The following is a 144,179-nucleotide window of genomic DNA, read 5'->3' on the forward strand; positions in this document are numbered from 1 at the left end:
TATTTGAAGAAGAAGTTACAAGGATGTGATAATTGTGTGGATATTATTCCGGAGGTTGATTTCTGTCGACATGAGCCCTGGGATTTACCAGGTTGTTGCTTGCTTTCCCTGTCGCTAAATTTATTTTGATTTTAAAGAACTACTTTAACTAATGTTATCTAATAGGAGTAACATACATAATAATTCATTGGTATGTGTATTTTGACTGTTTAACCTGTTTAATTAAACATGTTTGAAGGCGTAAAGGTTAACCTTTTACAACCTAAAATACAAAAAGAAAGGTTATATATTATGTGGAAGATTCAAATTAAAACCATTGGTTATCGTGAAAACTCGAAAATTAACTAAAAAATTCTAAAAAACATACTACCTCCGTCCCACTAAAAGTGTCCTATTTTGAATTTTCAAAGTCTTTATTTATAAACTTTGACTTTAATTATATATTTTTGTGTTATATAAAACTTGATGAAAATTAACCTGATAAAAACACTTGTAAATCATAGTCAAATCATATAACTTTCATCAAATATTATCTAACACAATTAAAATTATTTAAGGTCAAAGTTTATAAATAAAGACTTTGAAAATTCAAAATATGACACTTTTAGTGGGACGGAGGGAGTAACAAATTTATTTTTTCATACCAATTTTCGCTATTTAAATTATATAAAAAAACTTTTCTTCGAATTTTTTAGTGCACATGTGTATGTGTACTATACATGAGAATTATTACACATGTGTACTATAAAATTTATTATGTTTTTTTTTGAAAAAAAAAGGTTTTTTATATAAAAAAACTAGTGACTTTAATAAAAAATTGAAAATTTTTTTGTGTGTTTTTTAAGTTTTTTTAGTTAGTTTCTAGTTTTTACGATAAGAGTGGTTTTCATTTGAACATCCCTTATATATTATAACCTTGAACATGCCAACCTGTTTACAACTTGTTTAGCCTTTTTCATAACAACCCTTTTTAAGATATCCATATAAAAGTAAAACACTAAAACTTATCCCATCAGTGGTGGATCTAGGATCCTGACCAAGCGGGAACGTTTTATAAATAGGCGGTAACGAAATCGAAAAAACGTCAAATTTTTCCAAAATTTACACTAAAAACGTCAAAAATTTTCCGACCAAGCGGTAGCGGGCGCTCCCCTTGTATGTGTATACATCCGCCCCTGTATCCCATCCCATACCAATTTCGCCTTTTTATAACAATATTATTTAAGTTGTTTAGCCATTTTACTACGTGGTGTAGGGTTCAGATAAGTAGAAATTTTTTGTAAGAATAAAAAATAAGAAATTTGAACCAATAAGAATCTCTAATTTTACTTCACATTCTTAGCATCTTACCTAATTAGTTAAATCTCTCTCTTTTATCATATAAAAATGTCTCTCACTTATTATTAAATTATACTAATAAATATTTAAAGAAAATAAAATTAAATATTTTATTTTACGTAAGATTTCAATTATGTTGTATTTATAAAATTATTAAATCTTCATTATTTGTCATTGAAAACTTTTAAATCTTTATTAATTTTTATCTACACATGTCTACAACATAAATACAAACTCTTTTCTGAAAAACAATGTTTTTAATATATTGGCACTATTGATCAACTATATATAACATAAATATACAAATTCTTTATTGAATAACAATGATTTTAATATATTGCAACTATTCAACCCATGTATTTACTAGGTTTCTAATTAATACTAGTACTTGTTTAGTTTTTACAACCCGTTTACAGTTTGATTATAATTCGCCGACCGATTTACAATCCGTTTAACCTGTTTATTGCAACTTGTTTGAATATTACCACCAACCCGTTTAACATGTTTATTACAACCTTTTTATATTTAATTTGATTATAACTGGCAAACTATTTTGTAACTCATGTAACCCTGTTTATCACAAACGTACCGTTAGCTCAACAACAGTTTAAACCCACTCTACTCGTTAATGAACGCTAATAATAAATAGGTATACTCTGTAAAGGGTAAAGTTCTTGTACAAATAATCTTAAATACTAAACATACAAATTGAAGGAAAACTCAAAAAGACAAGGTGTTATTTTTGTAATTGTCAATAACTATCAAAGTTACTCTACAAATATACCTAAAGAACCTAAAAAAAACTTAACCCCCCCCCCCCCAAAAAAAAAAAAAAAAAAAAAAAACCTAACCCCCCTCCCCCACCCAAGCTAAAATGCTAAAAACTAACCCCTAAAAAAATCTCTAAAAACACACACACACAAATTATTTTATTTTTTTAACATTTTTTTATTAAAAAATCGCTACTTTTAGTAGCAGCAAAAAAAAATATTTTTTTTGCTAACAAAATGTAGCGATTTTTTAATAAAAAATACTAAAAAAATTGTTTTTTTTAAGGTATATTTGCTTGAGTTCACATTTGTATAGTAACTTTGATAGTTGGTGGTAATTACAAAAATGCCAATTTATCTTGTTGAGTTTTCCTTCAATTTGTATGTTTAGTATGTTAAGATTATTTGTATTTGATCTTTTGCCACTCTTTAAAATCTAAACATGAAGGAAGGCATATTATTTGAAGCTAATAAAATATCAACTCTTGGAGAATATTTCAATTCGGTTGGGCAATTAGACATCTGTATTCTGTAGAAAAACCGGTTTTGGGGTTTTAGCATATATATTTAAGAACGCTACATTTTGCCTTGTGTATGACAGTATAAATATTCTGAAAACGTTTCTTGCAAGTCAAGATTGATCAAGGTTCAATTTATATGTGATTTTAACTTTTGCTTAATCATTAGGTCTTTCCATTATTCGATCGGATAATGAGTGGTTCTTCTTTTCGGCCCGAGGAAAGAAGTATCCAAACGGTTCACAAAGCAAACGGGCTACACAATCCGGGTACTGGAAAGCCACTGGTAAAGAACGAAACGTAAAATCAGGTGCTGTTACAATTGGCACCAAGAGGACACTAGTTTTCCACACGGGCCGGGCCCCGAAAGGAGAAAGGACCGAATGGATCATGCATGAATATTGTATGAGTGACACTTGCCAGGTTGACTATTCTCATTAATACAAAAATAAGCAGTGTTTTCACTACCGAACCAGAACCGGGCCTCTGAACCGTTTCTAATTGAACCGGTCGGACTGGTGAACCAACGTGGGATTAGATTTTAATTTTTCTCTAAATTATCATTTTCTGATTCATTTAGTATTTTACACACCTTTATTTATTCAATTCTTCATTTAATAAATTGCAAACAACTCGAAAGATATATTTTTTTAAAATCATATATATAGATATAGAAATTGTATCATACAATATGCCTTAACGTACGAAGCGTACGCGATGTCAAATTCGCACTTTATAACAAAAAACTCGCATGAAGATCGCATGTTCAAAAAAAAAAAAACATTTTATAAAGGAAACATATTTCGCATGATGTTAAAGAATACCAAAATCGCATGTTATAAACCAATTTTCGCATGTTGAAATTGAATCTCGTACGCTTCGTACGTTAAGGCATTTTGTACAATAGCCGGTCTCTATATATACACACACACATAGAGGGGCGTAATATTATCCGGTTTTAAATTCGATCTGGCTAGTGGACCAGCAAGGCGACCAAATTGATGTGGGGTTCACATAACTTTGGAAGTAAGGTTTTTATGAATTCAATTGAGAGGTTAAATGAACATTCTTTTTACCCTGTGTTTATGAAGGAAGCCCTGGTTGTTTGCCGGCTTAGACGAAATGGCGATTTCCGGGTGAATGAATCGCCAAGGGGTTCTTCTGATCATAGGATATCACCAGCGGCAGATAATGATCATGATCATTCTGCTACAAATGAGTGTGCCAATAATACCCAAATCGATGGAGACGGGTTTGACGATGAGAATGCTATCAAGAGCTGTTCTATGGAATCTAAAAGCAGCTACAGGTCTCATTCAATTGAACAAAATGATTCAGAATCCGTGTCTGATCAACAACTCATTGATGACTTCCCAGATGGTTTTTCGACTCCATATAAGGTCTCATTTCTACCTGCTCTCACTTTTTTGTGTTTTTTTAGAGGTGTAAACGAGCTAAACCACTCGTGAGCTACTCGAGATCAGCTCAAAACGCTTGAACCAATCCGAGCTTAAACGAGCTCAACTTTGAAAATAAGCTTATTTAATAAATGAGCCCGAGCTCGAGCTAGCCCGTGACCCTAATTTAGCCTATTAATTAACTTTTCTAATTTAATATATTAATTTATTTTTGTATGCTAATTAATCTATAAACTAATGATAGATAATAATGTCTATTATCTCATCTATAGAAGTTATAATTAAAGTTATAATGACTTTTTGTAGATTAGATAAGAGATAATAAACAACCCAAACTCGAACTCTGAGATTGGAAAACGACTCACAGGTCAAGCTTTAGCTTTAGAAATAGAGCTCGAAAGAGCCTATTTTATACAATTTTATATAAATATATTTGATATATTTATATAATAATTGGTAGTTATATAAAATTATTGTGAAACTAAGTAACAAAGTAATATATATCAATTATTTAAAAACTATATCAAATATAATTATACATGTGTAAAAATTAAGTACCAAATAATAATTTACGAGCCGACCATGAGCTTTTAAAATAGAGCTCGAAACAAATTTAAACGAACTCGGCTCTGCTCGTTTACACCCTTTTATTTTCAACCGGATCAAACCGGTGTGTGGGATCTGTGCCGTATGTCTTTATGTTCAAACCAATCACCCTTGACTTTATTTTTTTCTTTTCATTTCCAAAAGTTGGTATTATCATGTAATATTACACAGGAAGGGGACAATGAGGATGATTGTTTCGCTGATATAATGAAGGACGACATAATAAAACTCGACGAATCAGGCTCGCACTCTTTTATGATCCACGGCGTCTTGACGGGGACAAAGTGCACCGAAATACTACCAACAGAAACCATGTCGGCCCAGGGAACAGCAGTCCGAAGAATTAGACTCGGACAACAAAACACAGATCTAACCAAACATGAACCACCATCATCTTGTGGTGACCATAACAATAACCCGACGTCCGATAAGAAAGTACCAGGATGTGTGCTTAGTCTCCTAGCTGGCAACGCCAATTGTCTGTCCAAGTTCCATCCTATGTACCTGGTTTTCTTGTTGTTGCTCATAATGTTGGTTGCATGGAAAGGTAATTATATGGATGCTAGACAACATATGGGTAACGGTATGGAAGCTTCTAGATGGCAGTTAAGTTATTGGCTACGTAAGGCTGATGATAATATATAAACCGGTTGTCTGTATGTTATGTGTTGTGTGTCTAATGTATAAGATGAGTACTGATCTACACGTGGTTGTGAAATAGTTGTTAGTATCTTGGTCTACTGGTTTGGAATGTTTAGATACACTTCATGTATGCAAAATCATATGATGTATGAAATATAAAAGATATTGTCTAACTGGCTTGTCATATGTTGTCAAGTGACGCTAATTTATATAACAAAAGTCTCACCAAGTCATGTGCGTCAAGATGGTGATGGGAATTATGGTATCAAAGTATTGGCGGAAGCGGTTTATATAATTTACCAAAAGCCGATTATATGATTTATTAATCCGATTAATAAATATTCTCAATCATGGTCAAGGTTATACGCGTATAACAAATAAACGGAATAAACAACCATAGAGAGTTTTAGTAATCAACCTTTGACGACTACACCGGAATTGTAACACGCGGGTTACAACGAATCCTCGCTAGTAGGAAGTTCACAACCGAGCACAAGATACCCGAGAGTAGAACCGGCCAAGAAGGAGGCGGCGGCGATGCTTGGTCGACGGCAAGAGGATGGCGGCCAAGCTTCGGAAGGTGGCTAGGGTTTTGTGTTTTTTTTATAAAAGTGTGTCTAGGGTTTTCACCTTAAACACCCTTTTATAAAACCCAATCTTACATTAAGGCCCTTTAAGATTATACAATTATAATCCTCTTAATAATAATCTAATTAATATTAAGTCCCTCAGGTTTAAACTATTATTATTTCATAAATAATAATCTACCTTCTCGTGAACATATACGATTCGTGTACCAACATGTAACTCTTCGGATCGTATCGAGTTAGTTACGTTGACTTTAATTAAGGTCGGACATACATAACATATATCCAACAATCTCCCACTTGGACGATTTTAATTAAATGAGTCAACGTGTGCAGAGTTGGACGCCTAGCTGCATCGCACTGCTCTTAACACGACATGACACTTGAAGAAACACTAGATAAATGGTCGGAACCAAGATATCTAGGGGGTTTGAATCCCCATAAAAGGTTGGTTTCCACTCGATTGATTCAGATCCGATTGATCTTCTTCTCCGATAACTTCTGCAAAAAAGAGCACCGTTAGCCTCGCCAAGGGGAGAAAGGGGGTTCTCTCCTTGACCCGACTTCGGTGTGAGAATCAGTATTGGTAATGAAGAAGAAGATGTATTTTGCGAGTGTGTGTAACTTGGATTCATACCTGGGTTCCATCTCATATTTATAGCCGGGAGTCATTTTAGGCGGGAAAACCCGTTAGTGAAAAGTTGACGGAAGATGCTAACCCCGTAAGCGGTTACATTTCCTTCCGTCAAGCTTCTTGATCCGATGTGAGAGCACACGGATCGTGACTTAGATCGAAGGCTGGGAATTTGCCACGTGTAAAGTGATCAAGTGGAGATTACTCTCCAATTGCATGCTTCCGTTGTGAATTCAGGGATGCATGAGATGGTGACACGTGTCCAGACGGTTGTAACCGTCTTGGTGGTGCACGATTGTATTTCTTCTAGAAGATTACTGTTGTAATCTGGTGTAGCACCTTATCGTGTGGAGACAGGTGAATAAATGAATCCCAAGTCTATGTAAATAATATACAAGTCTGGATATAAAGGCGGGAATATTCATCTCAGGATTTTCATCCTTTGTTTATGAAAGAAAGCGCAAAGGTTTATGATTTCCTTTGGGCGCGCAAGTGTTGACAGTTTGACCGTTCTTTAAATCTCTGTTTGTGAGACCAGTGCGCGGACGCGCAAGGTGCAAGGTTGATCAGTAAGGTTTTGGTATGGTCCTCAGCGCTTTTTATGGGGTTTTTGGGACCTTACCCCTTCAAGTCCCCCCAGTCTAGTGTTGTACTTATGCAAGTAAGTGGAGCACTGGACTTTTGAGAGGGAAATGCTTTTGTTATGAAAAAATTAGGGGATAACTTCCGGAGGAAGATTCAAATGGATTTTTCGTAAAGGTTTTTGTAAAATTTTTGGCTTTGGATGAGACTGGTACAGTAAACCTGAATGACAGTCTGTCATTGTCAGTTGTTTTTACTGCACGTGTCCTATACGCGCGTGTGTAGGCACGTTTGTGTCAGTTACTGTTCTCTCTGCTGCCTGGAGAACTGTGTTTTTCGAAAAAGTTGTTGTGGCGGTTACCTATGCCATTTATTGCGATGAGTATATATAACGATTGAGTAACTCTTCCTTTTGTGTAATCATTATTTTGTTGAAAACTTCTCCTGTTCCGTTCTTTTGAGAAAAGGTTTATCAGTGCCTCCTCTTATGTCGACCGGAGAACACCAAGAGGATCTTGCTGAAGAAATGTCAATTGCTCTTCCACCGTTAAAGTGGTCCAGAGCGGCCTTTGATGGTTTGATTCAAAATCTTAAATTTACGGAAAACTGGGGTGCTCTGTATCCTGAAGAGGGGCAGACTGCAGCGGATGCTCCGGCTGGGTATATTACCCTTTTTGGGATTTCTTTTGTGAAGGTAACTTTCGCTTGCCTGTCACTAAGTTTTTTCTTGAAATCCTTGGGTTTTACAACCTGCACATCTCCCAACTTCATCCTATCGGTATGGATAGGGTTCGACATTTCGAATTTGTGTGTTGGACGATGTATGTTGAGCCAACCGTTTCCCGATTTAGGGTTTTTCATCAGATGCATTGTACTCAAGGGTTCTATTCGTTTGTTCAGAGGGATTCTGCAAAGAAGATTCTACAGCTACCCCAGAAATCTTTTCACGACTGGAAACAAAAATTCTTTTTTATCAAGGCCGGAATAATTCCGGTGAGGATGGTTCTAAGGGGGAAAGAAGATGTTCCGATCGAGACTCTTCAGACCCCTGTTGATGAAAACTGGTATCAAGATTTGAAGGATGTGCCCAATATTGCTTTACCGGAGAAAGCTCTTGTTGGGGCCGGCATGAGTTTGAATTGGAAGATGGAGCGTGATGACAAACCGGTATACACCGAGGATGGTCGTGGTAAGATTGGGGTTTTCCCCGTTTTCTTCTCTCTCTTTTTTTTTTTGACTTGGTATTCTTTGCTTGCAATTGTTTCTTTATATGTTGTTGCCTTTAAGAGGGAAGGCGGAAGGATGGGTACCATCAAGAAGAAACCTGACGAGGAACTTTGGTACCATCGCATTGTAGGAAACTTTGTTTGTCCGCGGGATGTGGATCTGTCTGCCCAACCAACTACTGGTGCTGGTAAGCTATATCTGTTTTTGTTTTCCTTTTTGCACTTTGTGGGTAAATTTTTGTGTGCGCCTTTGTAGGTGAGTTGTTGAATTTGGGCATAGGCCCTGAAAGGAAGAAACGCGCGGTATCTTCTATTTCTGCGTCGAAAAAAGGTGGCGCTGATAAAGCTCATATTTTGAAGACAAAAAATGTTGGAGAGAAGAAAGGTATGCGCCGTTCCTCTGACTCCATGTGTGATTATGTGGTGGTTTCTGATTCTTTGGAGGGTCTTACCCCTGCAGTAACTGTACGAGAGCCGAAACCTGAACCGAGGGATTCTGCTGATATTCCCCCATCCAACCAAGTGATCCTATCGATTTGGATTCTAGTCCCGAACACTTGGTGCACAGGAAAGCTTGTAAAAGGAAACAAGCTGATACTGATACGGAGGGTCAACCTCCTAAGAAAGTTCAAAGGAAGAAAATTACCAGAAAAGGGAATCTTGACTCTTTTATTTCAGAATCTGTTGGTAAGTGTTGCCCTTTCATGTTTCCTTTATGTGCGTTAAATCTTTTAAAGCTTTTTGTTGCTTTTTCAGAGGTTTCTGTTTCCCCTGTTCCCACAGAACTGCAATCTGTGGTAAATGAAGAGCTTCCATCCACCCCTCCGCGTGCTCCCGGGGTTGCTGACGGTGGTGCGGAGAATATTGTTGAGGCTAGGGAGCCTGTTGATACTGCTAAAGAGGCTGAAAAAGTTGTTGATCCAGGTGTGGCGGATGATGCTGGTAAGCCACATACCCCTGAAACTGTTGCTGAAGATCCGGGGAAAGAAACGTCTGCTGAAAAAACTTCGACTTCTTCCCCTAATCCTTTTGATGCTATGCCTGAGTGTGTTGAGAAGGTGACGGTTGAGGGGGAAAGCTCATATGCTAGTGTTGGTAAACAGTCTCCAATCCGCCCGGAAGAAACTCTGGGAGATTATTACTACCGGACTTATGTGGAGAAAGATGCCTCTGATCCTTACACCCCTTTTTGGAATTTAAAGAAAGGTGACACCTTCTCGAATTGGCGCATGTGCCAAGACTGGATGCAGGGGATACTTCCGCCTGGAGAAGTCAAGTTTCAAGAAGGTGGTTCAGTTTGTCCTTCTCTAAGATGGACTTGAGAGAGAATTGGGAGGAATTGTTTTTAGTTGACATCTACAAAATTCAAAATTAATTAATTAGTATTTTATGTTTTTAATATCTTAATTTAATTTTATGACCCAAAAACAAAATTTTAATTAAGATGAGATCCCGATTAATCATATTACAGTGAATTGGCTTAAGCACTATCCACTGATATGATTATGTAGGTAAACAATGACTGTTAATTGTGTCCACTACACAACTCTTCATTTGGGGTTATCGCATAAAACGATGTATGTTTAACCCCAACTATGCCCACTTGATGAAGAAGCGATGTTTTGTCCTTTACTGTTAACTGTAACACCGGACTATGTTACACAGGAAACGCGACGATTACCTTCTTTCATGATGGACGCCCAGATGCAGGGTATAGCACTAACATTTGGGTTCGATTTAGAATGAAGTGTTAACTCGTTAAGGGTGGCATAAAACATCAATTTAAAATTTGGGATTTATTTTAATATTTACAAAAAATATTTTGAATAACTCGTAGCATGATGCGAGTTACACAATTATTAATAAAATCTGATTTTATATAATTCGTGATAATAGAAACTCCTTTCCACGCTCGCATGATATGGTTTTAAATACCCTATTAAACTATGTCGGTCGCTTTATCGCGAATAATCTTGTTTTAAATATTAATAAAAAACTTTTATTAATTATACTTTTCAGTTTTATAAAACTTGTTTTAATAAAACCGTTGTCTTGATTGTGAAAATTTTATTTATTTTGGGTTATCTAGATTATTTATAATAAATAAAACACAACCACAAACACAATAAAAAAACGAATTGAGCCCATAATAGGTTGGCCGTTTCGTTTTAGCCAGAAACGAAACGAGCTAGTCAAAAAGGGTTTCAAAAGCTAATTTTTGAAAGCTCCCACTTGACCCGCGATCTCTATCTTCATGGTACCTGTTCGCCATTTATCTTGATCTTGATCTTGTACTCGAAGGTTTACAATAATAAATTTGAAAATACAATAAAACCAAATCTATTCTAATCCTATCTATTACATCGAATCCAATATCCGCAACAAAATACAAATAAAAAATACTATTACATCGGATCCAATATCCGAAAAAAAATACAAATCAAAACAAAACCATAACCAACACAACCATGACAAAGGTCATAACCTAGGGCTCGATTCACATCACAATCCATAGACAACCAAAAGCTTTTGATCTTTTGTCAAAATGAATAATTTTTGACAAATAAAACATAGATCAAAATTGTAACTTTACCATCTATACGCGTGTAACCGTGGCTCTGATACCACTTATGGGAATCATGGTATCAAAATATTAGCGGAAGCGGTTTATATAATTTACCAAAAGCCGATTATATGATTTATTAATCCGATTAATAAATATTCCCAATCAGGATCAAGGTTATACGCGTATAAACAAATAAACAGAATAAACAACCATAGAGGGTTTTAGTAATCAACCTTTGACGACTGCACCGGAATTGTAACACGCAGGTTACAACGAGTCCTCGCTAGTAGGAAGTTCACAATCGAGCACAAGATACCCGAGAGTAGAACCGGCCAAGAAGGAGGCGGCGGCGATGCTTGGTCGACGGCAAGAGGATGGTGGCCAAGCTTCGGAGGGTGCCTAGGGTTTTGTGTTTTTTTATAAAAGTGTGTCTAGAGTTTCCACCTTAAACATCATTTTATAAAACCCAATCTTACATTAAGGCCCTTTAAGATTATATAATTATAATCTTCTTAATAATAATCAAATTAATATTAAGTCACTCAGGTTTAAACTATTATTATTTCATAAATAATAATCTACCTACTCGTGAACATATACGATTCGTGTACCAACGTGTAACTCTTCGGATCGTACCGAGTTAGTTACGTTGACTTTAATTAAGGTCGGACATACATATATCCAACAGATGGGTTCATATTTTTATCATTGATTGATTATATTATGTTGTTGGTTTTGTCTTCCAACGGTCAATATCAGTGGCGGATCCAGAAACTTCTTTCAGTGGGTTCATTGTGGTAGATTCTCACTATTTTTTCCAAATCATACAAAGTTGTTACTAATTTTTTCCAAACTGAGTGGTTCATGTAAACCCATAAAATAGGGCTGGATCCATCCAGTGGCGAAGGATAATGGGTGCCCGGGGGTGCACCCCGCCCACCCTAATGTTTTGGTTAGAAGTGTATATGGTCCGATTTTTCGTCCGAAAATTTTAAAAATTATATAGGATCGCCCCACGATTATTTTTCCTAAATAATGGATAGTTTGGTAAATATATTTTAACTCTTATTTTATTTGTTTAACCCTTGATTACCGACCACACAATAAAATTAATATCTCACAAATAGCTTCATGATTTACATAGAAAAATAAATTGCTGATAAGTTTGATTCGGGAGACATATCTCACAAATAGCTTCTTAAAGGTCGTCGGGTTGAGTTGTAATTTTTCGTCCAGGTTCCATTTATCTCGTATCATTATATATATATAGGTCTTTTGTTTGTTATACAATATTTAGTTTTTCTATGTGCAAGAACATGTCCTTTGAATGAATGATTTTTTTTAGTTTTATTTGAAACTATTATTATTTGACCTGACCTGAATCGAATAGCCGACCCGACCCATAACATAACGATAGGAAAAATTTTTTAGGTCCCATCAGTTTACGCCCCCTCGGAACTTTTGATCAAGCTCCGCCACTGGATACATCAATGGTCAACACTACTCAATCTTTGTGAATTAGACTCATCAAAATTCTAGACTAATTGTAGCCCCTAATGACCTGTTATAACTTCCTAACGACTCACTATGAATTAGGGTTACACATACTCAAGCTTGATAGTATATTTATTGTTGATGAAGCATACTACTAATGTAAATTATATTGTTGATGTAGTATATTTAATTTAGTTTTATTATTTTATTCACTTTTTTATTACCACTATATAATTTTACTCAAGATATATAGAGTTATAACACAATTTGACATTTTTAATGAGTTTCCATATGTAATAGAAATAGATTATTGGGCTCTAGGCTGCGTTTTAAGGCTATAGGGTGTGGGGATCATGGTTGGGACATGATTTCCCATCTACGAACATGAATGGAAGGCTAAACCACCTCTTGATTGATCCACCATAGTTTGCATGGATTAAACCATGGCAACCATGGTCCTCCTTTCTATTTTTTCAACAAATCATTTCCTTTCTGTTTAGACAAAGATAATAAATAAGAGGCTAATGGTTTGGGTTATGACCATACTCTTAGGGTAGTGGTTTTAGATGGTGGATTAAAGATTAGTTATATGACACTAACATGTAGGGTTATGGTGGTCATGAGGGTCATAACCACACCCTATAGCCTAAGGCGGTGGATGTGAAACGGTTCATTGTGATAAATAATAGTCACATTTGTATTCTAGTAAACTAATGGAATCATTTCATGATAATTTAAAAAAAAGTATTTTGGATTGTTGCAATGGAAAGTAACATCACCAAACATTTTGGGAAGATCGTTAAATTAGACACTTTGACCAAATTTCACCCATCCGTTTTTTTTCGCCCGCAGCTTAGTCCTTGCTTCTGCCGCCAACTAAAGCTTAGTTCAAACTTTTTGACGATTTTAGCCCTCACTTTTTCCACCGGCTACGCCATAACATGCTCTATTGACGGCTTTGCCTCTGCTTTTGTCGCTGGGTACAACTTAATCCGCTCTTTAAAAGCATGCTAAAAATCAACGTCTATTTAATGATTTAGTTGGTAAAGTTTTTTTTTTTTTGAACGGCCGACAAAAGATTTTTATTAAAATGTAGCAAGACGCTACCGCCAAATGTACATACCAAGATCATCACCAAACATTAACAAATACAACTAGACTTTAGCTTCCGAGTGTAAATCTACTCCAATCATTCCATGTTAGTGCCGTCTCTTTTGACCTATGCTTCACCCAAAGGAACGCCATTGATTTGATTTCATCCAACACCTTCGTAGCATTTGGGGGAGTTTGTCTAAAAACGACATCGTTCCTTGTTTTCCATAAGGACCAAATTGTTACCAGTACTACAGCATGTAGCGCTTTCTTTCTTTTCCTCGATCCCGAGCATGTTCCATGTAGTGTCAGTAGGTCGTTTATTCCGAAAGCAATTATTGGCGGAAGCTTGCACCACATCGCGATATTCAGCCACACTATTTGTGCAAATTGGCATGATACAAGTAAATGGTCACTAGTCTCTACATAGTCGCCGCACATTACGCACATCGTATCATTAACCGGTATATTCCGAATTGCAAGGGCTTGTTTCGTTGGCATTAGCCACACTATTTAGTTGGTAAAGTGTCTGATGATTTTTATAACATTTTGGCGTAAACGCTCAAAAGATTTGATAAGTTTTTTTTTTTTGAACAATCAACTCAACAGGAGCGGAGTCTTTTCTAAATCAGGTATAACCCGTTACCATTCCACCAAACCAGGTTCAATCCCAACTCCCAAGGGTCACCATAGAAACTTTCCAATAATTCTTGTCTCTTAGGGTGTAAGGGGCACTCTCCTAAATGGGAAGTCCCCTCTCTTACACTTAACTAATCCTCGTGTGCCACGTCAACTCCCTTCTTAAACTCCTCTAACACCTTAAATTGATGGCGACACTCCCTTCTTAGGTGACTTGATTTTTTATTAAAAATAAAAAAAAGGAAATTTTTCATTGGTCCATGAGTTCTCTCTCTCCTTTCTTTCTTCGGTGAATCCCCACCGATTTGGCCCCCGCATTTCACCTCCCTAGGGATGGCAATGGGTCGGGTTTGGGACGGGTTTAGGTAATCCCAAACCCAAACCCGATTAGATAAGCTTGTCCCAAACCCGTCCCAAAACCCGTCGGGTTCTAGCGGGTAAATACCCATCGGGTATCGGGTATACCCGCGGGTTTCGGGTAAACCCGTTAATTTAAAAAGATTACTTGTTGTGTATACTCATCTCAAAACTCATTGGGTATCTATCGGGTAACTACTAGTCGGTTACATTTTGTATTGTTATTATAAAAATATATATCAAATAACTACAATGTATACGGAATAGAATACCTATATGTGTAAAAAATGGATGTATCATATATATACATATTAATAATATAAAAGAAATTATATCGGGTATACAATCGGGTAAATGGGTACACTTTATCGGGTAATTGGGTCGGGTAAACGGGTATATCACTAAATCCCAAACCCGTCCCAAACCCGCGAAAAAAATGAAAACTATTCCCAAACCCGTCCCAAACCCGATTAACCAACCCCAAACCCGTCCCAAATGTGTCGGGTTTCGGGTTTACCCATCAGGTTCGGGTTTGATTGCCATCCCTACACCTCCCCTCTTGATTGGCATCACCTTACCGCGCAGCAAGTTTGGTCGGGAGTCACCGCGGGTGCCCCGGACTCCCTTACAAAAGATTTAATAAAGTAAATGAGAAAATGACTTTTAGCACAAAGTCCGACTAGCTAAGGTCCATCTACATTATTTTGACACAAAATTCTTCCCACGTGTAAGATCTAACATATGTTTCTATTGCCAGCAATGCAATGACGTCAGCTCACCTGATTTTATAAACATAAAGTGTTAGACACACATGATACTACACTCACTTCAAAGTTCAAACTCCAAAACTTTCTTTCAAACCAAAAAAGAAATTAAACAAGATGGCAACAACAACCGTAGAGCTTATATTCATCCCATTACCCGTAATCGGTCACATGAAATCAACAATCGAGATCGCAAAACTACTCAAAAACCGAGATCAACGCCTCTCAATAACCGTTCTTATCATGCAACCACCTTCCGGCTTGAGAACAGGTTCGGCTATAGCCACCTACATCGAATCACTAGCCGATAAATCCACACAACGCATGCGTTACATCACTCTCCCACAACCCGAAACCCTACCAACACGTGACCCAAAAGCCCCCATGACTTTTGTCAACGATTACATAAACACTCATTGCAAACACGTTACAAATGTTGTAACCGAAATAATTAGTCAATCGGGTTCGGATAAACTTTCCGGGTTTGTTGTTGACATGCTTTGCCCCGGTATGATTGATGTGGCCAATGGTTTTAATGTCCCTACGTATGTTTTTGTTACTTCTAGTGCGGCTTATCTTGGTTTTGAGTTGTATATACAAACCCTATGTGATGATCAAAATCAAGATGTTGTTGAGTTGACTAACTCGGATGGTGTGGTTAAGGTTCCGGGTTTTGTGAACCCGGTTCCGACTAAGGTGTTTCCTTCTGGGTATGATACTAAAGAAGGGGTTGACTATGTTTTGTTGATTTCAAGGAAGTTAAGAGAAGCGAAAGCAATCATGGTTAATACTTTCTTGGAATTTGAAACACACGCGATTGAGTCGTTGACTTCTGACAAAAGTGTACCGGGTGTGTACCCCGTGGGGCCTGTATTGAATCCGGTGGGTGGTGATAACGAGAATTCAGATAGTGATGTCATAAAGTGGTTGGATAGTCAACCACGTTCTTCGGTGGTTTTCTTTTGCTTTGGGAGTTTGGGATGTTTTAATGAGGTTCAAGTGAAGGAGATTGCTTATGCTTTGGAGCGAAGTGGTCACCGTTTTTTGTGGTCCCTACGTCAACCTCCTTCGCCGGAGCAGGCATCGAGACACTCTGGAGATTACGAGGATCCAGGGGTAGTGTTGCCCGAGGGATTCCTAGACAGGATTGGTGAATCTGGGAAGGGGAAAGTGATAGGGTGGGCGCCACAGATGGCGGTGTTGGCTCATAGTGCGGTTGGAGGATTTGTTTCACACTGTGGGTGGAACTCGGTGTTAGAGAGCATGTGGTTTGGTGTGCCAATGGCAGCGTGGCCGATCTACGCTGAGCAACAGATGAATGCGTTTGAAATGGTGGTGGAGTTAGGATTGGGTGTTGAGATTAAGTTGGATTATAAGAAGGATATGTATAATCCGAAAAATGATATTGTTACGACTGAGGAGATAGAGAGCGGAATAAGGAGGTTGATGGATGATGACGAAATGCGAGAGAAGATGAAAGATATGGGGAATATGAGCCGACTGACTGTGAGAAAGGGAGGTTCTTCCTACGCTTCTGTTGGTCTTTTGATTCAGGATTTTATAGGGAATGCCTAGTGATTGAGTTTGTGGCTACTGTCTGTTTGTGCGCGCGCTTAGAATTGAAATATGTAATTTTATTGAACTCCCTTTTATTTATATAAGAGAAGACCCTTCGTTCGTTCTTCATATATCTATCAACAGATTTAAAAATTTTCAGATCTGGTCTCCCGAAATCGATGTATAAAATTTAGAAATTTGGTTAATTGAACGCGAACAAAATTTGAAGTCCAGAATCGATAAATAAGAACATATGTGAAATTAGATCACTCCCAAACATTTATTTACCAAGAAAATATAACTCGAAATCTTGATTACAGTGTCAACCCGTAACTCTTGTTAATAGAGTGACCCGAACTTGGTAGCTAAAACATTAGCATTAGCATAAGTAATTATAATGTAACTAGGAATCTAAACAAGCTTTGGTCAAATTGTCAATTTTAGTCCCCCAACTTCACTGACTTGTGAAATGGGTCCAAAATTACAAAAACCACCCCTTAACTTCGGACTCGAATTAAGTGGGTCTTCAACATCTTCTCCTCTAAGTTGGTTCCTAATCCTCTTGACTCGGATCTCCAATTCTAGTAGACCCGTACTTCTCTAGTTGTGTTGTTTCGACTCCATGTAGCTCTAGCTCGATTACCTCTGCGACAACAACCCAAACCATTCCCCTGGTCGTGTGAACCCAAATAACCGCTCATATGGTTGCGATTCTTGTTAACTAATCAAGCAAACACCAATACTTCTTGATCTTCTCTTGCTACCTATCACATTGTGTTCTCCTGATGGCCTTAAGTACATGGCATTAGCGTGATGATCGATTAATAGATTTCAGAACGCAACGGAAGTAGGGAGTTTACGTATAAGTAAAATATGAATATGAAAACGCCTAATGCATTTAAAATATCATGTATTAATATCTGGTACATAATAACCCAAAGGCGGATGGATAAAGTAAAAAACGACTTGGTGACATCATAGGTCATCGTCAGTGGATTCGCAATTTCCAAAGTGATAGACGGAAGTAGGGAGTTTACGTATAAGTAAAATACGAATATGAAAACGCCAAATGCATTTAAAATATCATGTATTAATATCTGGTACATAATAACCCTACCCGCCCTACTTATAGAATTGGCACCCGTGATTCAATATTTAAAATACATCAATTTTCGCTGTTAAATCAATACACCCATTTATAAATCGTGTTAAAACATTTATCAGATAGTATCATGATTTACAGACTCACAGCCTAGCACACATGTGAAATCTAGTCATGCTACATATATACCAATCGTACACATCAACCACGTCGTTGGGTGTTATGCCTACACCCTGCATCTTTGTGACTCAATTCATGAATACAGACCAGGGTACCCCGTAAGTGAATAAATTGGGCCTAAGGGTTATTGTTTGTAAGCATGCAACCATATGTTAAGTTAACATGTGGCGACCAAAGACCACCTTATGTGATACAATAACCAAGAGTTGTCATACCAATCTCACATTTTTGTGAACTTGTTAACATGTGTCTACCTATAATAGCACTTGGAACACAACTTATTCACGCTTGTATTGCAACTGGATTAAAGTCTAACGGCTCACAATTCGAATTCTTGGTTGTTTCTATAGTCACAGAGTGAATAGAAATAATATCCATAATAATTGTTTACTGATCGTTATAAGTCGTTAAGACTTGATCAGTTAACGCGGATTTAAAAATGGTTTTTGTTAGATTAACCGGTGAACCGGATAGGATGTTGGTTATAATCGTATAGGTAGGGAAATCTTGTACATTGTGGTTTTATAAACTATTTTTTTATTTCGAAAGATGCCCGTAATGATTTAAACCAACTTAATGATTCGTATCCGTTTAAACGGGTTCAGACGGAAAAACAGGTTCGTAACAAGTCAGAACATGGTCAATGTATTTTTAGTGAAGTTTACAAGCTGATTTTGTTTTGAAAAGATCATAATTAATCATTTAATTTAAATAGGAAACATTTGTTCAAAACATGTTATTTTATTTTTATTTTGAATTCCATAAATGAGGTTTGGCTTGTCAAATTGAACCCTTTAGACCCGATAATCAAGAGATGTAAATGAGGTCCCTTGTTTGATTATGAGGATCATCTAGATCATTTTAATTTGAAAACGACCGGCTCGGCTGATTGGGAAAGAAGGACCAATAGGACTGCTTGAATGGGAAAGAAGGTCCAACAGGACTGCTTGAAAACGACCGGCTCGGCTGATTGGGAAAGAAATTGAGGTACTTAGGCTGCCACGCATCTGCTCATTCGCAAGGCTTCAATAGGACTGCTTGAAGCTCAAGTTGTTCCAAGCGGTCCACTTGGAACATAGTTTAATAAAAGGTTTCAATTTTGACAATTTGGTCCCTCAACTTCCGACTTTGATCCATTGGCAACTTTAACCCCTCAATTTCAACTTAGTTATCACCGGGAATGTTCCGAAACACTTTTCACCATTAGGATTTATTGAGAAAAAGCGGGTGTTACACTACTCGATCACAGTCACCTTGACTATTCTAATCGAGTGGTCACACGAGCAAACTACTCGTATCGTTGAAACACGTCACTCCGATTGTTACTTGTTCTTATAGCTGTGTCACCGCCGAGCCAATCACTCCGGCCCTTTTCTTGTTACCACCCAAACAAATCCTTTGACTCGTAAACTTTGACCAGGCTTTCGAAAACCATAGCGTATCATGCCCCTTGTTCTCCGATAGTGGGATTAAATTTAATTTTCCTTTTCCTTTACTCACTTTCTAACCCAAGTGACCAATTAATCACTCACCAATATGGATGATCTAAGAGATGAAACTGGACTAATCATTGCCATTGTGAATCGAAGAAAGAAAGGGATGATCTTGAAGTTCCTTCTCCATATTCAGATTTAGATATAAACTTAACAAGAGCGTCTATCATCTTACAAACATCTACACATAATCACATATCACATGTTACCTACCATATAAAAATGTATTCATTCCCGAAAACATCTTAAGTAATTAATTCATCATCATTTATAAAGGCTCTCTCTTTTTTTTTGAACGGTTATAAAGGCTCTCATCTTTACATTTTCTATATCATCACCATATTTTAAATTTATTTTCATAACAAGTTATTAACTATTATAAGTTATTTATTATCTAATATAATATCATTAAATTTGCTAAATCACTTTTTACTAATATTTAGTTAAAAAGTTTGCAACTTTATGATAAACTGTTTATTAGTTTTTTAAGTTGTTTTACAAATGTTAAAAATAATTAATCTTTCTTTAGAAATAATATAAATTAAAAAAAATTACATATGAAATAATATAAATTAATCACAAATTCCATACCTTATTTTACAAGTTATTTTCAAAAGGAAAATAAAAAATAAAAAAAAATAAGAAATGAAATTGAAACTCAGATTGGCCCCACATGTCACGTGACGTCTGTCATGACCCATGTATCCTAAACGACCACAGACAACACGGTCTAATAAGGGTGGTCGTGGCCTCCTGTGAAACCCACCATCATGGTCGCGAAGACCGTGAAACATCGCTGTAAGTGAGTGTTTCATGGTGTGGGTGTTTGACAGTGGTGAAGTTTTGCACCGTGATATATATCATGGTCTTGGAGATTGGTTTATTGTGAGATTTGCCCATTTGACAGTTTATTTCATATAAAAAAAATCATGCTTAGTGAAAAGATTTGCAGGTTGAATTGAAGAAGAAGATAAATTATAGGTAGAAGATAAATTGTTTTTAAACTACACAATTAGTCCCATAAATTTAAAATGACTAATGTCTTCAAATTTTAAAATTAATATAACCAAACCTTTCTTTTCAAAAAGTTAATAAAATGATAAAATTTCTACAAGTCACCTACTACGGCATGATCTAATGGAATATGTTGATGGTTTAGATATCCAATTTTCCGATTCCGACAAGAATAGTTTTTAGTTTAGTTTTAAAATTTGTGTATTTTTTCTTGTAGGTTCTATTTTTATTTAATTTTATGTATTTTAAAATGTTGGTTTTTAGTCTATTTTATTTAAAAAAATGTAGTGATAGACTATGTTTTTTTAACAATAAATTTCTTACTCTTGTTTCGTCTGTGTGACTTGAATCCAAGATCTCCCCTCTCAAGATGTTTAAAGGTATTGTCTTTGCTAATGGACCACTACACCATTGATAATGATAGATTATGTGTGATAGTAAAAATATGATAGAATAAGATGTTAAATAGTAATTAGGTGTGATAGTATGATAAATATGATAGAGTGAAAGGTGCTCTTCCACCTATAGGGCGTCGGTGACTATGCTTCACTAAGGTGGTGTTTGTTTTCTTGGCAAAAGCTCTTCTGAGCACTTATGTCTGCGTCGCGCAGACGCGCGCAGACCTTGGGTCTTGCAGCTTGTTTGTTTTCTCGAAGATCTTCTCACTTAAAACATCTTCCCCACCTCTTCCCCACACAGACATCAACCCAAGTCTTCAAACCTCTTCTCCCTCTTCTCATCTTCTCCCTCCAGCCGACACCACCTCCTCTGCCACCACCTACACCTCCGGCACCACCTCCTCCGCCGCCCACCTCCACCCCGCCACCACCTCCACCTCCGACACCCATCTCCAAAACGAAAAACCCCAAATTTGGAAATTAGGGTTCTTCACACAATGTGCTGATTTCTTGCAAACAGAAGCGAATCGGACCAAACGGATACTAGAATCTTGTTCCTCGTGAAAAATCATTCAAGATGGACTCTTAAACAGCTTGATTTGGTGAAGTATCGGGGTAGATGAAGGTTAGAGATGGTTAGGGTGGATGAAGGATTGAAGAGAAGGAGATGATGTTTATACGTGGTTTATGATGAGATTCTGACCTAAAGTGATGTTGGTTTATGTTATGTGGGTCGGGTCCGAGGAGAGTGGTGGTTAGAAATTAATTTTTTTTTGATAAATAAATTTTTTTTTGATAAAAAAAACAAACAGTCTTCTCCTTGCAGACTGCAGACCTTTGGTCCATCTCTTCTCCTGCAGATGTTTGCAGATGTGGTCCGCAGACTACAGACCTTTCACCTCTTCAAAAACAAACAGCACCTAAACCACTAAACCAATTATTGGGTCTCCAGCTATTACCCGTGTTGCATATGCTCTAATAAACCGTACTATGTAACCCTATTACTTTTTGACACATGTATGTATGTACACAGGTCATTAACAATGACATCTACCCACTCGTACCTTTTGGATTTCTATAGTTCAATGCGCTTCCTGTTATCCAATGTCTCATCTAATATTCAAGTAACACGTTTCTTACTTTTGGGTCTCATCTAACTTTCAAACAGCCAGGAAAGTTTCTTATTAGTTAGTTCTTCTATCGTTGATCAGACAACAAATTAAAAACTCATGGTTTTCGGTTCTCTGGTTTTTTGTTTTCATGGCTGGTTCTTTTCTGCACGAGTGCGAATTACGTCTTGTTTAATTTTTATATAGGAAAATCACAAAAATAAACATGTTGAGTGGAAAAATTGGATTAGGATCAAATACAAAGGATCCTAATTGTAAGAATTGTAAGAAAGATTTATAGAGTGACAACTGTCCAATAACCTAAAAAAACCCATTACACAAAAAAACCCCACTACAAAAAAAAAAGAAAAAAAAAAAAACCTTAAACATCCACCACCACCAAAAACCTAAACCCCCCCCCCCACATCACCCACCCTAAAAAAAAAAATTTCTTTTCTTTTTTTGCCGAGGGGGTGGGGTTTTAGGTTTTTGGGTGGGGGTGGGGGGTGGGTGTTCAGTTTTTTTTTTTAGGTTTTTTTTTTAGGGGGGGTTTAGGTTTTTTGGGGGGTTTTTTGGTGAGGTATATTTTTTTTTTGTTTTTTTGTTTTTTGCCGGGGGTGGGGGGGGGGTGGGGTTAGGTTTTGGGGTGGGGTGGGGGTGGGTGTTTAGGTTTTTGGTGGTGATGTAGTGGGTTTAGTTTTAGGTCATTGGACACTTGTCACTCTATAAATCCTTCTTACATTTCTTACAATTAAAAACCTTTGTAGAATAACTTGACTCTGAAAAAATTATACCAAAATTAATTAACATCGATTGTTTGCCTTTGCAAAAATAAACGTATTACTAAGAGCTAATCATGAGAGGACAAATAAGCACCGCCAATAGCTAAATTTTAGTTGGTACAAAAAGCCTTGATTAGTATGACAGGGTTCATGAAAATACCAATCACAATAACACGTCTAAAATATGAGCTAAATTTAGCAAGCCGCTAAGCCTACCCTTTAACCACCATCTAAAAAGCGCATGCTATGAATACAGGAGTGTCCCAAATTGTTAGGCCTTTGTCGGTGGTTTTTCTTAAAACCAATAGAAAAGAATACATGTAATTTGCAAGCTATATTTTAGTCGCCTTAGTTAACCGATGCTTTTGTATATTTTGGTAAGAACTCTAAGTTAATGTTCATTTTAGTAATTTTGCGCCCCGGTCTAACATGTTCATTTTGGTGATTTTTCCTTTTATTTAAAGTGTGTTGTTCAAGTTAGAAAAAAAACGAAGGTTTATTATAACCAAGTTGGAAACACAACAGTTATATAACAAGAACACTAGCTATTTGAAGTCAAAGGCATTACAAATCAAAGACACATACACATCCATATATGTCATCTTCGAACAAAACAGTGTTCTTTATTTTTATTAATTATGATTTATTATATGCTTATTTAAACTGCCAAAGCATCCCATATGTCCTCACTGCACCCTGCAAACAAAATCACCATATGTTAGATATTAAACAACCACACATGTACTCAATATATGATCCAAATCAAAAGAAAGTTTAAATAGAAGGACATAATATTTAGTTTAAAGTTCGAACATACTTGGAGCAATCGGTGCTTGGGCTGATCTTGTAAGGGATGCTGACACCACACTTGCCTGGGAGGCTGGCGGCATTGCCAGCGTTGATGCCGGAGATGGAATTGTAAGCGCTCTTTAAGCAACCACATGCAGCCTGGCGATCAGGGGTTGTTTTTGCAGCGCTATTGAGTGATTTTACCCCACTGCAGCATGCCGGTGGCACAGCACCACCTTTGGTTAGGTAGGAGATGCACGGTGCTAAGCTGCTGGATACTTGACCGCAGCTAAGAGCCTCGGCATAGGGTGCAGCCACCACCATGCAAGTCACTACTGCACATAAAACCATCATTGCCATCTTTGCCATTTTAAAGTACTCTAGTTGAAGATGTAGTAAACAGTTGCTTAGTTGTGTATGGTAGTAAGGTTGTTGGTGCTAGAACATGTTGTCCAAGGTTACAATTTATAGGGGTGTTTGTCCATATGAATGTAGTAAAGGAGGGTGGTACTTGTTAGTTGGTAGTTGGCTCTAACATTAATTAAGGCTACACCTAGCCAACCTCTTTCATCTTTGATCTTCACCAAGTGTAAGGTTAAGGTTTATTCCCTTTGTTTCATCTTAATAATGAAGTTCGGTTTTAATTAGATATCAAACAAACTAACTCAATTAGTGCCGACCCTGTTGACACTTTGAGCTTCTGTACTAAAATATGCAATGAGCCGTGAAATTAAAGCACCCACACTAGAGGATGAAATATGTCTTGTCCTTCAAATATTATATAGACCATTTCTTTTTCTCAATTTGATTCTACTATAATTCAAATAACATTATATTAAATTTTGTAAATATTCTTAATTAGGTAACTTGCAGTATGGGTTTGACTAGGTTGATATATTTTTTTTTCTAAATGAAATTTGGATTTTAATAATCTCATCAAGAGGTGATTAGTTAATAATAATCCTATTTTTAAAAATTGCTATCGGTAGTCTCACGTTTTAAAATTGTTGTTTACAATGGCCTTTCGTCACAATTTCAGACCGATGAGAACAATGTTTTTAAAAGGTGGGACTACCAGTAGCAATTTTTAAAAGTGAGATTATTATTGACCAATCACCTCTGGATGAAATTATTAAAATTCAATTTCCCTTTTTAAAAAGTTAATATCATCCACAAGCCCCTAACAAAACAAAAGAAAATAAAAATAAGAGTAAACTGCAATTTTACCCCCTGGAGTTTAGGGTGATTGGCACCCTTACTCCCCCTAACAAAATAATTGCAATTTTACCCCCCAACATTTGCTGTTATGTCGCCACCTTACCCCCCGGCTTCAAATTTGTTGACTTTTCTGTTGATTATAATTTGAAATTACTAAAATGCCCTTCAATTATTATTAAAAACCTTTTGGTCAAAAAAAAAAAATAAAAAAAAATTAGAATCCTTTCTTCTCCACTTCCAAAATAGCAGATCTGTTATGTTCCATTCACCCCTTTCTTCTCCAATTATTATTAATAACCTTTTGGATTTGATTGTGTGTGTAATTAACAGATCTGTTATGTCCCAGTCTCCGTTCACCCCTTTCTTCTCCAAACCCAAAATCTGAAACCCTAACCCTAACTCTAACTCTACTGAATCGCCAAATTATCATCCGATTTCGGTTCCAAAATCTCGGTGCGGTGACAGTGCGGTGGTGGTGGGTAAGTGGAGAAGAACGATTGATGATGGAGGTGACAGTGCGGTGGTGCGGTGGAAGGAGAACGAAGGTGAAGGTGAATAGTAGATGCGTTGATGTTGATATGAAGGTGGTGATGATGTTACGCAGCAGCAGAGGAGGTTGACGGTGACCGGAGGTTAGTGATGGTGTAGTGATAAGTGATGAAGGACGGTGGGTGATGGTTCTGTCGGAATGTGTTGATGTAGATGGAAATGGTGTTCGATGTCGGAGGTGATGCACGGCGGTTGTTCAGAGGTGGTTTGAGAAGAAAGTGGTTGCCGGAGGTGTTAATACAGTGATCAGAGATGGAGTTGCCGGAGCAATGATCTTTGTAGGAAATGGAAATGGATGAAAGAACTCAAAGCTTCAGAACTGAACTCGTCCCTCTAGGTTTAGTCACTGTAAGAATTTCCTAGTTTGTCCTCTTATAAATTCTGTAAACCAAACACGTATGGTACCAGTTCCAACTTCTGTTTTGCAGGTTGTATTATTGATAATGATCTGTGCATTTAACATCATGTATATTGCAAGCCGACTCTTTCTTATAGTGAACCTATGGCAGTGTGTTTGTGCACCTCTTTATAAGGTCACCTTCCCTAATGGCAAATTATTTTAAGATTGTTGTGAAATTAGGGAGATCATTGAATGGCAAATTATTTTATGGGTGGCTGGAGGTGGTTGAGGGTGGGGGTTGGAGGTGGCAGTGGTGGTTGTGATGGTGAATGGCGGTGGCAGTGGTGGCAGGGGGTAATATCACAGAGTGACAAAACACAGGGGGTAATATGAAAGGGCATTATAGTCTTTTCAAGTTATAGTCAACAGATTTGAGGCCGGGGGGTAAGGTTGCAACATAACAACAAACAATGGGGGGTAAAATTGCAATTATTTCCTTAGGGTGGGTAAGGGTGCCAATGACCCCTAACCTCAGGGGGTAAAATTGCAGTTTACTCTAATAATAATAATAATAATAATAGGAGCAGTACCTCAAAGAGGCATAAAACTACATATCAAGCATATACAACGGATACAAAGCCTAGTCTTTTCAAACAACCGATTTATGTTTCGACCTCTATTTCAACCATAAGAAGCATGTTGAATGTATAATGTCTTCCACCTTGTAGCCTTTATTATTGAATGCTGAGTTATTTCTTGCCTTCCACATACACCAACAAGCGATGATAATAATGTTGTTAACCACCTTTTTCTTCTTCTTCCCAATCCCAAGCGTATTATGCAATTCCCACATGTTTGTGACAGATAAAGAGAACAACGATAGGAGTTTACACCAGCCCGAAACATGTTGCCATATCACCGTTGAAACCCCACAGCCCGTAAATTGTGGTCGACCACCTCCGGTACCTTGTTACAGAAAAGATAGTTTATCTCCTACAACCCGATACCTCTTTTGCACAACTCAATCTTTTTCGGGAGCCTATTGAGCGTTGCACGCCAAGCGAAAATGTTGCACTTATAGTGCAAGCATTTACACCATTCCATGACATAATTTTGGCTATAATCGGCACTCCTCAACATCAATTTCTTAACCGAATTAATAGAGAACCTACCTGAGTCATCGCCTAACTAATCCCACGAGAGTCCTCTTGATACGAAACAGCAACTGAACCCAACAGATTTGTACTCGCATTCAGCTCCTCCATTTCCAGGTCAGACACCGCAACCCTATTCCACCACCAGCTCCAAACCAACCCACTATTACCCCTTTCAAAACACTCACTAACCTGGATGCTTTTGTCTTCTTCGAGGGCAAAAAACTAGGCCACAATCCAAGGATCAATCCAAAGGCGGATGTTCCTCCCAATCCCAACCTTACCTCTAATGAAGATGTGAAATTTAGCACCTACAATACGAAGATTAGTTTCTATTCTAGCAATAGCATTCCAGCACCATGAGATGGTACTAATAGACGGGGGGTAGACCACCCTCTTTTCTCTACCGTGTTCTTCTGAAGACTCTTATCTTCAACTTTGAACCTACAGACCCATTTGACAAGGAGCGCATTATTAACATCCTTGAGTTTATTAATCCCCAAACCCCATCATTTTTAGGGATACAAACATAATCTCAAGCAACCCAATGAATCTTCATGCCCACCATCGAACCCGCACAAAGGAACCGTTTCATAATTGCCTCAACTTCTTCTATCACATTAACTAGCGCTTTAAAAATGGACAAATAGCAAATGGGGAGGCTTTCTAACTGACACCGACTTGATGAGAGTAAGTCGATTCCCCACCGAGAGGGTGTGAGCCTTCCACGAAGCCAACCGATTTTGCTCCACCTCCAACATTGGTCTCCAACTCACTACAAAGAATTTTCGCAATAGCGGTAATAGTCCCAATTGTCGCCGCTAAAAGTATTAGCGGCGAAAAGTCGCCGCTAATGTGTCGCCGCTACCGAACCGTCGCTAATGCTTGTCTTGTCGCCGCTAATAGCATATGTCGCCGCTAATTCTTTTAACTTTTTAGCAACCACATTTATTTTTATTGACGACCTCTGTGGTTGCTAAAGTCATCCATGACACGTCAGCATATCATTAGCGACGACAAATGTTGCCGCTAAAAGTCAAAAACCAATAAATTCTTTTTTTTTCCTTGCTTAATCCCAGTTTTTGCAAATTACGGTAACCTGCTGTTTCTTTTACTTTTCCATACGCAAACAATAATTCAAACAATTCTTCAAATAAAACCAAGTTTTAAACATAAAACTACAACAAAAGTATTTTGTTTGATTAAGTTAAAGTTTTGAAACGCCTAAATTCAATACAAAATACATCATTCTCCCTCCTCGTCCGTGTCATTTTCGTTGCCTTTTCTTGATTACTTCTTATCCATAGCATGGTAGAGTCGTTCCATAAATCTCGGGTCTTCAAACAATTCGTCAAAATAATCCTACAAAAGAAGATATACATTATTAATTGAACAATTTAAACACTTGTCGTGAGTTGGGGTTCTTGTACAAACCGAGTTTTGTATACAAACCGCAAGAATAAATCATGACCATACAAAATTAAGATTGATGGTTAACATTTACCTTGCTAATTAATGTAGAAAGCGATTAAATTATTAATTATAAGCAAGGACAATTTAGTCTATTTGCTACGTTTATTAAAAGAAACTCTTTTGAATTCCATAAAAGTCAAACCTACTACCACCAAACTGTTTGCGAAATCAAGGATACTATACCAACACCGTTGTCGTAATTTGAAATCGGCACTTTGAAGTTCAATTAGCACATGTATTATACTATACCAACACTATGAAAACTAACCAGCACATAAATAACAACACTTTAAAATTAACCCAGAGTCTTTTATTGGCTTATTATCTCCTAGTTTAAAACTATATGCAGGAATGAATTATAGGTGTTGTTTTTAGTTGATTAGTTATTGATAGTGTTTGGAATGCAGGAATGAGAGGGGGAATGGAATGAGTGATTACGAGGGAATGAAGAAAAGAGTGTTTGGTTGGCCAATGGAATGGAATCACCCATTTCAAAAAGCATTCAATTCCCTCAAAATCATTCCTTCCACCCCCCATGTTTTTTTTTCCATTCCATCCCCTCTTGCACCATTCATCAACAACACCACAACCCACGACCTTCGCCACAACCCACCACCACCACCACCACCCACCACCCACCACCGACGCCATCGCCGCCACCTGCCACCACCTCACCTCGACAACCGCCGCCGCCGCCGCCGCCCACTCGCCGCCGTTATCACTCACATCTACGACCAACCGCCAACGCCACTCGCCGCTGTCGCCCACCACAATCGTCGACGCCACCACCACCGCCACCACTAACCGTCGCCGCCGCCACCAAGCGCCACCTTTGCTGCCACCCACCACCAACGGCCACCTTGTCGCCACCACCACTCGTCGTCACCGCCGCACCAACCGTCACTCGCCGTCACCACCACCCATCGCCGCCGCCGACACCCACCACCGCCACCTATAACCACCCATAATCACTACCACCGACCACCACTCACCGTTAATTTTATGTTTTTCATGCCTACCGAACAATACACAATAATAATTCTTTCCATTCACATGGTAACAAAACACGACATGGAATGGTAATGATCATGTACGACTTCTTATTTTTAAAAGACTTTGTATTTGATCCTAACCAATAACTATAAATAATAAATTAATGATTAAACTTGATTACAATGTAAAAAAATAACTCTATAACACGTGAAAAGGATTTAATTTAACTTATATTATATGCCTAACAAAAGTTATGAGTGTCTGACCTATTTTTGCAATTGCCTTAAAAGCCTTTCATTTTATATATTTACCCGTGAGTTCTTATTGTGGCTTATTGCTACTCTTCAACATTATATTATTGAGGATTAGACCAATATCATTATAATAACATATGGACTTGGTACTGTACATGTGCAGTTAATTTGCTGGAGTTGAGATATATAAAAAAGGATTATGCAAAAAGGAAAGGTTTATAGAAGAACACCATTTGAAGCCAAAGGCATTACAAAGCAAAGAAACATACACAACCATATATGTTATCTTCAAACAAAACAGTGCTCTTAATTATTTTATTATAACATATAAGTCTTTTTAAACTTCCAAAGCATCCCATATATCCTCACTGCACCCTGCAAACAAAATCACCATATGTTAGATATAAACAAGTAGGCGTGTACTCAACATATGATCCAGACCAAAACAAGTTTAAATAGAAGCACATGATGTTGGAAATATTATAGATAATATTAAAGAGGAACATACAAGTTGGTATGTTTCCTCCATCCCACATTGGTGGAGTGAGTGAAGTTTGGGTGGTTTATAAGGGATTACCCCTTATGGGCCTCCATAGTGATAAATGGGTTGAGAAGTGGGTCAAGCCCACACGCGCGCCGAGCCGAGCCGAGCCGCGAGCTCGCGAATGGTCGCGTTTGAGACGCGAATGGGCGCGTTTGAGGCGCACTTTGCACGTCGCGAGGAGCTGAGGAGCTGAGGAGCTGAGGAGCTTTTATTTTTAGCTAAGGTCTGGTCAGGTGGGTCAGATCTGTAAACCGAATGAGATGAGATAAGAAGGAGATAGAGATGGATTCGAAAACAGTGGGGGTTATCCCATAAGAAATCGAATTCGTATTAATGATAATTATCCAGTTTCGAATTCGTATAGGATATGTATACAGAATTCGAATGGGATTGACATATCTCTTCCCCGTTTTTCTCATTCTCTGGTATAACCCACAACTATAAATAAAGGCTTCCTGTTACCCATTCATACACTCTCAATTTCGCAGCTCTCTCTCTCTACTGTGTGTTCGTGTTTTCGTTCCAGCTTCTGCGTTTTCTGGTTTCCATTGCTGTTGGAATACCAGATCAGTTCTGCATTAAATCCTGGGAGTTTACGCTGCAGCTCACAGCAATACGAGCGCGTAAAATCCTTTAAGGACAGGAGTTTTTCCGTGCAGTTCAAGGCTTTCGTTCAAGGATCTTCGTTCTCACTCGCCAGGTTGGTTTTAATTTACTTGTTCTTTAAATTCGTCCGACAACGGGACAGTCTCCTTCTACCTTTCTTTAATCAGTTTACTCAAGTTGGAACAAACTGGTTTGGCTGATAACTCGGTAATTAATAAATTAATTGTTTGATTAAACTATTTTTTCAACAATCTTAAAGGATTTTATTTTGTGTTTTAATCAACAGAATTAATGGACTCTGAACTACCAACAGCCAATCTGAGATTCATGAATCAAGAGTTTGTCAAGTTGGACAGATTCGATGGTCAGAACTATACCCGCTGGGCGGACAAGGTTAAGTTCATGCTAGTTGTGCTGAAACTTTATTATATCCTTGATCCTGACTTGCCTGCAATCCCTGATGACCCTCCTGGTGAAGCAGGAGAGCTCCCAAATGAAGATTTGGCAAGGCAAAGACTTATCCGTAAGGAAGCTGAAGATCTTTGCCTGGGTCACATCAAAAATTCCCTTTCGGATCGTCTCTATGACTTGTACGCGCCAATAAAAAGTGCTAGAGAATTGTGGAAAGCTTTGGAAGATAAGTACAAGGCTCATGAAGAAGGTACTAACAAATACCTTATTGCCAAGTACCTAGACTTCCAAATGGTCGATGACAAGTCAATCTTGGAGCAGGTGCATGAACTCCAAGTTCTTGTTAACAAATTGACTGCACTTTCTATTCCGCTGCCAGAAATATTTCAAGTAGGGGTTATTATTGCAAAATTGCCTCCTGGTTGGAAGGATTTCTCAAAGAGAATGATGCACAAGTCTGAGGACTACTCTTTGGATGAACTGTTGAAGCACCTTCGAATTGAGGAGGAAACGCGCAACAGGGACAAAAGAGGTAAAGTCGGATCGAGTGTGAATCATGTTGCTGGTGGATCTGGTCAAAAGGGAAAAGGGGCATCATCAAGGAATAAGAAGTTTACAGCACCAAAGAAGAAAGAATTCAAGAAGTCACAACACACTAACAACCATCAACCAAAGAGGTCTGGTAAATGTCATGTTTGTGGAGAAACAGGGCATTATGCACGAGAGTGCTCTCAGAGGAAATCTGGATCCACGGTTGGTTCTACGAGTGCTATTGATGTTGAGAAAGTCACCAATCTAGTGGCCAATGTGGGTCTTGGTGAAGTCAACATGCTTTCTCAATATACACGCATTGTGGCATGTAGAGGATGGTTTTTGGATTCTGGAGCCACTGTTCATGTTTGTGGGAATCGTGGCTCGTTTCTTACTTATGCTCCTGTTCCTCAAGGAACAGTGGTGGTATGTGCTGATGGACATCGTGTAGAGGTTCGAGGTAAAGGCACGGTGCGTCTAAACTTCAGAGATGGTCAAGTGGTTACTCTTCAGGACGTGTTGCATGTTCCTGGTATCACCAAGGGTCTTGTTTCTGCTGATAAGTTTGATCGGAATGGTTACAAGCTGGTTATCAAGAATCTCCGTGTGAAGTTTTCTCTAAATGACATCTATGTGGGTCAAGCAAAGAACACGGGTGGAATGTATCGTCTTGACTTAGCTGAAGATGGGATTGGTGAAGAAGAAGATTCGGATCAAGGGGGCGTTTCAGTGATTGACGGGTTTGGGAATGAAAGTGATAGTGATAGTGGTGGTAGTGTTAGTTCTAGTATTGGTGAATGTAATGCAATTGGTTTTGATTTGAATGAAATTATGTCTTCTGATTATATCGCTTGTTCAATTTCTTTATGGCACAAACGTTTAGCTCATACAAATATTAAAAACATTGAAAAAATGCAAACTAAAGGTTTATTAAAATTAAATGATAAAGACTTTGAAAAATGCGAAACTTGTGTTAAATCAAAATTCACAAAGAAACCTTTTCCAAGTGTTCCTAAACGCAATACATCACTACTAGAACTAATTCATTCAGATATTTGTGAACTGAATGGAGTTCTTACTCGTGGGGGTAAGAGATACTTTATCACTTTCTGTGACGACTCGAGCCGATACTTATATGTTTATTTGTTGCATTCAAAAGACGAAGCTTTTGAGGCATTCAAAATATATAAGGCTGAGGTTGAAAAACAAAAGGAGAAGCGCATTAAGATTCTTCGCTCGGACAGAGGCGGAGAATACTTTAACCGAAGGTTTGATGCATTCTGCGAAGAAGAAGGCATCATACATGAGAGAACTGCACCATATACTCCCCAACAAAATGGTTTGGCTGAGAGAAAGAACCGAACCTTGGTAGAGATGGCTAACTGTATGTTAAACCAATCGGGTCTACCTCGTAATATGTGGGGGGAAGCTGTGTTAACCGCATGTTATGTTCATAATAGGATCACTAGTCGTGTGATACCTACGAGTCCATATGAGTTATGGAAAGGAAGAAAACCAAACCTAGAGCATTTGAGGGTTTGGGGTTGTCTTGCTTACTATCGCGTACCTGATCCAAAGACACTCAAACTGGGAGAACGAGCTTTCAAGAGTGTATTCATTGGATATGCTTCGCATAGTAAATCTTACCGATTGTTGGATGACGAATCAGGTATAGTTGTAGAATCCAGAGATGTGGAATTCTTTGAGAACAAGTTTTCTAGAGATGATGAAAACTCAAATGGCACCACAACTTCTAGTACTTCTGAGAAAAGGGTTCAACCCTCACCAATAGTTGAAGAACCAAGGAAAAGTACTAGAGTTAGAAAAGAGAAAAGTTATGGAGATGATTTCTTTTCTTACCTGGTTGAAGGAACTCAAAAGAAAGTGATGAGAGAGGTCATTTTTGCTGTAAATTTGGATGATGATCCTAAAACTTTCAACGAGGCAATGTCATCAAGAGATGCTCCTTTGTGGAAGGAGGCAGTCAATGATGAAATGGATTCCATTATGGGAAATGGAACTTGGGAGTTAGCTGATCTACCCAAGGGAAAGAAACCTATTGGATCCAAATGGATTTTCAAAAGGAAGTATCATCCAGATGGATCCATTTCTGCCTACAAAGCGAGATTAGTCGCTAAAGGGTATAGGCAGAGAGAAGGGGTCGACTATTTTGATACCTATGCACCTGTGGCTAGAATAGGTTCTATTAGAACTCTAATAGCGGTGTCTGCTTTGAAAGGGCTGTACATTCATCAAATGGATGTAAAGACAGCATTTCTAAATGGGTATCTAAATGAGGAGATTTACTTGGAGCAACCAGAAGGGTTTGTGATGCCTGGACAAGAGAACAAAGTGTGTAGACTTATTAAATCTCTGTATGGTTTGAAGCAAGCTCCTAAACAGTGGCATGAGAGATTTGACACCACTGTGACTGCTTTCGGGTTTCGACACAACAGTGCTGACAGATGTATTTATACTAAATGCGAACCCGGTTATACAGTCGTGATTTGTCTCTATGTTGATGATATGTTGATCATCAGCACTCACCTTGAAGGTATTTCTGAAACTAAGAAATATTTGTCCTTGAACTTTAAGATGAAAGATCTAGGAGAAGTTGATACCATTCTTGGGATCAAGGTGAAGAGAGCTGGAAGTCAGATTTCTCTTAGTCAATCTCATTACATAGAGAAAATTCTGACTAAGTTTCAACACTTAAATATTAAAGAGTTTAATACTCCATTTGATCCAAGTGTGAAACTTAATGTGAACTCTGGAAGAGCAGTGGCTCAACTGGAGTATGCGAGTGCTATTGGAAGTATGATGTATGCAACGCATTGCACTCGTCCTGATATTGCTTTTGCTGTAAGCAAACTGAGTCAGTATACTGTTAATCCAGGGACAGAACACTGGAAGGCAGTGGGTAGAGTACTTGGATACCTGAAAAGGACCAGTAACTTAGAATTGACATACACGTCTTCTTCCAGAATACTTGAAGGTTATTCTGATGCAAGCTGGATTGATCGCACAAATGATTCAAAATCTACAAGTGGGTGGATTTTCACTCTAGCAGGAGGAGCAGTTTCTTGGGCGAGCAAGAAACAGACGTGTATTGCCCACTCGACTATGGAAGCTGAGCTCATAGCGCTAGCTGCGGCTGGTAAGGAAGCAGAGTGGATTAGAGATCTACTTACTGACATCCGTCTGTGGGATGTTCCAATGCCGTGTATTCCCATGTATTGTGATAGTGAGGCCACACTATCTAAAGTGTACAACGCAGTGTATAATGGGGGATCAAGACACATAGGTCTTCGGCACAATTATGTGAGACAACTGCTTGAAAGTGGTACCATCAAGGTTGTCTATGTCAAGACAAGTAAGAACTTGGCAGATCCATTTACTAAACCTCTGACGAGAGATTTGGTTGTGAATACCGCGAGAGACATGGGTCTAAAACCACAATAGAATCGTTAGTGATGGAAACCCAACTTGAACTTAGTGCTCCTATTTCTCAAGTTTAAAGGGTAACAACGAAGTCACTTAACGATAGAAGGTACTGTCAAATTTGATAGATCCATGTGAGGTATGATAGTACGTCGTTGCCGAGAACAAGGATGAGCTTATGCTCTTAACAAAGTTTTGGAGGCATCCAAGCAACGTGGATGATGTAAAACTTTGCCTATATGATCTAGGGGTGGTGCCGCCTCGAGTGAAGATTAGTGGTTTATCTTCTAAAGGGTCATGAAAAGGATTTATAGCGCACGGCCATATTCGCGCTCAGTGAGAACGCAAAGTCAACTGGTGATGTGTGGGGGTAAACCGAAGGGGGCTATCAGGTTAATGGTTTAATTCCATAGGACACCATCTAATCTGTCTCTTCTTGTTTATCAACATAAACTGGGTTTAATCTTCGTGACACCTAGTGACATCATTAGTCTAAGTGAACGGAAACATTCCAACTTGGTGGGGGATTGTTGGAAATATTATAGATAATATTAAAGAGGAACATACAAGTTGGTATGTTTCCTCCATCCCACATTGGTGGAGTGAGTGAAGTTTGGGTGGTTTATAAGGGATTACCCCTTATGGGCCTCCATAGTGATAAATGGGTTGAGAAGTGGGTCAAGCCCACACGCGCGCCGAGCCGAGCCGAGCCGCGAGCTCGCGAATGGTCGCGTTTGAGACGCGAATGGGCGCGTTTGAGGCGCACTTTGCACTTCGCACGTACGCATCGTCGCGAGGAGCTGAGGAGCTTTTATTTTTAGCTAAGGTCTGGTCAGGTGGGTCAGATCTGTAAACCGAATGAGATGAGATAAGAAGGAGATAGAGATGGATTCGAAAACAGTGGGGGTTATCCCATAAGAAATCGAATTCGTATTAATGATAATTATCCAGTTTCGAATTCGTATAGGATATGTATACAGAATTCGAATGGGATTGACATATCTCTTCCCCGTTTTTCTCATTCTCTGGTATAACCCACAACTATAAATAAAGGCTTCCTGTTACCCATTCATACACTCTCAATTTCGCAGCTCTCTCTCTCTACTGTGTGTTCGTGTTTTCGTTCCAGCTTCTGCGTTTTCTGGTTTCCATTGCTGTTGGAATACCAGATCAGTTCTGCATTAAATCCTGGGAGTTTACGCTGCAGCTCACAGCAATACGAGCGCGTAAAATCCTTTAAGGACAGGAGTTTTTCCGTGCAGTTCAAGGCTTTCGTTCAAGGATCTTCGTTCTCACTCGCCAGGTTGGTTTTAATTTACTTGTTCTTTAAATTCGTCCGACAACGGGACAGTCTCCTTCTACCTTTCTTTAATCAGTTTGCTCAAGTTGGAACAAACTGGTTTGGCTGATAACTCGGTAATTAATAAATTAATTGTTTGATTAAACTATTTTTTCAACACATGATATATATGTAAAGTTGAACATACTTGGAGCAATCGGTTCCTGGGCTGATCTTGTAAGGAATGCTAACACCACACTTTCCTGGGAGGCTGGCGGCATTGCCTGCATTGATGCCGGAGATAGAATTGTAAGCGCTCTTTAAGCAGCCACATGCAGCCTGACGATCAGGGGTTGTTTTCGCAGCGTTGTTCAGCCCTTTTACCCCATTGCAACATGCCGGTGGCACAGCACCACCTTTGGTTAAGTAGCCAATGCATGGTGCTAAGCTGCTGGATACCTGACCACAGCTAAGAGCCTCTGCATAGGGTGCAACCACCACCATGCAAGTCACTACTGCACATAAAACCATCATTGCCATCTTGGCCATTTTTAAAGTACTCTAGTTAAAGATGTTGGAAACAGTAGCTTTGTTATGTATGTTTGTAAGGTTGTTGGTGCTAGAAAACGTTGTCCAACGTTGCACTTTATAGGGGTGTTTGTGTATGAACGAATTAAAGGCGGGTGGTCGGTTTGAAACTTGGTAGTTGGAAGTTGGTTTTAACATTATTGATCTTCACCAGGTGTAAGCTTAAGGTTATTCCATTTGATCTTATCATAATAATGGAGTGTTGTTTTAATTCGATTGCCAACAAACTCACTCTGCCAATGTCGACTATGATTGAAACTTAGATCAACAATTTAAAATCGGCTCAATTTTTTATTAAAATAAGGCAATAGCCGTGCATGGAAATTAAAGCGTCCACACTAGAGGATGAAATGTATATATCCTGTACAAGAAAAATTCTTAGTGTCTAATGCTCACGGACATATTTACTTTTTTTTTTAACCAATTCGTTGATTTGATTTCTTTCACGAATAAAATCGTAATATTATGTTTTTCACGTGCTCGTCCCATTAACCCACTTCGTTTTCTCAATTTGACTATTGCAATTCAAATAGGACACCTTAATTAATAAAATTTCGATAAATGAGGTAGCTTTCACTATGGGTTTTAGTTTTATACGAGCATCCACAATAAGGATGTTTTTTTGTGTATGTTTTTATTTGCCACATGTCACTTTCCCCACCAATAATATTGTTTCTCTCTCTTGCCCTACACACAATACATAAAAATATTAATTTCTTTTTCATCAATTCTCTCTCCTAATCATATTCAGATGTATGTTTTTTCTTGTTTTTGTGGAAGAACAAAATACCTACCTCCTCTCTCCTCCATCTCAACACTATCTCTCATCCATGTCACCAAAAAAATCTAAAAACCTCCTTATTGTGGATGCTCTACGTAATTATTTTAAAACCTGAAAACTATCATATTGGTCACATCTAGCGACATTTAATTTTGGCCTAGTTAATACAAGAGTACAATGATTAACACGTGTAAGATATCATACTATTATATTACATTTAGTGTATGCGGGCCTGTTTTGTAACCTTGTAGACAATTAAATACGTGTTAAAAGATTGGGACTAATAGAACCAACTACGAGGAAATAATAACACTTAAAAACTCATCCTTTCACACAACATGCTAGGACCATGCGTTATACTAGCAAAATGCTGCGGGGGTGCCTAAGTTGCATGAAGGGGTTGAGTGGTAACACTACACCACACCATGCTGTAGGTCTCGATACTGATCCTCAGATGACGATGATTTTTTGTTTCGGATGCCGTAGCGAGTGCGTAATCCAAGCTACGACACAAACCGAGCGAGAGAATATATATAACACAATAAAGATTCAACGATTAGCGGTTCCTAGCATTGATTTCGACAGAGTTTCGATACAATATTCGACAAATACAAAGCACTCACCGGACTCCCTCTCACTACACTCTTTCTCTAGCTCATTCAAGCTCTCTACGTTTTACAGAGATATCTGCTGGTATTTATACTAAACCAGCAGATGATTACATCGAAACAGAACAAATACAAACGAAACACATCGAAATACATGGCATGTATCAAAATAGAATATGAAGTTATCTATCGAAATAGAATAGTTGTTTATGTGTCGAAATAGACAAGTCTTTTTCGATATTTTATATCTTTCTAATTTGATATATAAGCTTCAATATGTGTACAGCCTATTTCGATCAGTCATGGGACCTGGGATGAATTAGAGACAAACACACACGGTTCTTTTTCACAATTCAAACCCTAATTTTTAAATCACTCTCACAAAAACCATCATTCCTAATTCGGTTCACAGCTTCCCCAATTCGGTCATGTTCATGTCTTAAACGTGTCGTGTTCATGTCATAACAGGTTTTGTTATGTCTTAAACAGGTCGTGTTCGTGTCTTAACGGGTTGTATTCGTGTTTTAATAGGTCGTATGATACTTTGGTAATTTTTTTGTGTCTGTCTTAACAGGTCGTTTCGTGTAACCTGTTTATTTACAGGATCATGTTCGTGTTTCGAAAATCTAACACGATAAGATTTCGTGTCGTGTTCGTGTTTACGTGTTCCGGGTTCGTGTCTTAACAGATCGGTTGACCCGTTATGCCAGCCCTGCCGGCGGGTATGATTTGCAGGTCTTGTATACCGATGAGGTTTGTTGATTTTTTGGGGTTTATGGGGAAAGTCAAAATGTAAATTACAAAGGTTGTCCTTTATGTTGATATCACATTGTAAAGTGTGAAATTTGTCTTTAAAAGTAACGAGATTCATACTTTATGTTTGTAAGACGTGAAATGTTATGTCGTTTACCTCAAACTCAGTTAAATTTTAATGGTAAATCAGGGTATATATTATTAAGTTTTTGTGGAAAATCAAATACAAGACTTTGCGGTTTTGGGGAAGCAGGTTTGTTGGTGTTGGAGCTAGGTTTTATGTATTTTAACAATTTTCTATTTTTTTTGTTTTATTTATTTTTTTTATTTATGTTTTTTATTTTTCGAATAGCCTTTATTTAATATTTTCATGAAAAAGCTAAAAAGAAGAGGGTCGCCTTGTAACTACGGATGTGTGTGGTTTCTTAATTACTATATATTACTAAACGAATTGAATTGAATAGTGATTTTAAATTTTAATATTATAATAATATATAGTTTTTTAATAGTTTATTATTTTAATATTATAATAATAGTTCTTTTCTTTACTTTTTAACTTTAATCATTTTTTAATATCTGGGGTTGGGATAAGCTTGGTGTCAACCGGTATCGAACCAGTAATGGTATAAAAAATACCGGTACGGTCCTATTCGGTACCAGTACATGAAGTAAAAATCGACACTAATACAGAAAACGCTAAAAGTTGGTGCCGAATCGATATTGAAAATCTTTTGGTTCGGGAAATTCAGTGCTGCTACCCGGTACTATTTACTCATCACTGATCATGGTTATCGTACGAACAACGGTATCGTACAACCTTTTTTTGTTGATTTTCTTCAACTTTTATTTTTTTTCTTTTTATAGTTTCAGGGGTAGGGATGAGCTCGGTGCCAACCGATACAGAATCGGTATTGATATCGAAAATACCGGTTACGGTACCGGTATATGAAGGTAAAAAACGGTAGTGAACCGATACCAGGAACGCCAAAAGTCGGTACCTAATTGGTACTTAAGATCTTTCAGTTCGGCAAATTTGGTACCAGTACCCAGAACAATTTGCTCATCTCTGACCACGGGTTTTATACGAACAACATCGTTAGCATACAACTTTTTTGGTTGATTTTTCTCGATCAACTTTTAATATTTTTTTTTCTACATTTTCTTTTTATTTTTGTTACCAGTTCCGTTCGCAACACGCTTGTAGTTATTTCAAAACACATGTAAACACAGACTAAATAACAAAATAAATTCGCCACAACACGGCGAACTTATTTAAACCCAGTTAAATGAATAAATACATAATTTCCATTAAAACAATGCATGTAATAATACTAATAAAAGAATAAAAAAAAAATGACACATTGCATTCTCTACATTAAATTAGTAAAACATTGTTAACATAATTAATTAATATCTAATATCTAAAATATAATATATTATATTAATTAATATAATAAAATATAAATGTTTATTAGAAACCGTATCATATTTCAAATGTCTATATCTAATATATTTCGTTCTTTTTGTTTTCTATATAATAAATTCTATTTTTTATCTGTTAATATTTTTTATAATTCATATTCTATATAAACATTTTATAATAAAAATCATCTTCAATTCATATTCTATATAAACATTATATGATAAGATCATCTTCAATATCAGTGGCATTAACATCTTTTTAAATATTATTCAAGAATAATGATTATGTATTTTTTTTCTCGAGGGCTACAGCTATACAACCATAAAAGAAAATTCCGTTTTTGAAATTACTAAATACAAAAAATAACTTACAGGGTATGTGAATAACGGAGACGCAAAACCAAAGTTAATAGCGATCGATACATAGTTGTACATGTATCCTAACACGACATTTACTCATTACCACACATGTTTTGTTTTAGAACAAAAGAAAAATACGATAGGAAAGAGCTTGAGCTCTGATACCGTAATTGTAACACCGCAACGTAGCTAAGGCTCATATTATTTGTTGGCATATTTCACTTCACCATATTTTCCAGTGCAAAATTTATTCGTAACCCTAAATAAAGAAATATTCTATAAAGGAAGAAATAACAACTTAATCATATTTTAACATTTTTTTATTTCCTTTTACCAATTTATGATATAGTAAATTAATCATTAAGTATGAAATTATTTTATTCGGCATATAAATCATTAACTTAGACTATATTTTTTTTATAATAATTAATCATTAATTAAATTTGTATAAAAATTAATAATATCTATAAAAAATTATTTTCAATTACTTAAGTTAAGAATTATATTTAAAAGGAACACAATAATAAAAAAATACGTAATTTCACTCACACGAAGAGTGTATATATATATATATATATATATATATATATATATATATATATATATATATATATATATATAGAGAGAGAGAGAGAGAGAGAGAGGAAGGTTAACATACTTCACGGCTTATCATACTTCACGTAGGAGATAATGGTAACCGTTGGATCAAGGGTATAATCACGCACGTTATTTTGGTCAAAAAAATAATTACGCATGTTATATATTTCGTGAAGTACGTTAATGTACGTTAAGGCGTGAAGTACATTATACTTTCTCTCTCTCTCTCTCTCTCTATATATATATATATATATATATATATATATATATATATATATATTTATCTATTATATATTTTTCAGGATTTTATGTCATTCAGGTCTTGGGGGTATACTTTAGCCTTTTTTAACTTCACCTAATTAGTGTCACATCACCTGTTTTTCCTCATTTCACGCTACCTTGCTTCAAGGAAATGATTTAATCTTGTTAACTTCATCTAACCTGATTTTTAGTTTAAAAAAGAAAAAAAAATAATTGATTAAATCACTTAACATTCGGTTAACATGTTAACACCTAACCTTTTTAACTCCCCTTAACACAATGAGGGAATGGTATACAATACCAATTAACATGTCATGTCATTGTTAACACCCAATATATTATAGTACACCCCATGGTCTTATATCAAATATTTTTTACGAATTATATAATTATATCGTTTTTATTGAAGAACACGGTGTAATACACGGGTCTATAACCTAGTAGTGTAATATAAGTTTAAACCATGTTTTCTTTCTAGAGATGCATTTTGAAGACGTGGACAATAATTACGTGCAAATGGTTTTTTAGCGTGCCTATTACAACACTTTTTATGCAATTTTATTGTGAAGAATCTGGTGATCAAGAGCTGTGTTTTCTTATTGATTAAAACTGAATCGAAAAAAATAGATATAGCCGAAAGGCTTAAAAGATAAAGCAAGAAAAATAGAAACAAACTAACAACTTGATCCTTAAAATAAGAGATAAAATAGAAGATAATCACCAGCTCTTTAAATCGATATCCAGCACTCCCCCTCAAGCTGAAGCGTGTTCATGCCCAGCTTGACAAGTAGCTCTTGAAGTTTCTTGGTCCCAAGTGGTTTAGTAAGAAGATCAACTATCTGAAGTTTTGTTTCAATGTACCTTGGCTCTACCTCTTTTGATTCAACCTGTTCCCGAACAAAATAACAATCCATTTCCACGTGTTTTGTTCTTTCGTGAAAAATTGGATTGTTTGCTATATGTCGAGCAGCTTCATTATCACAAAACAAAACTGTTCCACCATGTTGTGTTTCATTGAGTTCGGTTAACAACCATCGAACCCACAAAATTTCGCTTACCGTAGTAGCCACTTCTCTATACTCCGCTTCTACCGAAGAACGAGAAACAACCGATTCCTTCTTTGACTTCCATGAGATGGGAGCTCCGCCTAGCAATAGAAGGTAACCGGTTCGTGAACGTCTCGATAGAGGACAACCTAGCCAATCTGCATCACAGTAAGAAATAAGTCGTGTTCCACCTTCTTTTGGCAAAAGAATCCCTTGACCGGGAGTCGCCTTGAGATACCTTAACACTCTAGTTGCTGCCTCCATGTGTGTTTGATGAGGATCTGATACAAATTCGCTCAATATATTAACCGGATAAGTAATATCCGGCCGAGTAGCTTGCAAATAAAGAAGTCTCCCAACTAAACGCCTGTATTGATTTGCATCAACTTTCTGTTCTTCCTCCCCCTTACCAAGCTTCAAAGTGGATTCCAAAGGAAAAAGGCTCGGCTTGCATCCGAGCAACCCACTATCTTGCAAAATGTCTATGGTATACTTCCTTTAACTTAACACTAACCCTTCCTTCGTCCGAGCAACTTCGATACCTAAAAAGTACTTTAGTGATCCAAGATCCTTGATACTGAAGAGGTCATGGAGACGTGACTTGGTTTGTTGAATAGTTTCCATGTGATTTCCTACGATAAGCACATCATCGACATAAATTAAAGCCGCAACAAATATTGTTCCGTGCTTATATAGGAACAAAGAATGATCGGCGTTTGACTGGATAAAACCCAAGTCTAAAAGAACAGTAGTAAATTTGTGATACCAATTGCGAAGCTTGTTTAAGTCCATAAATAGACTTTCTTAGCTGACATACCATCGTTTCATTTTCTTTTGAAAATCCTTGAGGAATCTTCATATAAACTTCCTCTTCCAAGTCCCCGTGCAAACACACATTATTCACATCCAATTGATGGATGATCCAATCTCGTTTCGTAGCTAAAGCAAGAAGAGTTCTCATTGTGACCAATTTTGCAACCGGTGCAAAGGTTTCATGATAATCCACCCCCTCCATTTGAGTGAAGCCTTTGGCGACCAATCTGTCCTTGTATCTTTCAACACTTCCATCGGGCTTATACTTGATTTTATAAACCCACTTTGAATCGATAGCTTTCTTCCCTGGAGGCAACGATTCAAGAGACCATGTTTCATTTTGTTCAAGGGCCTTGATCTCCTTTTTCATCGCCTCCCTCTATCGCTCATCCTGTGAAGCTTGGTAAAAGGTTTTCGGCTCATCATGGTTGGTGATGGCCGCAAGAAATATTTTGTGAGCATCAGAAAAATTATCATAAGCGACATAATGGGTAAGGGGATGTACCGTGGACGATGCTTGATCAGAAGACGAATGTGCGTGGTCGATTGAAGGAGGAAGCCTGACATGATAATCTCGCAACCGCGAGAGCTGTGTGCGAGTTCGTTGCTGTCTTTGGTACCCTTCAGCAGTATTGTTTTCATCATGGGTATCAGCGTTGCATGGATCAGTGGTATTCGTTTCATGTTGGTGAATGGGTGTGTGCATATTGTCTTCTGTTTCACGTGTGCATGCTGGGGGGGGGGTGTCATGTAACAACTGTCACTAAAACCAATAATTAGGATGATAATTAGTCAATAAGAAAACCCTAATTAAGACACCCAAGTGATTCTGCATTAACCCTGAAATTTCCAGAACAATCGGAATCAGGATCAGGGCCCCTAAAACTCAAGGGGGGTTAACCTTGTTGAACGATTATCCATTTAAACCGTTGTTTAAAAGTAATTGGACCAATTTGTTGATTCATGCAAGCTAGTCCCGAGCCTAGGCAGCCTATAAGTAGACTGCTTAGCTTACGGACCGTAAAGGGTAAGCCTTACAGACCGTAAGCATACCGGTCAGCCTTACGGACCGTAAGGGTTAGTGCATACGGTCCGTAAGCGAGACTAAATTTTGGCTATAAATAGCCGACCTTGGCACTTGAACTGTGAACTAAAAGCGACACACAAATTCTGTCTGTACGTCGAGATAGAGCTATTATACAAGAACTAAACACACACGATTCAACGTCCGATCGCTATTACGATTCAACGTCCGATCGATTATAACTATCCAACGATTGTCCGAGTGCTGCTCAAATTGAGCTTCTACTTTGATTATTCGTCGTGATTTCGACTTGAATATCTGAGTGCTGTTCGAAATCGGACTATGCTCTGTTATTCGTTGTGAATCCGATTGAATTATTAAGTATTGCACTTGTTAATCATTGTAAGGGTTTGATCTCGTGAATTGACGTAACTGCTGTATTAAGTTACTAACCTATTGTGTGTGCATTATTATCGAATTAGGTTTAATCAAGGCTAATCAGTAGGCTTATACCTTACCCGTTAAATCTGCAAGGTGAGTCATTCTCTTTTTATCAACTATTTTTACAATACTCCAAGTTATTTTCAAAATGTTATAATTACAGGGATTAAGTCGTGGTTATCTTGACCGCTGGTTAGTGGGGTATTGTGCACATTACTAATTTCTCACGGTTAGGCAATAATCCCTAACAAGGGTTAGGCTACAAAACCTAGCAGTGACAAAACGTCACTAATTGGGTGACTGGACCCAATAGTGGTATGACCATCGTCACATGGGTGGCAAGGCCAGATATAAAATAAGATACTGCCATTGTAATCGCTCTTATGCTGTAATTGATAACTATGTCTCGTCTTATCAAAATGAATGATTCACTCAGTATTTCCCCGCTGACAAAACCCTTTTACAACATGTTTCAGGTGACATACTGTGAATTCAGTACACGTGCTACGGAGCACCATCAAGCTTGAAGTAGTGGCTCAAATAAATAAATAAACATGTTTGTAAAATAATGAAATGATGAAATTTACGGGGTTTATCCTGAAATGTAAATAAATAATACTCGGGCATTTTCAAATTTAAAACGATCCTGTTAAGACTTCCGCTGTAAACATGAATACCGCATGTTTCCTGTCCCGCGGCTCCTGGACAGGGTCAAACCGGGCGCGGGGGCCGTGACAGGAAAAATGTGGTATCAGAGCCACTGATCAAGCCACTGATTTAAGCCTATTAAGTATTTAGAAAATACTTAATTTTATTAATTGCTATTTTGTGATTATGTGTTTCATTATTTGACTAATTGTATACAATATGGACAGATCTTTATATGCTAGCCAACGTAGCAATTAATACAAATTTTTAAATAAATTTGGACCAAAGTTTTAGTACCTTTATCTACATTTTAGAAGCTTTATTCAGTAAATAAATAAATTTATAAATAAAACCTAGGGTGCTTTAAATTCTAGTTGTTCTGGTAGATAAAATCAAAATTTGTTATAAACAGCATGAGTGATTTGTCTGATGCCCTTCAGAACTTAAATCTCTATCCAGTAAGAATAGAGGTTTCCAGAGATTTCCATAGATATATACCAGACATAGAGGAACCTATGGAATTTAACGCTTTACCTCCCAAGCAACCCAAGTCTAAGAAAGTAGAAATTGGGGAAAGCTCTAGGCAAATTAAGGGGTTACCATCCCAGGAAGAGTTAGATTTTATATTGGAAGATTACAATACTATTAAGCCTTGTGATGAAATACAACTATCAATGAACTTAGAACCAGCTATTTCAAATCCTCCAATCCACTCGCGACCTTTCGAAATAAACGAATGTTTGACTAAAGAAATACAGTTACAGAACAATCCCTATAAACTTTTTCCTCAGTTCAATCTAGAACCTTTACCAAATCCACCAAAGAGTAACAAGAATACAGTTAAACTCCGCCAGTTTGACCAAGAACTAGTAAATGTTGGGAATAGGATCCAAGAAATAGGAAAACAGATCTCCTGGAAATACGATCAGAGGAAACACCGTTATTAGAATATCATTTGACAAAAGGATACGGGATTTAGGAACTTGTGATTGTGTAATAGTAGTAAAAATCAGTATGTGTAAAATAAATAATAAAACGGTTGTATATAGAAGCATGATATAATAAAAAATCTTAGAAAATTTACAAATTTGGGTTCGTTTACGTGATTATGTGCAATTAAGTGTAACATTGGATTATTTCTTGTATACTAATTATTTATCTATAAAATTAGTTATCCAATGGAAAACACTAATAATGAACAAGTTAACGAGGGTAATCAATCCGAGCAACAATCAGGGAGTCAATATATGACTAGGCATGATGTAGAAAATATCGTTGCTCAAGGGATAGCCAACACTATTCCAACAATAATTGCTCAAGGGATAGCCAACGCTATTCCAGCAATTGTCACTGCTGTAAAAAATCCAGTAGAACCACAGCAAATCATTCCTAGCAAACGTATTTCTGAAGATAATTTCAGTAATAGCGTAAACGGAGGAAATGATCATGTTAATCATGATGATGAACCGCGACAAGCTCCCCTCCCTAAGAAAAGGAAAGCTGCAACACCTGGTTGCACTTATAAGGGGTTCCTTGCCTGTAAACCTGTAGAGTTCGCAGGCAATGAAGGGGCAACTGCGGCACTGCGTTGGTTAGAGAAAACCGAGGCAGTGATCAGAATAAGTAAATGTGTTGAGGAAGATAAGGTTATGTACGCTTCGCACCTTTTCAAGGAAGAAGCATTAGAATGGTGGAATACAGTGTTACATGCCAAAGGAAGTGACGTAGCCTATGCCATGGGTTGGGAAGAATTTAAGCGATTAATAGAAAGGAAATTATGTCCCGAATACGAGAAAGAGCAAATGGCAAATAAGTTTTTAAGTCACCGAATGGTGGACGTAGATTGTCGAGAGTATACTTCAAAATTCTTTGAGTATGCCAGAATTGTACCTACTCTAGCATCGCCAGAACCGGTACTTATATCTCGCTATATCTGGGGTTTGATTAGCGAAATTCGTGACATTGTCAAAGCTGCGAGACCTCGCACGATTGACGATGCGATAGAATTAGCCAACACTCTAACTGACGGATTGGTACGCACTCGGGAAGAAAATAGGAGGAAAGATTTAGCCCAGAAAATTTCCCAAGAATTTCATATGGGTAATAATAGCCATCTCAGGAAAAGAGGAACTGGGCGATTTCCTACTATCCCATTTTGCGATACCTGCAAGGGAAAGCATTTTGGAAAATGCAAAGGATGCTGCAACTTTTGCAAAATTCCAGGACATCGAGAAGAGGATTGCAGGAAAAAGAAGGCAATAACCTGCTACAATTGTGGAGAAACCGGACATTACAGAACAAACTGCCCGAAATTAGGCAACCCAGCAAACGAGAAGGCGAAACCTGCAGAATGGACTACCAAGAAAAACGCAAGAGCTTTTCAATTGACTACTCAGGAAGCTGAACTAATTCCTGACATCATAGTTGGTACGTTTTAGTTCCCGACGTTTATGCAAAAAGTATTATTTGACTCTGGTGCATACCAAAGTTTTATAAATACTTCATTTTACCAAGCCCTTAATTTACCTTTAACCAACTTTAGGCCGACTTTTACAGTTGAAACGACAGATGAAAAATTCCGTTAGGACAAATAATATTTTACAAAAAGCAAAGATAGAATTAATAGGACGTAAAAATTTTCTGTAAACTTGTTATCAATAAATTTAGCCGGACTCGATGTTATATTAGGAATAGATTGGCTAAATAACCAACCATGTTCGAATTCCCTATGATAAAAAGTTCCAAGATTGTTTGTAAATAGGAGGGACGGACCAATGAGAAGGTGTATCGATTATAGGGAATTAAACAAAGTTACAATTAAGAATAGATACCCATTTGATCAACTTTAGGAAGCTAGGTATTTGCCTACGATAGATTTGCATTCTAGATGTCATCAATGGAAGGTACAAGAAGCAAACCTACCTAAAACTATTCTCAGGATTAGGTATGAGCAATACGAGTTCACAATCATGCCCTTCGGATTAACAAATGCCCCAGTAGCATTTAGAGACAGGATAAACAGAATATGTAAACCGTATTTGGATAAACTTGTAAGTATTATCGACAATATATTTCAATAGTCAGAAGGACTATTGTAAGTATTTGCATGCACTTTTAACCTTGTTAAGAAAAGAAAAGCTACATGCCAAATTCTCAAAAGGTGAATTCTGGCTTCAAGAAGTGCAATTCTTAGGACACATGGTGAATCTTGAAGGTATTCACTTAGATCCTGCTAAGATAGCAACAAATTACTAAATGGAAGATTCCGCAATCCCTAAAAAGAAATTAGGAATTCTGTAAATTTAGACAGATACTATAGACAGTTTATTAGGAATATTTCTCCAGATAGATATATCCCTAACTAAGCTAAAACAGTTAAGGTTGAATAAGAACCTAAACCAGAAGAAGCCTTTAGGATCTTACAACATAAATTAACAAGGGTTCCAATTCTAAGCCTTACCAGAAGGAACAGAGGGTTTTAAAGTATACGGTGATGCTTCAAAGCTAGAATTTGGATGTATGGTAATGCAACGCAAAAAGGTAATTGTGTATGCATCAAGGCAATTAGAAAAGCATGAAGAAAGCTATACCACTGAAGATTTAGTATTTGGAGCCATAAAGTTTATCCATAAGTAATTACGACTGTGATATTTAGTATCACTACGAAAAGGCTAAAAACGGCTAAAGATCGCCGGAAGAGTAATACAGATACTAGACGAAAGTCGTTGGAGTTCGAGTGGGAAACAAAATACTATTAAAAGTATCTCCTTGGAAAGGAGTTATTAGATTTGGTAAAGAAAGGAAAGCTAAGTCTAAGGTACGTAAAACCATTCAAGTAATCCAACAAATAGGACCAGTGGCCTATCATTTATAACTACCAGAAGAATTAGCAGAAGTACATGATGTGTTTCATGTATCCAACCCTAAGAAATATCTATCAGATAAATACTAGGTAGTACCTCTCCAAGGTAAAGAGATAAATAGCAAATTTTAAATGATAGGGAATCTATTACAAATAAGATAAGAAGATCAAGTTTTTCAAAGCACAAAACAACTAGTGCTGTTCACAGCCAAAAGAGGACCAGAATACACGTAGAAACTAGAATCAGAAATAAGGTGAAAATACCCTCATTTATTCTCGAGGACGAGATTTTTCTTAAGGTGGCAAGGGTGTAACAACTGTCACTAAAACCAATAATTAGGATGATAATTAGTCAATAAGAAAACCCTAATTAAGACACCCAAGTGATTCTGCATTAACCCTGAAATTTCCAGAACAATCGGAATCAGGATCAGGGCCCCTAAAACTCAAGAGGGGTTAACCCTAGTTGAACGATTATCCATTTAAACCGTTGTTTAAAAGTAATTGGACCAATTTGTTGATTCATGCAAGCTAGTCCCGAGCCTAGGCAGCCTATAAGTAGACTGCTTAGCTTACGGACCGTAAAGGGTAAGCCTTACGGACCGTAAGCATACCGGTCAGCCTTACGGACCGTAAGGGTTAGTGCATACGGTCCGTAAGCGAGACTAAATTTTGGCTATAAATAGCCGCCCTTGGCACTTGAACTGTGAACTAAAAGCGACGCACAAATTCTGTCTGTACGTCGAGATAGAGCTATTATACCGCAATTAAACACACACGATCACGAGGTGCTGCCGCAATCAGGGTAATAACTCGATCGCTATTACGATTCAACGTCCGATCGATTATAACTATCCAAAGATTGTCCGAGTGCTGCTCAAATTGAGCTTCTACTTTGATTATTCGTCGTGATTTTGACTTGAATATCTGAGTGCTGTTCGAATTCGGACTATGCTCTGTTATTCGTTGTGAATCCGATTGAATTATTAAGTTTTGCACTTGTTAATCATTGTGAGGGTTTGATCTCGTGAATTGACGTAACTGCTGTATTAAGTTACTAACCTATTGTGTGTGCATTATTATCGAATTAGGTTTAATCAAGGCTAATCAGTAGGCTTATACCTTGCCTGTTAAATCTGCAAGGTGAGTCATTCTCTTTTTATCAACTATTTTTACAATACTCCAAGTTATTTTCAAAATGTTATAATTACAGGGATTAAGTCGTGGTTATCTTGACCGCTGGTTAGTGGGGTATTGTGCACATTACTAATTTCTCACGGTTAGGCAATAATCCCTAACAAGGGTTAGGCTACAAAACCTAGCAGTGACAAAACGTCACTAATTGGGTGACTTGACCCAATAGTGGTATGACCATCGTCACATGGGTGGCAAGGCCAGATATAAAATATGATACTGCCATCGTAATCGCTCTTATGCTGTAATTGATAACTATGTGTCGTTTTATCAAAATGAATGATTCACTCAGTATTTCCCCGCTGACAAAACCTTTTTACAACATGTTTCAGGTGACATACTGTGAATTCAGTACACGTGCTACGGAGCACCATCAAGCTTGAAGTAGTGGCTCAAATAAATAAATAAACATGTTTGTAAAATAAAGAAATGATGAAATTTACGGGGTTTATCCTGAAATGTAAATAAATAATACTCGGGCATTTTCAAATTTAAAACGATCCTGTTAAGACTTACGCTGTAAACATGAATACCGCAGGTTTCCTGTCCCGCGGCTCCTGGACCGGGTCAAACCGGGCGCGGGGGCCGTGACATGTCATCCTTAAAATTAACATTTAATAAATGGTCACCTGTGATAGGTCCTTGGACTTCACTAACCTTTTCTTTATTACTTGATGGTCCTTGAGGTATCTCATCAGTAGCTTCAAAATAAGCATTGTATTCATCAAGTATTTCTTTATCACCTTGAGTGGTGGTGGGTCTATCAATGGCAAAAGGAAAAACACCTTCAAAGAAAAGAACATCTCTAGAAAACACCTGCCTTTGTTCTTGGTTCAAGTTTATCACCTTTGGTGTTAGTATTTCGAAAATACGCTAAACACCCAAAAATCCGCATGTGATTGTACATAGGCTTCTTTCCACACATTACTTCATAAGGCGTTTTTTGCTTTATAACCTTTAATGGAAGCCTATTAATAATGTATGTAGCCGTTAACACACATTCCGCCCAAAATTGACCGGTAAATTTGCTTCAAACCTCAAAGCTCTAGAAATCTCTAGGAGATGCCTATGCTTTCGCTCCACCACCCCATTTTGTTGTGGAGTGTGAGGACACATGGTTTCTAGAATGATGCCATGGTCATTATAAAACGGCTTCATTTTATTTGAAGTGAACCCCCCCCCCCATTGTCACAACGGACACACTTAATTTTCTTTTCAAATTGGGTTTCTACCATGTTGTAAAAATTAATTAAACAATCACTCGCTTCATCCTTATGCTTAAGAATATATACCCAAACGGCCCTACTAAAATCACCCACCAATGTAAGAAAATACCTTCCACTAGAAAGTGAAAGGGTTCTATAACTTCCCCAAATATTGTTGGACCCAGTATGGCCTTAACAACTTCTTTTTACGTAATATGGCAAGTGATTTCAGTATATGTGAAAAAAAATGTGCGGAAATGGAAATCAGACTTTCAAGAAACAAGACCTACAAAATTATCAAGTTTATATCACTTGGAAACAAATTAGTTTAACAAGGTGATTGTAAGATTATTATCTAATACAAATGAATCTTGATTTATGTGGGTGAGAAGAGCAGTTGGAGTTTGAGTGTTTGTATGTGAATGCTAAGCTTCAAACTCAATTATCTTCTGCCTCTCGAGCCTTCTATTTATAGACAGCTGTGGGCATGAATAAACAATTGTTTATTCATGCAATAAGTCCTTCATAAAGTAGCAATTTGACATATTCATTGAATCCATCGTTCAAGTTGCATTTGTAATCATGAAAACCAATAATGTCATGCTTCGGTCATGGGTGGCAGGATAGAGTTGTGATTTTAGACAAGTGGGTCTGTTATCAGAATTTCTGATAAGCCACTTCATCAGAAATTCTGGTGAACAAATCATCAGAAAGTTTGATGATCAGATTTTGTCAGAAACTGATGATATTTCATCAGAAATATCATCAGATTTACCAGAAACGACCTTCTCTGATAATCCAAATCAACTCTTTATCAACTTGAGATTCTTTGTAGTAGATACTTTGCTTTTCAGTTGTCCCAACTATTTTTCTTCATCTTGCTGTGTTCTTCAGGACTGTTATCTTCTTCAGAGATCCAGTTGATTGAGATTTTCTTCAATACTTACAAATAAAGTTTCATAACAGTTTCCCCCTAAGTATTGTAAGAAAATGAACTATCTCTATGTCCAAATGTAAACAACTTTTAACTAATTTTTGAAAAAGAAAGATCAAGTGACTATGTTCCACAGACATATAGCATAAAATATAAAAGTTAAAGCATAGACCATCCAACCATTGTAAAAGAAACAAAAAAACAGCTTCTAATTTTGTTCAAAAAAAAATTTCTATCTCATCAATTCATTCAATTGATCTTCACTCCACTTTTGTGTTTGTCTCCTGGTTTCAGCTTCTTCTTGTGATCAATTATCTTTTGAGTTGCCTTGTACATTGATTTATACCATTCTCTTGCTTCCATCCAATCTTCAACGCAATCTTCAATTTTCTTTCTCAGCTGCTCATTGTTCTTTCCTTTCATCTTGAGTTTATTCTTGTTTCTCATTTATGCAGTTTCTTATATACTTTAAATTTTGGTTTGAGTACCTGCAAATTTCACTGATTCTGAACAGAGCCTTCTCATTATGAGTATCTTTGAAGACTGCACAGATTTCTGGTATGTCAAAGATTGCACCAGTTCTTGCCAATTTTGAAGGGATTTCAGCAATAATTGTGTTGGGTGGAGGTATTAACACCTTAGTGCTATACGCAAAATTGATACACAGATCAAAGTCTGCTAATGCTGCTCTTTTGTATAATTTCGCTCCTGCATTTTTAACACTGTTAAGGGCTCTCCTGATCACTACTGAACCACCTTTCCATTCATCAATGATGTTCTTCATCTTGACTATGTCCAATGGATGAATTTCATCTTTGTCTTTTCTGACTAAGGTGTACTTGTTTTGACTTTCACTCCCTAGTAAGCCTCCTCCTGTAGTCAAAGTATCAACTCTTTCAATTGATACTATCGGATTGATCAATTTGTTGTGCAATATCACCCGGCTGCCATTCTTTCTTTCTTCATAAATACCTTCACTCATTGGAGTGAGAGTGGCCTTGTTGGGTTGTCTTCTGGACCTTTCCAATAGTAGTGCTTCAGATGTTCTTCTGGATACATGATTGTGTGTAGATCACCTTCAAGCACTTCTGATTCTTTGATGTTGCCTTCTGAGTCTTCTCTCATTATTTTTCTTGGCCTTTTTGAAGAGGTCACTTCATGTTCCATTATCCGCTTCTCTTTTGTGTCTATCCTTATACTAAATTTTGTTTCTCCAGTTATGGTTGTAGTTGATGGTTGAGTTGAAGTGTATTCTTTATGTTGGAAACTTGAAGTGTCAGGCTTTGATATGCTTGGTGGAGGACCCATGGGTAACTTTTGTTTATCTGGTGGTGGACCCATGGTCTGTTTTTCTTTTTGAACTGTTACAACTTCTGGTTGCTTTATTTGTTCTTGTTGGATGGTTTCTGGATGATGTTGGGGACTTTCTGATTCTTTTGCTTGGCTTTCTTGTGGAATTGGAGTCTTTAGTTTATGAAGATCAACTTTTGCCAGTGTGGCAACATTGTATTGCATTCTTTTTATTAGCAAATGAATGTTAGTAAGAGATTGACTGTTTGTTTCTTCTTGCTTCTTTATCTTCTGAAACCCCTGATTTTCTTTACTTCTTTGTTCACTTAATTCCATTACCAACTTTTCAAAAGCCTCAGTTAGACTGCTGCTGTTGGCTCTGAGTAGTTGTATTTCTTCAAGAAGCCTTCCTGAACTTGAACTTTCTCCTGTTGTTGCAATCTCTGTCATCTTTTTCTTGATATCACGCAACTCTTTAAGAGCCTTTTCCATTTCTGAAGAAGTTCCTTTGTTTTCTGATGACTTTTGCATTTCTTTGAGAGCTGCACTATTTTCTTCAGTTTGTTTCTGTACAGCTTTGACAGTTTCTGATAAAGCTTTGACTTCTGATTTTTTATTTCTGATTTCTTCTAGTATCAGATCAAGTTTTTCGTTCATGACTGTTTTTTCAACAGCAGCTTCATTTTCAAGTTCTTTATGAAGTTGTTTTGGAGACATAGATGGTTGTTCTTGGGAAATAGGAAAAACAACAGATGTTTCCCTTCTAACACCAGCAGAAAACACATTTTCTGATGTTCTGAGGTTAAGAGGATTGGAAGTATCCAAATTCTCTGTTTCCTCACTAGAAATTTGAAACAAATTCAAGTCCTGGTTTTCCTCACATCCTTGAACCTTTTCAGGTTCTCCATGAGTTGTTGAGAAACTTTTATTTTTCTCATCCAGGTTTCCTTGATCAGTTAACTAATCTCCACCTGTTGTTACCACATTTTCCTCCTCAGAGTTTGACTCAGAAAATGGGTCTTTTGATTCACTCACATTTTGTTTTGTAAAAACAGTGTTTCTTTGTAATATTTCATATTTTGGTTGAATTGATTCATCGGAATCACTTTCAGAAGTATAAAATATATTGAGTTTAGATTTTGTAGCACCTGTTTTTCCAATATGTGAGCCTTCAGCATGATGTCCTTCTGTTTCAAGAGTCATATGCACATCTTTATCAGCAAGATGTGGATCAGATTCATCCTGATGCTCTATTCTTGGTGTGCTTGATTCTTCTTCATCATGCTCCATTAGTGACACATTTTCAAATCCTTCTTTTGTTTCTGCTTGCCTACTTAACATTCTCATGTATTCTGCTCTGTATGATGAATTTTCTGGTACAAGATCCATCATATTTTCTGGTAGAACAGGTGTAAGTCCCGTAAAACCGGATCTTTTCAATGATATCAAACAACCTATTGATTGTGCGGAATCCAATCAATAGGTGATTCAAGAATCAAAATGAAAACGAACAAGAACACCGAAATAACTTTTAACTCACACACGTTTCGATTACTTCAACAGCAAAAACGTCTGGTATGAGTACACCACCACCAATCGCCTCCCACTCTCTGTTTCTCTAGAAATTCTGTAACTAGGAGGTTCAACCCTAAAACAAGTAGAAAACTTGTTTATATACCTAGGCAAGCCCACTTCCCTACATGGGCTCCCCTTGGGCCTGCTTGGCCCACATGGCCTAAAGCTTGGCCCAAGTGACCTGTAAAGGTCCAAAACCTAATACTAACTAACCCGGTACGATCAAGTTCGTAACCATAGCCCGTTGTGCTAATTTGATGCGTCAGTCTCACACTTTAGGGCCTAACAATCTACCCCTAGACTGATGCCATCAAATTGTCTTCATAACTTGAATTCAGCAATGTCTTCAACGAAATATATGGTTGTCTCTAAGCTGCAAATGTTGTGGAAGTTCTTGACTTCTGAACTCTCAGCACTGGGTCTCTTTCTTCATATTTTGAAGTTAGCTTCATATCAGGATCTCGATCAACATTTGCTTGAAAATCTTTTCAAAAAGAATGTGAGAGGAGGATTCTCAGCAGCTCTTTTCTTCTTCAGTCTTTGTCTTTCAAGCAGGTTCACGGTACTTCTTCAAATGCACTTTCATTGTCAGACGACGTCTCGTATCCGGTTCTTCTGACTCAGGTACATCTTGTTGTTGTGATGCTTTGGGCTTCTTCAGCAACTAACAGCATCTCAGTCTTCATCAACCCCTGTTCTTGATTGAAATCAAGTTCTGCACATGCTCACAAACTCATAAGCAAACATTTCTTATGCAACAGGGAGAGTACCACATGAACACTAGGTACATCCAAGTACTTGTACTCGGATTTCACAATTTAAATTCTTTTAACTTTTGATGATCAGTCAAATCTTCAAGAACGGTTACATTTTTAATTTTTAAGAGAAACAAATAAACACACTATTTTTGGATTTTTGAATTTTTCTATTTTTTTAATTTTTTAATTTTTAAGAACTAAAACAAATAGAAACTCAAAATATAAACAACTACCATAATATACAATTACAATTGCAAATGGGATCAAAATTCGTTCTCAGGCAGACTAAGGAACACTTTTCAGTACGAGCCTAATCAAATTGGTCTATGCGATTGCCAATATGTTTGTCCACTTAAACTTTAACGCTCCACTTTCAATTTTTCAACTTCGTGATATGATTAAGGTAATATTATACTATTATACCCGTGTGTCCCATTCCAAGGCATACCCTCGCGATCAAGGTAAGCACAACGATTCATCGTAGCAGGTGAGTATACTGATGTCATCCTTTAAGATATCCTGACTGTGTCTAGGTCTGCATATAATCTGTTTTATCATGTTTTGATTTCTTAACAATGAACACCCAAACAAATACTAATCAAATCCCGGAAATATAAACAACACACTCTATCATGCAAGTATCTTCCCTACCACATATTTCACAAGTCCAATCCAGATTTCTGAAATCTTAACTGGAAGTAGGTTGAGAAGAGAACAGAATAGATCTTTTGCAGAGATGGTATAATATACAGATCAAATGAGATTTTCTCAATTTGATATAGGTTTCTTGGGTTTCTTTTGGGCACTTGAGGGCCTCTTTCGGGTGTTTAATTGATCTACAGCGCGACAACGTACAGCTAGGTCAGCATGTATCTGGATGCAGCAGAGGAGGTACACGACTTTTTCAGAGAACATTTCAGAATCAGATCAAAATTGTGTGTATCGGGACAACATACAGACATTCAAATAGAAATGAGCTAATTCCAAGTGACTTTCTTTCCTGGGGTCATGTACAATTTTAGTTCTAAGCAGAAGGACAACCAAGATATCCCCGGATGATTCAACAATATAAAGACCCGAAACCTCAGATGTTGGCTATCAATCAACGCAAGATTTAAGACCATAAAATCATACGCCGTTGGTATGTTACCCACATGGTACATAGTTCGTTATGTTTATATCACTTAGTATCTTTTATCATGTTGAGCGTCAAGCCTATCGACATATCGCAGTAGATCCTAGTCTTTTCAGCTATGGCACCTTACATGTGTTAGTCAAACCCTTTAACACGAACATTTATTTCACTTCCCATATCACGCAATTTATCTTTTTGGCTTTTTCATTTTTCTAATGTTTTTGTATTTTTCTCATTTTCTCCCCCTAAAGCAATACATATATATACATCAAACTCTTTTTGTATTTTTCTTTTCTGAGTTTTCTCCCCCTAAACTCTATATCTCTCTATATGTTCCTCTCCCCCCCTAAATTTGTGCATAAATCTTGGATTTTTGCGCAAATTTACCATTTACTAGAGAAAGGACACTTTATATACAAAGTTATAAACTAAGAAAAAGAGAGAAAAATATTTTTGCTTAACCGTTCTGTCATCAGATTGAAGACTAATCAAATTCAAATCAAAGTTCTGAATTTAAACGGTACCTTTTACTTATCATTTATTACTTGTTTTATCTCCTCCAAAGTAAACATATCATCTGTAAAAAAAAATTTGAACTTTTTGCAACAGTGAAATGTTACCCGTTTTTATCTCTGGAACAACCGCTATCAACATTCCAGAGATTGTCAACAGCTCCTCCTTGGTTGTTCCTGAAAATTAAGGAGATTAGTAAGACATGGGTACCCAGGCCATCGTGGTCCTGGGATTTCCTGAAGCATCAAAATAAGACACTTCTTTTAAACACAAGTCCCCTTTCGTTTCAAGGATTGGAGACGTTGCTGATTTAGATTTGGGTTTCCAAATCTGTTTCGGTTTAACATACGTGTTTGTTGCCTTCGATTGAGCAACTGGTTCAGGTTTATTAGTTTTGAAAACAGATTTTTGTTCCTGAACAGCTTTGCGTTTGTTTTTAGCAGCGTTCCAATCCCCATCAGAAGGTTTAACCTTGGGATTCACATTCTTCATTGCCTTAGGTGATGATACCTTCATCGGCTTGGAATGGTAGTTACCCTTCGGTGTAACCCTCTGATTTTGCATATAATAAGGTATGTAGGGACGATTTGTGCAGTTCCGAGAAATGTGACCAGTAATGCCGCAATTGAAGCATGTTTGTCTCTTCACGTAGAAGGCATTCTAATCAGCTTGTGTAGCTCTTGCAGGCCCTGAAGGATGAACCGGTCCTTTCTGTGCTTGTTTTTGTTGCACATTTCCAGCAGACGAAGATGAATTAGGATGCCTATACTTGTCGTTTGCCGGGGCCTTCTGTGGTGGAGATTTCTTTTGATTCTTCTTGCTTTGCTTAGACTGCAAGTCTTGTTCAGAAATCTCATCAGTCTTTCCGAAAGCTTTGTTAGCACAGTCAAATGCATATTTATCACATTTTCCATTACTGACTGGCTTAAAAAAAGGTATTTTTCACAACACGGGCCTTTTGAGGACTATTGCTGCCCGTTGAGGACTGTGGAGAGCCTGCTTGTCTTTGATGTTTAGGCTTCTTCTTTCCGCGTCCTTTACTTGCTCGCTTCAGATCTTGTTGCTTGATCTGAACCTTTTCACCACTAACAGAAGGTTCAGATTGTTCAGCTTGCGCATTTGGAGCCATTTTCACGTCTGTCTTCTCTTCATCCTTCATGTCATCAGCTTTGATAGAATCGGAGAGTTCTGGTTTGTCGGAAGAAATACCAGAAACTTTAGCAGAATCATTTGACGAGTTATCAGTACATGAACCATTTGTGTTCGAGAATGGTTCACTGGCAGCTTTGTTTTTGAAAGAAGTCTCCTGGTCCGTTTGAGAGTGTGTTTCAGTGGTCCCACGGGATACATCATCAGGGACATTTACAGAAACAGTTTCAGAAGAATAATCAGAACATTGTTGATCTTCACTCTCACTTTCATTTGTTTGTTCAGCTTCAGTTGTTGTTGAACAGGAAACATCACAATTATTATCAACTGAAAAAGAACCAAATAACGACGTAAAAAAGTTTGGTCCAAAAACAGATTCAGAAGCTGTTTCATTTATTGAGTTTTTAGAAGAATCTGAATTTGAATCTGGTTCATTCCCAAATATATCTCCCCACATAACTCCAGGTACTTCAGGTACTTCATCTGCACATGATGAAGAAACGTTAGGATCAAAAGTACCCTTGGACTCAAAACAGACTGGTTGAACCACCTGTTTTTCGACAGGTCTGACATTAACAGATGACTTATTGTTTTTGGGACCATAAGTCATTTTGCTTTCATTCATCATCTCCTCCTCAGTCATAGGCAAGTAAGTATAATTGTCATTATACGGAGGAGGAGCGTGATTATAACCCAATCTCAACCCTTTCCTTTTATGGTATGCTAGCTGTTGATCACACAGGTTTTTGACTAATTTGCTAGAGGAATCAAATTTTTTAATGTTCAACTGATTTATTTGATATTTATCCCTGACATCCTCCAGTTCTTTAGTCACTTCACATAGTTTTTCTTTAACCATAATAAGTTGGGCTGTGGCTACACTAACATCATCCTTAAGTTGAACGATGTCCTTACGCTGAGCTTCGATTTTCTCTTTGAAAAGTTTTTCGTTTTTTGTTAAAGTGAAATTTTTCCTTCTCATGTCATTATATTCTTCGATTAGCTCAGCATTGTGTATTTTAAATGCCTCAACCCTTTCACGACACTCAGGAGTGCAAAAGACAGAAAGTATCTCTTCACGAGTAATTTCTTGAGCCGCTGGTTTGTGAGACACAAAAGCCATTATTTCAATGGGTGGCTGATACTTTTGTTCTTCTCCTCAAAACAAAAACCAAACGAGAACCCGTGTACTCGCTAACTCAAACACTTTGCACGCAATCGAACCCGCTTTCTGACCTGCACCTCAAAACTCTGTCACCGCTTTCTGACCTGCACCTCAAAACTCTGTCAAAACTTACTCACAAACCAAACAAACACACCTTTTCCTATTAATAATTTTTTATTTTTATTTTTTTAATAAACCCTTTTTTAAATTAATTAATTAATTAATTAAACAATATAATTAAACTATTATTATTATTATTATTATTATTATTATTATTATTATTATTAATGATCAAGTAATGATGACCTTATGATTAATAATTATTATAATTATTATTAATAAAAACAAAACTAAACGACAAATGATAACTCCTGTCGTCTTCTTCGTCCAAACAACCAACAGCAACCCTAATTTCAGACTTAAGCCGCCACTATAATTTTCAACACAAGATCACCGTTGCAGGTGGTGACTACCGGAGAGGGATGATGACGGATATGCGGAAGGATCATTGATTGTACGGATATGCGGAGAAGGGTGATCGATGAAGGGTGATGTTATGGCCGGCGGATAACACTGATGGTGGTGATGAGGGGTTAACGCTGATGGTGATAGGGGTGGTTAACGCTGATGGGGGTGTCCGGAGATGAAGGTTGTTAACGGAGACGATGGGGTGGTTAACACGAAATGACGATGGTGGCCTGAGAAGTTGAACCGTGATGGATGGTGGATGATAGACGGAGTTGCAGTCGAGAACTTCGGACTCGGAACCGTGACTCGAGATCAGTGATGATAAAGATGAGTCGAGACCAACGTTGATGATGACGTTGACGGAGATGGTTGCCGGAGAAGGTCGGAAGTCGACGAAGATGATGATGAACAATGGAGGAGAACGATGGAGGATGAAAGTGAACGTTGCGACACAGATGATGATCACTTGGTTGCGACTCGGAAATGCGGTTGCGAGTCAGACGAAGACAAGATGAAAATGAGTCGAGACCGGTTAGGAGACCTTCTTGACTCGAGACAAGGTGATGAGAACTCGAGACCTTGTGATATTGAACAACGGTTGCGACTCGAAAAACTTAAAATTTTTTGGTGATGAGTCGAGATCGATGAGTCGAGACCGTGTAGAAGGTTGTTGAAATCAGAAAGCGACTCGAGACTGGTGATGAAGATGATGGTTGCGACTCGGGACGACAGTTGCGACTCGGAACGGTGATTGCGACTGAGATGAAGATGAGTCGAGAGTGAGATCGTGATAAGTCGAGATGGTGGTTGCGACACGGATCAACAGATGGGACTCGAGATCATGAAGTTTGATTGCTACTCGAGACCTTTCACGGGATTGGAATGTGATTGTAAGCTGGATGACAACAACTGTGAATTAAAAAAAAAGAAACCTTTTCAAAAATTGTCAACACTTAAAAGAGATGAAATCCCGAGATTTTTGTTTTTTAAATCAATTTTTTATTTTATCAAATCTTTTAAGGATAATTTCGAAAATTTTAAAATTTTGGAACAATCTGTTAACACCTTTCAAAAGATCAAAATAACCAAAACAAAGGAATTTTCAATAAAATTCTGATGAACACTACGAAGAACGCGAAGAACTCGAAGAACACCGAACCAAAAATAACGAAAAACTTGAATCTTTGATATCACACCGAGCCTAGAAATAGGTTCTAATGGCTCTGATACCACTTGTAAGTCCCGTATAACCGGATCTTTTCAATGATATCAAACAACCTATTGATTGTGCGGAATCCAATCAATAGGTGATTCAAGAATCAAAATGAAAACGAACAAGAACACCGAAATAACTTTTAACTCACACACGTTTCGATTACTTCAACAAGCAAAAACGTCTGGTATGAGTACACCACCACCAATCGCCTCCCACTCTCTGTTTCTCTAGAAATTCTGTAACTAGGAGGTTCAACCCTAAAACAAGTAGAAAACTTGTTTATATACCTAGGCAAGCCCACTTCCCTACATGGGCTCCCCTTGGGCCTGCTTGGCCCACATGGCCTAAAGCTTGGCCCAAGTGACCTGTAAAGGTCCAAAACCTAATACTAACTAACCCGGTACGACCCAGTTCGTAACCATAGCCCGTTGTGCTAATTTGATGCGTCAGTCTCACACTTTAGGGCCTAACAACAGGTACATCAAAGTCTGACTTCCATGACCCTGCAGCACTCCAGGGTCTCATAATTTCTGATCTCCATATATATTTTGATTTTGGATTTTGCAGATTTCTTTCGGAAAAAGCATCGGAAATTATGATAGATAAAAATCTGGGAAACGGTAGATGTGAATCTATCTTTCCAGTTTTGGTCAGAATTGATCTTTTGATCAAATTAAGTATTTCTGTTCCAAAATCAATATTCAACCCAGTTATAAGGCTGAACATGATTGTTAGAATACTCATATTTATCTGATCCGTACCTCCGATCTTGGATGATAAACATTTATTCAATATTTCCATCAATACTTGCCAGAAGGCAGGTAGCTTGTTCCTCTTGAACTCGTTGATTTTTGAAATCTTCGCCTTGCATCCCATTACAGCATCAAGTTGTTCAAACATGTCTTCTTTTGGTGGTGCTTCTTCATATTCTTGATTTAAGGGTAGTTCCAAACACTCCCTTATTTTCTCTGGGGTGATTTTGATGAAGATATCTTCCCATACATGTGCTGTTAGCTCCATATTTTTACTATTTGCTTCGAGAGTGTGTAAAACCTGTTGTATCAATCTTTCTGGTACATTCTCTGATCTTTGTAAGAGCATGAGCTATTGGACTTCTGATCAGAAACTCAATGAGAATTTGACACTTCACATCATATTGTTCTATATTGGTGTTCATTGCTTCATTGTTGTTCTTCAAAGGAAGATATTCAGCTTCAGTGATTAGGGGAACAGAGTGTTCAACTGGAGGTGGACTGTTGTTTGAGGCAACCATTTAGGATTTGGGTTTTTGCTTTTGAAAAGGGTTTTTAGGGTTTTGTGAATTGAGATTGAAGATGAACGTCTCTGTTGTTGGAGGGGATATCTATAGTGAGCTGAGACAGATATTTTTGAGTGTTTTTCGTGGGTTGTTTGTATTCAAGGTGTTTTGTGACACCTTAATGATGTTTTAATCTTTTAAAACCGCAACCGTTTAAAAAAAATCCTTGGTTTATCTCTAATTTAATGTATATTCAAGACAATTAGAGATTCCAACATTTTTTAAAAGATAAACACTAGTATCCAACTTGCACCTTTTTATGTGGGACCCTTTTTGATTTCAAAACTGATCCAATCAAAAACCTTTTCTTCAATTGAGTGTTTTCCCATGTTGTACTTTTGATGATATATAACATCTCTAAATGTTTCATAAAGAGTTGAATTTTCCTATATTTATATCATCAGAAGACATTTGATTCATTTATAGGAGTCTGAATCATGACAATTTTTTTTAAGATGAGAGGAAATAAGTGGAGTCTGATAAAATTTCTTACCTAGATCTTGTGAACTCCGCAATTTTTGTTCTGATGTATCAGGAAGTCTCTCTCATATAGCTTGTTCCAGTCCTCAGAAAAAAATTTAAAGAAACACATCTAAAAATAATTTAGAAATTTTCTCCCCTTTTGTTTTTGTTTCTTTGCATCTGATTTCTGACGTTTTAATGAAATTTCTGATAAATTTTATCAGATTCTGATGATTTATCATATCCTATCAGATTTCATTTGATTCTTACCAGATTTTCCTTGATATCATCAGACAAGTTTTCTTAGCTCCCCCCTGAACCTATTGACATATTTTTCTAACATATAATTAAGAAAACCTGAATATATTACTGAACAAAAGTGGGTTAGAACACAAAAAAAAAAAATTACAAGCTAAAACAAACATAGATAGACCTAACTACTCATCATCTTCATCCAACACGTTATACATGCACTTCATATATAACCAGAGACTGGTTATTCTTCCTGTATGAAGGGTTGACGGAACCAGGGAAGCAACTCTCAAGTTTTCTTGAAGTGCTAGTTCAGCTCTTGTATAACAACTTCTCACACCACCAAAGGCAAGTTGACTTGTGATTACTTTGGTTACGAAACGAGGGTAGATCAGAAAAGGATTACGGTCATGGACGTTTCCTTCTAAGTCTCCCATGAGAAACTTAGCATAATTGTAAGGTTTTTCCTGTACAATAGCATGTGCCACTTCCATCATCCTGTGAGACAGCTCATTAAAGTGTCCTGTCTTTTTCGAAAAGCAAACACTCAGCTGTGTTACCAAATATTGAAAAGGTGGTATGAACCCAGATTTGCAAATTTGCCTTGACACATTGCTTGAATTGTAGCCCATTTCAGTCAAGGTCCTTTGCACTTCTGCCTTTTCCAATATACTGATCCTTCGATAGTCACCCAATTTGAGGATATCTCTGAGTGTTTCCACTTTTAGGGTGATCTCTACCCCCATAACCTCACTTCTTATCCACATAGAAGTGCCACTCATAACAATTTGAGCATTCCACCAGAACTCCTAAAGAAGTTCTGGATATATGGTGACATGTGTAGACATGGAAAAGCCGAAAGGACTTCTCATGATCATATTGTACACAAACCTGCAGTCCTCCCATGCAGGTCCTTCTAAGTTGGATCTTAATATGAGATTATGATGTTCGTAAAGTTTGAGAGGAAATTGGTTGGATTCCATTGATCTTGGGTGGTTCATTTTGAAATAAGAAGTTTTTCTGATGGTAGGCTTTTGAAAAGAAGATTTTGTTGTGAAAAATGTCTTCTTCAGATTGTTAAAATTTATAGGTGAAAGTGATAGTTTCATATTAACAAAAAAAAAAAATTCTTTCTCTCCATTTAAGATAAAATCTATTGCAGTGAATATGACAGTCTAGTGTGCCTTTTATGTGAGTAAGCATTTAATAGGTGGGCAGCTACTTTCATAGCTCCTAATGATATTGGTGCTTACGTGTTTCTGTTAAACTCCTTATAACCGAATGACGTTGCAAAAAAAATCCCCTTTTTAATTTTTTTTTTAAAAAAACAAACAAACAAAAAAAAATTATACAAATGGAATATGTATGAAGATATGGACTTTTGATGATTCCTGATTATTATGCACAATTAAACAAAAGTTCCTGATGTAAATCAGAATTTCTGGTAAATCATCACATTTTATTGATGATTTATTAAATTTTCTGATTTTTCATCAGATAGATTAATTTCTGCATCAGAATTTTGTTTAATTGTCCTTTTATTCATAGTAACTTGATGATCATCAACTTGGTTTTCATTTTGTTTTGCCTTTATTTCTGAAACATTTTCATCTCTTATGTTGACCATGCCAAGTTTGCTGATCAAAAAATTATGTCTCTTTTCATCAAGAGGTTTTGTGAATATATCAGTAATTTGGTTTTCAGTTGGAAAAAAATACATTTCAATGTTACCTTTTTCCACATGATCTTTTATGAAGTGATATCTGACATCTATGTGTTTGGTTCTTGAGTGATGAACTGGATTTTCTGTTATTGCAATTGCATTCTTTGAATCACACAAAATTTGTATTCTTGTCAGATTTACTCCATAGTCCTTTAGTTGAGTTTGCATCCAGAGCACTTGTGAACAACAGCTTGCTGCTGTTACATATTCTGACTCTGTTGTTGATGTGGCAACACAGTTTTGCTCCTTGCTTGCCCAACATACCAATTTTCCCCCAAGATTTGACAGGCACCAGATGTGCTTTTTCTGTCAATCTTACACCCTGCATAATCTGCATCTGTGTATGCAATTAATTCAAGGTTTGTATCCTTTGGATATAAGAGACCAAGTTCTGAAGTGCCTTTTAGATATTTGAAAACCCTTTTTACAACCTTTAAATGAGATTCCTTAGGGTCACATTGATATCTGTCTAGAAAACATGTAGCAAACATGATGTCTGGTCTACTTGCAGTTAAGTATAACAATGACCCTATCATCCCTCTATAGATTTTAATATCTACACTTATTCCATCTTTATTAGAATCCAATTTGTTCCCTGTTGCCATGGGAGTTTTTGAAACTGAGCAGTTTTCAAGTGAATATTTTTGTAGAATTGTTTTGACATATTTTGATTGACTCAAAAATATTCCATAAATTCTTTGTTTGACTTGTAACCCTAAGAAAAAGGTTAATTCACCCATCATGCTCATTTCAAAATGGCTGGTCATTAACTTTTGAAACTTTTTGCAAAATTTTTCATTTGTTGATCCAAATATAATGTCATCAACATATATCTGAACCAACAAGGTATGGTTTTTGTGTGTTTTGAGAAAAAGTGTGGTGTTAATAGTACTTTTGGTAAATCCAGAATTGAGTAAGAAGTTTGATAATGTTTCATACCAGGCTATTGGAGCTTGCTTCAATCCATACAAGGCTTTGTTTAATCTATAAACATGATTTTGAAATTTTGGATCAACAAAGCCTTCAGGTTGTTGCACATAAACTTCTTCTTCAATTTTACGATTTAGGAAAGCTGATTTTACATCCATTTGATAAACTTTGAAATCCTTGGATGCAGCATAAGTAAGAAAAAATCTCACAGCTTCTAATCTAGCTACTGGTGCAAAGGTTTCATCATAATCAATACCTTCTTGTTGACAGTAGCCTTTGACTGCTAACCTTGCTTTGTTCCTTGTGATTATGCCTTTTTCATCAGATTTATTCCTGTATACCCATTTTGAGCCTATGACAGATTTGTCTTTGGGCTTGGGTACCAGATCCCACACCTTGCTCTTTTCGAATTGATCCAGCTCTTCTTGCATAGCTTGTATCCAATCTGGATCATTCAGAGCTTCTTTGGCAGATTTGGGTTCTATTGTGCTTAAGAACCTAGCATATGCACATTCATGTGCAATTGCAGATCTTGTTCTCACACCATCAGCTGGATTGCCAATGATATCAGAATGAACATGCCCTTTGATCCATCTCAACCTATTTTGAACAACTGTTGGTTCTGATGGATTTGAAGTTTCCCCCTGTTCAGTTACCTCTGTTTCATGTACAGCACCAGAATTTTGATTTTCTGTTGTGCTATTTACTTGTTCTTCAGGGTTAGTACATGATATTTCTGGTGATTTAAATGTACAAACTTTATCATGTTCTAAAAGATCTTCTGATATTATTTCAAAGAGATGCTCATAATTTTCTAGTTTGTTAGAAAAGTTTATTTTTTTCATTTATTCATCAGAAACTTCAGTCTCTGATGAGTCATCAAATGAGACATATAAACTTTCTCTGATTGTCCTTGTATTAAGAATAAAAATTCTATAAGGTTTTGAGGACAATGAATATCCAAGAAAAATACCTTTTTCTGCTTTTCTGTCAAATTTTTCAAGGCTTTTAAAATCATTGAAAACAAAACATCTACAACCAAATGTGTGTAAAAAAATTTACACTTGGAATTCTATTATTTATTATGTTGTAGGGTGTTTTGTTTAGCCTTTTGTTGATGAGAGTTCTGTTTTGAGTAAAACATGCATTTGCAATTGCTTCTGCCCAAAAGTGAGAGGGCATTTTGGCATATGCAAGCATTGTTCTGGCAGCTTCTACTAAGGTTCTATTTTTTCTTTCAACAACCCATTTTGTTGAGGGGTTCTGGGAGCAGAAAAGTCATGAGAGATTCCTTTGTTTACAAGAAAGCTTTCAATTTTAGAATTTTTGAATTTTGTCCCATTGTCTGATCTGATCCTTCTTACTGTTAGTTTTAACAGATTTTCAATTTTCTATATAAAATTAATGATCAGATTAGATGTTTCACTTTTCTTTCTCAAAAATTCAACCCATGTATATCTAGAAAAATCATCAACTATTACTAGTATATATTTCTTTCCAGAGAAACTTTCTGTACCTATGGGTCCACACAAATCCATGTGTAAAAGTTCCAAATTTTGTGTAATGGAAGATTCAGAAATTGACTTGTGAGAGCTTCTTTTTGACTTTCCCATCTCACAAGCATCACAAACTTTATCCTTTTGAGAGGATATGAAAGGTAACCCTTTTACCAGACTTTTACCTGCTAATTTGTTTAGGTTTTTGAAATTTAAGTGAGCCAATCTTTTATGCCACAACCAACTACTTCCTTTGTTAATCTTTGAAAATAAACATAGTTTAGGATGTTCATTTTCTTCTTTGAAGTCAAAGTAATAAATTGATTGTCTTATCCTTTTCCCACGCAAATATACTTTATTATCATCCATACCTATTAGTGGGCATTTTTCTGGTAAAAATGTTACCTGAAAACCGTTGTCACAGAATTGACCACAGCTCAGCAAATTATATTTTAAGCCTTCAACATAAGCTACTCTTTCAATGGTCAAACATCCATACCTGATACATCTGTATCCTATTATCCTTCCTTTCACTCTGTTTCCAAAGTTCACCATTTTACCCAGCTTTGAGACAAAGTTGCTGAGTAAGCTCCTATCTCTAGTCATGTGCTTGGAGCTTCCTGAATCGCAGTACCAGATCTACTGCACATGATGGTCCTGAAATGAAATGATTAGAGGGATTTAGGTACCCAGGCATGCTTGGGTACACTTTCTGATGATATTCTGGTTCTATTAATTTTTCTAGATGACCTTTCATCAGAATTTCTGTTGGATGCTGAGCTATTAACAGAATTTTTGTTTTTCTTTTGGAGATGGTGTTGAACAAGCTTCAGTATTTCAACACACATACAGGAATCATCAGAAATTTCTGATTTTCCTTCTTGTGATGGAATGTAGGGATAGTTTTGAAAAGATGAGTGAACTGCTTCTGGAGTTTTTACAAACTCTTGACTGCATTCACTTCTTTTTGGTTCAAAATTTGGCTTATCAAAGGAGTATTCAGAACATGTTGATTTGCAAGTTTCAGAATCAGATTCTGATAAGTATTTATCAGAAGTCTGTTGAGTAGCTTTTACAAAGACAATGGGTTTGTTATTGGTTGTTCTTACATAACCCAACCCTTCTCCTTTGTTCTTTGGAGTGGACTCTATGAAACTTATGAATTCTTTTGCTTCTTGAAAACCTCTTACATTAATTTCTTTATCACTGATTTTCTTGTAAAGATCTCTTCTTTCATTTTCATAAAACTCAATTTTAGCTCTTTGATCTAAACTTTGTTATATTAGTAATTGGTTTTCAAGAATGATTTTATTCAAGGTCCTCTGCAACTCATCAGATTTTTTACCATCTGATTGATGTTTAACTTGCAAGTTTAAAAAATCTGACATGAGCTCATTTAGCTTGTGTTCAAGATCAAGATTGTCTAAACTTACTTGTTGTCCTGAAGTCTCTGGTATGTCATCAGAAAGTGACATGAGACAGAAGTTGGCCATTTCTTCTTCTTCTTCATCAGAAGAGTCATCAGATAGCCATGTATCTGTTCCAACAATTAAGCTGACTTGCTGTTGTTGCTTCTTAGCTTCCTCAAGCTTCTTTTCATAGTAAGCAACACCTTTCAGCTTCTTGGTCTTACACTCAGATGCATAATGACCTTTTTGCTTGCACTTGTAACACACCACCTCAGCCTTTCCTTTATCCTTAGATCTAACATCTTCTTTAGATCTATCATCCATCCTCCTTTTGTGAAAAGTATTTTTTTTAAACTGATTTTGGGGAGATTTTTAATGGTGTTTTAAGAATATAGTAAACTAATATCACAGGGAAAATTTTAAAAAAATGCTTCAAAGTTTTAGTGGCATATGTAAAGTACCATTAAAAACCTATTAAAAAATTTAGTGGCACACATAAGTGCCAATAAAAACCTAACTTAATAGTATATTGGTTAAATGCCACTAAAAATGTGTACTAATCAAATATGGCATACACAAGGTGCCATTAAAACCTAAATTAGTGGCACAAACGTTAAATGCCATTAAAAACGTGTGCCACTGAATGGCTTTTTTTTTGTAGTGTCTGATAATCCAAATCAACTCTTTTTCAACTTGAGATTCTTTGTAGTAGATACTTTGCTTTTCAGTTGTCCCAACTATTTTTCTTCATCTTGCTGTGTTCTTCAGGACTGTTATGTTTTTCAGAGATCCAGTTGATTGAGATTTTTTTCAATACTTACAAATAAAGTTTCCTAACAAATATCACAATGCACCATGTCAAAACATTGGATAGTTTTTATTGAACTAGTTGAAAAAGGTAATCTAGTTAATTTTGCTCAAACACAATAGTCACAAAAGTTGTTTTCTGAATCAAAACCAACATCCTTTAGAAAACTAATATGAGAGAGTTTGAAACTAGATGGATGACCAAGTCTCTTATGCCACACATTTGTTGCTTCCACGGTTATAGCCTTTGGATTCCCTCGAATTGCTTCCATCCTATAAAGACCACCACTGCACATACCCGATCCAATCAAGCTCCTCGTCCTCAATCCCTGCATGACAAAGGAATCCGGGAAAAAGGTAATGGCACATTGCAAATCGTGGGTTAGTCTACGAACCGACAAAAGATTGCACTTAAAATTTGGTACAAAAAGTACATTTTTCACTCTAACCCCCCCCCCCCCCCCCCTCTTTAGAAAGAACCTCCCCATTCCCTTTTACAGGAATGGTTTGTCCATTAGGAATTGTGACCGACAATTCACTAGTACTCATCGTAAGATTATCGAGTAATCCACGAACGTGGGTCATGGAATCGGTCGCTACGGAGTCCATGATCCAATTACCGTTTTTGTCAAAACTACCTGCCATATTTGCTGCTGGGGGGCTGGTCTTCTTCTCCTTTTGTTCTTCTTTCTTCCCGAAAAAATTTAGAAACATGTTGTATTGTTCATCGCTGAGACCCGGAACCGGACTGGAAGTTGTCTCTGCTACAACTGCTTTTGGTTTAGAATACTCTTTCTTTTCCTTTCCGAAAAACCAATCTGGATACCCAATGAGTTTAAAACACCCTTCACGAATGTGCCCATTTCTCCCGCAAAATGTACAGTGCCCCGTCTTAGTATTCTGCTGCGTTTTCTCGGTTTTCTGCCACGATTTCTTTTGAGGCTGCACATCACGTTTTCCTTGTTGCGCGACTTGAAAAGCCATTGTTTCGGTCGCAACCTTCTTTCCAACGGTGATATTCCTTTGCTGCTCGTCCTCGGCCACCAAATGATAAGCTACACCTAGTGTTGGCGTGGGTTTCATAGCAAGTATTTGAGTTCTAATCACTGCAAAGTCAGAATTTAAACCCATTAGAAATTCATATAACCTTTCTTTCTCTTTCAATTCAACCAGTTTCTTTCCAATATCGCACGTGCATCCTTTACATTCACACCGAGGCACCTGTAGCATGGTGTCTATTTCATCCCATAATCCTCTCAACTTGGTGAAATAAGCCGACACCGTGGCTTCTTCTTGGCGAGTCATTGTAATGGACTGCTTTATTTCATACGTTCTCGGTGCACTCTCTTTACCAAATATTTCGTGCAAATCTTTCCAGATCTCTGCAGCCGTGTTCGCGTATTTAACGCTGGCTCGTATCTCCTTCTCCATAGCCGTAGTGAGCCACCCTTTTATCATGGCGTCACATCTCATCCAATTCATATACTTCTTGTCAGTCTTCTCTGGCTTATTTATGGTTCCATCGACGAACCCGATTTTATTCTTGGCGAACAGGAAATTGGTGATTTCCTGAATCCAATCATTGAAATTGTTATATGACAGGCTTTCACATCTGTTTCGGGTAGTCCGAAGGATGCAGGTAGAAAGGCGAGTTGACATCAATAATTTCGACAACACTACTGTTGGGTGAACTCTCAGCCTCGTCTCCTGCCATCAGTTCTGCCATCAGTTGATAGTTTATGATTTTAATTTTGGTATGCCTGCTCTGATACCATGAAGAATCTGGTGATCAAGAGCTGTGTTTTCTTATTGATTAAAACTGAATCGAAAAAAATACATATTCCCGAAAGGCTTTAAAGATAAAGCAAGAAAAATAGAAACAAACTAACAACTTGATCCTTAAAATAAGAGATAAAATAGAAGATAATCATCAGCTCTTTAAATCGATATCCAACATATTGTACATTTGATAGGCCTTGTGTTATGGTCTCTTGCACACCACTCGTCCATAATGTGGGTGGGGGGCATAAAGAAGGTGCGGCATGTTTAACTCATGTTCTCATTGTTGCAACACCAAGCTTTCATCCTTAGTTAGGTTGGGAAGCCTTTGTTCCTTCTTTGTCTATTCTCTTGTTGTGGTTTCGTCACCTTAACAGGGATAGAAAGCCGTGTTACCGCATGGTGTAGCGTGGTGTTCCCGCTAGGCACCTTCATTCCACTTAGGCACCTCGTTGGTATAAGAGATGGTCTTAACATATTTGTGCGAAATAACTTCTTTTTCCATCTTCAGTGTGTTATTATTGCGATGGTCTTAACATATTTGTGCAAAATAATTTATTTTTCCAACTTCAGTGTGCTATTATTACGTTTCTATATACAAATTTATTGTACATATATTTGTCAAAATGTTTGTTTCCTATTGGTTGATTTAGTTCACCCACAGTACATTCTACACGTGTACTATTGTCTACAGGGTTACAAAAAAGGCCCACATGAATTAAATAATATAGTGTCGGTACACGTGATGTATTGTCTTACACGAGTTCAACTTTGTACATATGGTTTAACTAAGTCAAAATTAAGTGTCGCTAATTGATACCAATGAAAAAGTTTTCTAGGCTTAAAGTTATAAGTAGTTTAGTACCATATTAAAACCCAAAATGGGAGGCCGCACCACTTAAAAAAATTACTGTATATTTTAGCCAAAAACCCTGGACATACCCCTTAAAAATATGGTTAAACACCTTATCCGTATCCCAGAAAAAAAAATTATGAATTCGTCACTAACAAAGAAACTTGTTAAGGTATCATAATGACTTTATTTTTCAAGTACAAGATATGATCACATCTTCTAGTATGCACCACTATTGCTTTATTTTAATATATAGAGAATTGAGCCAAATTTGAATTGTTGATCAAAATTTCAAACATTGTCGGCAATTGGCAAAGTTAAAATCGTACTCCATTATTACACTTGGTGAAGATCAATAATGTAAAAACCAACTTCCAACTACCAAGTTCCAAACCGACCTCCCTCCTTTAATTCGTTCGTACGCAAACACCCCTATAAATTGTAACCTTGGACGACATTTTCTAGCACCAACAACCTTACATACATACACAACAAAGCAACTTTTTCCTACATCTTCAACTAGAGTACCTTTAAAAATGGCAAAGATGGCAATGATGGTTTTATGTGCAGTAGTGACTTGCATGGTGGTGGTTGCACCCTATGCAGAGGCTCTTACCTGTGGTCAGGTGTCCAGCAGCTTAGCTCCATGCATTGGCTACCTAACCAAAGGTGGTGCTGTGCCACCGGCATGCTGCAATGGGGTAAAATCACTCAATAGCGCTGCAAAAACAACCCCTGATCGCCAGGCTGCATGTGGTTGCTTAAAGAGTGCTTACTCTTCCATCTCCGGCATCAATGAAGGCAATGCGGCCAGCCTCCCGGGCAAGTGTGGTGTCAACATCCCTTACAAGATCAGCCCAGGCACCGATTGCTCCAAGTATGTTCAAACTTTAAATATTATGTGGTTCTATTTAAACTTCTTTTTATTTGGATCGTATATTGAGTACACATCTACTTTTTTATATCTTACCTTTTGTGATTTTCTTTTTCCTTTTTGTAGGGTGCAGTGAGGAACATATGACATGCTTTGGAAGTTTAGAGAGACAAATAATATATCTATAATAAAAATAAGGAACACTGTTTTGTTCGAAGATAACATATATGGTTGTGTATGTATCTTTGCTTTGTAATGCCTTTGGCTTTAAATAGTGTTCTTGTTATAAACCTTCCTTTTCGCATAATCCTTTTTTATATCTCAATAACCGGCCTGCAAAATCAACTGCTATTAATGAGTGAATATTTAAGGCAATTGACCATACCGGATCTTATTGTAGCATAAATAAAACCGTTAAAGGCAAACACGAACAACAAACTAGAAATTATCAATCTACTACCTAATTATACACTACTACCTAATTATACAAGAATACAAGACACGTGTCACAACCATATTTTATGTATTTTGTCCAAAACCCTTTATGACCTTAATTAAACACTACTAGAAAAATGATTTTTTTTTCCTACAAAAGTTTTCCACAAATTTCACATGACTCAATTTTTGTTACAACTTTTTTACAGTTTACTTATAAAAAAGGAAACAAAAATAACCCAAAAACTTTTCCACAATTTCCTACAAAATTTCTACACAATAAACATATGTATCAATTTCGTCACAAAATTAATTACCTTTGTGACAAAATTCTTACAAAATATATTAAAATTTTATATTGTTTTCTACTACAGCAAAACAAATAAATTAAAAAAAAATCAAATTTCTACATTTGTCATAAATTTGTAGCAACTAGCTACAAATTTGCGACAATTGAAACTTATTTTATTTTTAATTACTAAATTCAGTAAAATTAATCATTTAAAAAAATATAATATAAAATTTGTTGGATTTTTGTACCAAATTGACCCCGTTTGCTACAGTTTTCCAGCAAAAAGAATTATTTTCTTTGTTATCTAAAATTAAAGTAAAATAAATACTTTTAAAAAATAAAAGAGTAAATTACGTTTTTGGCCACTTTGATTATATCACCTTTTTACTATATTAGCCCAAAATAAGAATTTCTAACATATCTGTCCCCGTGGTTTCTATAACTAACAATTTTCGCCCCTAAGTCTAGAGATCATGGGGGCCAAAATGGTTAGTTATGAAGACCATGGGGCTAAAATAGTTAGGCTTAGGGTCCAAAATGGTTAGTTATAGAGACCATGGGGGCAAATATATAAAAAATTATTATTTTGGGCTAATATAGTAAAAGTGATATAACCACAGGGGTAAAAGCGTAATTTACTCAAAATAAAATTTTAAATTTGTCAAAAATATGAAGCAATTGACCCCATTTGCTAAGTTTTTCGGCAAAAAAAATCATTTTATTTGTTATGTTTTAATTTTAGTAAAATAAATACTTTTAAAAATAAAATATTAAATTTGTCAAAAGTTGTAGCAAATTCACCACGTTTGCTATAGTTTTCCGACAATAAAAGTTATTTTATTTGTTGTTTCTTAAATTCAGTAAAGTAAATAATTAAAAGAAATAGCAAGTTTTATTCGTCAGAAATTTGTAGCAAATTACCATCATTTGCTACAAGTTTTCGTCAAAAAAGCTATTTTATTTGTTATGTTTTAGTTTTAGTAAAATAAATACTTTTAAAACATAAAATATTAAAACTGTCAAAAAATTGTAACAAATTGGCCACGTTCCACGTTTGCCACTTCCGACAAAAAACTTATTTTATTTGTTGTTTATTAAATCCAGTAAAGTAAATAATTATAACAAAGAAAATTTTTTATTTGTCAGAAATTTGTAGTAAATTAACCCCGTTTGCTACAACTTTATGACAAAAAGATGTCATTTTATTTGTTATGTCTTAATTTTAGTAAAATAAATAGAATAAAAAGATTAAATCTTAAATTTGTCCGAAAGTTGTAGCAGTTGAAAGGGTGTTAAAGTTGAGGTTGAAAAGATATCAGCGGTGAAGTCTTGGCAAATCCCTTCGACAATTAAAGAAGTGAGAGGTTTCCTTGGGCTTACGGGCTACTATCGTCGTTTTGTTCGGAATTATGGGTTGATAACGCGACCTGTCACAACCTTGACTAAAAAGATGGTTTCACGAGATCGAAGGAAGCTTTACATGCTTTTACCGCCTTAATAGAAGCATTGTTTTCCACATCGATTCTAAGGCTACTCGATTTCTCAAAGTCGTTCGTCATTGAATGTGACGCTTCATCTGACGGGATAGGGGCTATACTATCCCAAGAAGTGCATCCAGTGGCCTATTTCACCATAGGGCTCTCCCCTTCTAATAGATTCAAATCAGCTTATGATCAGGAGCTCCTAGCCTTAGTGTTAGCGGTACAAAAGTGGAGTCATTATCTCCTTGGCCGCCGCCTCATTATTCGTACCAATCACTACATGCTAAAGTTATTACTTGAGCAACGCATTACTACCCTTGTAAAAACGTCTCTTACTAAAGCTTATCCCTTATAATTTCTAAAAACAACGGCTATTTAATTGTCGAGTAGTTGATAAAGGTCATTTGGTGATACAAGAGGTCCCTAATATCAAACTCAAACTATTACACAGGCACATGACACCCCAATTAGAGGTCACGAGGGATTTTAGAAGACTCTAAAACGCCTATCCACACGTTAATTTTCGCCAAGAATGAAACAAGAAGTTCAAAATTTTGTACAACAATGTATTGTTTGCCAATAATAAAAATACCAAACTTTGTCTCCAGTGGGTTTGATTTAGCCTTTACCCATACTAAACCAGGTTTGGGAAGATATCTCCATGCACTTCATTGTTAGGTTGCCACATTCGAACCATTATGATACAATTCTGGTGGAGGTTGAGCGTCTTAGCAAATATGCTCATTTTTATGAATATCTCATCCTTTTACAGCTAAGGGGTAGTTGCACTCTTCTGTAAGGAAATCATTCGGTTGCATGGGGTTCCCCGTTCTATTATTTCTGACCGGGATATGGTATTTCTTAGTAATTATTGGCAGGAGCTTTTTCGTTAGAGCCAAACTAAGCTTCAATTGAGCACTAGTTACCACCCCCCAAAAGGATGGGCAAACCGAAGTTTTGAATTGTTGCCATGAAGCTTACTTTCGGTGTTTTGCTAGTGAAAAACCTAAAAAATGCAGTACATATTTACCTTGGGCCGAGTATTCCTACAATACGGGGTATATACATCAACGGGTATGACTCCTTTTTCCATTGTGTATGGGAGGGAATCTCCTTCGTTGTTCCTTACGCTATGGGTGAGACTAAGAACACAGAATTGGAACAACTACTGGATAGAGACGAGATGATAAGGCTTATGCAACACAATTTAAAGAAGGCCCATGGCAGGATGAAGAATCTACTAATCTCAATCATCGCGAATTATTATTTAAGGGTGAGGATTATGTCTTTCTCAAATTTAAGCCATACCATCAAAAAAGTTTTGCCAAACGCCGCTATGAGAAATTGTCATCCCGATTTTTTGGACCATATCATATAAAAAGAACCAGTGGCCCAGTTTCTTATGAGATGGAGTGTCCCCCTACTGCCCGAATTCACTCCGTTACTGATTACTAAAGACTAGGAGGTTGATTTACGACCCCATTCTGTTCTATCTCACACGTGGACTTCAGAAGCTAGTCATCCGGTTCTGGAAGTGTTGGTCTCCTAGTACAATCGTCCCGTGGAGGAAGCCACATGGGAAACTTATCGTTTGGTAGCAGAGCAATTCCCAACATTCCGCCTTGAGGACAAGGCATTTTATCGGGAGGTAATTATGATAAGACTCCGATTAAAGTGTGTCTGAGAAGAAAATGGAATCGGGACAAAGATGCCAACATGGGGCAGTTGGGTAATGTTTTCGGGTCTGAGCTGGATCCACTGGATCAAGAGGAATTTAATGGGGAAATGGAAGAGTGGGGAACATTTACTATGCCTATTATTTGTAGGAAGATGGAAGAATGAGGAGTTATCCCTATGCCTACTTTATGAGAAGTTACTAAATGTCATGGGTCTTTATAAGCAGGCTTTTCACTTTTGTATTCTCATTTTTGTTTTTCGTTGTCAATGGTTGTGTAATTGGAGACCTTTCCTCTCTCAATCGGGCCGATTATCTCAATTTAAATAAAAAGTGCCTTGCTTGAATGTTTTATCCTATCATCAACCTTAAAATTTATAACAAAAAAAAAACTTTGTTTATTTATTGAGATGCAACATTTGTTCATCCACCTTGGGATTTAAACAAACTTCATTTATTTATGGGTGAGGGTATTGGTACATCCCCCAAAAGTAGTGACACCCCCCCAGCAACCTCGTATAAGAGAATCAGGGTTGTATAAGGGTTGAGTGCATTAATTATGTCAGAAAAAGTAAAGTTATACGCCTCTCATTGCCCAATGAGCGGTGTATTAGAAAGGTGGTAGTTGGAGCATTAAACTCTATACGCCTCTCATTGCTTTATACGCTACTCATTGGTACTATAATATCTTAATTTAAGGTATATTGCTGACATGACAACGGCGTTCAAACTGAAAAGGCTGAAAAGGTGATCCACATATACGCGCTCATGGCCCTATACGTTGCGTATTGTTTCGAATTTTTTCCCTTTACGCCAAGCTTACGGGATTCATGTAATACAAATGTTCAAAAATCCCAAAAAAGTGATGAAAATGATAAAAATTTTCAAATAAACGGTCTGGTTAAACTAGATTCGAATCACAACGTCAAATTGGGACTTTGGATATTTTTTTGGTGAAAGTTCGAATGAGTCATATGTCTCCGAAAGCGTTTGGTTACCCGTCGTTGATCGAGGTGAGAGGAGGTGGTTTCCGTGCGTCGTTGTGATGAAGGGAGTGTGCGGCCTGTGATGCCTGATTTGAACCAAGTAAAAAATTCATATTGGCGTTATGGTTATTAAAGTCTAACCATTAAGTTGTTTCAGGTCGTAGAGGAGGCGGGACCATCTTACGTGGCTCAAAGGTATCCGCAACACGCAGAACTAACCATTCATATTAGGAAGGGAGTGTGCGCTCCGTGATGCCTGATTTAAACCAGGTAAAAAATTCATATTGTTGTTTTGGTTATTTTAGTCTAACCATCAAGTTGTTTCAGGTCGTAGAGGAGGCGGGACCATCTTACGTGGCTCAAAACTATCCGCAACACGCATACGGGACTTACCATTCCCATCAGGAAAAACAATGCAAGAATAAGTCCGAGGAAGGTGCTTTTGACTTCGAGGAAGACCACAACGAAATCGAGAATGGTGTTACACACTTCGAGGAAAGTGATCAAGACGAGGACGATGGTGGTGGCTGGGACGATGGTGGTGGCGGGGACGATGGTGGTGGCGGTGACGATGGTGCTAATGACCCGAAAAAACAAGGAAAGGTATAACATAACCGTCACTTACGTGTTATTCGTTATGTATAATGTTTTTTAGATTTTAGACAATTTTGATTTTGTATACGTGTTATTCGTTATACATAGCTTTATTAGAAGGGTGCCTATTAGAATTTAGACAAAGTTGATTTTGTTTACGTGTTATTCGTTATGTATAATTTTTATTAGATTTTAGACAATGTTGATTTTGTATACGTGTTATTCGTTATGTATAAGGTTTATTAGATTTTAAACAAATACAGTTTTAAATATAGTTTTAAATTACCATTGTTTCAGGTATTTGCGACACTTCACGAGTTAAAGAATTGGGCTTACAAAACAAAAATTGCGAAAGGTTACGTCATTGTGACCCAACGAACGGTAACAAAAGGCGAAGATTCGTCAGCAAGGACAGTGAAGATATAGTTGCAATGCGACCGTCGAGGCACTTGCAAAAGTAAAGCAACAGTTCGGCGTTCTGGTAGTAAGAAGATTGGGTGTCCTTCTAAAATGATAGGGAAACTAGACGCAAGTAGTGGTAATTGGAGCTTAGTGGTGAAGCAAAAGGATCATAACCATGAGCATGCGGTATTTCTTGAGGGTCACACGTTTGCGAGAAGGTTGACCCCGGGCGAAGAATCATTGGTAGAGAGACTTTATATTCAAAACATGGAGCCTACGGACATACATTTAACCATAGGAAAACAAACCCACAGAGGGTGTGCATTCTACGAGACATACAAAACGTGATAAAAAAGATTAAAGTCAAAATGTACGGTGATCTGACTCCAATGCAGATATTGGAGCAAATGTTGCATGAAGGAAGGTATGTTTACCACACCCGGGTGAATCCCGAAACAAATGCGGTCGAGGAGGTTTTTTTTTGTTCATCGGTACTCGTACAAAATGTGGCGTGCTTTCCCACATGTGTTGATGATTGATACCACTTACAAAACGAATGAGTATAGACTTCCGTTTGTTCAAATAGGGTGTGACATCGGCACACAAGTCGTTTTGTGTCGCTCATGCTTTTATCTCTAAAGAAAAACATGATAACTTCTTGTGGATCCTACAGAAGCTCAAAGGATTGTTGGTAGAGGGTATGGAACCGCACGTGATAGTAACAGATTGCGATAAAGCTTTGATGAATGCTTGCAATAAAGTATTCCCAAAAGCATCCAAATTGCTATGTAGTTGGCACATCTCACAAAATATTATAAAACATACCAAGGCAAAATTTGCAACGGCTGAAGAATTGAAAATATTCAAGCTTTCTTGGTCTCGATTGTGTAATTCTCCCACTGAGACGCTATACAATTATAACTTTGAGCGGTTATTTACGCGACTGACTAACGGCCATAGATCAGGTACGTATTATATTACTTCACAATCATTCAATTCATGTATACACACATACATGTAACCTCCCTGAATTTTATATACGCAATTATCTTTACAAACTATAGGGGCCTATTTTTACATTTTCTGAAACTATAAGTTGAGGGACTTGTTTTTCATTGTTTGAAACTTGCTATAAAAAAGGGGGTTTCTTTTATAACCTGCCCCTTAGCAAGGATCAAACCCGGACCACTCGTGTAAAAGCACCCCTTCTTTACCAATTTATCCTCCTGTATACGAGCTGATTGATACCCTAACATTAGTTGTTTTATACTTTAAAATAAAGTTAACTTAGTTAAGTATGTTAATTAGAATAACAAAAAAGGGGGGTTTCTTGTATAACCCACCCCTTAGCAAGGATCGAACCCGGACCACTCGTGTAAAAGCACCACTTCTTTACCAGTTTATCCTCTTGTACAAGAGCTGATTGATACGCTAACATTAGTTTTTTATACTTTAAAAAAAGTTAACTCAGTTAACTACGTTAATTAGAATAACAGAAAAGGGGGTTTCTTGTATAACCCGCCCCTTAGCAAGGATCGAGCCCGGACCACTCGTGGAAAAGTACCCCTTCTTTACCAGTTTATCCTCCTGTACAGGAGCTGATTGATACCCTAACATTAGTTGTTTTATACACTTCTTAAAATCCAACCGGGCACACACCTTTTACGCATCATCCAACATCAATTGCAAAGTCACCCGGAACTTCGACATTGTCAGATGTTAACATGCAAATAGCACGGAACTCTCATATTGTCGATTCCCGGTGTAGTCTTGATAGCATCTACCGACGCGCGGTAGTTCCGTCACCGGCATCTACCGACGCCCGATAGTTCCGTGACCACCATATAGCATCACGCGTCTGAACCGACTTTTAAACTAGACGGAATCTACGAAGAAACTATTCGATTTCACAGTTTGTTTGAGAACATGATTCAGATACACAACGGTCTCTTTGCTTCATCCATTAGAACTATTTGTACCAAAAGAATGCATACACAAATAGTTCTAGTGGACGAAGCAAAGAGACCATTGTGTATCTGAATCAGGTTCTCAAACAAACCGTGAAACCGAACACTTTCTTCGTAGATTCTGCCCGATTTAAAAGCCGGTTCATCAAATTGGATGAAATAACCGATTCTATTCCCAACTCACGACATTGCCTTGTATGATCAACTTTTTCATCATATTTTTCATACATTTCCATTAGCCATAGTTGTACGAAGAAACTGTTCGATTTCACGGTTTGTTTGAGAACCTTATTCAGATACACAACGGGTTCGTGTGAATCTAAGTAATAATATGTAATAGTTAGCGATTTAGTGTGTAGGGTATAGGGTTTCGTCTATGTATTGTATTACATTTTGTATGAAAGTGTTGTGTTTTGTGTTATTTTATCAAACAATGTTCACTTACATTTGCGTTATGTATTATAGAGAACTTGACGTTTTATAATAACACTTGATAAAAAAAATGTAGAAGTTTTATAATACTAATTAAAAAAAATGTTGACGTTTTATACTGACACTTGATAAAAAAATGTAGAAGTTTAATAATACTAATTAAAAAATTGTTGACGTTTTATATTAATAATTAATAAATAAAAGTGTTGCCATTTTTCTAAACATATTGAATAAAAAAATCACATTTATATACCTTCCTTTTATAACAATAAATATAAATGTTTATATTTTTTTTTATTTTAACAACAATTTAAAAAAATATATATATAAAGTTTTTTTAAAATAATATTTCACACACTTTAAAACCCTCCATACCCTTCAAATTTATTCCACACAAAAGAGCCAATAATTGGGCAATCATCAGCTAACACCCAATCATTGACAATTAATAGGATTTATGAAAAAGTAAACAAAAAGTAAACGTATAGGGCAATGAGGGGCTTATCAGGTGGGTCCATTTCCAGACGTATAGGGCAATGAGGGATATATAGGGTTAGAGGATGTGTGGATAAATTGAGGGGACGTGTGGATAACCAAATCTTTATTTATACATGTGCATGAGCATGAAAATGTCCATGTAGAAGTTCTAGAAAAGTGTATTTACCACAACCTATACGTGTGTAGAATATAGTCTAAATTTTGATAAAGATACGAATAATTAATTCAATAGGTTTGAATAAAAATCATATACACATTAGAGGGAACCTGTGTGATGTGACGGAGTGATAAATATCACTATAATAATAATAATAAAAATAACATGATATGGACTTGGGACTGTACACATGCAGTTGATTTGCAGGCCGGCCGGTGTTGAGGTATAAAAACCATTACGCAAAAAGAAAGGTTTATAACAAGAACACTATTTTAAGCCAAAGGCATTACAAACCAAAGAAACATATACAACCATATATGTTATCTTCGAACAAAACAGTGTTCTTTATTTTTATTATAGTTTATTTGCCTCTCAAAATTCCAAGACATGCCATTTATCCTCACTGCACCCTGCAAATAGACAAAAAGGAAAAAAGAGAATCACAATATGTAAGATATAAACAAGTAATATGTGTACTCAATATGTGCTCCAAAATAATAGAAGTTTAAATAGAAGAACACAATATTTGAAGTTTGTACATACTTGGAGCAATCAGTGCCCGGGCTGATCTTGTAAGGGATGCTGACACCGCACTTGCCCGGGAGGCTAGCGGCATTGCCCGCATTGACGCCAGAGATGGAATTGTAAGCACTCTTCAAGCAGCCACATGCAGCCTGACGATCAGGGGTTGTTTTCGCAGCGTTGTTGAGCCCTTTTACCCCATTGCAACATGCTGGTGGCACAGCACCACCTTTGGTTAGGTATCCAATGCATGGTGCTAAGCTGCTGGATACCTGACCACAAGTAAGAGCCTCTGCATAGGGTGCAGCCACCACCATGCAAGTCACTACTGCACATAAAACCATCATTGCCATCTTTGCCATTTTTGGAGACTAGTTAAAGATGTAGGAAAGAGTAGCTTTGCTCTATATGTTTGTAAGGTTGTTGGTGCTAGAAAATGTTGTCCAAGATTGCAATTTATAGGGGTGTTTGTGTATGAACGAATTAAAGGCGGGTGGTCGGTTTGGAACTTGGTAGTTGGAAGTTGGTTTTAACATTATTGATCTTCACCAGGTGTAAGCTATGGTTTTATTAGATTGTATTTGATCTTGTCATAATAATGGAGTGTGGTTTTATTAGATTGCCAACAAACTGACTCTGACAAGGTCGGCAATTTTTGAAATTTTGATCAATAATTTACATTCGGGTGAATTCTCTTATTAAAATAAGGTAAGAGCCGTGTATAGAAATTAAAGCGTCCACACTAGAGGATGAAATGTTTACTTTTTGGACCATTTCTTAATTAGAATTCACTCTTTCATTTTATTTTAATGGCGAAAACTTCTATAGAGTCTAGCAAGAAAATAACTCGGAAGACATACAAAAACAACAACCGAACAAAACAAAGGCAATTACAGCATAGCGACAACATCAAAATCGGACCAATTCACCCAAAAAGGAGCTGGGATCTTTGATTAGTTGCACACCCATAAATACGCGTCTTCCTGTATAAGTTCCATCGTCTTCTTTACCGGAGCAAACTTATCTTGGAAAGTATTCTCATTTCTAGCAAGCCATATTCTCCAAATGGTCGCAATGGCTATCATGTGAACAAGATTCTTCCATCTCTTGGAACCTGGACTCAGGAGATCACCTCACAAATGCTGGCGAGAGTATTCAGGGAATTAGGCACTGGAATATATCCATGGCCGGATACAAGCAAGTGCAGGGTGGGCCTGCGATCAGGGCCCAAATCAATATAGGGCCCGAAAAATTTTTCAATTTATATATATATATATATATATATATTTTAAAAAAATCTGGATGTTTTTATAAATAAGGGCCTTTGTATAATAAGTTTAAAACCCAATTAAAAGTTTTATAAATAAGGGCCTACTTAAAAGGCCCAATGGCCAATCACTTAGTAGGTAGGTTCGATACTTTGATCATTTTTGCTACACTATTTTTGTTAATGTGTTTTATCAATTTCATAACAATTATCATTGTAGGGCTTGGTTATATAAGAAACCCTATCTTTTTAAGAAAACTATGGAAACCCATTGTCATCCATTGATTACCTTTCATCTAACTTGATCAAAGTCTCTCATAATTTTGGTAAGAATTATATTTAAAAGAAATCTTATAATACATATTAGTAAAGGAGAAGGGCATTTAAGGCATTCAAAATTCTGACTTTTCTCTTACACACATCAACTTTATTTCTCTTACACACATGTTATCTCTCTCTCCTCTCTCTTCAATCAAGAACATGATGAACACCAAACACAAGTTTCTATCTTCAAGTTCAGATCTACATCGTATGAAAGAAAAAATGTTTGAAGATTGTTGTTTTAGAGAGAGAACGACGGCAGGATGAAGGTTTTTAGAGAGATGAATTTTTTGTTTTAGAGAGAGAAACAACAATCTTCATCATGTTCATCTATAACACCAAGAACACACATACAACTGTGTGAGAGAGAAGAAGTTTGAAGTATGTTGTTTTAGAGATAGAACGATGACACACGCACGAGTGAGTGTGTGAGAAGAAGGTTTGAAGATCTTCTTCGTGTTCATCGGACGGTTATAGATCCGGTAAGTGTTCTTGAAATATCATTTCACACTTGATTTTTTGTTGAAATGGTTATTAATATGTTTTCTCTCTCTCCCCTCTCCTTTGTATTCAATCAAGATCTAGTAAGGGTTAATGTTCATGTATTTTAAATAAATCGAAAACTTTAGGATGAGATTTTTGAAGGGGATTTTTTGTTGGTTTGGTTGCTTGTTTGGGGATTTTGATCTTAACAATAATTGTTTTTTGTTGGTTTGGTTGCTGGTTTAGCCTTTTGATCTGAACAGTAAGTGTTTTTTTTTGTTGGGTTGTTTGATTTACAGAAACAGACCCATAACATGTGTTAAGCACCTGTTAGAATAATATATAACGTGTGTTGATTTACAGAAACATATCCATAAAGATATTCAATTGACAAGCTGGATGGATGCGGGGATATTGAACAAGTCAAATCTTTTGGGAAAGAAGTTTTCGTTCGTTTATAACATGTGTTAGTGGTTCATGCTGTAACAGATCCATAAAGAAGTTTTCATGCTGTAACAAGTTTTCGTTCATTTATAACATGTTTAGCACATTTTGGAATGTATAACATGTGTTAAGCCTCTGTTATAATCTTTTTGTAACCTGACATGTATTTATGTATAAGCTAGTGGTTTACAAAACACCATGATGTGTATATACTGATCTAACATGTGTTACAATTTGTCTGTTCGGAACATGTAATTGCTTAATATGTGACAAGGGTGAAAACAGTCGACCGGGGGGGGGTGAGTTTAATGGTGAGCTTAGTTAATATCGTAATCTTGTTGTAACCCCACTTGTATACATATGATAACATGTAAGCATCCATTATAACCCGACTTGTATTCATGTATATGAAAGTCGTTTGCAAAACACCATGATATGCATGTACTGATCGTAACACGTGTAAAAGTTAATAATTTAATATGGAACATACAAGTTAATATTGTAACACCGTATACCTGGGATAACATGTGTTAAGCCTCTGTTATAATCTTGGTTTAACCTAACATGGTGTCATGTATAAGCTAGTGGTTTCCAAAACACCATGATTTGTATATACACACTCTAACATGTGTTACGCGCCTGACATGTATAACGTGTGTTAAGCCTCTATTATAACGTGTGTTAAGACTTCCAGGATGGATGCATAAACTCCAATAGTAACTTAATAACAACATAGTATACCTGATATAACGTGTGTTAAGCCTCTTTTATAACGTGTGTTAAGACTTCCAGAATGTGTTAAGTCCATACCATTTTAACATCATGTACTAGACAAAACAATAAGAGTCTCACATTACATATTACTAGTAAACGAAAAATACATAGCACTAAGAAAAATGGTGGGCCGTTTACTATACCCATAACGGTATAACTGATATAACGTGTATCAAGGCTCTATTATAACGTGTGTTAAGACTTTCAGCAAGTTACACATAACATGTGTTAGAGATTAATGTACTGGTAAACTTGTAAAAAGCTACATTGCCTACAAGCAAGTTACATAAAATTGGATGCATATAGCCCAAAAGCAACACAAATATGTTGAGGTCGACTTCAGGGCAGAAGTTCGGAAGGCCATAACATTTTTAACAACACGTCCTAGACAAAATAATAAGAGTCTCACATTACATATTACTAGTAAACGAAAACACAGATGTCACAACCCCCGGTTCCTAGTTCCCGGGAACGGGCGGTCGCGAGCCAGTTTCGGTGGTATCATGTTTATTTATCCAATTTGGCAGCGAAAATTTTCATCAGGACCGTATTTAGGAAATATTAAATCAGAGTAAACCACCATATTTTATAATATTAAACACATGGGTACAACCCAAGTTTTTATTACAAACTGTATTACAGAGATAAATCCCATTTTATTGAAATAAACGCTTTCTTTTATTTAGGTAACTTTTATTGCCACTTTTCCAAGCCTCCAGTGCTGTCCAGCTGGCTTCTACTTGGCTTTCACATTTCGTTACCTGAAACGCGTTTTAAAAACATTTTGTCAGTGGGAAATACTGGTGAGTGAATCCCAGTTTAATCAAGTTTGAATAAAAGTCACAGTGAACAGTATTGAGGGCGATCCCGCAATTACATTTGTTTCCAAGTTATACCAATTATCACCCGTGGTACTGTCGACACCCGACTTGTGGTAATGTTACTCCATAACCAGGTTGTAACAAATTTTGTATACAAAACCCCAACATACCCACGATAAATTGTATTCTTACAAATACTCAATAACTGTTATTCGCATGGAAAAGTATGTAAGGTTTTGTAAAAACAGTTTACAAAAAGGAGATTACTCACATTGCTATTTTAGGCTATCCTTTATGATTTCCTGGTAAATATCTATAATTTACACAAATGCACGTGTGTTAGTATAATAACCCATTTTAACATTAATAATACCCTCCCCGAGACGGTATTCACTACGTCGGGCAGAACCACGGCAGCCGTTACGGAACCCTAGATCAATCGGGCAGAGTACCTAATACGTATCCAGGGGTTATAATATTTACAACAGAGCAGAACCTCGCTAATTTAGGGGGTATAATGCCCGGGTATAGTATTGCCACTACAGAAATTTAGAAAGAAAAGAAGAAGTTGAGCGATCGTCGAATGAAGCCGATGCGAGCTATTTATAGGATCTGATCTGGGGTCTCTCGCGGCCCGTGTGACATATGGGCTAAGCTTACGCGGCCCGCGTCAAGGCTCGGTCAACGCGTAGCTTGGCCCAGTCATCGTATAGCTTCGACGGGTGTTGGGCCAGGTGGCGGCCCAGGGTGTTGCCAGATTTCAGGTGCTCGCGGCCCGCATGGACTTAACCAAACTTGTACGCGGCCCGCCTTAACTTATAGTTTTGGCGAAGTCTGGTTACACACTCTCGCGGCCCGCATGAACTTGAGGTGAGGCCCTATGCGGCCCGCCTTAGCTTAATAATTCTTGTTTTTAATTTATTTTATATGTTATTTTGTATTTTGGGCTCGGTTTTCACATACGGGGTGCATATAAAGACACATTGATATATTTAAAGATATATTAGGGTGTCGGAATTATTATGAGAGGTGTCGGTTTTACCGAGGGTTGTTATATCCTCCCCACCTTGTTTTAGAGCTCGTCCTCGAGATCTACTGGAACAAGTATGGATATTTCTTTTTCATTTCTGACTCAAGCTCCCACGTGTACTCGGGTCCTCTTTTGGAGTCCCACTTCACTTTGACCAAAACTAGTCTCTTGTGCTTGAGATTCTTGATTTTCCTATCTTCAATCTGTAGAGGCCTCTCCACAAACTTGAGTTGTTCATTAACCTCTATATCTTTAAGAGGTACTATGAGTGATTCGTCAGCTAGACACTTTTTGAGATTAGATACATGAAATACATCATGTATTCCTGCCATTTCCTCTAGCAGTCGTAGCTGATAAGCTACAGGTCCTATTCTTCTGATAATTTCAAAAGGTCCAATATACCTGGGACTTAGCTTTCCTCTTTTGATGAATCTTACCAATCCTTTCCAGGGTGAAACTTTTAATAATACTTTGTCTCCCACTTGAAATTCTAAGGGTTTGCGTCTGTTATTGGCATAACTCTTCTGTCGATCACGTGCTGCTTTTAGTCGTTCCTTGACTTGAATAATTTTGTCGGTTGTTTCTTGTACTATCTCGGGTCCAGATAGTTGCTTTTCCCCAATTTCTGCCCAACAGACTGGGGTTCTACACTTTCGTCCATATAGTGCTTCGAATGGTGCAGCATTGATACTTGTATGATAACTGTTATTATAAGAAAATTCTATCAAAGGTAAGTGTTCGTCCCAATTACCTCCGAAGTCAATTACACAAGCTCTAAGCATGTCTTCCATCGTCTGAATTGTTCTTTCACTTTGCCCGTCTGTTTGAGGATGATAAGCGGTGCTTAGGTTTAGCCTGGTTCCCATTGCTCTTTGAAAACTTGACCAAAAATGAGAAGTAAAACGACTATCTCTATCAGAAACAATTGATAAAGGTATGCCATGTAATGAAACGATTTCATTTACATACAATTTAGCTAATTGTTCCATACTCAAGGTTTCCTTCATTGGTAAGAAATGAGCTGATTTGGTTAGCCTATCTACAATCACCCAGATTGTATAATTACCTTTTCTTGTTTTGGGTAATTTGGTAACAAAATCCATTGTTATCAATTCCCATTTCCAAACTGGCATTTCTAATTGCTGTAACAAACCTGAGGGTTTCTGGTGTTCAGCTTTAACTTGTGAGCAGGTTAAACATTTAGAAACATAAGCTGCTATGTCCTTTTTCATTCCTATCCACCAGAAATTTTCCTTAAATCTTGGTACATTTTATCACTTCCTGGGTGCATCGTATATTTAGATTTATGAGCTTCTTCTAACATACGGTGACGTAAATTTCCTAATTTAGGTATCCAGACTCTCTTTTTATGGAATCTCCAAATTCCATCCGTTCCTTGTTCTAATTCCTTAATCATTCCTTTTAATTTTTCAGTATCTTCCTTGATTACTGATTCTTGTGCTTCTCTAATCTGTTCATTTAAATCTACTTGCAGATTTAATTTAAGAGAACGTACCCTTTTTGGCTTTTCATAATATTTTCGACTTAAAGCGTCAGCCACCACATTGGCTTTTCCTGCATGATACTGGATATCACAGTCATAATCATTAAGCAATTCCATCCAGCGTCTTTGTCTCATTGATGTATTGCAAAATACATCGGTATTCGCGTCGGTTTTAGTCGTTAGTTAGTTAGTTTTAGTGTTGGTTTAGTTTAGAATGTACATACTATTGATTTATTTGTGTTTCCAGGTCTTTTCAGCCAAAAGGAGCGAAAACGAGCAGGAATCTGGAATGGCGAAAGGCTGGCATGGAAACCGAGGGAGTCGGGAGCTGAAACGAAGAAAATTTGCAACTCTGGAGCTCCCAGGCGGGCCGCGTTGACTAAACAGGCATACTTAGGCGCCCCGCGTTGACTTAAAGAAGAATCACAGAAACAACACCCTCTCGCGCCCCGCGTTAACTTAGACAGAAACATTAGGCGGGCCGCGAGAGATTTGTATATCGAATCAGAATTTTAAACCCTAGGCGACCCGCGAAAGATCAAGCCATTACTCCACGCGGGCCGCCTAAAGATGCTGTGTCGGCAGACTTACGCGAATTGCATGGTTCTTTAGGGTTTTTGGTTATAAAATACAACATACGCATAGACAGCCGATCATTGACGAACTAGGGCAACTTAAGGGCGATTTTGGCTGCTGATTGAAGGCTGTGATCGTGTTGGAAGCATATTGGAAGCGTGGAATCATCGGGATAGCGTTCTTGAGCATTCGGGAGTGAAGATTCAGGTTCTACATACCTATTTCTTTCATTCTTTGTTTGTTTAGACTTTGTTACCAATGAATTCAGTTGATACAATGTTTTTGACTTTGTTTTTGATGATGTTTTCCGGCTAAAAACCATAAACTACCTAGGTGATGACTATGGCATGACAAAGTTTGGATTTTTATATGATTATTGATGTGGTTGTGACTTTTCTTGCATTGTAAACACTATGATAGTTTGTCTTGGTGCGTTTGTGTGCTTGTGATTTCTTATTTATCGTTTATTTGTTCCATTCGATTCTTGGTGACGGTCTTTATCACGGAATAGAGTTGAATTAGGGTTCTTGACTTAGGTGAGTGTCTATATCACATAATAGGTCATTAATTCTATAGGGTGAAAAGTGCACTAGTAACCTTAGGAACAATATTCGGTAATTAATTAAAATCAAGTGTGCTGCTAGACTCGTCGCGGAAAGGCTCGAGGATATTGATAGGTCTAGGAGTAGTTATAAGGAATTAACCACCCATTGTCTATCAAGCCAAGATTAAACCCATAGTTGCTTTAGACGTTCGCGCGGCAAAGTAGAGCGTCTTACATAAGCACTTTCAAGAAACTAGAGGACGGACAAGAAATCTAGAAAACCGGTAATTTAACAACCTCTAGGGAATCTTAGCGTGCTCTTGAGAGGGATTAGGGGTCCTTAGATTTCCCTAGAGGTGAGAATTTTACGATCCCGGTTCCACACCACATCATTATCATTTAGGAATCCATTCCGAGTTTAGCCTGCGTCTAGCCTAGGTAGTCTTCATTCTCACTGATCAGACCCTTTGCTTGAGTTCGTGTCTAGCTTGCTAGTATTATTTTATTATTTTATTTAGGATTTTTAGAAACCCCCCCCCCCAAATTAATAAACAATTTAGTATGTCGTGTCAGTCCGAGTCTGGATATAGTCATAGCGTAGTCAGTAGAGTCTCGTGGGTTCGATACTCGGACTTACTTAGCTTTACTACATTGACCGGTTCACTTGCCGGTTGCGTGTTTTAGGGTTTAGGTCGAGTCTTAGTTTTATAAATTTAAAGCTTAGAGAGTCTAGAATTAGGGTAATTTAGTTATTTTTATTTGACCCATTTTCAGCACATCAAGTTTTTGGCGCCGTTGCCGGGGACTCTTGGCGATTGCGCTGATTACTTTGTTTGGACTTACTTGACATATCACGTGCTATTTGTTTCTTTGTTTGAGTCGTAGGTGTCTAAGTAATTTAGTGTCTTTTATAGTTAGTCGAGTCGGTTAGTAGAGTCTTCTTACTTGTTTGTTTTCGGTTTTTGAAGTGGATGCCCCATACGCGCTCGCAGGGACCGCCGCCGTTGCCGTTTGCACTCAGGTCTTCCCTCTCGTCATCTACGTCTGAGGTACGTGCTTCTAGCTCTACTTCATTTTCTCAGTCCACCCCAGTTTTCGACTTTACACCCAAGTCTTCACCCCACAATTCCCCGCCACCTTCCCGTCCACCTAGTCCACCACCCGTAGTTCACATGGCCCGTAGGACAGTTTACGACCAGGCCACCACCGGCTTCGCCGGTGGTAATTCCCCCATCATCCTTCCCGAGATCGCGAACGACCGCTCTTGGCAGATTCCATCATACATCATGACCGCCATTACCAATTCCTGCCAGTTTCATGGTCGTGACGACGAGGATGCACCCGCTCACGTGAATCGCATCACTCGTCTTTGTGGCACCTACTCCATTGAGGGTGTCAATCTTGATGCCAGGTATCTCCAGGTTTTCCCGTTCTCACTTGCCGGACGCGCAGCCGTCTGGTTCGATTCCCAGCCTGCTGGCACTTTCACTACTTGCGCAGGCCTTCGCGATGCATTCTTAGCCAAGTATTTCCCGCCAGCCAAGGCATCTCGCCTTCGTGACCAGATTCATTCATTTCGCATGGAGCCAGCTGAGCCGTATCATTTGGCTTGGGAGCGTTTTCAGACCCTGATTTCCCGTTGTTCTCAGCAAGGTCTATCTGATTGGGCATTAATGGAGAAGTTCTACAATGGACTTACTCCAGAGATTAGGGCTCGTTTCGATACCTCAGCAGGAGGTCAGCTCATGGGAAAGAAGACAGTTGCAGAGTGCAACGATTTGTTTGAGAGTTTCGCCCACTCCGAGATGGACTACAGCACTACCAGCAGGACTTCCATTCCTGCGCGTACCACCTCGGCCGTTCGAGGGGTAAACCAAGTTGGCTTGGATTCATCGGTAGCTGCTGCAGTCGAGAGGGCGAAGGAGGAGATTAGACAGGAGATGAGGCAGGAGTTGAGTGAGATAAAGAAGAAGGTCGATAGGTGTGAGGTTTGTAGAGGAGGTCACGACACCATAGATTGCCCCACGCTCACTCTTGAGCAAGTAGAGTATATAGCTGGTCAGCCTAGGGGTCCCACGAATCCGTTCAATAATTCTAGTTCCAACTGGCGCGGTAGTGGTAATTCGAGTGGGTATCGTTCGTCTGGAAACCCTCCTGGGTTTTCATCTGGTCAGTATCAGAGTAGAGGGCCCGGTATTTACACGCAGTCTAGTTCAGGGCAGTTTAGTGGGTCGGGGTCTAGTGGTCAGTTTTCGAGTAGGGGACCACCTCAGGAGAGTCAGGGTGGTGCGAAAGCTCCTGAGGTTAGCACGAGTAGGTTAGAGGAGATGTTTGCTCAGATGATGACGCGTAGCGATGCATTCATGAAAAATCAGGAGCAAATTAACAAGAATAACGACCTTCAGTTCAAGAATCAGCAGGCCGCCCTCCTCGATCTTCAGAGGACAGTAGGTGGAATTGCTCAGCAGTTGCAGGAGCACCCACCGGGTCAGTTTTTGGGAAACACTTTCCCGAATCCCGCGAATCAGTCAGCGAAAGCGATTACGACCCGTAGTGGGAAGAGTTTAGGAGAAGTAGTGAGAGAGAGAGAGGTCGAAGAAGTAGAGGAGGAGGTTGATGAGGAGATCGAGATGGAGGCTCCAGGCAAGGTGCACACGAGGCTAGCCCCAGCAAGTACCGCACACGCCGAGGAGTCGCCAGTAGAGCAGAGAGTGGAGAGACAGCCGACGAGAGGTCGGCCGGCACCGGTGGTTGATCATTCTCGCCTTCCATTTCCCGCCCGTGCCAGGCAGCAGAAATATGCTTAGGAATACGGGAAATTCCTTGAGATGTTTACTCAGTTGAAGATCAATCTTCCGTTCATCGAGGCACTTCAGGCTATGCCCAAGTACGCGAAATTTCTTAAGGATCTTCTGAAGCGTAAGGAGAGAATCGGTGAGCTTTCGAATATTCCATTGACAGGGGGTTGTTCCGCGGTAGTCTTGAATAAGCTACCAGAGAAGTTGACTGACCCTGGCACATTCACGATTCCATGTTTCTTTGGGGGAGCCGCTACCCCTTCTCATGCCTTAGCCGATTTAGGGGCCAGCATCAATCTGATGCCTTTCTCGTTGTATGAGCGCCTTGGTCTAGGAGAGCTTACACCCACGCGCATGTCATTGTCCTTGGCTGACCGATCAGTCAAGTATCCTCGGGGGGTAGTAGAGAATTTGTTGGTGAAGGTTGATAGGTTCGTGTTCCCAGTAGACTTCGTTGTACTTGATATGGAGGCCGATGAGAGAGTTCCTATTATTCTAGGCCGTCCATTCCTTCGAACCGCAAAGGCGATCATCGACGTCTTTAACGGTAAGATTTCTCTTCGTGCGGGTAACGAGATTGTCACATTCGAGATCGATAGAGCGATGCAGCATCCTAGTTGTGGAGATGATGTTAGTGGGCCGTGTCATTCCGTCTATTTCCTCAATTCATTCATATCTTGTGTCGACACGTGCTTCGAGTACATTAGTGGAGCCGATCTGGTAGGTGAGGGAGTTGTTGACGAGCAGTCGGAGGATGAGATAGATGAGGTAGAGGAGGAGTGTTTAGATGAGAGCAATGAGATTAGTGCCGAGCCGTTAGGGCTAGATGCGATTAGTGATGAGAGTACTCCGGTAGAGATTCCACCGCCTTTAGAGCTTAAGGTCCTTCCATCCCATCTCGAGTACGCGTTCCTAGGAAAGAAGCCAGATATGCCTGTTATCATTTCTTCAAAGTTGACAGAGGAGGAGAAGTCGAGGTTGATTGAGGTGCTTAGAGAGCACAGTGATGCGATTGCATGGAGGCTATCCGACATCAAGGGCATCAGCCCTACCTTTTGCACGCATCGCATTCTGATGGAGGACGTCTTCAAGCCTGTAGTGCAGCCACAACGTCGGTTAAATCCGAATATGCAGGAGGTAGTGAAGAAGGAGGTGATGAAGTTGTTAGCGTCTGGATTGATCTACCCCATTTCTGACTCAGCTTGGGTGAGTCCTACGCAGGTTGTCCCGAAGAAAGGGGGGATGACGGTTGTTCTGAATTCGAAGAATGAGCTTATTCCGTCTCGTACTGTTACGGGTTGGCGTGTGTGCATTGACTATCGAAAGTTAAATGACGCCACTCGTAAAGATCATTTTCCGCTCCCATTCATTGATCAGATGCTTGAGCGTCTCGCGGGTCAGCAGTTCTATTGTTTTCTCGACGGGTTTTCAGGTTATTTCCAGATTCCTATTGCACCAGAGGATCAGGAGAAAACCACTTTACATACGCGTACCGACGCATGCCGTTTGGATTATGTAACGCTCCTGCTACATTTCAGCGTTGTATGATCGCGATCTTTCAGTATATGGTCGAGAGTTCGATGGAGGTTTTTATGGATGATTTCTCAGTGTATGGTAGTTCTTTCGATCAGTGTTTAGTGAATCTTGAGAGGATGTTGAAGAGATGCGTGGAGACGAAGTTGATGCTGAACTGGGAGAAGTGTCACTTCATGGTGACTGAGGGGATTGTGCTAGGGCACAAGATTTCGCGAGCAGGTATTGAGGTTGATAGAGCGAAGATAGATACGATTAGCCAGCTTCCTCCGCCGACTAGTGTGAAGTCGGTTCGTAGTTTTCTAGGTCATGCGGGGTTTTATAGGCGCTTTATTAGGGATTTTTCCAAAATCACTCGCCCCATGACACGACTGTTGGAGAAGGACGTTCCTTTCGTCTTTAACGAGGAGTGCCTTCGAGCGTTTGAGTTTCTGAAGGAGAGGTTAGTGAGTGCACCGATCCTCGTGTCGCCTGATTGGAGCTTACCATTCGAGCTGATGTGCGATGCGAGTGACTACGCAGTTGGTGCGGTGTTAGGGCAGAGACGGGAGAAGCATTTTCACCCGATTTACTACGCGAGTAAAACGCTGAATGATGCCCAGGAGAATTACACCACCACGGAGAAGGAGTTGTTGGCGGTGGTGTTCGCGTTCGATAAATTCCGATCATATCTCGTTCTTTCGAAAACCGTAGTGTTCACCGATCATTCTGCTCTCCGCCACTTGTTTCAGAAGAAGGACGGGAAGCCACGTCTCATACGATGGATTCTGCTCCTTTCCGAGTTCGACATTGAAATTAAGGATAAGAAGGGGGCAGAGAATGTGGCGGCGGACCACTTGTCCCGCTTAGAGGATTCGAAGCGTGAGGAGATTCGTGAGGAGGCGATAGGAGATAGATTCCGTCACGAGTCTATTGATGCTGTCACGGCAGGAGCCGTAGACCTCCCGTGGTTTAGTGATATCGCCAATTATTTGGCCGACGGGTTTGTGATGGAGAGTTTGAGTTTGCAGGAGAAGCGCAAGTTGACGAGGGATGCTAGGAAATACATTTGGGACGATCCCTATCTCTTCAGGATAGGCGGTGATCGAGTCTTGAGGAGATGTGTGAGTAGAGAAGAGGGCGAGGGTATCCTGAGGCACGTGCACGAGGGATTGACTGGCGGACACCATGGCGCGCATGCGACCGCGCAGAAGGTGTTTGATTGTGGTTTCTATTGGCCGACGGTGGTAGATGATGCGGCCGAGTTTGTGAGGAAGTGTGACCGGTGTCAGCGAACCGGTAACATCTCATCCAAGGATGAGATGCCCCAGAATCCCATTCAAGTGTTGGAAGTCTTTGACGTTTGGGGCATCGATTTCATGGGACCATTTCCATCTTCGAGTGGAAATCGGTACATCCTCGTTGCGATTGATTACGTTTCGAAGTGGGTGGAGGCTCAAGCTTCGCCCACTAATGACGCACGAGTGGTGGTGAGATTCTTGAAGAAGTTGTTTACGCGATTTGGTACCCCTAGAGCCATTATTAGCGATCACGGCACGCATTTTTGCAATGCGGTTATGGAGAAGGCGTTAGAGAGATACGGGGTTACGCACCGCTTGTCTACCGCGTATCACCCACAAACGAGCGGCCAAGTGGAAAACGCAAATCGAGGAGTGAAGCGAATTTTAGAGAAGACGGTAGGGAAGAGTAGGCAAGATTGGTCCGACAAGTTGGACGATGCGTTGTGGGCTTTCCGAATCGCCTACAAGACGCCATTAGGTACGACACCGTTTATGATCGTCTATGGGAAAGCGTGCCATTTGCCGGTCGAGTTAGAGCATCGGGCTCTTTGGGCGCTCAAAACGGTGAATTTAGATTTGACCGAGGCCGCTAGGAGACGATTTTTCCAAATCCATGAGTTAGAGGCGCTTCGTGACGCCGCGTATGACCGTTCTTGGAGTATCAAAGAGAAGTCGAAAGCGTTGCATGATAGGAAATTGCGAAAGTTGAAGGAGTTTAAAGTGGGCGATCGGGTGCTATTATTCAACTCGAGGTTGAAATTGATCGCCGGAAAGTTGAAGTCGAGGTGGTCCGGGCCGTACGTCGTGAAGGAGGTTTTCCCGTACGGTACCGTCGAGTTGTTTGATGAGGAGAGTTCACATGCGTGGAAGGTAAACGGGCATAGGTTGAAGCACTACATAGGAGGTCCCATCGATACCACCGAAGAGGAAACCGTTCCTCTTTCGGACCCGCCTAGCACCACCACATAGGTTCTTGAGTGAAAACTCAAGTGTAGAGTTTGTATTTTGTGTCGTTGTTCGTGTCGAGTCCTTAGTTTAGTTTTTGTGAGTTTTTGCGTCATTTGTGTCGTTTTGTGTGTTTTTGCGTCGTGTGTGTGTCGTGAGTATTTTTGCAGGATTCATCGCCTTTACGGAGCCGAGATCGATCAACGAACAGCTGCACAGGTACGTTTAACGTTGAAAACGCGTAAATGAATGCAGGGGGTAAAATGGGAATAATTGAAAACAAATTTTTGCTGAAATCTGCTGCTGCTGTTAGCCAAACAGCAGCTCTGTGATGTCCATGCGGCCCGCGTAGGGTTCTTCCCTAGTTCACGCGGCCCGCCTGGATTTAGAAAGATTTTCAAGATAAACATACACTCGCGGCCCGCCTTCACTTACCCGTACATTTCACGCGGGCCGCCTGGTGGTTAAATGGTTTTAAAAAAAATAATAATAAAGTTCAAGCGACCCGCCTCACTGTGACTTGATACTTCACGCGGGTCGCGTGAACATGCTCAGTCGGTGCTCCTTTCAAAACCCCCAAAACGTGGTTCATTTGAAGCCCTAACCAATTCTCCCATCTACTCCGGCGATTTACACCCCCATAACCACCGCCTTCTTCACCGAATACCACCTCCACCACCGCCGTACAAACTCCCACCCCCACCGATTTCACCACCCACTATTACCCCCGATCACCACCAACCTGCACCACCATACCCACTGTTCATCCACCATCTGCTTCCCACCGATTTCCACCCCTTTCACCATCACTTACACCACCATACATCACCTGTCACCGCTACCCGTCACAACCACCACCACCACTGAGCCACCAACATCACCAACAGTAATCGATTTCTGAGTCGTCGGCCACAAGGTATGAATTCCTGCACTATGCTTATGTGTCGAGTCCGTGGTGTGTCTGATGTTTTGTTTCTCTGAGCATATGAGTCGAGTTCAGTGTAGTTTAGGTGTCGGGTCAGTAGGTTCTAAGTTTGGGTCAAGTTTTGTGTAAGTGTCGTTTTGTCGGTCTCGTAAGTAATTATGGGTCGGGTCCGTTTGTGTCGGTATGTTCAGGTCACATAGTCCGCAGGTGGTTACATTGAGTTTATATTTTCTGCATTGTTGAATATTTGCCAGGGTGCGGGCGGTTCGGGTTGGTTTGTTTGTATTGGTTGATTTGCGTTGAGAGGTGTGCGAATGGGATGTGACATAGAGAAATCAAGGGGGGTGGTTTTGTCCGCAAATTTTGTGGTCATATTGTTTGACGCGGATATTCTGTTTAGGATAAGTGTGGGGAGGCGTGGCGCGTTTTTCACATAAAAGCCACATTTTTCACAAACATAGCGCGCCTCGCTTCCGTTGCTTCCGCACTTGGGCTGTTACGATTTCTCGGCACTTGGGATTGCTCGAGGGCGAGCAAGGTGCCGGGAGGGGGAAAAAGTTGTAAATTTTTTGTAAAATGAGTTAGAAGTGTCGTAGCGTCTAGTTTTGCGTCTTTTAGGGTCCGTTAGTGTGTTTCGAGTTATAGTTGCGTCATGTTAAGTCTTGTCGTGCGCGTACTATTGCATAGCTCGATCTTAGGCCACGTCGCCCGTACTCAATCTCCATTCGGGCGAGGTTGGCCTAGTTTCGGGTTGTTGTGTGATATGCACTTATATCGAACGACGGCCGCGAATGAAATGCTATACGGCCGTCTCTCGATTGTACATTATTATAATATTATTTTATTATATATATAAAAAAAACAGAAAATTCCAAAAAAAATCAAAAAATTCAAAAAGACCAAAAATAGCTTGTGATTACTAACGGTTCACCTGTTTTGCATGTTTGTTTGATTCTTTGTGAACAGGATGTCAGGTGAAGGTTCATCGTCGGGTGTCAAGCGCAAGAGGCGCACTACTCGTTCACAGACAGCCGCGCAGGAGCAGCCGGGTGCTCCGGTGCTTCGGGAGATTAGGTATAGGGATGCTGGGGTCCCACACGGGCAGAGTGAGAGGCTGGTTGAGAGCCCATTGTTGCGTTTTGAGGTAGGGTCATATGAGTTCATGAAATTTGGGGCACTTAAGAAGGTGAGGTTGTTAGAAAGTAAGAGAATTGACTGGGAGTTGGTTAGGAAGTTGGGGCAGGTCGAGAGAGTTCAGGAGCTTTTGGGGGATAAGTTTAGGTGGGCGGTCGAGTGTGAGTGGCCGCAGTATCTCGAGCTAACTATGGAGTTTCACTCCACATTCATTTACAGACACCCAGGGGGGTTCGATCAGCCAGATGTAGTTTCGTTTGCTTTGGGCAAACAGGTTTACAACATGAGTTTGATGCAGTTTGCAGAGGCGACAGGGTTGTATTCAGCTGAGGAGGTTAGGTCAGATGAGTTTAGGGGTTTATTGAGGCAGGTTTCGAGAGACCCGGCAGAGGCATGTGTTGTGAAGGAGGATTTGGCACGTTTCTGGCGCACCATTGCTATTTCACCATATTCTAGCAATTTGGTGGCGTCAGACGTTAGGGATCCGGTTTACAGGTTCGTGCACAAGATTTTATGTTCTACGTTGATAGGAAAGCACGAGGGAGATAAGGTGAACCAGCACAGTTTGTTTTGCTTGATGTGCATGGTTGAGAGGCGGCCGGCCAACTTAGCTAGTATTTTGGCGTGGTCCTTGGCGAGGCCGAAGAAGGGGGGTGATACGGCCAGGTTGTATGGTGGACCGTATATCACTATGTTGGCAGCCAATTTGGGAGTGTTTGCTGCGTTTCCGGCAGATAGGATGACTGAGGGACCCGCTCCATCTCTTGTGGAGTTGAGGAGTTTACAGCTAGCCAAGATTGTCACGTTTACTGAGCCGCTAGCATGGACAGAGATTCTGCCAGCACCGCCGTCTCCGGATCCGACTGCCGAGGAGGCAGCGACCACTACGATTCCGGAGCGGTACCAGGTGCCACTTCAGCGACATCAGCTCCCAGCACGGGAGTATCCATTCAGGCAGCCGCGGTCAGAGCCGCTTACTTTAGAGGGTTTGTATGATCGGGTGGAGCTGGTTAGACACGAGATGCAGCTGGGTTTTCAGGGTTTGTATGATTACTTCCATATACCGCTACCACCGGTATTGCAGCCACAGCAGGGGGGGTCCCGCTGGTGGAGAGGAGGAGCATGCTAGTGGAGAGCAGGGGGAGCAGGAGATGCATGAGGATGAGCAGCAGTGTTTGCAGCAGTTATATCTTTTGTTTTATTTTTATGCGGTTTTTGATCCTCGATAGTCGGTTTGTATAAATATGATATATTTGGTTGGTCGGGTTTTTGGGTTGGATGATACTTGTTGGTTGATGCTTTGATCGTATATATTATTTTGGGTTTTGGTATGTTGGTTGTTAGGTTGTTTTGCCGCTTCCGTTCGCGTGTCCGAGCTAGTACAGTTTGCTGAGCGCGTTATGGATTGGAGGGCATGTGTGGTATCGACTGGCATACTGACAGTCTCACATATGATTCAGCTAAGTCGTTCCACTTGTATACTTGTATATTTGTATATTTATTTATTTTTGTTTTTTTTTTAGGTTTCTAGGAGTCCGGTTTCCATCCTTGCATTAGGGACAATGCAACATTCAAGTGTGGGGATGGGAACTTGTAGTTAGTGAGTCGAAAATTTGAGAAAAATACAAAAAAAAAAAAAAATTAAAAAAATGAAAAATCCAAAAAAAAAATTGAAAAAATTAGAAAATGTCTTTTGAAAATAGATGTTTGCAACTAAAAGCGGAAAATGATAGAAAAGTTGAGGTTTTTGTTCGGGTTCGAATAATAATAATATGAGAATAAAATAATCGGGTTTGTGTCTAGTTTGGGATGTGCGGGTAGGCTCGGTTCGGTTTTGAGTTTCCTTTGATCTTAATATACCTAATTGTCGGTCTACTAGTGGGTTCTCATCTAGGGAAAGTGGGGAAATCGAAACCGCCAAAAATAACATAAGGGGCGCCGTTATAAGTTAAAACCGTTAGAGTTTGCGATCAGAAAAAAAAATAAAAAAATAAAAGTGAGCTAGAAACTGAATGAAAGTAGCCACTTCTATGTAGTCTTGATTGGGGATAGCGACTGTACAATCGGATTACCGCTAGGGTGTGTGAAATCGACCGTGCAAAGCAATGAAAAGAAAAATAATAAAAAGTACCGAATCTAAGTAGTCTGTGGTTGGGGATAGCGACTCTACAGCCGGATTGCCTCTTGGTTTGGGAAAAGCACCGTCTAGTCTCACAAGCGATAAAAAAAAAGAGAAAAAGAAAAAATTGTTGATTGCAAACTATATTGGTTTTGATATAAGGCGGTTGGGAATTGGTTTTTAATCGTTCTCTTTGTCCTATAAGTTTGAGGTGGGATTAGATGTACGTGCGATTTCTAGTGTGAGACCCTAGGTAGATTGACCCATATTCGGACTTAAATTGCATGATAAGGGCTCGAAACCGGGTTGGGTTTAAGAGGATCGAAATATTCGCAATCGTAGCTAACACATGTCTCGATTTAATAAATAAACATACGTTTTTGTCCCGAATGATTGTCTTGACTATGATTCAGTTTGCATTATTCTTTTTCGAGGACGAAAAAAAGATAAGTGTGGGGATATTTGATGTATTGCAAAATACATCGGTATTCGCGTCGGTTTTAGTCGTTAGTTAGTTAGTTTTAGTGTTGGTTTAGTTTAGAATGTACATACTATTGATTTATTTGTGTTTCCAGGTCTTTTCAGCCAAAAGGAGCGAAAACGAGCAGGAATCTGGAATGGCGAAAGGCTGGCACGGAAACCGAGGGAGTCGGGAGCTGAAACGAAGAAAATTTGCAACTCTGGAGCTCCCAGGCGGGCCGCGTTGACTAAACAGGCATACTTAGGCGCCCCGCGTTGACTTAAAGAAGAATCACAGAAACAACACCCTCTCGCGCCCCGCGTTAACTTAGACAGAAACATTAGGCGGGCCGCGAGAGATTTGTATATCGAATCAGAATTTTAAACCCTAGGCGACCCGCGAAAGATCAAGCCATTACTCCACGCGGGCCGCCTAAAGATGCTGTGTCGGCAGACTTACGCGAATTGCATGGTTCTTTAGGGTTTTTGGTTATAAAATACAACATACGCATAGACAGCCGATCATTGACGAACTAGGGCAACTTAAGGGCGATTTTGGCTGCTGATTGAAGGCTGTGATCGTGTTGGAAGCATATTGGAAGCGTGGAATCATCGGGATAGCGTTCTTGAGCATTCGGGAGTGAAGATTCGGGTTCTACATACCTATTTCTTTCATTCTTTGTTTGTTTAGACTTTGTTACCAATGAATTCAGTTGATACAATGTTTTTGACTTTGTTTTTGATGATGTTTTCCGGCTAAAAACCATAAACTACCTAGGTGATGACTATGGCATGACAAAGTTTGGATTTTTATATGATTATTGATGTGGTTGTGACTTTTCTTGCATTGTAAACACTATGATAGTTTGTCTTGGTGCGTTTGTGTGCTTGTGATTTCTTATTTATCGTTTATTTGTTCCATTCGATTCTTGGTGACGGTCTTTATCACGGAATAGAGTTGAATTAGGGTTCTTGACTTAGGTGAGTGTCTATATCACATAATAGGTCATTAATTCTATAGGGTGAAAAGTGCACTAGTAACCTTAGGAACAATATTCGGTAATTAATTAAAATCAAGTGTGCTGCTAGACTCGTCGCGAAAAGGCTCGAGGATATTGATAGGTCTAGGAGTAGTTATAAGGAATTAACCACCCATTGTCTATCAAGCCAAGATTAAACCCATAGTTGCTTTAGACGTTCGCGCGGCAAAGTAGAGTGTCTTACATAAGCACTTTCAAGAAACTAGAGGACGGACAAGAAATCTAGAAAACCGGTAATTTAACAACCTCTAGGGAATCTTAGCGTGCTCTTGAGAGGGATTAGGGGTCCTTAGATTTCCCTAGAGGTGAGAATTTTACGATCCCGGTTCCACACCACATCATTATCATTTAGGAATCCATTCCGAGTTTAGCCTGCGTCTAGCCTAGGTAGTCTTCATTCTCACTGATCAGGCCCTTTGCTTGAGTTCGTGTCTAGCTTGCTAGTATTATTTTATTATTTTATTTAGGATTTTTAGAAACTCCCCCCCCAAATTAATAAACAATTTAGTATGTCGTGTCAGTCCGAGTCTAGATAGAGTCATAGCGTAGTCAGTAGAGTCTCATGGGTTCGATACTCGGACTTACTTAGCTTTACTACATTGACCGGTTCACTTGCCGGTTGCGTGTTTTAGGGTTTAGGTCGAGTCTTAGTTTTATAAATTTAAAGCTTAGAGAGTCTAGAATTAGGGTAATTTAGTTAGTTTTATTTGACCCATTTTCAGCACATCACTCATATTCAACTCTTTTTGCCCGAAAACATATCTTAAACTTTTATGATCTGTGAATATGGTAAACTTACTACCATAAATATAATGTCTCCAAATCTTAAGGGCAAAAATTATAGCTCCTAATTCCAAATCATGGGTTGAATAATTTTCTTCATGACTCTTAAGTTGTCTAGAGGCGTAAGCTATAACCTTTTGACGTTGCATCAGCACACATCCAAAACCTAATTTAGAAGCATCACAGTAAATTACAAAGTCTTCATTTCCTTCTGGTAATGCTAATATAGGTGCATGGGTTAATCTTTGCTTAAGGATTCTAAAAGCTTCTTCTTGTTTTGGTCCCCATTCAAACTTAACGGATTTACATGTTAACTTAGTCAAAGGAATGGCTATTCTAGAAAAATCTCGAATAAATCTTCTATAATAACCGGCCAATCCCAAGAAACTTCTAACCTCGGTTGGTGACTCAGGGGTTTTCCATTTAGTAATCGCCTCAATTTTTGTTGGATCTACGTGAATTCCTTCATGATTCACTAAATGTCCGAGAAATTGTACCTGTTCTAACCAAAACTCACACTTTGAAAATTTAGCATAAAGCTTTTCTTTTCTTAACAAACTTAAAAGTAAGTGCAAGTGCTTTGCATGCTCTTCTTTACTTTTAGAGTAAATTAGAATATCATCTATGAAGACAATTATGAATTTATCCAAATATGGCTTACATATTCGGTTCATCATGTCCATAAATGCGGCTGGGGCATTGGTTAAACCAAATGGCATGACAGTAAATTCATAATGACCGTACCTTGTTCTAAATGCAGTTTTAGGAATATCCTCTTCCTGTACCTTTAATTGATGATATCCTGATCTTAAATCGATTTTAGAGAAAAATCGAGCTCCTTGAAGTTGATCAAACAAATCGTCAATCCTCGGTAATGGATACCGATTCTTAATCGTGACTTTGTTTAATTCACGGTAATCAATGCACATACGCATTGATCCGTCCTTCTTTTTGACAAACAATATCGGTGCTCCCCATGGCGATGAACTTGGCTGTATGAATCCTTTTCCAACAATTCATCTAATTGTTTCTTTAGTTCTTGCATTTCAGCTGGTGCCAAACGGTAAGGTGTTTTGGCAATTGGTGCTGTCCCTGGTAGCAGATGGATTCTGAATTCGACTTCCCTGTCTGGTGGTAATCTTGGTAATTCCTCCGGAAAGATATCTGAAAACTGGGACACTACTGGAATGTCTTTTAATTCCTTTCCTTTTGTATTAGTGATTATAGAAATCAAATACGCTATAGATCCTTTTTCTTATATAACTTGCAGTTTTCATCACAGAGATGAATTTAGTGGATCTAAAGGGTTTATCTCCTTTAATTGAGATCTTTTCACCTATTGGTGATTTTAATTGAATTGTCTTTTGATCACATAAAATACTGGCTTTATTGGCTATTAACCAATCCATACCTAGCACAACATCAAATCCAGCCAGATTCATTGGGTAAAGGTTTGCAATAAACTTTTGATTAAAAATTTCTATTCTTGCTCCCTGCAAGATTTCAGAAATCCTCACAGTTTCTCCATTTGCGGTTTCTACTAGACATTCTTGTGGTAGTTTAGTTAATGATTGATTTAGGAGTTTGCAAAACGAAGTATTAATAAAACTTTGGTTTGCACCAGAGTCAAATAATACTTTAGCAAAAATATCATTAACTAAAAACGTACCAGCAATGACGTCTGGGATCATCTTGGCTTCGTCTGCAGTCAAAACGAATGCTCTAGCATTTCTAGGATTCTTGTTGTTTGCAGCTGGAGTCAACTTTGGGCAGTTTGTCCCAATATGACCTTTTTCTCCACAGTTGTAGCACATTCCATTACTGGCTTTTCTCCTGCAATTTTCTTCCTTGTGTCCTAGCGCCTTACAGTAATTGCAGTAATTAGAGCATCTTCCAGAATGCTTCTTCTTGCAGTTCCTGCAGTATGGTGCAGAGGTAGAACCTACATTTCTACGGTTGGAATTTCCAGAACGGAATTCTTGGGTAAGCCTTTGGGTTAGGTTTCTCCTCTGATCTTCTTCCCTAGTACGGATTAGCTCGTCTGTCAAGGTATTGGCTAGTTCTACAGCTTTTTCTATGGTTTGAGGTCTAGCTGCCTTGACTACATGCCTAATTTCTCCAATTAATCCCCAGATGTAACGGGAGATTAACACTGGTTCAGGTGATGCAAGGGTTGGTACCATTCTAGCATATTCAAAGAATGTGGTAGTGTAACCTTTACTGTCTACCCCGGTCATTCTAAGATTCAGAAATTTATTTGCTATCTGTTCTTTTTCATTGGGAGGGCAAAATTTCCTTTGTACCATATCCTTGAATTCTTCCCACTCCATGTTATAAACCCTATCACTTCCTCTGGATTGGAGGATAGTGTTCCACCATTCTAGAGCTGCATTCTTAAACAGATTTGAGGCAAACATTATTTTATCTTCCTCAGCACACTTGCTTATTTTCAGAACTGCCTCAGTTTTCTCTATCCAGCGTAAAGCTGCAATGGGTCCTTCATTGCCCGAGAATTTTATTGGTTTGCAGGACCAGAATTCCTTGTAAGAACAACCATGTGGCATAGTTTTTCTTCTTTTGGGAATGGGCGCTTGAAGTACGAGTCCATTATTCACGCTATTTTCTGGTTCAGTTGGTCGCTTACTACTATGCTTACTTTTATTATCCGCTTCTTGAACTGTTTGAATAATAAATGGCATCACATCTATAATTCCCTGTGCCACAATATGCTGAACGGCACTATTATCCATTTGGTTTCCGTTGTTATTGTTGTTCAGATTCTCGTTAACCACGTTATTGTTACTCTGGTTATCGTTATTCAGATTTTCTTGATTTCCCTCGTCGGCCATCTGAATTTTAGACATTTACCAAATATTAATATCACAAATAATATTTGTATATAACCAATCACATGACACGCACTTTTTAGTCAAAAGCGTCGAGCATTGCGACTTTTACTCTTTTTATATAGTATGCATCAATACACACCAGTACAGAAATTAAAATTACAGTACCGACTGAAATGTAAAGTTACAATACTAATAGTATGCATCCGTAGTTTTTTTTTCTAACACATACACACATATATTATTATATTATTATATTATTACTACTACTGTCCTGTCATCACGTTTACTGATATGGATTCATCCAGAAATCCATATTGCGCTCGTCGTACTTCCAGACGAGACGCTCTCCCACCTGTCGCATTCTCTCACTACTTTCTAAAATTTCCTCCCCAAAAGTCCTAAGTTCTTGGACATTATCTGCACTCATTGGGGATGCAGGTTCTAGGACTGGGTTTGGAATCTGAGGTGCGGGTTCCTGGTACGGGGCCTGGTAAGGGTATGGGTTTTCTAAGATCTCGCTAATGTATGCATCATTAATATTGTAGGGATCTTGAGGATCTAACCCTGGGTAGGCTCCTAAATTAGGCATCGGCACGTTTTCCTGAATTGGGTTTTGTTGCACATAGTCCCTAACCTCGTTCCACCAGGGGTCGTAATTATCTGGGTCTAGGGGATTGGGTGCAGGTACCCTAGGTATCTCTTCTGGGTTGAAATTATGCATTTCTGGGTTTTCTTCAGGGTTTTCTACTTCCATGGGTTGGTCAGGATTTGGTAATTGTGGTTGGGGTACAAGCATTTGTTCCAGGTTTGGGTCAGCTGCAGTGGTTGCTAGAATGTGGATATTGGCTATGCCCCTATTGAGCATATCCTGGGCATAGGCATCAGTTTCTCTTTTGGCTGCGGCTAACACTCGCTGATCTTGTAACTTTTTCAGACGTTTCCTACACTCGTGTGCTCCCCTACTGAACCATCCCCTCTTTTTCTGAGGAAATGGCTCTTCAGACTGAGCCTTAAACACAAAGATTCCTTCTTCCGTATCAGCAGAGTACCCTGAGATGGCAGGCTGAGAAGAGGTGCCTTCGCTTCTAGGCGAACCAGGCAATTGACGATACGCGTCAGAGGGTCCTTGGTCGCTCATACTGTAAACTAACAAATAGTCAGATAACACTTAACAAGAAAATACAATTATGCACGTATTTCCGTAATTTATTTCCTAACAAATTCGGAATTTTGATGTCAGCGGAACACTCCTGTGGCTGAATCAGTGGCATAGCTCTGATACCACCTTCTGTCACAACCCCCGGTTCCTAGTTCCCGGGAACGGGCGGTCGCGAGCCAGTTTCGGTGGTATCATGTTTATTTATCCAATTTGGCAGCGGAAATTTTCATCAGGACCGTAGTTAGGAAATATTAAATCAGAGTAAGCCACCATATTTTATAATATTAAACACATGGGTAAAACCCAAGTTTTTATTACAAACTGTATTACAGAGATAAATCCCATTTTATTGAAATAAACGATTTCTTTTATTTAGGTAACTTTTATTGCCACTTTTCCAAGCCTCCAGTGCTGTCCAGCTGGCTTCTACTTGGCTTTCACATTTCGTTACCTGAAACGCGTTTTAAAAACATTTTGTCAGTGGGAAATACTGGTGAGTGAATCCCAGTTTAATCAAGTTTGAATAAAAGTCACAGTGAACAGTATTGAGGGCGATCCCGCAATTACATTTGTTTCCAAGTTATACCAATTATCACCCGTGGTACTGTCGACACCCGACTTGTGGTAATGTTACTCCATAACCAGGTTGTAACAAATTTTGTATACAAAACCCCAACATACCCACGATAATTGTATTCTTACAAATACTCAATAACTGTTATTCGCATGGAAAAGTATGTAAGGTTTTGTAAAAACAGTTTACAAAAAGGAGATTACTCACATTGCTGTTTTAGGCTATCCTTTATGATTTCCTGGTAAATATCTATAATTTACACAAATGCACGTGTGTTAGTATAATAACCCATTTTAACATTAGTAATACCCTCCCCGAGACGGCATTCCAACGACTACGTCGGGCAGAACCACGACAGCCGTTACGGAACTCTAGATCAATCGGGCAGAGTACCTAATACGTATCCAGGGGTTATAATACTTACAACAGAGCAGAACCTCGCTAATTTAGGGGGTATAATGCCCGGGTATAGTATTGCCACTACAGAAATTTAGAAAGAAAAGAAGAAGTTGAGCGATCGTCGAATGAAGCCGATGCGAGCTATTTATAGGATCTGATCTGGGGTCTCTCGCGGCCCGCGTGACATATGGGCTAAGCTTACGCGGCCCGCGTCAAGGCTGGGTCAACGCGTAGCTTGGCCCAGTCATCGTATAGCTTCGACGGGTGTTGGGCCAGGTGGCGGCCCAGGGTGTTGCCAGATTTCAGGTGCTCGCGGCCCGCATGGACTTAACCAAACTTGTACGCGGCCCGCCTTAACTTATAGTTTTGGTGAAGTCTGGTTACACACTCTCGCGGCCCGCATGAACTTGAGGTGAGGCCCTATGCGGCCCGCCTCAGCTTAATAATACTTGTTTTTAATTTATTTTATATGTTATTTTGTATTTTGGGCTCGGTTTTCATATACGGGGTGCATATAAAGACACATTGATATATTTAAAGATATATTAGGGTGTCGGAATTATTATGAGAAGTGTCGGTTTTACCGAGGGTTGTTATAACAGATCACTAAGAAGGGGTGGACCTCCCATTGACGGTCTGTCTTTGCTGTTTATCTGCTACCTTTGCTGACTCATCTCTTGCATAAACTCCATTAACATATTCCAACAAGCTGGTCATTAACATATATAACAAAGGTAGCTACGGGTTGTAATAGGATATGTCATCTAGTAGAATCACCACCTGGTAAGGATGAAAAAAAAAGACAAACATTTTATTGAAAATAACATCACCGAAAATCAAAGAACTCAGAAAAAAACTCAAAAGTAATGAATCTAACATCAAATCTGCTTCAAACCCATATGTTTGAAACACATATAGATCTGAAACAACTAAGAAGACCTGATTTTTGAAGAAAGAAATTGGGCACACAAAATTTTCTTCTTGGTCTTGATTTAAAATTTTTAAATAAACAAAAGAAGCTCTGATTTTAAATCTATCAAATATCATAAAAAGTATAAATCTAAACAAATTACATAAATAACAAAAGTAAGATCTTTAAACGTGTTTCTCTCACACACATTTGTGCGTGTGTTCTTGGTGTCCAGATGAACAAGATGAATATTGTTGTTTCTCTCTCCAAAACATCAGTTTTCTCTCTCTAAAAACAGAATTAAAGATGTGATGAGAGCAACAGCTTACTTTCTTTTCTTGAAGAGCTTCGATAATTGCTTCGATCCTCAGATTTGGTGGCTTCAATAGAAAGTAATGAGTATAAGATCTACCCGGCGACATTAACCGGTTATATGATGGATTTGTCTCAATGGACATTAATGGAGAAAAGAATAAATGAAGAAGTAGATTGTAAATGAAGATGTGCAGGACATTAATGAAGGTCTTTCTTAGAAATGAAAATGATAGATATGGAGTTAGAAAGATACATTGGGAAGATAAATGGGTAATAAATGTTGTCAAATCATAGTAGACAAAAGTCAAGTTATCTTTTAGAGTTAGGTAGTATAATGTTGAATTTACCAAAGTGCCCTCAAAAGTAAAAAGAAAGATGGAGATGGCTGGGACACGTGGCCAATTGTAGGCCTTGAAATGGGTTTTCAAAGTTTTCTCAAAATAAGGGGTTTTCTCTAGAGCATTATCCTATATATATATGATTGAATGATTGATTAGTTTATATTATATGAAGATTGCGAATAGGGCCCAAATTTTTTATCTCGAACAGGGCCAAAATCTTTTTTTGTAATTTTCGGAGACGGCCCTGAATATATCCTAACCCATACGAACACCAACCACCAAATACTTCTAGTAAAAAGGCACAAAGCGAAAACATGATCCTTAGTTTCCGCCATATACCGGCATCTCTCCGTAACATAACTGGAACACCTCAGATTTAATTTAGTGTACTTTTTTACTACAAAATAAAATTTAACATGAGTTCCTTAAATTTTTTAACCCCCCCCCCCCCACCTATATATTTGTTCAAGCTTCAGCACTAGAAGACCCAAATAAACATTTTATTGTATTTGTACCAACATATTTGGACAAGTTATAAGCTTCTAGTAAAGTAGTTATTTCTAGTCTTCTTCCCCAATACATATTTGTATGGCTGTATAAAAAAAAAACATGTATTACAAACAGGCAATGTAAGCTGCAAAGGTTGCCATATATTTTTTTAATATTGTGACTTGTATATTAATATAAGGAAAACTTATATACATGTTCAACTTAACATAAAAACCAACACAATATTCAGTGTAACATGTTGACAAAGTACAAACCAATAGAAATGTGTGATGGTTGGAGTGTTTTCCTCATGGCTACAAACTGCAATTTAATGACTTATGGCTACAAAATGCAATTTGATGACTACTTTTTAACTACAAAATTAATACAATTTACCATAAGTTCTTTAAAATTTTTAAAAAATCGAGTTAGGAACTTATGTTTACCTTTTTTAATTAACGTTTCAATATAAATTCTTATTGAAAACGGAGTTGTATTAAAAATGAGTATTATTCATTTTGTAATATATTGAGTGTCCGTACTATTGCCGAACCAATACTGGCAAAACAACATCGACAATGATACCATTGCCAAATGATGCATTGGTTGATTCTCGTCTTCCGTGTCCCTTTTACACGTGTTATAGTGTTCACATTCTATACATGGTTTAAGAAAAAGCCGGTATACATTTGATGAAAATATTATCATACCTTTTTTGTGTTAGAGGACCCCAGCCACCCGCCACCCGTGTGGTAACATTGTTGCCGGTCCGGCGTGTATGATTTGCGGGTGTTGTTTACCGATGAGGTTTGTTGATTTTCTGGGGCTTATGGGGAAAATCAAATACAAGGCTTTTGGGTTAAGTTTTGAGGAAAATCAAATACAAGGAATATCGGGTCAACCTGAAATGTTAAGACACGAACACGAAACATGTAAACAAGAACACGACACGAAATCTTATCTTGTCAGATTTTCCAAACACGAACACGAACCTGTTAATAAACAGGTTTAACGAAATAACTTGTTAAGACACGAAAATGTTACCAACATATCATATGACCTGTTTAAGATACAAACATGACGTGTTAAGACACGAACATGACCTGTTAAGACACGAACACGACCTGTTATTCCATATTTGAAATTAGCGATTAAGTGAAAATTTAGTCGCCAAAGGTTCACAAAAGTCATAAAACATGCATAATCATGTAATGTCTTAACAAACTTGAAACGAAATCCATAAAACTCTAATCATAACATCCAAATAGTTTCAACATTCAACTTCCCATGTGTTTCTTTCTCAAGATCTTCAATTACAAACAATCAAACCTACACACAAATAATTATAGTCGTATTAGGCATGGACAATCTGACATAAACTCATTCATTTAGTTTTATCAAGCAACATTTCTAGAAACATTTCCCCTACATGGCTTACTATCAAACATGAGAACATGACCACATTTGTTGCACTTTGATGGAACCTTTCCGCCTAAAGCGTTGTTTTGTTGTTTGGTAAATTAATGCCAAACAACTGATCTTTCCTTTCGCGATCTCTTTGCCTTAGGTTTTTTTAACACTACTATCATTTTTATCCTCTACCTCCATAGAGTCAACCTCATCATCTTCCAAATTCAAATTCATAGGGCTATAATTTTCTAGGTCGACTTTGATAGAATCAGAATCCATATCCATCTACAATAGAGAAAAAAAAATATTATTGTCTTTTTAATTAAAATTCTTAGCATGTCATTAACGGGTTCTTAAAAGGTTAACGGGTTTTAAACAGTTTAGACACCAAAAATAAACAGGTCTAATCGTGTCGACCTGTTTAGACACACGAAAACTATTAAGATCAAACCGAAGCCTGTTAACTTCGTGTATATTCGTGTCGTGTTATCGTGTTCGTGTCAAAATTGCCAACCCTAGGTTTGTTGGTGCTAGAGATAGGTTTTATGTATATTAACTGTTTTCTATTTTTATGGTTTTCTTTTTTTAGTTTATGTTTTTATTTTCCGATAGCCTTTATTTAAATGTTTCTATGTTCATAAAAAAAAAAACAAAAGAGGGTCGCCTTATAACTACCGATGTGTGTGGTTTCTTAATTTAATGAATAAATATATAATTTCCAGTACTAAAATGCATAGTGTAATATAAGTTTAAACCATGTTTCCTTTCTAGAGATGCATTTTGAAGACGTGGACAGTAATTACGTGCATAATGTTTTTTTTTCCATTTTCAGCGTGCCTATTATTACACTTTCTATGCAATTTGTACATTTGATAGGCCTTGTGTTATGGTCTCTTGCACACCACTCGTCAATAATGTAGCGGGGCATATAGAAGGTGCGGCATGTTTCACTCGTGTTCTCGTCGTTGCAACATCAAGCCTTCATCCTTAGTTAGGTTGGGAAGCCTTTGTTCCTTCTTTGTCCATTCTTCTCGTGTGGTTTCGTCACCTTGACGGGGCTAGAAAGTCGTGTTACCGCATGGTGTGGTGTTCCAGCTAGGCACCTTCATGCTACTTAGGCTGCTCGCTTGTATTAGAGATGGTCTTAACATGTTTGTGTGAAATAACTTCTTTTTCAACTTCAGTGTGCTATTATTGCGATGGTCTTAATATATTTGTGCGAAATAATTTCTTTTTTCAACTTCAGTGTACTATTATTGCGTTTCGTTGTACATATTTGTTAACATGTTTGTCTCCTATTGGTTGATTCAGTTCACCCACACTGCATTTTACATGTGTTCTATTGTCTACGGGGTTACAAAAAAAGCCCACATGAATTAAATAATATAGCGTCGCCACATGTGTTTTATTATCTTACACGGGTTAATATTTGTACATATGGTTTAACTGAGTCAAAATTAAGTGTCGCTAACTGTTAGCAATGAAAAATTTTTCTAGTTTAAAGTTATAAGTAGTTTAGTATCAAATTAAAACCCAAAAATATGTCCTTGTGCAAAGACACTTAAGGAGTTAAGATACTGACTTAGAATTTTTCTAGTACAAGATATATATTTCATCTTCCAGTGTGGACGCTATAATATCTATGCATGGCTATTGCCTTATTTTAATATATAGAGAATTGAGCCGAATTTAAATTGTTGATCAAAATTTCAAACATTGTCGGTGTTGGCATAGTTAGTTTGTTGGCACTCTAATTAAAATCGCACTCCATTATTATGATAAGATCAATAGAGTAACCTTAAGCTTACACTTGGTGAAGATCAATAATGTAAAAACCAACTTCCAACTACCAAGTTCCAAACCGACCTCCCTCCTTGGACAACATGTTCTAGCACCAACAACCTTACTAACATACACAACAAAGCAACTGTTTCCTACATATTCAACTAGAGTACTTTAAAAATGGCAAAGATGGCAATGATGGTTTTATGTGCAGTAGTGACTTGCATGGTGGTGGCAGCACCCTATGCCGAGGCTCTTAGCTGCGGTCAGGTATCCAGCAGCTTAGCACCATGCATTGGCTACTTAACCAAAGGTGGTGTTGTGCCACCGGCATGCTGCAGTGGGGTAAAATCACTCAATAGCGCTGCAAAAACAACCCCTGATCGCCAAGCTGCATGTGGTTGCTTAAAGAGTGCTTACTCTTCCATCTCCGGCATCAATTCAGGCAATGCAGCCAGCCTCCCGGGCAAGTGTGGTGTCAACATCCTGTAAGGCCTCCTAATCCAAGATCTCACACACCTAAAGCCACCAACAGGTGTGCGGAATCCACCTGATGATTAACCACTGCAGATGAAACACTAATATGCAAAGATTTGTGAGAGAAATCAAGAATACACTGAGTATTCTTGATGAGGAAGATGAATGGCGTCACTCACACAAAGCAGTCGCCAGACAAAACACACACAATGATTAGGGTTAGGTGCACATAATTTCACACAGAATCGCCACCTTGTCTATTCCACATAAAGGTATAAATAGAAGGCAAAACCCGGACTTTCAAGACAAACTAGAAAGCCCGGGCAAACAACTAACCAAAACTCAGACTTTTGTCCAAAACAAAACTCAAACAAAAAGCTATCCTAAAACTTGGACAAAATGTCAAAGGATAAAGTTGGGACTAAATTTCACTATATGTACAATAAAGACCCTATAGAATGGGAGACATGCACTTATCACCTAAAGTTCATTAACAAACTCCCCCTTATCAGTGCATGGTCTTCATTGGTCTTGAGATCTTCATACTCTCTTCGAGAAGCTGCTTCTACCCAGACCTTGTTCTTCACACAGAACTGAACCACCTTGATGAACTGGTCCGCTAGAACACGATCTTCTTCATTGTATTTTAGAGGCAGGCGCCGAAGCTTCTTCAGTAATTACGGCTTCCAGAATCTTAGCAATCTCAACCGTCACTGTCTTTTCGGTAATTACGGCTTCCCCAGTCTTGCTATTGAGATACCAATAACCTATGTTGTCGAATTTATCGAGATCAAACTTTCGCATAGGAGTTTTACGAAGGCAACTCGCTGGAGGGTAAACCATCTTCCATTCTTCTTTACCGGTGAACTTGTTTAAGTACTTAACTCCTCGACCAACAGCTGGCTTGAACATCTTCCATTTACTTTCTCGACTCTCAGCAACGAGATGAGGAATCAATCCTCTGATACTAGCAACATTTGTATGGTTGTTGAGATCGAGCTGAGCAATGTGATAGAGATCACGAGCTGGAAGAGTCTGAAGATATTTGGCCCTTGGCCTGAAGTACTGTACTCCATCGGTCCTTTTGATCATTACCAGGCCGTGCTGCTCATCGAAATCCCAACTTCGAATCTGGCCCGAGTACTCACCTTTTGTGGATGAATACCTCTTCCTTTGAGTTTCATCTGGAAGATTTCTAAACCATTTGTGAGCTGCCACACTGACTTCTTCGGGAATTCGAATCGGGTTAAAGATTTCTTCGGGCATTTCACAGCCAAACACAAAGCCTCTGATAACATCACTGTTGACCGATAAGGACTCGTACTCAATCCTCTTTCCTTTCGCAGTCTCAATGAAATTGAACTTACCGGCCAGGTCATCATCGGTTCGCCAATCTTCAACCATTTCCTCGACCACTTCACCAGCTCCTAAGACCAAATCTGCAGCAAGATCTAACTCAGAATCAGATAGGGCACATGTATCAGAATCTACAGGGCCTTTATCTTCCCCTGCAGCTGCACCCGAGGACTCCCCCTCAACATGAGCCGAGGTTGCAGCTTCAGGAGCACGTGCGCTCCTTTACTGCTCCCCCTACTTCGACGTGTTGGGATCCTTGTCCTTGTCAAGATCGTCTCTGATTTTCTTTAGTTCATCCATCTTGCATTTAGCCTGAACCTGAAAATCCGAAGCCGAAATCTCCCCCTGAGCAGCAAGGAGTGATACGAGAGCTGTCATAATCCCGAGAAGCCGATCCGTAGTACTAACCAAGGTCTGTTGTCGGGCAGACGTCGAGGCATCTTGAGTTATGAACTTACCCAACTGAACACTCTGATCCTTGGTTAGACGAAAAAGATGAGCTATCTGCTGGTCTCGCTCTACATCCCTTTTCTTCAAGAAAGCAATTTCTTTCTGCTGCCTAGAGATTTGATTCTTGTGTTGAACCATGACCTTGGCTCCATCCTGAAACTTGCCACGAACAAAGTCCTGAAAGTTTTGCCCTTGACCTGAACCTGATGGTCCCGAAGCAGAAACTGTAGAAGATCTAGGAGCAGGAGGTCTTGAGCCAGACGGCTGTGCACTGGATGACCTAGGACCTGAAGATGGTATCACTGGAGGACGCAGAGATCTTTTCTTCGATCGTGCTGTCGGCGGACTCGGACCGAAAGCGACCTTCGGACCTGCTTGTCGTGTCTCCGGTGCTGGCAAGTCGGTGAAAGTACTAGGTCGCGGTGGCAGAGAGGAAACCCTAGCTTTCTCTCACAAAGATCTAAACCCTAGCTTTCTCTCACTAACACATGTCTCTCTCTCTCTCTAGAATTCACACCAGGAGAATGAACAAGTTGGGAGAGGTGCACAAAGCTTCAAGAGTTGCCCTAATCTACACAATACACACATATATATAGGCTAGGGACTAAACCCGGACAAAACGCATTGTCCGGGATACAAAACAATACAATAATCTGAAACACTAGAAAGTCGTCCGGAACTGATAAGCGACAGTTACCCGGCAGGACTTCTGCTTTGGTTGACACAGAACTGATAAGCGACAGTTACCCGGCAGGAACTGCACTTACAGTTTCCCCCTTAACTGTTGCATCCGTTCTGTGTGGCATCTATAATCTTCAATCACCGGATACTGCACTTACAGACTCCCCCCTTGACTGATGATATCATGCATGCTTTCAACTTTAGCTGAGACTTGATCTTTTAGGTAGCGCACAACGATCTTCAACCCTTCTAATTAAAGACTTGCTGAAGATCACTTAAGGCCGCTTTGAGAAACCCGAAGAATCCAACATCAAATACTGTAGATCCTCCCCCTCAAACTACTCCCGAATCAAATTAACGCGAACCGACCTACAACCACATGTAGGAATATCGCTCGATACATTAATCTTCAAACCTAACCGGTAGCAGAAAGAAACATTGGATTTCCAATGCCCAACCTTGAACACTTCAAACTTCACAAAGACATGAAGCTCAGTTCGATAAGTTAATAACAAACATAACTTTGTAAAAGTACATCCACCATCTTGATCAAGGTCTTCAACTGAGTGTCTGAGATCATTTCATCTCGAATCTTCAAGATCCAATCTCGTATCTTCACAAATCCAACAATTACCCAATGACTTTCGTCTCTGATCTCCCCCTCAATGTAAGAACCCCTATTTCGAGAATCCGATCAGTCACCAACTTGGAAGAGGTACCAAGAAGACTAATCTTCTCTACTCTAACCGGCATACGATAAAGGCATGACCTTCAACTACTTGCCAAACGAACAATTTGCTTCATCACGTCAAAACTTGATTGAACCTTGAACAAACTTGACAAAACTCAATCATACACGAGCTCTAACTTGCTTCATGTTTTAAACACTTCGCCACCGGTAAGATTATCACTAAGTTAATCTCAAAGATAGTAAACATGAACTTGTTTCGATGTAGCATCACGAGCTTTTGGTTTACAAAGAAAACAGGACTTTCAAAATTTTAACTCTCTCTTTTTCTTTGTAAACAATACAAAAATCCAAGCAAGTCGTATTCTCTTCACCTCCTCACTTGATGCGGACAACATAAGTACCATAAAACTTTTCGATAATCTGAAACCGACTTCAAGTTTCCAAACTACAAATAATTTTGACTCTTAGTTAGTTATCCGGTACCCCAGGTAACCCGAAATAACTAGAAAAACTCGGAACATGCACAACTCGAAGCTTCCGAACTACACAAGCTTCTAAACTTAGTTAAAAATCCGGTACCCAGGTAACCCGGTATTCTAGAAAATTCGGAACTCGTAAAACCCAAAAGCTCTTGAAACCTCGGATCAAATCATTGAGCAGTACTTAGAGTACAAGGAATTCGAAACAAGCAAGGAAATAGAGGAAACTCTGAAGAAACCCGGAAGCACGAAACCAGATTTAAAGGTCGGACCTCAAAAGCTGACTGTGAAATCAGACTGTGTTTAAAACTCGGAACAGAATACTGCTGATGGTGTTCAAAAACTCGGACATCACACACTGAGTTCAATCCTCGGAATGTTGAAAACTCGGAACTGATAGGTCGGATAAAACCTCAGAACATTAAAAGTGAGATAAAAACTCAGAACAATGAACAATGCACAGATTTGCAAAACTCGGACTATGGAGTTGGAATCATGAACGTTGTAAAACTCAGACATGTTAAGAGAATTAAACTCGGAACTTTGTAACCAGTCAGACATGCAAAACAAGAGAATTAAACTCAGACATGTTAAAGAGAATTAAACTCGGAATATTGCAAAACTCAGACATGTAAAACTCAGACAAGTTAAGAGATTCGCTTATCCGACTTTTAAAAAACGTGGAACTTTGCAAAACTCAGACATGCAAAAACTCAGACATGTTAAGAGATTCCCTTATCCGATTTTTTTTTTTTTAAAACTCGGAACTTTGCAAAACTCAGAACAGCTGTAAAACTCGGAACATCTGTACACTTGGAACATCCATATTATAACTCTCGGAACATCTATAAAGCTCGGACTGTTGACTATGCATAACTGTTTAAAACTCGGAACTGAACGATTAAAACTCGGATCATGAAGAAACTTAGAACAATGTTACTAAAACTCGGAAAAAAACTCAAAGCTTGGAATGTTTAAAAAAACTCAGAATAACATATGACTTCAAAACTCTCTTTAAAACTCGGAACAGAGTGAAGGCTTACATAAAAGTCGGAACAACATAATTCCTAAGCTTCTTTTAAACTCGGAACAAGTAAGGGTTACTTAAACTCGGATCCAATGAACACAAGGAAAAACTCGGACTCAAGGAAACAAAGGAAACTTAGACAAAAAGCACAGGCTAAAACTCGGACCTGGTAAAAGTTTTAGAGACAAACTCAGACTTAGGGATCTTCTAATAAAATGATCTAAAATTCGGACACAAGACACAAAGAAGTGCTAAACTCGGACACAAGGAACAAAAAAAAACTCAGACTATTAGAAACCAAAACTCAGACTATTGGAAACTCAGAACAATTAAAACCAAAACTCATACTATTGGAAACTCAGGCTATTTTGAAACTCAGAACATTTAATCGACCGAAACTCAGACTATTGGAAACTCGGACTGTTAACATTAAAACCAAATATGAAACCAAAACACAGACTATTGAAATTTGGACTAACTAAAAAGTTCTATAAAATTCGGACTTTAACTAAACTCAGACTCAAACAAAACAACAAAAAAAAAATCGGACTTAAGAGAAACTAGAGACTCGGACCTAAATGAGAAGCTAAAGAACTCGGACACACTAGAGAAAAATTCGGACTATATAAGGAGTTTAAAAATCGGACATGGAGATTTGAAACTCAGAACAGGCAAGAGTTCTCAAAACTCAGAAGAACCAATCTCCGGACTATCTTCCCAATGTGACTTCACACTGGTTCAACAATACCCCAGAGATACAAACACAGAATTTAAACTACGGACAAATCTTCCAAAGATCAAACTCAGGAATCTTTTTCAACTTTCAACATTGTATGAACAAGAACTAAAACCCCTGTAAAACCCAGATGAAGAACAACACTAAAAATCACCAAACTACTCAAAATCCATCATCAAATCACTAGAGATGAGAGAAGAATCATGAATAAAACACAAAAACTCACTAAACACTCACTAAACCCTATAAAGGATTGAACTTTCTCACAAAAACCTTCAAACTAAGAAACACCTACAGTAGTATGAGCACACTGCTCTGATACCACTTGTCAGGCCTCCTAATCCAAGATCTCACTCAGCTAAAGCCACCAACAGGTGTGCGGAATCCACCTGATGATTAACCACTGCAGATGAAACACTAGTATGCAAAGATTTGTGAGAGAAATCAAGAATACACTGAGTATTCTTGATGAGGAAGATGAATGACGTCACTCACACAAAGCAGCCGCCAGACAAAACACACACAATGATTAGGGTTAGGTGCACATAATTTCACACAGAATCACCACCTTGTCTATTCCATATAAAGGTATAAATACAAGGCAAAACCCGGACTTTCAAGACAAACTAGAAAGCCCGGACAAACAACTAACCAAAATTCAGACTTTTGTCCAAAACAAAACTCAGACAAAAAGCTATCCTAAAACTTGGACAAAATGTCCAAGGATAAAGTTGGGACTAAATTTCACTATATGTACAATAATGACCCTATAGAATGGGTGACATGCACTTATCACCTAAAGTGCATTAACACATCCCTTACAAGATCAGCCCAGGCACTCGCACTGATTGCTCCAAGTATGTTCAAACTTTAAATATTATGTGGTTCTATTTAAACTTCTTTTTAGAGATAACTGCTATTTTCGTCTCTGTTTCAGGCCAAATTTTAAATTTATATCATTTCCGTCCCAGACATTTTTGAAACTGCCATTTATACATTTTTTTAAATTTAAACTTCTTTTAGAGATAACTGCCATGTTCGTCTCTAGTTCAGGCCAAATTTTCAATTTATACCATTTCCATCCCACACATTTTTGAAACTGCCATTTATACCTTTTTTTTTTAAATTTAAACTTCGTCTCTAGGTCAGGCCAAATTTTAAATTTATAGCATTTCCGTCCCACACATTTTTTAAATTTGTCACTTCCATCCATAATTGATAGAGTTAACTTCCTTTTTCGTCCTTGTGGTTTGTCCAAATTATGCCGGTCCATGTCAAATTTCAAGGTTTTTTGCACGGAACTGACATGTTTCAAGAATTTCATGGCTGAAATGTTACAAATTTGAAATTTCGCCTAGATTGACATAATTGAACAAATCACAAGGACGAAAATGAGAGTTAACTCTTCTTTTTATTTAGTTTGTATATGGCACATCTACCGGTTTATATTTTACATATTGTGACTTTTTTATTTCTTTTTGCAGGGTGCAGTGAGGAAATATGGGGATGTATTGGTTGTTTAAAGACGCAAATAAATTATAATAAAATAAAGAACACTGTTTTGTTCGAAGATAACAGATATGGTTGTGTATGTGTCTTTGCTTTGTAATGCCTTTGGCTTTAAATAGTGTTCTTGTTGTAAACCTTCCTTTTTGGATAATCCCTTTGTATATCTCAACAACCGGCCTGCAAATCACAGCAGGTGTACAGTTCCAAGTCCATATGCTATTAATCCTCAAAAGAACACATGAGTGAATATTTATGATGAAAAGGGTGTTATGGGCTTAAGGCAATTGACAATATCAGATCTTACTTACTGTAGCTTAAATAAAACTGTTAAAAGGAAAACACGAACAACAAACTATAAATTATCTATCTACTACATAATTATACATTAATACAAGACACGTGTCACAACCATATTTCATGTATTTCGTCGCTTTTCCCTGTCCAATACCCTTTATGACCTTAGATAAATAAATATTTTATAAAGTAGAAAATATTAACTTAAATAATCTTATTTTAATATTACTAATTTCTTCTTTTAACCATATGTGACATAATAAATTTACCATTAATTGTGAAAATATTTGATTCGTCATATACAAACCGTTAACTTATATCATAATTTTATAATAATAATCATTAGTTAAAGCCACTTAACAATCTTGGAAATCAGGCCTTCTTAAATATAATCAACAAAATATTTAACAAGAAAGAATACTATGATTAAGATTGAAGGTAAATAAACCCTAAACATATAACTCCTATTTATACTAAACAACCTTGATGCCTAAGAAACATACATAGACTAGAATTAGGAAACCTAAATAATAATAAAATAAAACCACCATTAATAATTAATCACCCCCCTCCTAATTTTGTCAATCACTTTCTTCACATTAGAGCTGGTCCATCATCCTCATATCGGGTCAAGTTCACCTCTTCCTTTTTCTCCCACATTGGACACTCCGATATGTAATGCCCGAACTCATTGCATTTGTAACACCTGACGTGGTTCTTGTCCGGTTGTACTTGACCATCCCCTCGGTCTCTACCGAACCCCCGACATCTACCTCAGCCTCATCCAAGATCTTCTCGATTCGAGTTTCCACAACCACAATGCTCACATATGTGCTCCTTTTCCTTCGCTTTTCCATCCGATTTTAAAGACAAAAGTTGGTTTAGATTACCGGATTGAGTCTCCTTTTCATCCTTGATCCTTTCTTTATATGCTTTAAGCCGGCCCACGATATCATCATAGCCGATGGTCTTCAATCCACCACCTATTCTATTGAAGCCACCATATGAATGAACCGCTTCGGCAATCCGTTTAGAAACTTCTTAACTAACTTGGTTTCTTCTATAACTGAGCCAAGTGAGGCGGCTCTAGAGGCATACCCTGACAACTTATTAGCAAACTCATCTATGGCACTTTGATCCTTTATCTTCAAATTTTCAAACTCTGCCAGTAAGGTTTGCAGTCTTGCCTCTCTGATCCGATCTGCACCCAAATGGCGGGTTTTTAGAATATCCCACATCTCCTTTGCTGTTTTTAGATTTCCAACTTGCAAAATCTGCTCTTCCGGTATAGCTTGAAACATGAGAGCGATTGCAATATTATTCTTCTTGGCATCTACACCTGTACCCGGTTCGATTTGTTCCCACACCCTGTGAACATTGAAAACAACCCGCATCCTCAGAGCCCACACTCCACACTGTATAGTTTGTTGAAGATAACACCGGACATTGAAGAAACATAGTATTGTTATCTTTAACGGTTACCAACGCCTGATTACTCGACTTATCCATACTCTCTTAAAAAACCAAACCTTTGTTATATTAAAAAAATCAAAAAATAAACTTGACTTTCATTTTTTTATGTGTTCGTAAAATAACAGACTCAATAAAATACTTTTCTTTTGATGACGTTCACTTTTAAAATCCCAATAAAAACTCTCTTGTCCTTAATTTATTAACTGGACAATAATTACTTCAAACTAAAACCAATTCAAACCTCATATTATAATTCGCCGTTTTGAATTAATTTGTAGATGTTTTTACTCCATCTCCCGATGTCGTAAAATACTCAATTGAACCTTCAATTGGGGTACATTCTGATTGATAATAACAAGTCTTCTAAATTGATGATCCGCTCTGATACCAATTGTTGGAAATCAGGCCTTCTTCAATATAATCAACAAAAATTTAACAAGAAAGAATACTTTGATTAAGATTGAACGTACATAAACCCTAAACATATAACCCCTATTTATACTAAACAACCTTGATGCCCAAGAAACATACCTAGACTAGAATTAGGAAACTTAAATAATAATAAAATAAAACTACCATAAATAACTAATCTTCCACCAAAAATTAACTAAACCACATAGGACCCTCCAACTTTTGAGTTATGACAAGATTAGTCCCAACAAACAATGATTAATAAGAATAACAAATCTACTTTAGGGCATACCAATCAAATTGTTTGCATTTACTTTAAGTTTATAAGTTATATTTAAAAGATACACGATAATAAAATAATATTATTTAAATACATTTTTATATTTCATGTGATACCTAGTTTCAGACATATAAAGATTTTATATATATATATATATATATATATAGAGAGAGAGAGAAACAGAGGAAGTGTAGGATACAAATGCCCTTATCCTACATTATATACGCGACTTCCATGGTCGTACACGTGTTCTGATTCGTTCTTCTTTCATAAGGTTAAATCAGACAATTCATTCAATCAGCCGAGGGCAAATTAGTCTATTCATTCAATCAGCAAGAAGTTCTTTACACCACCATCCCGGTAATTATGATTCGTATCAGTTTCAATTTTTTTCATAATTCTCAAACAATACATTGCAGTTTCGTTGTTCTGCGTTAGGGTTTGAATCAACTGTTGTTTTCAATGGAATCACATAGCAGGACCGGACAAAACATAGATATTGAGTTTGAAGACGCTCGATTGGTCGGTGATCAGGTTCAGTTATCTGCATATCAGAGTGTTACGATTGACGATGTTTTAAATTCTGGTTCTGCAAATCCAAATCCAAATGCAAATAAAAATACAAGTGGTGTAAATGAGTGTTCGAATGGTAATTTTTGTTAATTCAGATGTTTAAATTGTTTGCAGATGTGTTTTGTTTAATCGTAGTAATGATTTTGTATTATGATAATTGATTTGAAGGTTTTGAATGTTCATTAGAGGATAATTGATACGAAAACAAATTGTATAAGTTCGCATGTTATGAGTCTGACAATTCGCATGTGATGTTTATTATAAATGTTGATTTCGCAAGGTATAATATCATAAATCGCATGTTTAAAACATATTATCAAAATGATCATTTTCGCATGTTATGAGTCCAAAAATTCGCACGTTTCATTGTTCTTATGATGAAATTTTGGAGTTTTAATATATCGCCTGTTACGAGTTCGATAAATCGCATGCATTTTCTTTTTTTTATTTGATTATGTAGATGAAAGGCTTTATATTCCGGAGGTTGAAGCATCAGCTACACATGTGGTTGGAGTGCAATTTACCTCTCTCGAACAAGCATACGTGTTTTACCAAACATATGCTAAGTTAGCTGGTTTTTCTACTCGGAAAGGTGGTGAAGTACACATTGGTGGTATAACCAAAACTAAGTATTTTGTTTGTTCTAAAGAAGGACATAAGCCATTGTTTATTGACGATGCTTATTCGACGTCAAAAAAGCCATTCAAATCAAGGAATAGAGGGACCATTAGAACTAGGTGCAAAGCTCAACTTATGATTTGCTTGGTGGATGGTAGATCAAATACAGTTAAGAAATTCGTTGATGGCCATAATCATAAGTTTGTATGTCCACACGATATTCATATGCTGCCAGCATACAGGCAATTGTCAGATGTCCAAGAGGAGATGATACGGGAACTAGGCACTCTAAACCTTGGACCTATCAAAGCTTTTCATATAATGAGGAAACGTTATGGTGGTTTCGAGAATGTTGGCGCCACTGTCGATGATTGCAAAAACTTTAAAACTCGAATTAACAACTATATAGGATAATATGACGCTGACATGGTGACAATAGGTTGACCAACAAAAAACAATATTTAGTTGATTTTTCGGTTGAATATTCTATTGATGAGGACAAACGGTTAACTGGTTTGTTCTGGGCTGATGGGTTATGCAAGTGTAACTTTATGGAGTTCGGGGATGTGATATCGTTTAATGCAACTTTCAAAACAAACAAGTAAGTGTTACATAAATGCTTTTTATATTTTCGCATGTTATATGATTTTGTAAACTGGCAATATGGCATGTTAATATACATTGAAATTTAGGTGTTGAATATATCGCATGTTTTAATATCTATTTCGCATGTCATATTTTGTCTATTTCGCATGTTATACTGTCTATTTCGCACGTTTTAATAAATCATGAATTTTATTGAATTTCAGGTACAAGATGGTGTTTGTTCCGTTCACCGGGAATGACAATCACTGTCGAAATGTAATCCTTGGAGCTGGGTTGTCGGCATCGGAGAGCATTGACTCTTATAAATGGCTTCTCAATTCATTTGTAAAGTCATTTTAACGAAAACCAAAGGTTGTAGTGACGGACCAAGACCCTGCGATGAAATAGGCTATTGAGGGTGTTTTTACTACAGCAGACACAGATTATGCATGTGGCACATAATGAAAAAAGTGGCAGATAAGGTATACTATGCTATATTGTCTTTCGTTTGCATTTTTTTATACTGTATATCCGTTACATGCTGATATGAAAACCATTTATCGGTATAGGTTGGACACGAGTTGTGCAACAATGATGACTTTAAAAGGAAGATGTACGATATTGTATGGACTGATTCTATTGAGCCAGAAGAATTTGAGAGACAGTGAAAGTTGGTAATGATTGAGTAGGGTCTTACAAAAAATAAATGAATTGATGATATGTTTGTGATGAGATCCATGTGGATTCCGGCTTTTTACCGGCACGAGCCAATGTCTGGACTTATTAGAACAACTTCGAGATCAGAGAATGAGAACCATTTTTTTTTGCTAGGTGGCTAATTCACAATTCACTCTTGTAGAGTTTATGAATCATTTTGACGGTTCAATGGATGTCCAAAGGTTCAATCATAGAAAGAGTGATCATATTTCAAGATATATTGAGCATGATGATTGGAGCAAAACTACTTTGGAAAAAGATGCTGCTAAGATATACATCAGGTCTATATTTTCTAATCAGCAAACAGAGATATATGGAACTATTACCGAATGTTTGCCAATGGACACCAAAATCGAGGGTCCCCAGATAAGAATATCGTTGAAAGACTTTAAAGCTCATGGAGATGGGTTTTTTAGAGGTAATATATTTTTAAAACATGCGATTATTGAAAACTCCCATGCGAATTTAATACAGAACATGATTTACAATATACAAGATGAACGCATGTGATTTTAAATTACTTTAAGAAAATGATTTTTTTAGACATGCGAAATTGTTCACATACACATGCAATTTTACTTTTTATTTTGTTCTTTTTTTTTGTTTGTGTAGGTTTGTTTCAAGAATCTTGAAGAAGATGTAAATGCACAAGCTAGCTGTCTGCGTTTTAAACAGTATGGGCTTCTATGTAATCACATCTATTTTCTTTTTAGATGTATGGTGTTAAAGAAATTCCAAACAAATATGTTATGAAGATATGGACAAAAGATGTGGTTCCGAATGAATTAAATGCCACGTTTGATGTAAAGGTGGATGCTAAGGGTGAGCAATACAAGGCTAAACAGATTGCTCGCGAAATCATGTACACATGGGAGTATTTGGTTAGCAATTTGATTACCGACCTTGGTTAACTTGTTTTAGTTAGGATCAAATGAAGCAGATTAAAGAAAAAGTTGGTCAGAGTCGTATAACCAAGCAGATTGATCCAAAGATTGACCGGTTTTCAAAGTTGATTGGTTATCAACAACTAGTAACTAATGCACCTTCTACTGTCCATGTGCCAGCTAGTATAAGAAACAAAGGTTGTGGCTCGCATAAAAGGATTAAATAGAAGAAGGAACAAATGATCAGCCACAAAGGAAAAAAGGTCAAGGACATGTAGTGTATGCAATGAAAAAGGTCATGATATTCGGACTTGCGAGATACTGAATGGCAAACAAAAAAAGAAGATAAAGGGAGTCCAAATTGAAAAAGATCCCAGGCACAAAGTCAATGAGGTCGTAGACGACGAAGAGGAAGATGAGTTTGAAGATTACAGTGGAGGGAGTGATGATGGCAGTGAAGAAGATGTTTGGGTAGAGGTTTCAGAGGATGAAGATTAAATTTTTTAATTGTACATGCAATTTTACACCAGAAACATGCGATTTAATACACATGAGTTTTTAATATACAAACAGGCGATTTTAGTATGTAAACATGTGATTTCATATGCATCAGTTTATAAGTAGCTAAACATGCGATTTTATTGTGTTTTTCATTTTATGACATGCGATTTGAGTTATCTTGTATTCGTTAGGAACATCCAATATATATGTATTTCATTCATGCAATTTATATAATAACTAGCCATCAGATGTTTTTCAAAAGATGTATACAAAACATAAACATAAAGTTATTGTTATTGTTTAACACAACTAAAGACTATAAAATGATAAAGAGAAATCTAGTTACTTGAAGCAAAGATTTTGTCACGTTTAGCCGAGCTGAACTCCATATTCTCTTTCACTGTCTTCATGTCACACTCTGACTTTTGCGGAAGCGTATGATGTGTGACTTGTTTAATACCATTACATTCAATCATAATAAACAACTACATGATCAAAACGATGTTCATCCATTCATTAAGTTTAAAGTATTACAAACACCATTTATTTAAGTCTTAAACACAACCTTCGACTAAGTTACAAATCAACAAAAGTGGATGACAACTAAACTGGGAATTTACTTCTAGAAATAACACCAGCGCCCAAGATCCAACTTGTTACCTGAAATACATGTAATTTTGGAAAAATCAACAAAAGTTGAGCGAGTTCATGTGTTTTGTATGAGTACCGAAAAACTTGTAAACCTTTGAGAAACTCCTTTGAAAACAGGTATGAAAAGCATTTATGAACAAATCAAATTAAGGTTTTGCAAGGACATTAAAATATGTGAAGACATAGGGAGCAGTCGAAATGAGTAGGCTTATACCCTCGTCGATTCCCTCGACTATGTCGAATTCCCCTTCGACTATGTCAATTTACGTTGACTATGTCAATTTACCTTGACCATGTCAATTTACCTTGACTATTTTCGATTTACCCCGACTGGGACACCGAAGCACTCAAGTGGTCACATGAGTACCATGAGTGGGCTTCGGCCGTACCCGTTAGATCTAACCTTCGTCCCTAATTTTGAATTAATGGCATTTCAAATTCGATCTATGCTCACATGATCTAATTAACTCACCCGTTTAAACATTCGTAACATGTATTCTATCCCCTAGAGTTATAAAACCAAAAACACTTAAAGAAAAGGGGGTCATGAACTCACAAGTTTGCGTTCTTCAATCCAACGTAACTCAAGCTGCTACTAATGTGCACAACTACCTACAACGTACTACGGTCTATTAGACAAGCGGGTCGTGCCTTGACTTAGTATTAGTTAGTGTCTTTGAGTTACGTTTCTTAGTGTCTTCAATATTATTCCATGTTATATAATTATTTGTAAAAATAATAAATATTTTAACTTAAATTATATCTATTAAATTTTGGAATAATTGTTAAAACAATATATTTTAAGTTGATACTTTTCAAGTATTTATACGTGTATTTCCTTCCCAATGATGGGTGTATTTGCATTCATATTCTCATACTTGTATATTTTTGCCATGTATTGAGCTCGTATTCCGGAGTGTATTTATACGTACGAGAATACGTATTTTCTTGTAATTGTTAAGTATTCATATATTTATTTTTGTATTAATTTTTCTGGAATATTATCTCTAATAAAAGTTCATCAATATATATTTCCAAAATATATACTTTAAGAAATGTTATTTAAAATTCTCCGTTGGCAAAAATATTTGTATTTTCATATGAGTTCCAAAAAGAATATATTTTCAAGTCTAACTTAGAATATATATATATATATATATATATATATATATATATATATTTATATAAACTTGTTTTCCTCCAAAAATGATATATTAATATGAGAAAATATATCTTTCACCCCAAAAATATTGTATTTCATGTTTGCTTAAGAAATATACATTTCTCCCAAAAATATTACATCTTCTAATAATTCCATGAAAATATATATTTTCATTCACCCAAAATAATATATTTTCCTCTTGTCAAAAATATGATGTAACTTTGTAATAATTGTAAAGATCATATTTTTGTATCCTTTGGTATCCAAAATATTATTTACCAAAATATACACATGAATATTATTCTAGAGTATTTTGTTAGTCATATTCCATAGTTCGGTTTAACCAATATTTTGTGTATAACTTGTATATTCATATTCTTGAAATTTTGGTAATATTTTGGATTGTAATTTTTGGGTATTTTGATGAGTTATATTATTCCAAGCCCTAAAATAATATAACTAACACACATAATGTACAAGTAATCACACAATTTGTGCCATCTAAATATATATCCCTAAATATATACTTAGTCACTTTTATTTATCAAAAACAACCTCCAATGTTTGTAATTTTTGTAGCAAAAACTATTGCAAATTTTATATGAAAAACCATGGTTAAAATTTACTTACAAACACGTTTTTAAAAATATTTTTCTAAGTGTTTAAATACAACAAAAATTTTGCCATAGTTTCCCCTTAAAAGATGGAGGTTTCCATGCTTTCAAAGCATATCATTTTCTTTTAAAATCATCATCAATCATCAACAACAAAACAAGACTTACCATATGCTTTAAATACGCAATTTACAATTTGACGTGAACTTGAAATTTTGTAAAAAGTTGTAGTAACTTAGTATGCTATTTAGTTGGTTAAGTTACCCTTAAAAACATAGTTTATAGTTTATAACACTCATTCTTGGAGATTTTAGTTCTTCACAACTTGTATGAAGATTTTCTAAAAATATTTCTTCTTGTATTTTTCTTGTTGACGATATGTTTCTAGCTTTGATTTAACACTTAGAATATGTTTACTTCTTTTAAACACCATGATCAGGTTAAATCTTGTAGTAAGCTTTAGTTTCTTGAAAATATTATTCTTGAAATCTCTTATTTCCAAGACTCTTAAGTTGTAGGAATAATCATCATACATTAAAACAAGTTTATTTTCAAGTTCATGATTTACATTAAGGATGATCATTACAAATTTCTCAAAATCTATCCTTACACTTGCTAGATCATGTGTTTAATCGTCATCTAGCAAGGTTCTTATGATGATCAACATCATAAACACAAGAAATCATCATTCAAGTATACTACATACACTTAAAACAACTTCATCTTCATGTTTTAGAGCTTTATGTTCATGTTTATGCTTATGTTTCTTCATGATCTTTATGTTTAACAACTTATATCATCTTTTAACCAACATAATATGAAGTAAAATGAGATCACAAGAGTCTTACTACTAGCACAAGGCTAGGGATGATCAAGAGAAGAAATGAGGTGGATAAAAGCACTAGAGAGAGATCCTTCCAATTCTGTTGCTTGCAACCTTCTTAGATAGGCTCCATACACCATAGAACAAGCTTGGAAGTGTTGTATGATGGATGAAAATGGATGTATGGGTGCTAGGGGGTGTGGCCGTGAGCTATGGAGGAAGAGGAGAAGTGTTTTGTTGGTTGAAGATGATGAATAATAAATGTATTATTTTAGTGGTTTTTATATAATTCTAGTGGCATATGGCATCTTATGTTGGAATATACTCCAACAAAATCTTATAAAATATAAGAAAGAAATCAAGTGTGGGACCCATGTCCCCTAACTGGCCATCAAATGGGGGGGGTAAAGTGTAAATTTAATGGTTAGTTACTTGATTTAGTTGGAAAGTAATGGTGCTAGTTAGGTATTTTATGTATTTAATGTTTATGAGATGTGTTATGATGTTCGGTGACCATAACTAGCTTTGTAACACTAAAACAATGCTTTTAGTAAGAATTTTATGTTTTGGGTAGTGTTCGGTTGTTCGTTTTGTTACTGTTCGTTAAAGTGCTAAATTGCACAGTTTAGTGTGCTTTATGTTGCATTTTATGAGAGTTTCGGTTCCCGACACTTAGTAAAGTATTCTGGACCATTAAGCCACTTTTCTGCATTATATTTATATTGCTGAAAATTGCTGAATTTGTTTATTTACTGCAGAATTCTGCAGTCTTAGTGTGTTTCTGGCACTTTCCGGTACTTATGTCATCACTAGGAAGGCAGTATTGTAATCCCTACGTTCCTACACACCATACTAGTGTATCACTTGGTCCTGGGGCTCATGTTGTGTCTTAACATCATGTATGTCTAAGTACTGAACTCCCGTCAGTACTTCTAGTTTGTCTGATAAATGTGCCAACTCTGTTCTATGCACTAATAGAGCTATATTTTGTTGCATGTGGTAATGATAAAAGTCTTGCAACATGAAATGCCATTGTATGTGTGACAACCCGAGATTTCAAGACCTTTCCTTTAATTGTTGCCTATTTCGTATTCATGTTTTATACCCTGTACTTTGGACCATGTGTATTATCGAGGAATGGTTTTAGTATAAGTTTGGTGATTTTATGACTGTTACTTAATAAAACCTTTAATGAAAAAACCCTTTTAACTCATTGCTCGACGAATAACTGTTCGACGAAACATGAAGTGTTTCATCAAGGATTGTTCGATGAAACATAGGTTTCGTCACTAATGGATCTTTCGCCGGCCCAATCTCTATCGAAGCCCAGGAGAGGCCCAGCTGACTGTTCGACTATATATGCATGCACTAGGTTACGAAACACTTTTTAGAAAACCCTAGCCTACTCTTGGGAGTGCGACGACAGTTCTTTTCTTTGTAACCTCTTCCCTCTTGCGAAATCTTTCCCCTGTGATCAAACCGTTCGATCTCGCGGTTAATGCATTATCTTTATTATTAGATTGATTGCTATGCATTGGTTGATGATTGTTATGTGATGTTTATAATCTATTTTGGATATAGAGTTTTTGAAAATCATGCTCATATGTTGTGATAAGTAGGGTGTTGATAGTTTATTGATTTACCAGTTAAGACTAGAATATGCAGAATGATAATCAAGGGTTGATCGAATGATTGTATGTTAGTAATAATGATATGAATCTATAAATTGTTAATGCCTTGTTGTTGTATGTGACCGATAATTTGCAACTAGATGATTGATCGATGATCATGATTGGAATTGTTGTGGATGATTAGAGATCTAGGAATCGTGAAACTGTAACCATGTGAATCTGTAACTGTTTGACGAAACATGGTATGCTTCGCCACACTATATCTCGACCAAACATGCTGTGTTTCGTCACATGTTAAGTCGACGAAACATGTGTATTTTCGTCACATGTCAACTTGACGAAACACATGGTGTTTCGTCATATGGGTATTTCGCCGGGAAGGTTTTTGCATGGACGGTAGGTTATGATGCTTACATAAATTGCAAGTATAATGGTGAATGATTATGTTAATAAGACCATGGTATCTATTGTTAATGATCTTTAATTATAATTAAGTGACATGATTTGGTTCTTTCACCTAGTACACTTAACTGTTAAGTATTATTACGAAACATACACGCGAACTGTGGATTTGAATGAGTTATGTAACTGCTATGTGCTATTCGGGAATCACTGTGTGAAATGCATATTGTCATTTATATGTGAACCTTGTGAATGTAAACTAACATCACATACGTGAATACCATAGGCTGTGACTGTTTAAGTTTGAACAAGTAATTAATCATACCGAGCAAACCAAGGTGAGTTCACTGCTCTTTTTTCCAAGCATGCATCCCGGGGAGGGATATCGGGTAACGTTCCGGGGAGAATGTCAGGTTATTGGGATGTTGGTTATTGCACTTAGTTTTATCGATAAGTCCCATTACATCTACCGATTAGTTGCCGGGGAGGCAACGAGGTTATTAGTTGATAGCGCTATCAGGTTTGGCACCCTCACACCGTATTGGGGAGGACGGTCGTGAACGAATTACCTTAACCACTTGACCAATGTATGATAGAGCATTGGGGTTTGGACAAATACATCTAGAGCCATCTGCGGTAATCGAGTTAATAACAACATCAAATCAAATCATTGAATTGTCTTACACTCATATCTGGTAACTAAAACGTATTAACAAACTTTGAACTCACCAGCGTCGTCTGACACACTTGTCTGCATGCTTGCAGGTCGTTAGATACTTGATTATGGACTTGCTATCTGGGAGTGCTGGAGTGGTCATGGGTCGGGACTCTTGGATACATGCTTCGTTGATTATGAACACATGTTTTGAAACAATTGATTTACAATTTACATTATACTTCCGCTATACGTTTACTTCGGTTTAACTTATGACTTGGATTTATATATTGAAATGAATGGAATGTTTTATTTAAATATTATGAGTAGTTCAATGCGATTGGTGGCTTGGATCCTGGTACGTCACACGCCCCGCGGTGATTCCACTTGTGGTATTTTGGGGGTGTGACAGTATGTATATAACAAAAATCAGAAATTCAGTCGTCTTATAAATTAGATCATGCACAGTCATTAAAGCACATATTACTGTCTAATTATTGTACGGAATGTATGAAAAAGTGCCAGTTGTCACACTTCAGATCATCACTCAGGAAAGAGAAGGCTAAGTCATCAGTTCAAGATTGTTCCTTGATGTGATCCAATGCGGCATCTCTGAAGCTCGATGGTGGTTCTTCAAGGAGTCACTCCCACATGCTTTGATTTTTCTTGATTTCTGCAAGAATCTTCCCCTGCACATCAAGAATCAAGTGAGAAGAGTTGACATCGGTGCTTATTTCTGTCAACGTGTGAGTTGACAATAGTTCCTTTATTGCAATGTTCTTTATTTGTTCTGAATCTCCAAAAGACATTTTTATGTGTGCTTGTGTTTGTTGTCTTAATATGGAAGGTTGTTATCCCTGTGTATTTTATATTAAAATAGTAAATTTATTATGTAGCTAGAGTGGTAAGTTCAGTAGTATTTATGTTAAAAGTGATCACGACAAGTCACAATACAGTCACGTCGGTATTAAATTCATTTTTTATATAAAATAGTAAATTTATATTTATTTTAATTATCAATTCATAATTTCCTATTTCTGCATTTCAATCAACGTGGACATAGTTACATGAAATCATCAGCATCATTTTTTTAAATTGCATGCGATTCAAAAAGGAATTCGCAAACTATAAGAAACCACAAACAATATCCTTTTTTATTAAATCGCATGTGTCTAATAACAAAATTCGCACACTATAACAAACCACAAACAATATCACTTTTTTAAATTGCATGTGTCTAAAAACAGAATTCGCACTCTATAACAAACCACAAACAATATCACCTTTTTAAAATCGCACGTGGCTGGATACAGATATCGCACACTATAACAAACCACAAACAATTCTTTTCGCATGTTTTTAAAAATCAACAACCATTCTTTTGTTTTTCAATTGTTTTTCGTATGTTCAAAATGAATTTCGCATATTATAATGTTCATCCTGGATCATCTTCATCGATAGACGGTCGATCGATGTTAATGTAGTTCAGAACATCTAAATTAGCAGATATGAAATTGCAGAAGGGAGAAGGAGGTTTGTGAATAAGAATCTTACGTTGTTGTATTTGATTCAGGGTTCGATTTTTGATTCAGGGTTTGATTTATTGAATATAAGATTTGAATCTTCGTCATTTACAGAGATTAAGATATCGTAATGATGATTTTAACCTTTTTATAAGATTTGAATACATTAATATGATTAATTTAATGATTTAAATTAGTTTGATGGATTAAAGAGTACGTAACGTAGGATAAGTGGTATTGTACGTTAACCAGCCTATATATATATATATATACATATATATATATATATATATATATACATATATATATATATATATATATATATATATATTGGGCCAAGATTTAGGGAAAACAAAAAAAGTGTGAGAACAGTGAGAATGCTTATGGATCGTCAGATCAAAACAATCTATGGATTAGACTGGCGCGGTGACGTTTTCGTAAATAACATCAATTTTATTACGTGGACACGCTTTATTAAGGGTAAAAAGGTCCTTTGACTTCTCTACACAAAACGCCAAACTCATGAATAAAACGGCCCTTACTTCTCGCCTTAAAATACAAAGTACATATCATCCTAATCTAAACGTCATTAAATATAGAACGCCAAACTTTGTTTTTGAACGATAAAGCTGAACAAATAGTAACTGAAACGACGGAACTTAATTACTAGCATTTATTATAATGAAATCCCACCTAGAATACACGCCATAAACATCCAATATAAACAACATCTTAGACCTTCCAATAACCACACCAAATCCAAAACGCCATATTTTACTATATACCGTTCATCTTAAAAATGCCAAAAAACCCAAACATCAAAGATTCCAATCGACATTTCTTTGACATACACTATTTTCTTAGTAAACTTTCACTCAATGTGATGGGCAAAATCCTTATGTGGGATATTATCCATCTCATTGAGCAAAATCTTATTAAGTTTATCATCAATATAAACGCCAAAACATACAAAAACCCAAATTGCAAAACGCCAATTCTGGGAGATTCAGTTTTGTTCTCAATAAAGCTTGGCTGAATGGGGTGGACAACATTGTTAGACATCTTTCTTAACTGAGGATTAACATTGTTGTCCATCTCATTTAGCAAATCATTATTGAGGTTAGCATGACCAAAATCAGAGATTTAAAGTACTTTTATTAAGTGGCGTTGTTTTTTTCTTTGGCGTTTGGTTTGCGTGTCCAATCTTATATTGTTTGTTATGTAACTTCCAAGTAACATGTTATGAACAATAAGTAGAAAAAAATGGAAAAAATGCTATATAAGAGATATAAAACGCCAAATTCCAATCTGTATGTGTTCTGTAACAATGAAAAATACAAAACACAAAACACAAAACTACTCTTCACTTGCTCTCGAAGACCTTGTAGATTTTCTTTTATTTACGACCTTTTTGCTTGTCGATGCGTAGTGTCCATAGCCTTTGCAATTACGACACTGCTTTCTTTGGCCCCGGGTTTCGACTTTGATTTCGTTTCCTTAATTGTTATCTCCTGTTTAGATTTCAGGCGCTTCCGAGATCCAGAACCTTTGAACTTATACCCAACAGGAACCCTTATCAGATTCTTATCGTTTTTATATTGGCCGGTTATCTCCGCAAATCTATCCCTAGTAGTAGTAGGAGGAGCAACAATCTGCAATCTTGAACCTTCTTCATATAATATTGAACATGATCCTTGTATAAGGATAGGTCCTCTTTATTACCAGGTAAACGGTTCAAAGTATACTCCATTGATAAAATAATCTCTCGCATCAAACTTTGCACATCGTGATCAAGCTCGGTCATATATTAACGACTAATTGAGTATTCGGAAGAGCTGTTTGGGGAAGCCTCTTTTCGCCATCTATTCAAAATATATTGTTTTGGAAATTCCCTAATATCCAAACTTCTCAAAACATAGAATATATGTCTACATAGCAAACCAAACTGCTTAAAACGTCTGCATGAGCAACTTCATGTGCAATCAAACTTACGGTACAATACCTAAAAAAAACACCAAAAACAATATCTCTATAACACCATGCAGTGAATGTTAGTATAAAAAAATTTAAAAAAACACAACAACTGGATAAAAAACAAATTCAATATTATAATAGAATATGATAAACGCCATATAAAAAACAAAAACGCCATTGTTTACCTCAAATAAGGATGTACAAGACTGCTGGAAATCGTTTATGTAAAACTTAACAAACCCATCGGGATGATCTTCGTAACGTTGATTTATGCAATCCGCAATTCCTATTAGCTCAGCTTGAACGTCATGAAAAATATTTTTCGTGTATATGTCAGTAGCTTGGCCCTCCAACACTTGGTAATTACTTTGTATCGGTGCTTATTAATTTGGCAGCAAAAATGAGACATTAGGGTCGTAGTTAGGAAATAAATTTCTGAGTTTCAAAGCACCAAACTTTTGTATTAAACAAAATGGGATAAAACCCATGTTTCATTCATAATATTTTAATAGGGATAAACCCTAGTTGCTGAAACATAAACTTTTTATTCAGGTAACTTTATAGCCACTTTCTTTAAGCCTTCAGTTCTCCATAGTTGATTTCTTATAACTTCACATTAAGTTACCTGAAACGCGTTTTAAAAATATTTTATCAGCAAGAAATACCGGCGAGTACATTCCAATTTATGAAAACATATTGTTATAACTTCACAGTATTAAGAGCGGTTACAATGTTTATATATAACAAAAAACTCCAAGTACTTGTCACTCGACGGATCTGTGACTATGGTCATATCACACATTGGCTACCCCTGTCCAATAGTGAAGGTTATCAAGTAGTGTATACAAAACCCCATAATACCGACAGTATTTTGTAGAATACAAAGACTTAATCACTGTAAGTATAACTGAAAACATTTTAGATTCTGTAACACAGTTTGGTAGAAAAAGAGAATGACTCACATTGCAAACTTATGTTTTTCTACTGGCTTCCTGGTGATATTTCCTGATTATTTTATTTATTTTCTATTAAAAACATACAATGCTCGCGTGTTAGTAAAATAACCCAAATCACATTAGCCATACAACACGAGACAGAAGCCCAACAGACTTAGTCAGTCAGAGCCTTAACATGCATTGTTGGGTCCTAGTTCAATCGAGTAGAGTAACGAATTAGTGATCGTGGGTAAAAATACTTACAACGGGGCAGAGCTTCATGTTTTAGGGGGTATTTTGGCTATATTTTCGGATTATAGAGACAGTGAGAAAGAAAGAAACTGAACAATTGAAAAGTGCGGGTTGCTACTCAATTTATTCGAAATTTCGGGGTCTCTCGCGCCCGCCGACCTGTACCCTTTTTCCTTCCGCGCCCTGCGAGTGGCACACTAGCTACGGCTAGGGTTGTTGAGTCACACCTTAGGCCTAACACGTGTGTGACACGTGGTAACATGGGTGTCCGGTAAGAAACAGGCCTGTCGCGCCCCGCGACACACCCGCTGGATCCTGTCACGACCCGCGACAGAGTAATGATTAGGATTTTATTTGTTTTTTAATAAAATTAGGATTAGACGGGTTGGTTTTCGGACATACGGGTTAATTTAGGGTGTTTTCGAGGGTTGTTATAATTGCTTTCCACATCGAATCTAAGGCCACCCGATTTCTCAAAGCCATTCGTCATTGAATGTGACGCTTCATCCGACGGGGTAAGGGCTATACTATCCAAATAAAAGCATCCAGTGGCCTATTTCAGCATAGGGTTCTCCCCTTCTAATAGATTCAAATCAGCTTATGATCGGGAGCTCCTAGCCTTAGTGTTAGTGGTACAAAAGTGGAGTCATTATCTCCTTGGCCGCCGCTTCATTATTCGTACCAATCACTACACGCTAAAGTTCTTACTCCAACAACGCATTACTACCACTGCACAACAATGTCTCTTAGTAAAGCTTATGCCTTATGATTTCTATATTGTTTACAAAGCTGGTAAAGAAAATAGAGGCGCCGATGCATTGTCTCGTCGACCTATTCTAGTGAATTGTTAACGTTGGTTATCCTTTACTGTGTTGAGGTGGCTTAAATTAAATCGGGGCTGCAACTAATCCAATTACCAGTGAGATATTCAACAAAGTACAAGCCGATCCATCTTTTGTTGCAGGCTATTCAATTGTCGAGTAGTTCTTATTTGACAAAGGTCATTTGGTGATACTAGAGGTCCCTAATATCAAAATCAAGCTATTACACAGGCACAAGACACCCCAATTGGAGATCACAGAGGATTTTTGAAGACTCTTAAACACCTATCCACACGTTAATTTTCTCCAAGAATGAAAAAAGAAGTTCGAAATTTTGTACAACAATGTATTGTTTGCGAACAAAAAAAATAACAAACTTTATCTCCAGCAGGTTTGATTCAGCCTTTACCTATTCCAAACCAGGTTTGGGTAAATATCTTCATGGACTTCATTGTTGGGTTACCACATTCAAACCATTATGATACAATTCTGGTGGAGGTTGATCGTCTTAGCATATATGCTCATTTTTATGCATATCTCATCCTTTTATAGCCAAGGGGGTAGTTGCACTCTTCTGTAAGGAAATCATTCGGTTGCATGGGGTTCCCCATTCTATTATTTCTGACCTGGATGTCGTTTTTCTTAGCAATTATTGGCAGGAGCTTTTTCATTTGAGCCAAACTACTCTTCAATTGAACACTAGTTACCACCCCAAAAGGATGGGCAAACCAAAGTTTTGAACCTATGCCTTGAAGCTTAATTGCGGTGTTTTGCCAGTGAACAACCTAAAAAATGTAGTACATATTTACCTTGGTCCGAGTATTCCTACAATACGGGGTATCATACTTCAATAGGTATGACTCCTTTTTTCCATTTTGTATGGGAGGGAACCTCCTTCATTATTCCCTTACGCTATGGGTGACACTAAGAACACATAAATGGAATAACAACAACTACTGGATAGAGATGAGATGATAAGGCTCCTACAACACAATTTAAAGAAGGCCCAGGATGAAGAATTAGGCCAATCTCAAGCATCGCGAATTATCATTTCAGACTGGGGATTATGTCTTTCTCAAAATTCAGCCCTACCATTAAAAAAGTTTGGCCAAACACCGCCATGAGAAATTGCAACCATTTTTTTATTGGACCATATAATATAAAAAGAACCATTGGCCTAGTTGCTTATGAGTTGGAACGTACCACTACTACTCAAATTCACCCAGTATTTCATATATATATGCTCAAACTAACTCATGGTTCATTCCCATCAGATCCACTCACTCCATTGCCGATTACCAAAGACTGGGAGGTTGATTTACGACCACATTCTTTTCTTTCTCATAGGTGGATTTCAGAAGCTCGTCATCCGGTTCTGGAAGTGTTGGTCTCCTAGTGCAATCGTCCCATGGAGGAAGCCACATGGGAAACTTATCATTTGGTAGCATAGCAACTCCCAACATTCCGCCTTGAGGACAAGGCATTTTATCGGGAGGTAATTATGATAAGACTTCGATTAAGGTGAATGAAAGAAGAAAATGGAATGGGGTCAAAGATGCCAACATGGGGCATTTGGGTTATGTTTTTGGGTCTGAGCTGGATCCACTGGGTCAAGAAGAATTTAATGGGAAACTGGAAGAGTGGGGAGAATTTACTATGCCTATTATCAGCATGAAGATGGAAGAATGAGGAGTTGTCCATATGCCTACTTTTATGAGAAGTTACTAAATGTCGTGGGTATTTATAAGTAGGCTTCTCACTTTTGTATTCTCATTGTTGTTTTTCGTTGTCAAAGGTTGTGTAATCGGAGACCTTGCCCCTCTAGAATCGGGTCGATTATCTCAATTTCAATAAAAAGTTCCTTGCTTGAATCTTTGATCCTATCATCCACCTTAAAATTTATAAAAAAACTTTGTTTATTTATTGAGATTCAACATTTGTTCATTCACCTTAGGATTTTAACAAACTTCATTTATTTGTACATGTGCATGTGCATGAAGATGTCCATGTAGAAGTTCTACAAAGGTGTGTTTCCCACATATAACCTACGTGTGTAGAAAATATTGTAAATTTTGATAAAAATATGAATAATTAATTCAATAGGTTTGAATAAATATCATATACACATTAGTCTATACTTTTTTATAAAAGGAGAAATCCCAGTTACATAGGAAAAGCTGATGTGGCAGCCATAGAGACTGCTCAACAATGTTTTTCTTATGTCATTATTGCATCAAAAGTCTTAATTTAAAATACATTTTAAATTCAAACCTTTACCCTTCATTTAAAAGTCAAAGTTTACACTTTATTCAAAATTAAAACATCTGCTCTTCAGACTTTCTTCAAACGTCTGCTCTTCATAAGAAAAGCAGACCTCTGGCTAGATTCAAAATTCTAGCTCCAGATTCAATATTCAAAATTCAAACCATATATTCGAACCCTATAAATAACATATATGAATCTGGCTCCACATTCAAATTTCAATTCATCTCTCTCACTCATATTTGCGAGCATCTCTCTCTCTCTCTCTCTCTCTCTCTCTCTCAAATGCATAGCTTTCATGATTCAGCTGGTTAATCTTCTATTACAGTTCTTTGTTCGAACATTTGTTGATTCTGTTTACACATTATCATTCCAATATCATTGTTCCAACATCGCCATTTCAATGAAGCTCTGTTTCACACATCAACGTTTCAACATGGATGTTGCAATATCATTGTTGCAACATCGTGAAAAGTTGCATGTGCTACCTTCTTTGATGAGAGAGTTGCATTGTTCCAACATCGTTAAATGATAATGAAGCATTTCTTATGTCACTCAGATTTCTCCTTTTATAGAAAGTATAGATAGATTGTTGCAACATCGTTGAAAGTTATATGTGTTACCATCTTTGATGGGAGAGTTGCATTTTAGGTTTATGGCTTATTTTTACTAACTGTAGTTATACTAATTTAATTTGATATGTGAAGAAACAAGTGTTTATAACGTTGATAGTTTTTATTAACAGTCACATTTTAGAGTATGTTAATATCCATATTGATAGTATTAAATTAAATACATATACATAGAAAGATATAAATATACTGAAATATGCATAAACTATTACACACTACAGTTAACACTTGCAAGGATTTGTAGACTCTCGCCTTTCTCCATGTGATTTCATTCTCTCTTTTGTTTTTCAGATCGGTTAGCATGTCGCAGATTTTTTGATCCTGTCTTAACAGTTATGACAAAAATGCTTCTGCATTCTTGTAGAAATCTGATGGATGAGAGTGGAGGATTTCATCAAGTAATGCTATGCTTAACCAGGTTTTGTTGTAATTATTGTCACTGATTATGCCGACTTTTCTGTTTAGTTCTTCATCTGATCTTTTTTCTTTGAGTAGACCAGATCGAGATTTGTTTTTTAACATCGCTGGTGTCTAACCAGTGGTAGAAGGATCTGTTTGTGATCTATATTTATGTTGTATTTACTGATTTTGATTTGTTTTTGATAGACAGTGATTTTTAAGACAATTTGTTAATGTTTTGAGTCAAACTAATAATCGGTCTTTTATAGTGTTTAAAACGCGTCTATGTGGTAAATGAAGAGGTTAATTGTAATTATGATAGCCTGTTTTTTTCTTTGAAGCTTTAAAATTTATCCCTTTGGTTTCTTGATATTTAATTTTTTAGTTTTCCAAACAAGCTGGAGTTTTGAAAGGTTTTTGCATTAAAAGGTTGTTATTTTGAAATATAAATTTATATGTTTATATTAAAATGGCATCATACACTTCTGCAGAGTCTAGAGTCTGATGATTTAAAGCAGCGCTTTATCAAGCAAATTGTTGGTCTGTTCACGAGAGAGCAGGTTTCCAGAAACCAGATGCGGATGCCTTCAACTTCCGTCCGTGACCTTTGTGTTGTCGGTAATATAGAGTGCTGTGATAGAAACGTTGAAGTCATGGCAATGCTCAAGGATATACATCGAGAGGTTCAGCAATCAATGGAGTTGAAGCTAAAATTTCTTAGTTCTTGTTGTTATTGTTAGATTTGAAAGTTTCGTTGTTCAATATGTTATTGTTGATATTTTAATGTCATGAGTAAATGAATAATTTTTAATCCTATTAATCTTTGTTGTCGCTTTTTATTTTTAGTTATTTAGTGTCTGAGTTTGATTTAGATTATGCTGATGTTGAATTGTGTGTGAACAGATGTTTGGTAAGTCAGTAGAGGTTTAATAGGATTAAAGGTCGGTTTAAGGTGAACAAATGAGTGCAAAGACAAAATAATGTATAAAATTTGATCATCAATAAGAGTTTTTTTTTTTTTTTGAAGAATTTGCTCTTCCAATTTACAAACACACCGGTATTTGCTATTGTAAAAGGTTTATTGTTGCTATAA

General features: G+C 37.6%; 8 protein-coding genes across 9 annotated transcripts in view; 4 read left to right on the top strand and 4 right to left on the bottom strand.

Moving 5' to 3' along the window:
• The window catches only part of LOC110899842 (NAC domain-containing protein 40), a 5,762-nt gene extending 297 nt beyond the window's left edge, over positions 1 to 5,465 (top strand). Inside the window, exons 1-4 of one of the 2 annotated variants that reach the window (XM_022146732.2) lie at positions 1 to 91; positions 2,796 to 3,049; positions 3,718 to 4,026; positions 4,795 to 5,465. The exon at positions 1 to 91 is cut by the window's left edge and continues 297 nt beyond it. In XM_022146732.2, coding sequence (XP_022002424.1) covers positions 1 to 91; positions 2,796 to 3,049; positions 3,718 to 4,026; positions 4,795 to 5,295 — 1,155 coding nt within the window. In that variant the 3' untranslated portion in view covers positions 5,296 to 5,465. The remainder of the gene's footprint in view (positions 92 to 2,795; positions 3,050 to 3,717; positions 4,027 to 4,794) is intronic. The other variant, XM_022146733.2, reaches the window with a different exon arrangement.
• Positions 5,466 to 15,283: 9,818 nt separating this feature from the next.
• LOC110899841 (anthocyanidin 3-O-glucosyltransferase 2) lies at positions 15,284 to 16,891 on the top strand. The gene has a single exon (XM_022146730.2). It carries the CDS (start codon positions 15,351 to 15,353, stop codon positions 16,806 to 16,808), a length of 1,458 nt encoding a protein of 485 aa, XP_022002422.1. The 5' UTR covers positions 15,284 to 15,350; the 3' UTR covers positions 16,809 to 16,891.
• Positions 16,892 to 23,345: 6,454 nt separating this feature from the next.
• LOC110899840 (non-specific lipid-transfer protein-like) lies at positions 23,346 to 24,137 on the bottom strand. Its single transcript, XM_022146729.2, has 2 exons — positions 23,686 to 24,137; positions 23,346 to 23,564 (listed from the first exon to the last, which is right to left on the bottom strand). Exons 1-2 carry the CDS (start codon positions 24,024 to 24,026, stop codon positions 23,555 to 23,557), a joined length of 351 nt encoding a protein of 116 aa, XP_022002421.1. The 5' UTR covers positions 24,027 to 24,137; the 3' UTR covers positions 23,346 to 23,554.
• A 5,698-nt stretch (positions 24,138 to 29,835) lies between these two features.
• Positions 29,836 to 37,076, bottom strand: LOC110899839 (non-specific lipid-transfer protein-like). The gene is made up of 2 exons (XM_022146728.2): positions 36,659 to 37,076; positions 29,836 to 30,013 (listed from the first exon to the last, which is right to left on the bottom strand). Exons 1-2 carry the CDS (start codon positions 36,997 to 36,999, stop codon positions 30,004 to 30,006), a joined length of 351 nt encoding a protein of 116 aa, XP_022002420.1. The 5' UTR covers positions 37,000 to 37,076; the 3' UTR covers positions 29,836 to 30,003.
• Positions 37,077 to 70,763: 33,687 nt separating this feature from the next.
• Positions 70,764 to 72,379, bottom strand: LOC110902021. Its single transcript, XM_022148764.1, has 3 exons — positions 72,311 to 72,379; positions 71,134 to 72,222; positions 70,764 to 70,982 (listed from the first exon to the last, which is right to left on the bottom strand). The coding sequence occupies exons 1-3, from the start codon at positions 72,377 to 72,379 to the stop codon at positions 70,764 to 70,766; spliced, it is 1,377 nt and encodes a 458-aa protein (XP_022004456.1).
• A 1,242-nt stretch (positions 72,380 to 73,621) lies between these two features.
• LOC110899837 (non-specific lipid-transfer protein-like) lies at positions 73,622 to 74,466 on the top strand. Its single transcript, XM_022146727.2, has 2 exons — positions 73,622 to 74,162; positions 74,286 to 74,466. Exons 1-2 carry the CDS (start codon positions 73,822 to 73,824, stop codon positions 74,293 to 74,295), a joined length of 351 nt encoding a protein of 116 aa, XP_022002419.1. The 5' UTR covers positions 73,622 to 73,821; the 3' UTR covers positions 74,296 to 74,466.
• Positions 74,467 to 83,313: 8,847 nt separating this feature from the next.
• On the bottom strand, positions 83,314 to 84,045 carry LOC110899836 (non-specific lipid-transfer protein-like). The gene is made up of 2 exons (XM_022146726.2): positions 83,622 to 84,045; positions 83,314 to 83,488 (listed from the first exon to the last, which is right to left on the bottom strand). Exons 1-2 carry the CDS (start codon positions 83,960 to 83,962, stop codon positions 83,479 to 83,481), a joined length of 351 nt encoding a protein of 116 aa, XP_022002418.1. The 5' UTR covers positions 83,963 to 84,045; the 3' UTR covers positions 83,314 to 83,478.
• Positions 84,046 to 114,712: 30,667 nt separating this feature from the next.
• Positions 114,713 to 122,028, top strand: LOC110902020 (non-specific lipid-transfer protein). Its single transcript, XM_022148763.2, has 3 exons — positions 114,713 to 115,091; positions 121,319 to 121,435; positions 121,990 to 122,028. The coding sequence occupies exons 1-3, from the start codon at positions 114,789 to 114,791 to the stop codon at positions 122,026 to 122,028; spliced, it is 459 nt and encodes a 152-aa protein (XP_022004455.1). The 5' UTR covers positions 114,713 to 114,788.
• The last annotated feature ends 22,151 nt before the right edge of the window (positions 122,029 to 144,179 follow it).

Source organism: Helianthus annuus, chromosome 13, assembly GCF_002127325.2.
Source record: "Helianthus annuus cultivar XRQ/B chromosome 13, HanXRQr2.0-SUNRISE, whole genome shotgun sequence".
NCBI classification, from domain to species: domain Eukaryota; kingdom Viridiplantae; phylum Streptophyta; class Magnoliopsida; order Asterales; family Asteraceae; genus Helianthus; species Helianthus annuus.

What these genes read in the sequence shown, in the direction of transcription:
- LOC110899841 (XM_022146730.2), top strand. Translation starts at nt 15,351, where the DNA reads ATGGCAACAACAACCGTAGAGCTTATATTCATCCCATTACCCGTAATC.
- LOC110899840 (XM_022146729.2), bottom strand. Translation starts at nt 24,026, where the DNA reads ATGGCAAAGATGGCAATGATGGTTTTATGTGCAGTAGTGACTTGCATG.
- LOC110899839 (XM_022146728.2), bottom strand. Translation starts at nt 36,999, where the DNA reads ATGGCCAAGATGGCAATGATGGTTTTATGTGCAGTAGTGACTTGCATG.
- LOC110902021 (XM_022148764.1), bottom strand. Translation starts at nt 72,379, where the DNA reads ATGGCAGAACTGATGGCAGGAGACGAGGCTGAGAGTTCACCCAACAGT. An exon ending in GTGTTGTCGAAATTATTGAT is followed by an intron (nt 72,223 to 72,310) that starts GTCAACTCGCCT and finishes GATTGGATTCAG; the next exon opens with GAAATCACCAATTTCCTGTT. An exon ending in CTGTAAAAGGGAATGGGGAG is followed by an intron (nt 70,983 to 71,133) that starts GTTCTTTCTAAA and finishes TTTGTCATGCAG; the next exon opens with GGATTGAGGACGAGGAGCTT.
- LOC110899837 (XM_022146727.2), top strand. Translation starts at nt 73,822, where the DNA reads ATGGCAAAGATGGCAATGATGGTTTTATGTGCAGTAGTGACTTGCATG.
- LOC110899836 (XM_022146726.2), bottom strand. Translation starts at nt 83,962, where the DNA reads ATGGCAAAGATGGCAATGATGGTTTTATGTGCAGTAGTGACTTGCATG.
- LOC110902020 (XM_022148763.2), top strand. Translation starts at nt 114,789, where the DNA reads ATGGCAAAGATGGCAATGATGGTTTTATGTGCAGTAGTGACTTGCATG. An exon ending in CGGGCAAGTGTGGTGTCAAC is followed by an intron (nt 115,092 to 121,318) that starts ATCCTGTAAGGC and finishes GTGCATTAACAC; the next exon opens with ATCCCTTACAAGATCAGCCC. An exon ending in TAACTGCTATTTTCGTCTCT is followed by an intron (nt 121,436 to 121,989) that starts GTTTCAGGCCAA and finishes TTCTTTTTGCAG; the next exon opens with GGTGCAGTGAGGAAATATGG.